We start from the raw sequence: 144179 nt of genomic DNA, 5'->3' as shown, positions 1-144179 counted from the left end.
TTTTCCTTTGTCAAAGATGGAACAAATCTGCATCATTTCTTTGTTTCACTCTTCAGAGTCCTTTTTTTTTAAGATACTCTTCCCAGGGCTGACAACTGCGGAGGGGGGAGTTTCCCCCCTCAGTTTGAAGGCTTCTTTGAATTTGCAATGCCACCATAATTAGCATGTTCCTGCAGACTGGAGAGGGTCACAAAACTTTCAAAATCATCGCAGTAATTTAGCAATCATTAGACACCGGCAATACTTACATTTTTTTTCAACTCATTCCTCCCAGTTTGCTGTTAGCTTAACAGTCTCCACGTACAACAAACTAATAATAAAGATTGTAGATAATAACTCAGTTACAACTCAGATGGCTCTGAGAACGTGTTTCTTTTTTCTAAATTACCCTTCTTCACCGTGGGAAAGGCATTAAGCTCCTCGGGGGGACTGGGTAATAACTCACGGATTGGCCTGCAGGTTGTCTGAAGAAGCTCTCAAGACAAAGTCAAGGCACACGCGTCAGGAACGGTCTGTCTGCTCAGAAAAAAAGCAGAGCTCCGCTTGCTAGCAGGTGAAGTGGGAATAGTTTCATGCCATGGAAAATGAGGCCCCGACACTGTTGCATTACTGGAGTAAACCTCCCTGTCGATACACTAATAAAAAAAGGGAACATTGGCTGTGAGTACAAGGAGCAGGCCGACCTCGTGGAGCTCAGCTCAGCTTGGCTGGGAGAGCTTGAAGGAATGATTAACTCAAACAAGAACGTTTTATGAGGCCTTTTATATCATCATCTGAAAAGAGTGAGTGGGGAGGGTGCAGATTTACAGTCCTGGGAGGCACCAACCTTGGCCAGAACAGGCTCAGTCTCAGTCCTCGGTAGATTTTGTGCTTTATACTTTCATGTGATGCATTATCTGTGGAGTTCTGGTTCTGACATCATTTACGGTGCTTAGCACAACTCTTTGTCCTCTGAGGAAAGGGCGAAAAACTGAAGCTTGCCTTCAGTGCTCTGGGATATAGACAACTAATTCTGTTTTTAAAGAGTGTACCTGATTATTGGTGTTCGAAACACAGGACAAAGCTAAAGAGAGACTGGATGGATAAGCTCAGAAGAAAAAAAAAAAAAAGAGGATGATGCTGGTACTAAAAGCAATGTAATAACTTGTGAATTAAAGCTACTTGCTTGAGAGTTCAGACCCCAAGGTCTTGCTGTTCTACTTGCAGCTACAAACCCACTTGTGAAATGGCCCTGGGACATTTTCACTGAGAAAAAAAAAAAAAAATATTGCCCATGGGCTGGGTTTTTGGGAAGGGGCTGGAGCCAGAGACCCTCCCAGCTGCAGGGGTTTGAATTTCCCCATTGCTCTCTTCGTGGTTTTGATTCATCAGCTTGCGGTAACACAAGTATCATGTTAAGGACAGCCTCGGGCAGCTGAACTTTGCCTTCTGATGGCTGCCACGCAATCCCTGCCCTGCTGGTAACACATCTTCAGAGTTGTTAGGCTGACTTCTGCCATGCCAATTGCAGATCTAATGAGCTACAATGACGTGATGTCCCCAGATGTTATAAGTAATGTCACCAAAGAGAATGTCTTACAAGACTCACACACAAAAAGATCTCTTGATTTACAAAGCAAGGTCCGCAAACATTAGCATTTCCATGGGGTTACTTATATTCCTAACTTCAAGTATGCACAGATTAGGGTCGGGCAAGAGTAAGATCTTAGAAACAAAGAGAAAGAATACAAAAAATATATGAGTATGATACCAATTTATGCCAACATTAGAGATTTCTAGGTTGGTATGGACATTTTTTGAGGCCATGGTGTCGTCTTGTGAGAGTAAGATATAAGAGAGCAAAACCAGAGCCAACAATTCTGAAGTATCCACTGCAAAGGACTCCCACTGAAAATTGTTTCAACTCAGAGCAGGAGAAAGAATGCAGCCATAAACTGTGACAAGTGGGAGTTTAACAACGTTTGAGAAATACTGTGGAAAATCCAGCTTTGTGTCTCTTCTTCCTGCTGTCTTCAGTCAGAACACATAGGGGATTGTTCTGCATTGAACCTGTGCCTGTGTGTCGTGTCCCCAGCCATCCCCTCTTTTTCCTCCATTTGCTGGTGTCTTCTACAAGAAAACAGTCAGATGGAGAATTAGGAAGAAGCTGAAATAAAGAGCGAGATGAGTATCTCAACAAGACAGCTCTATAAAAGGGAATTACTCAGCAGCATTGGGAATACATGAGGAAAAAAAATAAATAAATACAGGATTTACTGCCCTTGTCAGCTATTTTGGATGAATCAGAACCAAAAACAAAATCTGAGCTCTGATTTCCAGAAGAAAAAGCAGTAGTTATACAGCAATGCTTCAGGCTGGCTACTTTATGCCTTGACTACTTTATTCTTTTGTGATCAGCGCCTGTGCCAGGTCTGTACATGCTACAGAAACACATTATTCTCAAACTGCTGTTTTCCCCTGTTTTTCTAGGACCGTTCAGCAGGGCTACTGGTACTGGCTTGCCAGCTGGGCCCCTGCAGCAATGCAGAGGCAGTCGATGCCTCCCCGAACGCAGGCCCATATGATTCACGGACCGCGTATCGTGGCCTCGACGGTCACCAGTGAGCCACATCCCCAGGAATTACTGCTGGGGGTGTCTGTGGTGTAATGCGCAGCGCTGCATCATCCAAGTGGGTGACTTGAATGTAAGCAGTGAGGAAAGGCTCACGGTCGTGTTCAGCCGTCATGCCATGCTGCAGAGCTGTGATATTCTCATCTAAATGCCAGGCAGCAAAATAGTGTGTTGCGCAAAGCACAGGATGCAAGTCAGGCCAGTTCAGCTCAATATTCTTATTTGAAAGAGTTATTGCGGGCTCGGCAGAAAGCACAATAGCCTGCAGCTTTCAGTCCTGTGCTCTTCCTAAACGATCCTGAAAGATTTTATTGATGGCAGCTACTCCCTCCATTTAGGCCGAGCTCTGAACTGCTTACGGGCCCAGATGAAGTGTCCCGGTATGCATTCGGCAATATCAGGATATTTTGCAATCGTGAATTTGTGAAGATGACCTATTTGAACTAAACAATGTGTGCCTCTGCAGCTGCAAGCCAAGGAGGATCTGCAGCTCTGGGAAACCCATCTGGCCATCGGGGATCCTGCACATCAGGGATCCTACACAAGTAATGCAGAGAGACAGGCATCTTCAGAGGGGGATTCAGCACCAGAGCCTGACTTAGGCCTCCCAGATTACCCTCTGCAAGCGTCTTCTTTCTCGACTAAAACACAAAGGGCTTTGGATCCCCTTAATTAATATAGCTCTCCTCTCTGGGGCCTTACTTGGGAACTGCAAGACCGGCCATATGATCACCCCTGAAGCGAACAGTGGGATGCTGACACAAGCAACATACGTCGGCTTCTGTGCCTGCTGCTAGGCCACCACGTAAAAGCTGGCTTTTCAAGGTCAGGGACAGTTTATTGGTATTTTCTGGCTCCTCTGGTTCAGGGAAACTATAGGGATGGTGAGGCAGCCCCTCAGGTGCATGTCCACCAGCGGCCTAGCCCGAAACAGAGCCTGAGGAGACGGGGGATCTGCCTCGAGCCTCGCTCATCCCAGCCCCTTGTTGGCCGCTGTTTTGGAACAGTTGCTTAGAGACCGCAAGAGCCTGGCTGCAACTTCAGGCGAGTTAATTTGACATTAAAACTTGACAATACCGAATGTATTCCAGGGTTGAGACACACTCGCAGATGAAAACCACAACATTGGTAGACGTCCTTATTAAACCTAGCTCGACCAACGAGCCTCTTGTCAGAGATCTGGGTGAGGCCCCCCCATTCCTCCTCTCCTGCCTCTCGGAGATATCTGCAAGAAGACATGCTTAATTTTGCGTGCCCTCGTCCTGCTGGGGGCTCCAGACACACCTAAAGAGTCCTCGTAGTGATGAGGTCCTACAGTTTCAAGGCCATGGCCACAGACTCAGGGCTGCCTCACCCCCAGTTGTTGCATGTTTTTAGGAAGCCACCTGAGATGCAAGTTTTCTGGCTTGTGAAGGCACCACTTCAGACAGATGCAACTTTACAAAATTATGACTTAGTTACATAGGAAACAAAACAAAACAAAACAAAAAAAAAAAAAAAAAAGAGTTTTCAAGACAACCCCCTCTCCTCCCACTCTGCCACCCATCCCATTTGGAGTCACAGAATCACAGAACTTCTAGGTTGGAAGAGACCTCAAGATCATCGAGTCCAACCTCTGACCTAACGCTAACAGTCCCCACTAAACCATATCCCTAAGCTCTACATCTAAACGTCTTTTAAAGACCTCCAGGGATGGTGACTCCACCACTTCCCTGGGCAGCCTGTTCCAAACAGACCTTTCCTGAATAATAAAGTGAAGGGAACATAACACTTAGCAACAACTGCAATAGAAGCAATCAGGGATTGATGTTCCATATACAAGTTCTGCTTGTGTTCAAGCTGGCAGGGTCCCCTGCATCCGCTTGTAGTGACCCCCTTGGCTGAAAGACCAAGAATAAAGTATTTCTTGCTCTTTTGTAGCTTTCCTGGATTTTTGGACAAATGATCATTAATCAGAAGCAGTCACAGACCTCTTATCCTGGATAAACGCTGGCTTATTTCTCATGCTTCTTCCTCTCAAATCCGGAAACAAGTACTGCTGTTTAGACAGTAGCGGGACCCAGTCACCGTGCTGTTGTGACTGATAACCCAAAAATGCTTCTGTGATTCTTCCTTTGTCACTAATACATTGATGGTTGTGCAGGACTCTTGCAGCAACACTTCCTGCCATAGCATGTTGATTTAATAACTGTGCTGTCTCCAGCTGTCTGGGGCCAGGACGCACGGGCTGTTTGGATGCCTATCGGAGCAGCCACACAACTCTGGGCTACCTCTCCACTTCACTGCTTCTACCCATGCTTTGATATACTCAGAAACACAGATTCAGTTAGATGTCACTGGCTGTGAAAATGTACATTCAAATTCACTGGAGCAAGTCTTGCAGTCTTTAACTGAAGATTATTCCCAAGAAGAACAATGGAGAGGGGCCTTACTTCAGTGAAAATCAGACCACTCTTTCATTGTTTCCTTGCTAATAAATCTCCCTTCGTTTAGAATGTGAGACATTCTCTCTCTCATCCCAACAGCTGAAAAATGAAAAGGCCCTTTCCCTTGGGAATCATTTAAAATCATGTAACATGCCACTGAGAACAAATAACCTAAGAGAAGTGCTGTAGACAACATTTTAATGAGCTTTATCAGATGATGAAAAATATAATGCTTCCCTGTGCAGTCATGGGGGAAGCCATGAATCTTGATCTTGACTGTGGCTGTGGAAGTGAGTGAAGGCAAAATGGCAAAAAAGGATAAGGTTTTTAAGTGCCAGCTTTCCACCTTGAGAATCAGAATCTCTATCCTTACTTGGTCTGTATAAAAAGTGTCTGTGTCTACAATACTTTTCCTTGTAATATATAATTCTATGTGAAATTGTAGTTCTGAGTTATATTGACAGACTAGAGCAGGAAATGCATCACAAACAGCATATTTATTTTTACAGCCATATACTTCATAAGAAAAATACTTTAAATGAAATCTTGTCCATAATGAGCTCCTAAAAAACAATTGTAAAAAAATAATAATAATAATAAAAAAGAAAAATCCCTTAGCTATTTATGGCTTTTTTTTTTTTTTTTTTTTTTTTTTTTTTTTTTTCCACTTAGGCATATTCAACTACCTGAATCAAATGCATAAAAACCCCAAGGGAGGTCTTGCACTAAAAGTGAGCGTTTGTTGCTTAATATATCTAAACAAATGGCAAATTGTAAAATCAGCTGGAATAAGGGTGGCTCAGCTCTCAGGAGGCTGCCTTAATGCACTTTGTGTTTCTGGGGTCTCACTGGATCCAAGGAGGCATCTCCTCCCAGTCATTAAGCCTCCTACTGTATATTTATGCTTGCCCAGTTTCACTGACTAGTGATTTTTCAAGGTTCCTCCTGTTTCTTTGTGAAACATTTTGCAGTTTATGAACTCTGTAAAAACCCTTAAGGAAAATCATCCAGTATCCTGAGTTTGAAGGGACCCACAAAGATCATTGAGTCCTACCACTGGAGAAAAATTAGGTGAAGTGAATCAATGAAGTTGTTCAGGTCAATTATCATCTAACAAAGGAGAGGAAAAAAAAAAAAAAAAGAAAGAAAGAAAAAAAAGAGGTTGTTTTTTAAGATGAAAAACGTGATTTAGTGCCATTTTATGTTCACCTCAGACAAGATGCATCTCTTAGCCTGATTCTGTCCTTCCTATCATAAGAAAATACATTAAATATTTACTGTAAAGAAAGAGATAAATTACCTTAAATGGACAGGAGAACATTTTCTTGTTGGTAATCCCCAAATGGAATAAAGCCATGCAGTGTTGACAGCTCTGTGGTGTTAGGGAAGAGAAGGGAAGGGAAGCTGATAGATGTTAACAGATGCAAGTTTAAAACTGTTTGCCCATACATAAAAGCATAGTAATGCTCAAACAGCACAATGTTTTAAGTGGCAATTATATAATTGCAATTTGCAAATGTAAATTGAATGAGCAATATGCATTTTATAGATATAATTTACACTGCTTCAGCCATATTTTTTTAAAGGTATATGTTAGGGCAGCAAGGTGTCAAAAGCCAATATGCTACAAGGGAAAACATACAGAGATTATAACTCCTTATCTGCCATCAGAACAATGAACCTCAGGTAAGGATAAAATAAACAGATCTTTTATAAGTTACTGCAGGAAGATTTGGAAAGACAAACATTGTTTATTAACTAGCAATAGTAAAGTCTGCATCTGTCAGGACACCTACTGACAGATTTATTTCTGAGTGTAACGGGGAGAATATATTTTTAGAAAAGGGTAGTATATTTTTCTTGTAATTTGAAAGTTCAGCAGGAAGGAATAACTCAATCTTGCAAAAAAATTCCTAAGGCAGCATTGTCGTTTTATGAGCACTAGATTTTACGAAGATTAGTGCACAGCAAAAGTTAAAAAAAGAGAGGTTTGCTTTTTAAAGAAAGGAATTGCTTAAAAAAAAAAAAAAATGTTCTATTAAAGTTCCTGCGATCAAACTAGCAAAAACAAGGGGGCTAGAGGCATGCTGGGAGGAGGTATTTTGTTCCCAGTGGAGAAAAGATTTTTGGTATCATTCAGACTTTGGCATTCTCGTGTGACGTTAAGATCCCTTGTCGAAAAGGGATCGGTTCGTGTGACACTTAGCAAACACAGGAAGGGCCACGTTCAAGCTAAAATGCCTTTCTAAAGGGAGGACATAAGATGGGGTACGCACTGGTTGGTGTCTCCACGGCAGAACTAGAGGATGACCACGGTCAACTCTGTCCTGCTACAACATCAGTGTGTGATCTACTCTGTGCCAGCTTTTGTGCTGAGTGACCCTGGCTGGAGAAACCTGGTGGGAATATGACAGTCCTCACCCAACCAGGAAATTAAATTCAAATCTTGAAGGCCAAATGTCTCTCATCCTTAAATTGATCAAAGAGAAGCAATGAAGTCCATGGCAAACAAATATGACGTGATTTGGAAATTGTCTCCCACCTCCAAAAATTACTGGGAGTATTAGGGTTTTGAGTAAACAGATTTCTTCACAAAAAAATAAAAAAAATAAAAAATAGGTGGCCACTGTGGGAACTGTTCATGCCATTAAGCAAATGAGTACCAAAAAACATATTTTCTGTTTTGAAATATTGCTACAATAATGCATTAGTGGCAGAAGCTGAAATTCAGCTGTCTTCTGTCCAGGCTCTTCTGTGGTCTGGACGTCTTCATGGCAGGACATCACCCTGAGTGCATTGGAGAGCTGAGCGAGGGGAGCAGCACAACTTCAAGTGAAACTGGATGTGTCGAGAGGCTGCTTTGGGAACAAAAGGAAGAGGAAGCATGGATCCTGCTCTGTCTGGTGGGCATAAGCAGGGGAAATTCAGAATTTATGACCTGGCTGAAAAGATCTTGATGATTTAATAAAGTTCTTGAAACACCTACTGGATATCACCCCATCCTTTCTCCAGACACACACATGAATTTTCTGCCCTTCTGCCCCAGCTCATGGTTTATGAGCTGTAGAGTGCACTGCAAGGCATGATGAAGTGTCACAGCATGTGACAAAGCATGCATCACCCGACATCTGACAGAAAAGAAAACAAAATGAGTGTCAGGTGTAACGATGGCAAAAACTGATATTTATTTGACGTCTTTGTGACTTGGATATTAAGGAGGAACTTGTGATCCAGAACGACTGCCAAGATCTCCATCTCTTTGACAAAGCTGGCTGGTGCAGCCTCATCACAGGCTTGCTTTGCTGGAAGAGAAGGCAGCTGAGAGATGGCACAGTGTTCGGGGCTTGGGGGCGGGCCAGGTGAGCGATCTGGAAAAGCACTAGAGATAACCTTCAAAACTGTAACAGCCCGTCTCTTGGAAGAGTTAGCAGTATGGTCCAACAGACAGGCAAGCTGGGAGACTTGGGGTAGCATCCTAGTTCATAGAATCACAGAACCACAGGATGGTTTGGGTTGGAAGGGACCTTAAAGATCATTTAATTCCAGCTGCCCTGCCATGGGCAGGGCCACCTCCCACCAGCCCAGGCTGCCCAAAGCCCCATCCAGCCTGGCCTTGAGCACCTCCAGGGATGGGGCATCCACAGCTTCTCTGGGCAGCCTGTGCCAGGGCCTCACCACCCTCTGAGTGAAGATTTTCTCCTAACCTCCTCCAGTTCTGCCACCTCCTTCCAGTGTGAGCTTTTGCTGCTATTGGTAACAACAGTTACATGTGATGTTGTGATGCTTTGAAAACCAGCAATAAGCAGGTGTAAGTGTTATTTCCTCACACTGCTGGATGCTTATTTTCTATTTCAGACAGGTAGAGAACAGGTAATGGCAGCTGAGGTTAAAAGTGGCATTGCACTCTTCCTAGTGTTCAAGTTATACAAGATTTTTTCCAACAGAGCTTTAATGAGAGGAATTGTGCTTTAATCCTAGAAACAAAGAACAAATGCACGTTTTGAATGTTTCTGTATTTTTAAGTACAGTAACAAGCGTTTTCATTGAAATGAAAACATTAAACTGGGAGGGAGAAAAGGCCTAAGTTTAGATCTAGATAGAGCTAAATATTGCATAAGCCTCCTCTGCGTGACTTCGGTGCTCTGATGTATCTCATACCTCTCTGTAACATAAATCCTATGATCCTGGAATAAATTTACTTCTCAGGATAATGTCAAGTGAATTTTTTATAGGTTATAGCTTGAGTGATTTTAAAATAATTTGCTACCTAAAGCAAAACCCTGAGGATTTGAAATAACATCTTTGTCTTTGAAAAAAAACTCACCCATGCTCAAAAACACCCTCAGTCTATCTGCCCAATGACGTGAGACATCCAATTGCACTGTAGTCACTGAAGTTGCAGAAAAGCTGGCATGTTCCTGTTGCCTTTTCCTTGTCTCCTCATTACCCATCTTCTTCGATGTGAAATTTTGACCTTCAGGTAGTGAAGCCATGTTTCAGTTCTTTGATAGCAAATTTTCTCCTTGGGTCTATGGTTTCCTGCGATTTCTGCTCAGTCTCTGAAATTTGAAAGGCCGTATGTGTTTGAGAAAAGCCACTCCAAACGTAATCTTTGGCTCTGATGGATTCAGGAGGTGCAAATTTACTACAAATCATACCAATACTCCTAAAAGCCAACATGAAAAATAGTCACCTACAGCCCTCGTTTATACTGCTTGCCTGTGTATGGACGTGCTCCTTACGTCCTACTTGTCCCAGTTAGGGAAATGGACACATTTAATACAACCAGGCCCCAGCTCTGGCCTCCAAGCAGAAGTAAAGGGTGAGGAAGAGGAAGAATTTGTTTGCTGAAGGGACTGCTGGTTGCAATTAGTCACTGGAAAGACACAAAGAAAAGAGGAGAATGGAGCAGAACCAGAATAAAGTGAAAGGAAACAAATAATTTAAAAAATAAATAAATGAAGGGAAAGAAAAGAATCATCCTCAGTGCTGTAGCTCCATAACCTGGCCTAGGGATCAGCCTTTGGAGTGACATTTGAGGATTATTCATCCCTACTGTGAGCTGGGAGGATGATAAAACAATAGGAAAATAACAAGCGAGCACTCACCAGAGAAATTTTTTCCATTTGTAGTGAGGTTAGAAACAAATAATCAAAACAAGATCCAGTGCAACTTTTGCTTTTTCCACAGAGTTTTCCCTGCCAGAAGGCTGAATGTCACATGGATCTGGTAGCGCTCCCAGGCGGGAGCAGCCACCATGCTGTCGTGACGGCTCCCACCAGAGCAGCCCCACGCTGTGAGCACCCCTGGGCTGCAGCGTGGTGCCTTCTCCTGGGCCTTCTGCTGCCCCTACTGCCTGCTCACCCCCAGCCCTTGGAGCCAGGCTGTGCCCAGTCCCATACTGACCCCACCAAGCCAGCCTTATCTACCTGCCTCCACCTCCTCCTCCTCCTCCTGAAGGGAGAGGGAGGGATTCCAACAGGCAAGAACTGTCCCCAAGGCTTTGGCATAAGTGCCAGGTTGAAGAACAAATCTATTCTTCCTATGAAAACATGGAGAAAGTAACCTTTAAAACCATGGTATTTACACTACAAAATCACTTGTATATGTAACAAAACAAAGGCCTAAGAGCAAAGCCATGGTACTGATTGCAGATCAAAAACGAAGCAGACCTCAGCTTAGCCCTGGGCATTTTACAAGCTGTGAATTCCATCGTGCTACACTGTGTAGGAGGCAATATTTGGCAAAAGATGCAGTACTTAGGACTTGTAGATGTAGCCTTTATAGCATAGTTTAGTGGTGGACTTGTCACTACTGGTTTAAAGGTTGGACTAGATGATCTTAGAGGTCTTTTCCAATCTGTGTGGTTCTATGGTTCTAGGAAAAGGCTCAACCTGGGGCAGTACGAATGAAGGAATTCAACCAGCAGAGACACGGCTATGGCTTAGGTTGTGGAAAGCAACCACATCATGACAGGGGTGCTTAGATACCAGAGCATACAAAACTGCAGCCTGAACCTGCAGTGCTTTAAGTGCGAAGTGGCTTTCCACAGCTCAGTTGCACTCTTAACAGCAAAGACAGAGAGAGAGAAGCCAAAGGCAAAGCCACAGGGTCTCTATTAGAGAATGGAGACATCCTCATCAGCAACAATATGGTGAAAAAGCTAATAACAAAACTGAAATCTGTGGTTTCGTTTTAACAGGTGAACTTAACATTAACACTTCCTGGGTATTTGGGCTAGGTAAGCCCAGATGTTTAAAAGCTGTTGTAAATGAAATGAAACAGCTGAAAATGTGGTTCAGTTGATGTCCTACTTCAGACCAGATGAACGTCTGCAATGTTTTATTGCTCACTTACTAATCTAAAAAAAAAAAAGCAGAGATAATCCCTCATAACATACATTTATATACAATGCATTTATCTTGATATCCTTGCCCATGGAATACCCTAAAGCATGAAATTACTGTGAATAATCTTCATATTTGTACCTATCAGTCTTACTAATGCCTGCATTGAACACAAATACTAACAATTAGCTTTCTGGAGACGTCCCCACCCAGGAACATAAAAAGAAAAAGTAAAAGGATTATTTGATTGATTGCTCTTGTCATTGTGCTTGAAGATGTGGAACGAGGCTTACTTAACAGCCTTGATAAGCAAGACTTCACTCTGAAAGTTTTACTCCTTCATAACTGGTATGAACTCTGAGAGACAACAAATATATTAATAAAATATGCGACATAATCCACACAAACATTCCTTTTTTTCTGGTCTCCTGCGGGAGAGCCTGGTATGTCTCCAGTCTAGGAGTTTCAGTAAATCAGATGATCCTTGTAACTCTGAGCAATCCTTTTGCTTAAATTGTTGTCAATGTGATCTGCAAGGTGTAGGACAGAAACCAGAAATGTAGCTGTACTGTATTTGCACTGCACTCCAAACCGAGAGAGAATGGAAAAATTAAGAGTTGGACTGGAAAAATAAAATCCCTGTTTCTAAACAGTAAGAGCTGTGAGATATCCACTGTTTTGGGTAATATTTTTTTCCATGTTTAAAAAAAAAAAAAAAAAAAAAAAGCCTATTTGTTTTAAGGTGTATTTATAGAAGGCAATCTGTTATTCTGCATTTTACTGAGCCTCTTGATTTTAACTGATGTTAAATATTCTGTGGAAGAGAGAAGGTGTAACAGAAAAGATATAGTTTTCAATACAGTAAGTTGAAAGTGGTTAATGTAGCTTTTGTTACTAAGCTCAGCAGCATATTTTGCAGTGTATTGCTGCCCAAAACTGACTGGAGTGGTTCCCCAGTGCTGCTCTTCAGTCACCTCAAGCATTCCCCACCTTGCTGCAGGAACATGAGACACTGAGCACATCACCCAGGACTGACTGGGTAGAGGGATTGCAGTGACAGCATTTCTCATGGTCAGCCCCAAATAAAACATCTGAGGAAAGCAGGTTGCCTCAGCAGAGATCACATTGCATTTGGGGAAAAGGGTTTGGGGAACCTTTTTCTGCCTACTTTTCTCCCCATCCCTGGCTTGAGCCACCTCAGTCCTCATGCAAAGGCAGGGAGAAGTGGTAATACAGAGACGGGATGTGTGTGAAGGGTGGGTGTCCAGCCTGAACCCCATGCCGACCACTGAGCCGTGGCAGGGCTGGGGTTAGGCTGTGCATGGGGGTCTCTGGCTTTTTTGCCCTGGAGACTGATTCTCTTGTGAAAATTATACATTAAATCCTGACCTTTTCTTGAACAGGAGTAGCCCCTGACTATAGATGGAGTGAGCCTCTTGAATTTGTCAAGTGTCACACATTTGTTCCCTCAAAAATTTGCACTGACAGATGGAAAATGTGGGAAATCTCCCTAACGTAACAAGCCCGGTATTACTTCTTGTCCAGGAAAGCAGGCTGCTTCCTCGCAGGGAGGACTGAGGGTGCAACACTCCCATTATAAAAGACCATCTTTTTCCATCTCCAAAATTATTGAACTCCCATGAGGCCTTGGGATGTTTTCCTAATTATTTCCAGTTTCTAAAATTTCTTGTAAATACAGCCTCCTCAGTTCCACCGACACGAACAAACCGAGCAGGGCTTGAATGCTGGCACACAGCTGGTGCCCGCCTGTTCCCTCACCTGCCTGGCGCCATTTTGGCCCAGGCCACCAGGTGCCCTCACGAGTGGCCTGAATCTGAATCTGAATCCAAATCTGAATCCGAATCTGAATCTGAATCCGAATCTGAGGGACAGCATGGCCAGGAGCTATGCCCAGGACACCATGCACGGCTAACACTGCTCCACTCAGGGAGGGCATTTGGCTGCGAGGCTTTGGCCATGCCTCAGGCCACAAGGGCAAAGCCTGAGGATTTTGTTTATGGACACAGACAAGGCCCCTTGGGCCCACTGGCATGCTCAAGGACTCAATTCTCTTTCGTGGGTTTTGTTATTTCAGTTTTAAACGTCCCAGCAACATACCAAGTATTTTTAGGGCGCGTAATGGAGGGTAGATATTGTGTGTCCTGGGCTGTAGAAGGAGAGCAAGCGAGGCTGCTTGAGGGTCCAAAGGCTGCCTGCACAGTGCCAGAGGGAGCCAAACTGGATGAGCATCATAATTCTTGGAAACTTGGGGGTCTCAGAAGTGAGGAGGTAACTCCAAAACCAGGTGCATGCCGTGTTTCAGAGGGAACCAGCTGGTGTCCTCCAAAGAGAGGTCTAGAGTCAACTCCAGCCTGTGCCTCATGGGCAAGCAGGAGACAAGGAGATAGAGATTGAAGTGCAGGTGTCATCCTAAAGTGCATTATCGATTGATGATACTGCTGACTGTTACTATAACCATTATTTAATGGATTGAATAGAACAGTCAAGGAAAATGCTAAATTCATACTGAATAATTGAATGCTCTCTATAAAGCTATCTACTTGCACAGCCTGCCACAACCCCTCTTGCACATCTTCATTTAAAAACAAGAGAAGCCTCATTATCCTTGTGTGGCACGGACTGGGGTTTGATAAAAACGTTTGTGTGACACAAATATCTTTTGATTACACTATAAAAACTAGGAAGGAAAAAAAAAAAAAAAAAAAAAAAGAAAGGCCAGAGAGAGCTAGATGATTGGGTAAAGGAGTTTCAAAGAAACGGGAAGCAATCTAAAAACAAAGAAACTAGGAAAATACTGAGTAGCTAAGGCAAATTTATTCTCCATAAAGCTGGACATCTGGAACAAGTTACTGAAGAAGAGATGTGGGATCACATAGATTGTTTCTGGAAAAGGAGGGGCTTGAGGGGCATGGAAAAAAACCAACATGGTCGAATTAAGAGCCAGCCACAAACACTGAGCCAGATGGCTTTTTCTCTTCTTATAATGATATATATTCTCATCTTTCTGTATCTCTGCTAATCACTGTAACATAGGAGAAGTACATGGAGCAAGATGTTAAGGAGGCAACAGAAGGACCTGGGTAAGATGAAAAGAACTGTATTTCTCATATGCCTCTCTGTAGTGTAAACTGAAATTCAAAACAGGGATGTCTTTCTTATGCAATAGTACATCTGTTGCTGTTCTGAAGTCTTTGGGCACAGAAACTCTTTCCAGACAGTGCAGAGCAATCATTTGTGTGTTTTGACAGGTTTCCAGCTGTAAGCCATATATTTGTTTTATAGCAAATTTTAGGTTAGTTCCTAGAATTTAAAACATATTCAATCTGCTTTTGTTTTACAATCTGTAAACACTTTTAGAGCTCTATTCTTTATTTAATGATAGATAGGCACAACACAGCTGTTCTCCTGTGGCCTGTATTTTTAGTGTAACCTTATTCTTCCCTACATGCCCTGTTCAGAGTTTTGAATATGCCAGAAGAATATGGGCCAAAACATCAGCAAGACAAAAATGCTCTGAAATAAACAGAAGGTGAGTTATTTGTAATTCGTATCTGCAAGGTGATGATAAGAACTACCTCTCACAGTACCCAGGACCAGAGAGGATGGCTTGTGTACAGTCGGTACAGAAATATGTTTATATGGCTCAGCAGAAGACCCTCTAGGTAATGTGAGGGCTATAAACAAACTAGGCATGTCAACGCAGAGCCTGTTGGACAACTGCACGTAGTTTCTCAGAAAGCCCAATTAATGCAAGTCAGGCATTGCATCAACACGATTAGAAGTGCTCCTGGTAGCCAAGGCAGCTCACTCAGCTGGTGTCTCAGCGTGGCACTGTCCCACATCACATAACCCCACTGTGAGAAGAAATGACGGGAGCAAGAGCCCTGTGTAGCGCAGTGATTATACACAAAGCATCAGTGCAACAGCCCTGCTGAAATTAACTTCTGCTGCCTGCACGGCCATTTCAGGAGGTCGGCTGGTGCCTCTATTTAATGATGCCCTCAGCTGTGCCCTGAACTCTCCTTTGGCAGGGTACATTATGGCCTTCCCGCCAGCAATTAAAAAAAAAAGCCTGCTTCAACTTTGACTTCAGTTTATATTTCAAATGTTGTGATAAAATGATCTCCCAGCACTGAGGAATGCAATGTGCCATTATAATGAACACCACAGGCCTTCAGAATTAGGCTGACACCCAAGCTACGTTATTAATGCTTGCATATAATCTTCCTTTTTAGAGATACTGTGCTGACAAACTGTAACTCTCATCTTTGCATTTGCCCAGCTCACGTTCCCCCCTGTAAACACTGCACATTCACTAATCAACCCCATGCTCCAGCAGGATAAGCAACAGCAGCAACTCCAAACTCATCTTCTGACAGATGGGCGCAAACACAGGGAGTTCTTTTCTTGATACCACGTAGTTCTTCAAGTAAAAGAATTTGTTTCCAGAAAGTCTTTCCCCTTACTTACACAGCTTTGAGATGGGAAATCCTGTCAGCAACAGCCTTGACAAGCATTGCTTTTTTTAATACACTCATTAGTAACTTCATCCTTCTCGGAAAATACTGTTCAAAACAAGCTGCCCATATGCACAGGGACAGCTCTGCAGATCTTAGCCTCCTTCCCCTCAAGAAACCTGATGAATACCTGCCCCCAGACCTAAATTGGGTGGCTCAACCTGTTGCAGGCTTAAGCCAGGAAAGAAATGGCCAGTTACACCATTTCAGGCCCTTCCTCTTCTGTTGGCAACTTCCCTTACCCGTTGGAAACCTTCAAATTAATCATTTATTTGGGATATATGGTGCTGGGAATAGCCATCCCCTTAGCTCTTTTGCAGCTGGAAAACCACCTGGGACAGAGTTACCAGTGCAGTACTGGGTAGAGGAGGACGTGGGCAGAAAAGCAGAACACTGGGAGCAACATGGTTTATTTTATTATTATTGTTGTTGTCACTGTGTTGGACCAGGAGACAACTGATGAATAAACACAGAACACAAAATGGTCTCTTCCCCAGAAGCTTACGCTGTAAGTATAAATATTCAGCATAAAAAGAGTCTGAATAGAAGGTGGTAAGTAGGGAAATAGTCAGTCATGGTAGATGCTGTGATTGAGGATCTAATTTATATTGGAAGAGAAAGTAAGCAGACTGTAGAAGAGAGTGCTACGTGGTCAAACAACAGCAGCATTGTGGACGGGCATAAGACTGCATTTGTTAAAAGACTGGGAGGTGATGTTGCAAAAAGATTTTGGTGACAGAAGCAAGAGAGTTGTAACCTTCTTGATCCCAGCTGTACTCAGAGATACCATCAGTTTCTTCTCCCAGTCTCCAAGACCCCAACTTTTAGCTCAACAGGGCCACCTTATCCCGCCAGGTAATCCTAGAAAAACTGCAGTACAGAATGGCTTTATGTTACAGCATGCCCTGCTAGTTCGAACTGGAGGCATTAGGCTGCTCGAGGCAAGCTGGGATTTATAAAAGAGCTTCCCACAGGCACAGATCCAAAGCCTGTTAATGGGAGTCTTTCCTCTGACTTCAGTGGGCTTAGGAGGAGGCCTCCCACCCAATCCACCAAGGCTCCTATCTGATTATGAACAAGTTCGAAGGATCCACCCTGCACAGATGATCAATTTGTGCCATGGAGGATGCTCCATCAGAATCGCTCTTGAAGGGCTGATTCGATGCCTGAAGAAAAGGGCTGGTGTATTAGATGTGTGGCATACATAACACAGAGGACATCTACTGCGGTGCAAAATCTCAGAAGAGAAAGGTTTTTCGTGCACCTCACAGGGTATTTGTAGCACTCCAAGAGTTAACAAGTTTCTATAAATTTCCCTGAAACTCACTTTGACTGGCTGACAAAGGAGCTACTCTTGCAGAAAAAAAAAAACAGAAACTAAAGAAGCTGTCTTACTGCACCGTTTCCTTACATTGGAGTCAAGACACTGGCACTAATAAAAGGTGACTTCTGTCACGTCTCCTCCTTTGCCTCCCTGCAGAATACCCCTCAGCCGCATGGAAATTTTTCTGCAAACTTTGGCACTGTCTGCATTCTAGCAAGTCACGCTGGCAAAAACAACGAGGCAGAATTAATGAGAGGAGTTAGCCTGTAAAACAGTACAGTGCATCAGCAGCAAACAAGGAGGGAGAGCCATCCGGATGGCCCTGCACTCAAGATTAATTGAGAAGAATAAAACTGATCTGTGGGTGAAGCAGTTTACAGGGAATTGTTTAGCTTTTACCATGGTAATAGTCCAGCTTGTAAATGAACTCGGAAAAGATACAGTAACCATGCTAGCATGAAATTATTAATTGATTACTAAAGTGCAACATCTTAAAGCAGAAGGACGCAGGACTGTGCTCTGCTGGGTGGAAATGCAACACCTTCTGGTACAGCCTTAGAAAAATGCCTAAGTTCTGTGAATTCTGTACAGTCTATAACAGAAGATGAAGAAAGGCCATACTTTGGTGGAAATACTTAGGATGGAAATAAAACATTCCCATAAGTACTGGAGTGAAAGATAATCTGATGGCTGACTTCCCTGCATGGGGCAATGGCTATGGTGGGGAACACAGTGGAGGCAGCCGACCACTCCACACAGTTTCAGCTCACTTATTCCTACAGGCACACTTTTTAAATGCAAAGCATCACTGTATGTCATGACTATGAACACTTTAGCAACGTGGATAGAAGAAATTCTGGTTTAAAACACTGAGTGTTGGGCAATGGCTGGTGACATTCCTCTGGGCAGACAGGCAGGGGACAGCATGTACCCACTGTGCAATGGAGACAGCCCTGGTACCAGCGCTGGGTCGTGGCTTCCCTTTTAGCAGCCGCAGGTGGGAAATGTCTTCTTTCATCATCTTTCATCTTCTTTCCCATCTCAACTGGGAAGGAGTCCCTCCTGTCTTTTTTTTTGGTCTAAATCCTTATGTCATACCTGAGTAAGAAATCAAAAAGAGAGATACCAACCATTTGGCTTCAGTTGTTCAATGACATACCTATTATCTAGAAAATTGCCATGCCTAAATGAGCCCCGTTTGTTTGTTTGTTTTACTAAGTAACAAAGACAACTTTGCTTTCTGATGAGTATATTTGTACATTGCTAATTATCTTTTCCATGAGTACACCAGCTAAAGTTTGCATGGAAAAAACAAACAAAAGGATGTCATTAAGATGGGTCCCAAGAACCTTTCAAATGATTCATGGTAGTCTTGGCCTAATTAAAATTGAATGTGAAAACAAACATGCTTGCAATTTGCTAGGATAATATTGGGTATTCATTAATTTTTTCAGCCTGGCCCATATGTGACAAAATGAAGCGCATGCAGTCGAAGTCTAAGATCATAATCATGCATGCAGTGTAAGCTATGTGAACTGAATTTCCTTTGTAGAGAATGACACAAGCCTTAAATCTTACAAATCCTTACATAAAGTAGTTGTTAACTCAGTGAGAAAATCTTTTTGAGCATTTATTTCATGGTGCCACCCTTACTGGAATAGGTAAGGATCTAATGTATAAAAACTACAACCTGGAATAAGTCATATCTCTGCTTACGTTTTTCTTTTTATGTGAACATTAGGATAGACGAACTGGAAGGCACTAAAAGGCTAGAGACAGAGGATGGACCATGAGGATGGACGGAGAAACTGAGTTGTTGCATCCCTTGGTACCATTGGCTTCACTTGGCTTAACCCAGTGATGTGGTTAGTGCAGCTGTAGACTGGGTCTGTAACCAAAAAAATAGTTTAAAAGAGATAACCTATGAAAAAAATGCATATAAATGCTAACACAAATCCCTAGCAAAACAGTAAGGATCCTAGGCAATTAATGAACTTGTTAGCATGCAGGATTCCCTGCTATGAGCTGGGATACACCTTGCGGGATAGGGTCAGGTGGCTCCAAAGAAATATCCCCAGTCCCCCTGCTCAGAGTTAATTAATAAAAAATGAGGCAGAGGAAGGAGGCTGAAGTTCTGAGGGAATTAATTCAGGGCTGTGGGCAGGTGCTTGCTCTGGGAGACCCAGAGCCAGAGGAAGGGTACCTGCATCGTGACAAAGAACAAAGCAAGATTCACTGTTAGATTTTGACATGGTCCCCACCATTTTATTTGCTTGACCAGTGATGACAGTGTTCCTCCAGGAAGCAAGAGATGAGGGCTCAAAGCATTTGCCAGCTCCCAGAATAACTGCTAAAGGAGGGGAGGGAAGAAGAGACAGGGACACAGCCCCTCCTTCTGTCAAAACTGGATGCTAGTTCAGGATCAGATGAGAGAGAAGTGGGATGTGGGAGAGAAAGGGGGGGAGAAGACTTAAAGAAAATGTGATGGTTGTGGACTAGGATGGTTGCTTCTGGACTAGGTACCTCCAACCTGTCTAAATTCATCTCTGAATTCATTCATCCATGCCCTCAAGGACAAATCTTGCTCCAGTCTCAATTAATGACAGCCCTCCCCTGCAGGCCAGAGGGCCGTGGAAGGGATGCTATCAGTTGTGCACCCCAGATGAAGAAACAGCCGGGCTGTAACAGTGCATCATGTTACGAGCCTCGGTGTGTGAACACAGGAGGAGGCACCGGTGGGCACGAGGCATGCTGCATGGCTCCTGCTGCATGCACAGCAGTGCCCAGCCTGCAGGGTCTACCCTGGCTTCCCAGAGAATCCCCTCCCCTGCTTCTGGAGCTCTCCACAGCACAGACCAGGAGCTCAGGAGCCAACAGGAGGATGGGGACCTTTCTGCAGCTGGCAACGGCTTTAATGCTGCAAGCAACAACCTGCCAGGTCTCTCAGCAGCTGGCAGCCAGCAGGACAGAGGAAGGTGGCCCTGCCTAACGATGGAGGTTGTCTGGTGAGAGTGATCTGACAGATGCTGATCACTTTGCACAGGCTCAGCTCCACAGTGGCACTGAGGATTGGTGACACGGACTGTTAGATGCTAATTTTTAGGTGCTCCCAGTCTAAAAAGGAGTTGCCACTGTTCCCCCTTGTATAATTTCTGTTATAGAAGGCCTAGGATCGGCTCGATTCTTTTTGCAATTCAAGCCTTAACCTATTGCTTTCAGTGTCAGCAGCAGCAGAATATAACTGTACGGGCGTTCTGCTATTCAGGTATTCACAGCAATCCGCAGCTCTTTGTGTCCTGACAGAAACAGCCCCGTCTATCACCAAGAAATGAGGCCTATACTTTGATCAGCCGCCACCGCAGCTTATCAAAAAAGCATCACAACTTCTCCCCTGGGCTTGCACCCAAGCGAGCAGAGCTCATTTTCTTCCCCTGCAGGCTCCCCCCAGCCGCAGCCCAGCTGCTGGCTGAGCAGATGCTGCCCCCTGTCTGGCTGCTCCTTCCCTGGCCCCAGCTGAGCTCTGGGGAAGGGAAATGAAATTTTTGCCTCTCCTGGCAGGGTAACAGGTGCGTCTCAGGAGGACTTCATTCATTTCTTTCATGCGCTGCTTTGAAAACCAAGCTTTCCAAAGTCTGTAAAGGCCCGTGATACTGGGACCTCCGGCTTGTGGAGGGAACTGTACCCAAGGTAGGTGAGCTGCAGTGCAGTTCCTTTGCTGCTTCTCTCCTTCCAGCAATAAAAACGAACACTGGAAATCCCCCTGGCTTCCTTCCAGGGGCAGCTAAATTTCCAGAAGTAACGTGGTCTCTTTTCCAAAAACTCCGATCAAAGTCATTTTAAAATGCTGTAGACAAGACCCTGAACAATCAGGAATGCTTACACACGGATTTAACTTTTTCTACATAAAATATATTTTACAAGAGCCCATTCTGTATTTCTGAGCTCTGCTAGAAGTGTCAAGGCACTCCAGAAGAGAAACTTCCCACCATGAGCCCTGCTCCTATGTTTAGCTAAAATATTTCTAGGGAGAGCTGTGATCATCTCTATGGCAATCAGAGCTACCCTGAGCATCCCAACTGACATATATACGTCCTAAATAGATGGTCTAGTCTTCATCTTTATAAGACATTTCTTCAAGGCTTCCAGCAGTTCCCTACTCTGATTTTTGATGTTTTCTTTCTAAAAACAGAGGCAGGATGACTGCCATGTAGGACTCTGATTGCACTGATTGCTATTAGTAGTGTTGAGCATTTACACTGCAATGGCTACAAGTGGTTCTTTTAGGGGTCCAAGCCCCATTTTCTTAGGCATTACCCAAATTCTGTTCCTGGGGAATTTCTTTAACAAAACTCTGTGGGCATGAACAATATTAGCTAATGCTGAATAAATATGGACTATAATTCAAATGCTTCCTGCAATGAACATGAAGAGGCCAGTGACCAGCTCGGCAGCTGCTGATACCTGTAGCCACAGTGCTCCCAGCCTTCATCATCTTCACACATGAATTTTCATGCCTAGGTGTCTCTGCCAGAGCCTGTGAGTTCAGCTTCCACATGAACAAAAGCTGAGGAGTGGAGAAAGAAAGTTGAGAGAAGCATTAGTAGTTTGAAGGACCAGGGAGATACACCAGCCATTTCGGGTCCAGGGAAGGGTAACAGAGGGTTTGATGATAGAAGGGGAAATAGGACCATCTAATCATGCGACCAAAAGGTAAAAAGTGTACCTGGAAAGACACAGCTTCTCCAGCAAGTGGCTGCACCAAGTGTCTTCTTGTAGCTCAGAGTGCCGCTGTCACCTTGCTGCTGAAGGACGAGAATGCTCTCAAGCTTATTTTCCCCTTTGCACTGACCAAACAAGCAACATCTGGGAGAAACAGAAAGAACCTAACTTCTAAACATAATTGTACAGGCATATAAAGACATCTTAATGGCTTAAAAAGAGTAGGAGAGCATTTTATTTAGAGATACGCTAAAATCCTGACACTATCAAAGCATCATCACCTTCATGAATTAGTCAAGATTTGATCAACTTTCTTCAGTTGAAAATAAATAATTATCCTATTTTGTGTCTTACAAATGGGCATTCTTAGAGATGGGCATTCTGTAGGATTTAGCTAAATCCGTGCAACAGAGCAATCAGTAAGAATCAATTTGAAAATTATTTCCTCTTCCATGAAAAAATATTGAAATTTCTGAACCATAATATCCATCCAAAATTAGAACAAAAAGTATTAAAAAAGCATGCTTAAACACTGAAAGCTTGCAAAAGAGTAACTTTAGATTGGATTTATCTTTTTTTTTTCATTTAAAAATATTTTGATATATTGAAAATAATATATATATATATAATAATAATATATATTGTTATTATATACATGTATATAATATTTTGATATATTGAAATATCAAAATATTTCTTTCAATTTGGCTTTAATTTTACTGAAAATGAATTTCAATTTAAAAATGAGGCCTCCTGAAAACCTCACTCAGAAGAGTTGAAGTAGGACATCTGAACAACTTTAGGGCATTTTTTAAGGCTTTTACATTTAATTGAAACTGTTCTTTTCCAACACACAGTTTGAGAAATCAGCACCTTTGAGTGCAAAATGATTGTACTTGTGAACTTCTGAGCAGCCTTGGCAGTTCTGCAGCCAGCCTTTCACTACGAGAAGCTGCCAGCAGGACTTGAAATTCATGGTTCTGCTGATGATTTTAGCCTGTTTACGTAACAATCCCAGGTAAAATCCCTGCCAAAACAGTCAGTAGGCAACCGAGCAGTTTGTTTTTGGATAAAGAGCTTTTTGCTAGGTCACTGGGCAGGGCTCTTACCCTGCTGTGTCCAATGGGACAGACATCACCTGCTGCACCAAACTCCTCACGTGCAACCGGCCCAGGTGGGCACAGCGACTGCCCCGTGCACACGTGGATATCCCCATTTATGCTGGGAAAAGGATTCAAATCCCCAAACTGCAGGGCAGTTGCCTACGGCCATGAAGTCTGAGTGGGCAGGGAAATGTGACCAGGTCCGAGTCTTAACAATTTGTGACAGACTCTGCAGGAGGGATGGATTTGATTCCCTAACAGTACTGGTGGAAACAAGTGACCCTTCAAATAAATCATAAGAAACCATTCCCACTTATTTAATAATAAAATTATCTTCATTAAGATTATCTGCAGAACATCCACCTCTGTGACAACCAACAAGAACCAAGTGTCAATATAGCACCCAGGCGACGATGGGGAACTCCATTGTAGCTGAGGAACTTCTTGGGATTTCCCGACTAGAAATTAAGGATTAATTTGGAATTTGGTTTGAACCCGTTACGTGCCTGGAAGGACTGAAGATCTACCTGGAGCTGTCAGACCCACGGGACCTACCTATGCTGCTGGGGGCAGAGAGGGAGACTGATGCTGAGAGCAAAATGAAGGCCTCACCTGTAAAGACTCAGGCCTTGATCCTAACACAATGCCAAAATTTACATTGAAGGGAATCTGGAGGGATGTTCCTGAGGGATGAGTCACGCCATTGGTGCCAGCCAGGGCGCACACACGCTGCTCAGGCTTGCCAGCTGGGGAGGCTTTTCCAGATAGCCCCTGCTGGTAGCATTGCAGCCGGGCCAAACGTTGTGACAGACGCAACAAATAGCAGACAGAAATGCTGTTCAGATGCTGCTCTCAAGCAGTCACGTGGAGCAAGTTCAAAAAGCTGCAAATATCTTCTGAAAATTCAAAGGAGAATTAAATAAAGCTACCCAACGACTCCAACAGCTCAGCCCCTACCCATTCCTTCCAGGAGCCCAAGCCTTGAAGGGCAGCACAGCAGCATCACGCAAGCAAACACGGTTCTTGTTTCAGAGAAGGATGATGCGCATTTCACCTCCAGTCGAGTGGCTGAATTTAGGCTATGTCAAGTAGACAGATCCAGCAGCAACGCTGCCAGCAAAAGGGAGCAAAGTGCTTCCAGCTTCCCCCTAGCACTGCATTTAGCACCTAGACTAAGTAAAACTAAACCTACCGTTATTGTTGACACACAGCTGTTTTTTTTTTTTAAGCACTGCAAACACCAGAAAAAAAAAAAAAAAAAAAAAAGTTTAGAAAAATTCAGGATGTGCTGGCTTATTTCAAATCTGTGAACTTGCACGTAATTCAGAGTATCTGAGATTTTTTCAGCCTTGAAATAATTGAGTCTCCTAGGTTACAACTGCCGTGTCTTTCCGATGCAGGCTCTGTTGTTAGATGAAAGGCTGTGAGCTGCCAAATAAAACCTGAGAAGCTGCCCCCTACTAGGTGCTGTACCAGTACTCTGCCAGGAAGCAAGTTATACCAGCAGTAAATTAAAAATACTTTGGCGTCCTTACAGGTGAACCTGATTCTCGTAAGGTACCCAGAGGAAGAATGACTGCTACTGACCAAATTTAGCAAGATATTTTTTAGATAGGTCCAGTTAGAAATCCAATTAGTACAAAACACCAGGACAATCATCGGTATTTGAAAGAGTTGTACCTGTCTCAATAAATTCCCTTTCAAAAATCAGTCTCTGTAGCTGGGGAGCAGTATTTCTTCCTATGCTGAAATCTTGGGTTAAAGACTCATCTGAACATCTCTGACTGAATTTAGTGCCCACAGTTCTGTTATTTTCAGGACAACAATAGAATTAATGACTCATAAATGTCAGTATTAGTACTTATGAGAGTTTAAGGTCTCATAAAACACAGAATTATTCATGGAGACAAACCTCATACTAAAAGAAACACCTAAGCATGCCTTGTCACGAAGCACCTATTCATGCTCTGCATGAAGATGGGCAAGCTGGTCATCATTTCACACTTATCCATTCATATATCAATATCTCTCTCCTAAATCAGGTCTGTCAGTTGACATATTTTCCAACTCTCTACCTTCTTAGCTCTTTTCAACTTGGTCAGACTAGTTTACTCTTACTTCAAGGAATAGTTTGTGCATTGAATTTTAGGAGGTGTCTTTGTGTTAGCGTTTCAGAACAAGGAATTTGCTTTAATTACAATACAGTGACATTAGCTTCTGTAGGAAATGTGTGTTTGGATTACTGACTGAGCCAGGAATACATTTACCAAATTATTACAATTAATAAATCCATACATCATATTCATATAATTACTACATCATTTCAGGTTGGAAATTGGGAGACATTTCCTCTCAGAAAGAGCAGCCAGGCACTGGGACGGGTTGCCCAGGGAGGTGGTGGCGTCACCGTCCCTGGGGGTGCTCAAGGAGAGGTTGGACGTGGTGCTTGGGGACACGGTTCAGTGGGTGACATTGGTGGTGGGGGGATGGTTGGAGCAGGTGATCTTGGAGGGCTTTTCCAACCTTAATGATCCTGTGATTTTCCATATTCCAAGATTCTGTCTTCTACGCCATCTCCACAGCCAACATCATGAGCTTTAGAGAAAGGTACAAGAAGTCCATACCACGTGGTCAGAAATCCACTTGGCAGTAAAACAATGTTCTCCCTAGCCTGCTCAAAATAGCTTTTATCTTGAAGGTATGAAAGTCCTTCCAATTTCCAAATGCATTTATAAAAAGGCTGCAAGTACTTGAGCTGTTTATGCCCTCATTATCTCGGTGACAGTGACACACAAACAACTGATTCATACCTTCTTAACAACACATTCAGTGGGCTGGTTATAAGAAAAACTTTCTTTTATAATTCTGACTTTCATGGCTGTTGAATGTCATCTTCTCTAATAAAAGGAGGAAACAAATTGGGTTATTTTATCTGAAGACTGGTACAGAAAAAGCTTCCCGTATCTGCATAGTTTTTTTTTTTTTTCTGCATCCAGTAGCCTGAATAGTGAGTAACGTATCAGTCAGATCACTTAGCCAGATTAGGAAAATGAGTTTTTAATTATTTTCCTGCCATCTCTCTATTGTTGTTACAATCCTAATCTTAATTAAAAAATCAATATACCTAGCTGTTTGCTGCTAGGAAAATCACAACAGCACTGTGATCATCATTACGTCCTAAGGACATCCTCAGTTAAATCCACACTGGAGAATAAGATGTCTGGATGTCTGCTCTGGTTGCTCTAGGGATGGGGAAAGGGACAGGAGAAGTTCCTGGACCATGACCATGCTGCCAAGCATCCTCACAAGTCCTGTGGCTGGCAGCACTCACAGGAGCAGGTGCGTCTCTCAGCACAGCCATAACGGGAACAATGCGGGCTTCTCAGAAATGTCATTGCTCGTGTTTGAAAATCTGAATGAGAACAAAAGCAAAGAAAGGCTGCATGAGCTATTCCCTGTTCTGGACCACGTCCAGTCATCTGCATATTAAAAGGTTTCTATCCCTTCCCCAGAAGTTTTGTGATGAATCCTCTGATTATGGGTTTGCTAGAGAATCATGATGATGGAAGGAGACAAAGCTTTGTTCCTCATTCCCCTCATTTTATACATGAAAGGAAAATGGTATTAAAGTGAAATGAAGATGGATGACTGCTTTGTAGTCTTCGCCACGTGACTGTGGATGTTGCACTCTCTATTTGCAAAGCTGGGAGCCAGAGAAACACCACCACCAGGAACAGCACCATCCTCTGATCCTACTGCTTTTCCTGCCTGGGAAGTGTATTTCTTAGGTACAAAGAGAAGCAGTAATTCCTAAAAGCACTGTAAAAACAAACAAACCGAGTTAATGTACAAGAGCGGGAGAACCATTAAGACATGAAAAACATATTTTTGGTAATGTTTCTCAAATGCCATTATACAACAACATCTGTTCCAGCCATACTGTCCATTTGGGCATTCTAAACTATGCAATATTTGGTCTATTAAATCACAGAAAATATATATTTTTTCCCATCATTTCTATAAAGAATGTGTCAGTTTCCTTTTAAAGAGTGTTTGCCTTTAAGAAATGCTCAAATTTAAATAAAAATTCCCCAGAAGGCCTGCACTAAGAAAATCTAAATCTTTATTTCAGGTGGACGTAATTTTATTTTGACTTTTCGTAATTATGTGGAGAACAAACGTTTCATGACTGGGAATAAATAGCAGAACAGAGAATAGCAGAGATAAACTTCATATGAGAAGGACCTATAAAATTCTACAACCATCAAATAAGGGAATTTTTCAGGCTTGAATAGACAGAGTTTCTACTTCAAAAAGATCCTTCATCTCAGGATAACATTCAGATATGACATTTTTAGGGTTGAAAACACATCAAATTTCATCAGCTGCTAACACCATAGCCATGAATAAAAGGCCTGCTGGTCTCCTCAGGAAAGCATCTCCCTTTGCACCACCAAGGCCTCCATCTTCACAAAATCATCTGTAGATGAACCATGAACCATTTTGTGGCTTTGCAATAGGGGTCCACCACAAAACGGGAATTTGGTGTTGGCGCATGGCCGAAATGCTTTTAGGGTATTAATTTTTTAATGACTTGCTGTTTCTAAATCCAGGCAACCTGAAAATTTAGGTCCAGTGTGTTGGTTTTTTTTCAGATTGGAGCCCGTTTGCCCAGGGGTGTGTTACAAAGATCATCCACAAGGAGGAGCCAAGTTTACAAATAATTCCTTAAAAAAAAAAATCGGCTGCAGCTCTCTGTTAGCCCATACCCAGATTAAACAGATTAGTGAGTAATCATTGCTTGATAAAATAAGCAGTGTTTGCTTTCAGCTCGAGCCCCATCAGGAAGAAGATTCAGCAGCTAAAGGATGTTTCCTTAATTACATTATCCTGACTTCTCCCAATTACATGGGGAACAGATGTTTTATGGCTGGAGACAAACACAAGGAGAGGGAACATCAAAGACAAACTGCCTGTAACAAGAGTCTATAAAATCAAATAAAAGCACCTAACTAATTAAACAGGCCAATCGCTGCACTATTGTAGCTTGCTTTGGCTTTTTGTTAAACTCAATTAGTTACAATGCCAACCACATTTTGCCTGGCCAGCAAGGTGTGATTAAGAGAAATTGGTTCCCTGGGGACTGCTGGGTGATGCTGAGAAAACTGCAAAGGTTGGTAGAAAGTTTTACACCACAAAATAAAGTTACTTTATGAATGTATAACAACAGTTTGCATTTTGAACCTACTCGGCTTATTTCACTATAACCTACAAAGCTTAGCTTAACTTTGCACGGCCTTTGTAAATAGACTTGTTACTATTTTATGGCTATACAAATCTGTAGCACTGACACACATCAAGACGTAAGACCAAGGATGCAAAGTGCTTACTCGTTGTGACCTCTCCTGCTTGGTTTTCAGATGGGGTGAGCCTTCAGAGAGCCAAACAATGTCAAAAAGATGCACATGCACTCTGAGCATTTGCTTTTGAAACCAAAATCCAAAACCTGAGGACTAAACTAGGTGGTCATGTCTGAAAACTTCACCCTAGGCAAACTGTCTTTGGTTACCCAGTTGTGCCTGGCAGAATAAGGAACAAAATCCTTAACTGTTAAAGATGAGTAAAGATGTTAAAGATGAGTAAAACCCTGCCACATGTCTTCAAGAGGACCAGCAAAGATTTCTCTTGAATTCACTTGAGCCAGGATTTCACTCAAGACTCGTTTCATGTAAACTGGTGTTAGTCCAGGTCTCAGCTGACTCACCTTCTCTGGAAATGGCATGTTTTCTCCTTCCTATTTAGATATTTTATTTATAGAATTCAGAACAAGGTTAGTGGTTTCTTTCCTTTTTTTTTTTCTGTCTGTTACTATGCTGGTTACCTTTCTCTTTTCTTAATTTGCTGCCCACACAGCAAAGGATTACTGGAGTGCACTGATGAGAATTCCCTAACAAAGGTGACCATGCACCCTGCTGGACCCCACACTTACAAAGAAAGAAGGCCTCATCAGGGATGTGAAGGTCAGGGGCAACCTTGGCTGCAGCAGCCATGAGCTGGTGGAGGATTCTGCAAGGAGGGAACAAGTCAGATTCACATCCTGGGCTTCAGAAGACTTTTTCAGAAGACTTTGGCTTCTTCAGGTATCTGCTTAGAAAAATCCTGTGCGAAGGATCCATCCCTAGAGCGAAGGGACCATGGGAGCCAGTTGTGGTGGTTTTACTTGGTTGGGCAGCCAAGTTCCACCACAGCCACTCACTCTCCCTTCTTGAAGGGGGAGAAAATAGGACATAAAGGGCTCAAGGGTTGAGATAAGGATGGGGAGATCACTCAGCAATTACTGTAATGGGCAAAACAGACTCAGAGCAGGGAGGCAGTAAGATTTATTGCCTATTACTAACAAGCTAGAGTGTGGTGGAAGGACTTCTACATGTATATCAGCTGCAAAAGGAAGCCAGGCCTGCTGCTGAATGGAGTATGAAGGACATGGAGAAGGCTAAGGTACTCAGCGCCTTCTTCACGTTGGTTTTCACTGGTAAAACCAGCTTTCAGTAATCCCAGGCTCCTGGAGCCCGTGAGAAAGACTGAAGCAAAAGGGGTTGAGTAGGGTGAAGTTAAAAAACACTTGGAAAAGATGGGACACACACAAGTCCATGGGACCTGCTAGGATGCATCCATGCCTGCTGAGAGCTGGCTGATGGTAGAACTAGATGATCTTTAAAAGTCCCTTCCAAACCAAATCCTTCTACATTATATGACACTGAAAGGTCATGACGACCAGGAGAGGTTCCCAAACAAACAAAAAGTGAAAATGTTTCTTCTATCTTCAAGCAGGGCAAGGAGAAGAACCCAGGAAAAATACAGGCTGGTCAGCCTTGGAAGGCGATGGAGCAAATATTCCCAGAAACCATTTCCAAGTGTATGAAGGATGAGGTGACTGGGTGCAGTCAGCATGGATTTTGTAACCACAAACACTGTAATACCGCAGAATTGGTAAAAGAAATAGCCCATAAGCTTTGTACTGAGCTTGCAAGGCCTCAGGCTGAGGCTTGCTCTCTCTAAACTACTCCTGACTTGCCTGAAGCTTGGCTTTATTTGGTTTGACTAATTTGTCTAATTGACATGGGAGGGTCGAACAGATTTGGGCTGGATGAACCCCAGCAGTCCCTACCAACCCCAACTTTCTGTGATTCCATGAAAATGAAGCCTAAAGAAACACACCCAGAGCTTTCTTCATGTTAACGATCAGCAATGACAGTTCTTTTTTATTGTTTGAATTTTAAAGAACATTTCAAACCACAATTTCCTCCTTCTTCTGACCTTCCTTCAAGTGACTAATTACAAATCATGAAGGAATTAATGGTAAAGAGCTGCTATAAAGTGTTTGGGAGGAGCTTACGGATTTAGGGTCATTTATTCAAATTCTTTAATGACAAAATACTGTTTTAATCTGACTGAGTGTTTTAGAAAAAAAATGGCAACAAAAGAATGTGAAAGTACTATTGTTCTTCTGCACTGCTTCTCCACACAATGACTCAGAAAATTCACATATGTGAATGCTCACAAATGGATTTAAGCATATGAAAATGAATGCACATTTTGAATCCAAGATGCCTTTTGCAAGCATCCTCACTTTGGCTGCTTCTTAGTTTCCTCCCATAAAAACAGCCGGAAACAATGTCTTGGGTAGGTCTGGTGTCTTCAAATCAGGAGTAGATCAAAACTAATGTCAGTTTGATCAAACATTTTCTATGTCCTCATTTTCTCTTCTTACTCCTCTCTGTAAAAAAAAAAACTTTGAATTTAGAGAGGATTTTTTTCCAGCTGAACTGGATATTTCTCTTCACATTTTACAAACTTTCATCCCGAAAATAGTGTTTTATTGACATATTATATGTATATAGCATTGCCCATTAAGTTATTATGTCTAAGATCTGAGTCCATTTTGTTATTGACTGGGTTTTGCATTCCTGTTCTGCCTTGCTGCCAGCTCTTGGCATATTGTCCATGTTGATCTGATATTCTAAAATGTCATTTTTCCTTTCTGCAGAGTAAGAAATGTCAGTTTAATAATTCAACGATTCACTACTGCAAAGTCCAAATGTATTTTGGAGGTTTTTTGTTGTTGGAGTTTCTTGCAGTTTTCGCCCAAATTATCACATCCTCAATGCAGACTTACACACACTGTTCTGCCAAACACTCACTAGTGGAGTATTTTAGGAACTAAATATATTTCAGAGGGTGTGTCTGGAAACAAAATGTCACAGAAAGCTACCTTATGATATATATCGAAGGTCTTCCTCTGGGAAATCCCAGCTGCCAGGAATCATGGGATGATCCCAGTTTTGCAAACAATGCTGTCACCTGATGGTTTACTGCCCTCGGGGTAGTAGATGACATGGTCGTTTGATGTTCTCTGTGGGACTGGCAGGGTCTCTCAGTGCCCTCAGATTTTGTTTGAAGTACGCCCACAGACAACATGCTGTGAGCATGAGCTGGCACTTCCATTGTATTAAAGCAATTCAAGATGGACAAAATTAACTTTCTGTACTTTGTCTTCGGGACAATAGCTTCACCCAAGGTATAGAGAAGTAGAAAAACTTGGTGAACAAGGGAATGCCACAATTAGTATTCATTTGGGCAGCAACTGGTATGAGAATGTAAGAGAAAAACCTCTGTTTTTGCATTATGACTGTAAAAATGTCAGTGAATAGCTGCTTTTAACTACACTGCAAGCCAAGCATAGCTTTTAACGGTCTACAAGCACAGCCTAAAGGCACAAACATCTGAAATATACTGCAAACATTCAGATTAGAAGACTTTGGAGGCTGATGGAAAAAGAAAATGAAGTGACAAGATGATAAACAACAGGGAATGGAGAAAAATAACCCTCACCAGGCTGTGACACGAAGACAGATATGACGGATTATCGACTGCGCACTATCATTGACAACGCAATAAAGAAGCTAAATGAACTCTCATGTGCCAGCTGCTTTCTGTATGTGCTTTTCTACTTTTCTTCCATCTTTTCTACAGGTGCTTCCCAGCTGTGATTTCTTTTCTCTGTTTAGTCTGTTGTTCTTCTTTCCCCTGAGCTTTCTTTCTCCCTTCTGCACTGAAGGGTCATAGCAATATAAAAACCAAAAAGTTATTATTCCTTGATTTGCACAAGCCTTGTTTTTTTAAGTTTCCTGCACTCATAAATTCATCTTGCTGACTTGTCTGGTTTCAGCTCTGGAGACAAAAGTGGTAATGCAAGCCTCATTAGAAATTAAAACAGCAGCACCTGTGTTTTGTTCAGTTTTGTTTTGGTTGGAAACAGCAGCTTTTTAGTCTTTGCCTTAGCCATTCAGCTATTTCTGATCATACATTCATTCTGCTCTTTTTTTTTTTTTTGAGCAGGACCATGTCACCACTGTAACTGATAAAATCTCTTCTGACATTGTTATAGTTTGTGCTACATTTCTTTTGTTTTATAACAGATTTTATTTCATGTGTATAATTTCAGCTTCAAAGACATACTATGGTGTTATTTCCCCCCTTAGGTCTGCCTAATTTACTTTTTTAAGGATTCGCTCTCACTATATTTGTGTACTATTGAAAAAACACACATTCTACTGCTTTTCTGAAGCCACCTAACTACTTGCTGCCATTTCATTCACTGCCTTAGAGATTATGATGTGCTTTTTCTGTCTCTTCATTAGCTAGACTTTTTTTTTATTTTATTTTTAAAGGTAAATAAGGCTCTAAGTCAGAGCTTTCAAGCACCCTCTGTGTTCGTACACTGGGAGGCTTGATCTCATATCAAAGAGTTTCATGATTGCCTGACTTCGGAACTGAGCTTTTAATCTCACAGCTGTGACGTTCTTCAAAGGCTCCTGCAAGAAGCTGCGTCAGGAAATCGGGCGCACAGCACTCAGATTTCTATTCCATACAGGTTAGCAAATTCAGAAGGCGAAGTTGTCTGAATCATCACTGAACAAATTCAGTAATGACACATTCCACCTGTTCAAACCCTTGACATACCTCAGGCAATTTTCCTTCGTAAAATATTGTTTGCTAAGGTGGCTTTAAAAATGCAAGGAATATCAGCTTGAATGCTTGCCAGCTACCAACCTGGAGGGGAGAGAGGGAAGTATTTGCTATTTTGGGGACCTAGCCTTGTATTGTTTTCTCTCCTCCTTGTACTTTCTGGTCTGTTGGCTTTTCACAATAGCTTCTTATCTACTTTTGTCAAAGTACCAGGCGCAGTCAGTAGCCTTCCTCAGATGTCAGAAATGAGCACCTCTGGCTTCTTTTCACCTGCCTGGAAAAGATTCGGATGAAACAGCATGAAGTTCACATAAAGGTGGTCCAAACCTCACAAAAGAAATACTGCCAGCTAGCTCATCACAAACACTCATTATGTATTTTATACTTAGCTGCCTTTCTGACACTGAGCTAGACAGCTCCTCAGACTCTTTCATGTCAGTGTTTGCTGCAGTTTCACCAGCAAGCCCGCCCTTCTGGGCAACTCCCTGCTAGAAGACTCCCTTCTGTACTATTAACTACAAGTCAAGGACAGTCGTTAGGGATTACAAGGAAGCCATGTATTCCTCACTTAAAACTGTTTAGCAGGGAAAATAAAGGGAGTTCGATGTAATAGCAGCCTAGGAGGAAAAGGGATGAAAAACCTACAGCCCAGGAGAGCCATGTCCTACATCTGTGTAGGCCAACATAAGAAATATTAAGGCAGTGGGCATGACAGGCACTTCCATTTATCTAACAGACCAAAGGGCAAAGGCAGAATAGGGCTACTTACAGGTACGTCAGGTACAACGCTGAATTCAAAAACCAAGATGTGTGTGTTGCTGTGCAGGATGGGCAGATGCAGGATCCGCAGACTGACCGTATCCTTGAAGGCCCTGGAAAGGAAGACTGAGGCTTGCCTCCAGCGAGCACCCGATGGAGCTGCCTGCATGTGAACAAGGTGACCAGGCTGGTGCAGTCAGTGGAGTTGAACAGAGGTGTTTTGGAGTGGGCTGGAACAGCTCCCACATCAAACTTCCATGGCCTGTATTCAATACAGCTCCACCACCTGCAGTAGGAGCTCAAGACACTCAGTGTATTTGTACATACATGTGCACACAGATATAGGGGTCTTAAGCTAAAGCTGGTATGGATCTGTCCACAAAACTTGCTCGTAATCCATAAAATCTTGGGAAACAGTAGTCCAGGTGGTAGCCACCAGCATGGCAAGGCAGCACCAGGGATGGGCAACAGGGAGCACCTGCAGAATTAAGGGTTATGGGCTTGCAGCAGTTCTGTCAGATGAAAGTCATCGGGGGCTGACTCATTTTGTGAACTCAGAGTTTTTGGAAAGAGCTGGGCTTAACGCGTGGTTGTGTCAGCTCCTGGGGTGTTTTCCTGTTAACGTCACCATTTCCCTGTTTTTCATTGGGTTTTTCCTGTTCTGAAAGCTAGCCGAAAGGCATGTGACACCGCACACAGGCAGACTGAACTGGATTAACTTCACGATTATGTGAGGCACTAACAAATGCTACCCTTAAGCACAGATACAGGATATTAAAAATGGACTGTTTGATCATGATGCCACATAAATAGTTTGGCAAGTTCTATCAAGCAGAACTTACTAGTTAAGAAATTTAGAATGAGAAGTCAAGGACCATTTTCCAGGTCAGAAAGAAAGACCCACCATGACATCAAACAGCCAGTCACACCACCACCTGCAATCTGTAAAGCCAGTTAGCTGATTCAGACAGGAACAGATACACACCCAGCTGGTTTTCAATCTTTTTTTCCCTGCCCAGTGAGATGAAAGGATAAAGGCAGAACCATCTCAAAACAATCAGAAGTCTAAGGCCATCCTCCACATTGTTGCTGAAAGGGCCTGATTTATTTTTTGGAGTCACTTTTTAGTCTACTCCTTTTATTAGTTCATATCCAAAAACCCTAATTTCCTGGTAATTGCCACCAGAAAGCAGTTTGCCATTATCAGTCCAGTGCCTGAACTTCCTTATGGTGCATTTTATGTAATCTGAGAAAGTTTCACAAGCGATTAGGTGAGTCACTTGCAATAAATGCAGTTTTTCCAGAAGACTTGCACGCTGACATTAGCACACGAGACAAGGTTTCTAACACCACGGCCTTGCAGCACAGCAAACAGATGAGCATTTATTCATCTCAGATTGCTTTTGTATTCACAATGCAGTGCTGCTGCCAACTCAAGTTCCATTTGTGATCCAATTATGAAGGTCAGAAAGTTATCCCTGCCCATTACCCTGCCATCTATCGTTTAAATAACACATACATAGGGACAGAAGTAAGACAGAAGACACAACCAGAAGGAAAAGCAAAGAGGACAGGTTAATCTACGGCATCACAAATATGACCCTGGATTTATCAGGGCATTAACATGGGGGACAATTTATTATTACTGAAATCTGCCAAGTGACTGAGTTAAGTTCTTCTGATTCTTCCTTCGTTCAAGCACAGTTGATGTGGGTTCAAAGGATCAGAATTCAGACTGGACTGTGTGTTTAAAGGATGCGGTACTTACAAAATTTAGTCTATTTTCTCTCCCCTCCACCAGGAACATACTTCACATGATACAGGCAGCTTGGGATTAGGTCCAGACTTGGCTTTCATAAGACAAGAATTAAAATCAGTCATCAGTGTTTAATACCAGCTGGCTAGGATAGGAAAAAAAAAAGTGAACTTCACTGCACAGGTATAACATTTATCTCTGAACTACTGACTAATTAACAGGGTATGTTATGAGATTCATCTAAAAGAAATAACCCCCTAATCAAGATCCGGTAAATCGAGTTAATACAACTGAGAAATAGTGATAATGAGCTTGCATTTAGTTAATAATGCTCCTGATGAAGGGACATCTACTTGTTTGCAGAACAATTAAATATGCTGTAGCTGTTAAATGAATAATTTAATCCAGAAGGCATCAGCGAGCCTTTTTCCTACACAAAGAACACCTAAGGGTAGACAGTTATATCACTGGAACGACTTTCTGTATTCACTGCTGAGTAAATGGCAAAATTCTGGAAGTGAAACCATTTGGCAAAGGCAGGCTTTCAAATTAAAACAGAGAAGAAAGGACAAAACAGCTAAACCACCATTTTGAGGCATGAATGTATTCATTCTGAAGCCTGCTTTGTTTAAAGCTTCTTTGTATTAAGACAGGAACCGATACACAGCAATGAAGTATCTCATCAGCTTCTACACTTAAGCCTCTGAACATAACAGAATAAGGCATCTACCAAAGCACTATCACACTTGAAGCACCTCTCAGGAGGATGCAGATCTCTGCAAACCATCACTTTGGGCTCATTTCAATAAGTTTAGCTTAACTTCTTCGTTGTTCCATACAGCAAGGTAACTACATCAACCTGCAGCGTGCAAGAAAGCTCCTTCTCATCCCACCCCCAGGATGGGCTTCATTCTCAGCTTCCCCAAATTAAAGACAGGACATTTTGGCTAGATACTCCATTTCCACAGATTGTTTCTATTTACATGTTACTGAACAGCAACGAGGAGCTTCCTGCATAGGAAGAAAACTTAACTACAAGAACTATCCCCCTGGCATGCCCAAACGCCTCGTGCAGGTACCGTTCTTGGACTGCCGTGCAGCAGCACTGCTTGCTCCCTGTTCAGCAGCCACACTGATAAAGGTCACTGGTGCACATCAGGTGGCAGGGAGTTACTGTAAGCCATGAAACCAGACGCTATCTGCATCAGGGAGCCTGGGATATCGCAGATGGGCAGGACTGAAAACCTGAATTGTCCATCAATGCCAGGTAATCTCATTACAGACATGCCTTCCCCCAGAGCAGCCTAACTGTTTTGTAGCACACTCGCTGGAAGCAGTTACCAGACATCCTTTTGCTCCAGAACGGTTCAAAGTACAGGAACCCAAGTCTAAGAGTCCAGCTATAAACAGCACATCGTGATGAGACTATGCTCTTACAGCATGCGTCACATTTTAGGAGCATGACACGCAGAACTCTGCCCTATGGTAAGGAAATGGAAAAACAAAATGAATTCTGAACTCAAGTCTTGCATACAAAAGGCAAAATGAGAATGTGGAAGCTCTCACAGTAACAGCTGTAACACGTTATACTTGCTTTTGGCAGAATTTTATAACACATACCATTTTTTTTTAAACACAAGGGAATGGAATTAGATCCTTAAAATGAAAGCAGATCACAGGAAGATTTGCCACTCCCCCCTTATCTAGGATTGTTACTGCAAAACAGTTCTGTTGGCATATTCACCTAGAACCATTTAAAGATATTGGCTTAAAGATGAATTTGAAGGCTTAGGAGCCATCCTTCTGGGTTAAGCCATCTACTTGCAGCTGTGAAACACGTATTTGTGTAACAAGCAATCGCTGCACCCTCCTCCCATAGAGCATAGCAATGCTCCCTGCAGTGCAACAGGCTTGGTGAGCAACCCAACAGAGCACGTTCTCAGCCTGTGGTGCACGAGCTGCTCCTTTTTAGCTCACCATCAAGTCATTTTGATCTGCATGTGTAATAGATCATTTGCTTATGAAATATTGCTCTGTATAGGGCACAGTCCACAACTTATGTTGTTGCCTTGGATTTCTGTGCGCTGATAACGCCTGTTTTTATCTCCAGCACCCCCATCTCCCTTCTCGAGAGAACAATGAGGGAAGGGGAACGCTCAGGAGGTACCAACAGAGAGGATTTAGGCTCTTTTTAAGCTCTACTGTCAGTAGGCGGCAGCAGCAGCACACCTGATGTAGGGTTCAAGCCTCCGTGGCATTTGGAAGCTTTGAAGCCCAGTTCCCAGCCTGTTTCCATTTATGCTTTGCATTGTTGAGCCATCTGGTCTATTCATAACTGTGGCTGCACAACAGAACACACTTGAAATGAAGAGAGCTTCATGAGCTCCACCCCTGGCAGAGCCACTGCTGCATTCTGTATCAAGCCAATACACAAGGATTTCTGCATAATTGATCATTTTATTTATTCTATTAAAAGACATTTGTTCAGATCACCTGTTCAGCAGGCAGTTCCGCTGTTTCTGTTCACTGCATACATACTGAGCAAGTCTCCAAGCAAGACATAAATACTATTTTGTCTGACCCCATACATATGCGTCTTTTCTACAAAAAGCAGCTTCTCCTCAAAAGTTGTGTACATGGGACCAATATTCATTTCTTCTAGCCATGACTTGTACCAAATCCATATCAAGAATCATAGGTTAAATACATCAATACATGTAATAGAGCTTTAACAGTAAAAAAAAAAAGTAAGAAAGTTAAATACTGTAACAGCTTAGATACATACTGCATTTGAATGATAGAACATGAAGTCTACTGACCTAGCTAAAGACAGGCACCAAAACACAACATACAGAAGCAATGTCAACAGCCAGTACTTGTCTAAGCATTTTAGAGTTCCCCTTTTCCCTTCGAATAAAGAAGGGCTGTTCACATCTTGGATGCAAACTGAAGATAGCATTAACCTTCCAGCAAAGTTGATCCTGGTATTTTCAGGCTGGGTAAAGGGAAGGCAGATTAAAGCTGCAGGCCACTAAGTACACCCAGCACTCATGAGTCCGAGGAGCCAGTGTTTACTATAGCACAGGTTCCTTGTTCAAGCTAAGTGTACCCTATGTAACAGTAAGCTTAGCTGGAAATATTTGCATTTAGTGGAAAGTGCCACATTACTCAACTAACCAAACTAAGCTGGGCTTTTTTTTTTTTTTTTTTTTAAAGTGTTTGTGTTTTCTTTTCGTATTGGCAATGAAGGCTTAAGGAAGTTATTTTAGCTGAAACACCTCTGTGAAATGAAGTATGCTGACCTATGATTGATCTAGAGTTTCTCTAGAACACATGACTCAAGTTACAAGTGTTCTCCCAGTCACCAAGGACTGGCATTTTAGCCAGCATCTCAGTTTTTAAATTAAGGGCAGCTTAAGAGGAATCTGTACAATGTGACATATCTCAAACAGATGCAATGACGACCTTTAAGTTAGTTGTCAGTCCCTCCTTTTTACAGTTAGAGCCCAACAACTTGAGGCACCCAAGTTTAGTCCAGGACACTACTTGTTAAGTTCAAACTCAACACCTACAAGCCAAACAGACCCATTTAGGAGACTGCCATGTGGTAACATTCTGGACTGTAAGAACATGCATACACCAGCTGTCCAGAGAACCAGAGCTGCTAATAAAGCTGCTAGAAAAAAAGCCACTAAACATACACGTGCATGCCAGTTAGCTTCCCAACTAAAACCCTATGTACAAGCCATACTTCATTTTTTGTAATTTGTAGTTTTTAAATCTGACATTCTTACTAATATGTATTCAAGTGCAAGACATTCATTATGTGACCACTTGAAACAGCCAAAGTAAAAACGAGTGCAAATTACAAAGCCACAATGAGGTTAGTAATGATTTCCTGATCTTTTCAGGTGAAGGTTTATCTTACCAGATAAGTAACACCAGACAGGGTGGAATACATGAAGGACATGACCTTTAGGAAAGCCAACACAGTCTTGACTAGCAACATAGACTCTTTCTGAGGAGTCTGCAAGTTTCTTCATGCTGAAGTCCTCCACGAAGTTACTTGATACCTTAACTGCATGTTGTAATGTATTATTGCCCTACAAGTTGTGCAGAAACCCACAAGCCAAGAAGCTATTGATGCACAGACATTTAGAAGTCACTGCGTATAAAGATATGATTAAACCAGAACAGAATCTCAAGTATTGATTATGGCTTAGACCTGCATTGAAAGTCAACACTTAGACAAATATCCTTAAGCAAATGACATTGTCTATATGAGTGAGATAACTTTGTTACATTGAAGACCTACTCGGTTAAAGTCATCCTCCTACTTAGAGGAAAAGGTTGTCAATATATTCACAAATAACCAACCGCACCTTCTCCGCAAGAATTAGCCCTGTAAGAATTCAACAACATTCCTCATTACTCATCTTTTAAGACAGTGATATTTACAGATGTTAACAGGCTTCGTTTCTTGAACAGCCAGATGTTTGGTAGTTAATTCTTAATCCTCCCTTCCCTCCCTCATGCAGCTCTGCCAAATTCAAGACATTGTTCTAGCAGCATTCATGAAATCAATAGTGCAAAGTTATTACAAAAACCTCTTTTCCCAAACTGTGACTTCCTCTTCAAGTGACTTAAGGTCAATAGCACTCCCCCTCTATCTAGAGCTCTGTGGGAAGGCAGGAACAATGGATTATGTTGAATCTAGCAAGCAACCAGTTTGCTCACTTATTGAATTTGTCTGTTTTTCCATCTGCTGCTCGTACTGGCCATCGTTACAGCTTTGGTAACCAGTTCCCTACGTGCAAATTCACAGTTCTTCATTTTGACATGCACCTATAACATGCGAGTTGAACTGCACCACGATAATGGTAATGTCATCTCTATACATGCGAGCCAGCTCTTCTGGAAGACTGAGCATCTTGGACAGCCGCTCGTGATCCACAGTGCCAAACTCGTTATTGCCCACTGCGTGACGGATCAGGTGAGTCGCCGCGTTCTGGTCTTCGAATACTGAAGAGATCCTCGCTCTTCTTTCTGTGAGGAGACCATGCATCTGCCCCAGAGTTACCTTATAACCGCCAACAGCTATCGGCTGCTGGTGGTGAACCCCAGTGAGGTACTCCCCTACGATTCTAGCCACATCTTGCCTGTGCATAGTCTCCCACAGCCCGTCTGTAGCCAAAACCAGGAACTTATCCTGCGGCCTTAATTTGTGATGGATGACCTCTGGCTCAGCGGTGAGGTAAGGGGGAGTGTGATAATTGGGAGGAATAAACTTGGTGTATTCATTGTCATTCAGCTGATCCGGGCCTGACTCAACCACTCTCTTCTGTAGTTCAATACTCCACTTGAACTTCACATCACCAAAAGCTCTGAAAGGCATCAGCAGGCCCAAGAGGCGGTCTTGTTTCACCAGACTCTTCTCTTCAGATTTGGGATGCTCCGTTTTCACACGTTCCACTTCCCGTTCATTTTGTGCGTTGTGGTCATAGGAGAGATTGACTGCGGACCAAGAGCCGTCTTCTTCCTGAACCCCGAGCATGGCCCTGCTGTCACCTGTGTTTGCCACATGCAAGTCAACACCATCTACGTGGGCCACACAGGCAGTTGCACCAGAGAACGCTACTCGCAGTACTAGGTAGTTGAGGAAAGAATTTGGATCTCCTACTTGAGCTTCCAGAGAAATATCATTATCAAGCCTCTTAAAAGCATTAATTAAAGCTTCTTTCACATCCGTAGTCTCTCCGCTATTGAGATCAATCAGCTCCTGCCAGTAAGTCCTCAGACTATTGAAGTAAAGCTTGGAAGCTTCTTTGCTAAAGTAATCATTGGGATGCTTGTGCCACTGCAGAATAGGCAAGAGAGCTCTACCGCTTTCCACAGCATTTTCTATTTCAAGTAAAGTCTCATGAGGTAACAACGAGACAGCAATGTAGTAGAACAGTCTCTCACTGACAGCTTGAGCACAAGCACAGCCTGCGTGGCCATCAAACACACCCAGAAGCATCCCTCGTGTCTGTAAGCAAGTGGCAGCGCTTCTCCGGTCTTCGATTGGAGCATTAGCAGGCAACTGGTTGCTATCAAAGCCAAGGACAGAGCTCACATTCTTGCCATCAAACTCTGGGACTTTAAAACTGTATTCGTTTGCCTTCAGGATGCTGTTGACCTGTGGAGGAGTGAGGTAAAATCTCTGTGGTGTAGAAGCGTAATCCCTCGCGTGAATAAAATGATTAAAGTTCTCCTTTGGCCTATAAAGTGCTGCAAATCTCTTCTGAGGTGCATATCTGAAGTGACCGTGAGCAAAATGAGAGGAAAAGCAACACAGATGTTTATGGTGGCAGTAACAAGCAGTACTGCATATTCTGCTAATCTCACAGCTACGAATCAATGGGAACAGATGAGTTGGTGCTGGCATGGCATCAGACAGCAATGGCAGCCTGGAGCTTCGGACTGGAATTGCTGAAATACAAGAAAACAACTGTGCTTAGGGGGACAGCTAACAGATTTTTTCCCCCAGAAGACTGTGTTAAGACTTCTACAGCCCCTAAACAAAGTTGCTTATAACATGAAATAAACAGAAGAGGAAGAAGTGCTTGTTTATACAGTGCTGGGCTATAACAACAGAAGCTGTACCATACTCAGAAGCTCAGCATAGAGGCAGTAGCTCTTACACCCACTCAGACAGTAGTAAGGAAGTGACAGCGATCCAGACAGACAATGCAGCTCCATATAAGATTTCAGGCAACAATTAGCACGCAGCAATGCAACAGAGCAGTGCCATGCTCCACGAGGCTTCTATGGAGGTTTGGTTTCCTGCTGATGCTGAGATTCCAGCTCAGCAGAGCCGGATGCGGCACAGGAAGATGCAGTCTTTGTGAGACTGAAGAGATAACACGTAACAGCGAGCTTCGAGGAACACCATCGAGATGACAGACAACCAGCACTAAGATGAAGATGCTTTAGATGATAAAAAGCAAGCAGCAGACAGCAGACCTATTTTAGGCAAACAGAAGCCAATAGCAAGGTTTGTTCCTTCTCCCCCCTTTCACATGCAAAACTGTCACACTTGTGACATCACGGTGTCTATATATACAAAGCAGCCACAGGAGTCTAGGCAATAGATTTCTAGTTCATCAGATAAAAATATAAGTGGTAGAAAATGTACATCTGCTACTAACAGCTGATCTACCTCAGTTTTAGGATTATAAATTGCTAAAAAAAAAAAAAGCTAGTTAGTTGAAAGATTACATACAACCTGGGTTTTCTTCCACCACTAGAACAGCGCCACACTAACCCAAAGCTAGATCAGTGCTACAGTAAAATAACTAAATTTAGTGCCCAAGAAAAGCACTAATGCTTTGCCATGCGTAAGTCTCCCTAATAATTTTTCATTCCTCTGGAAAAAACTTACTCGAACATCACTTTACTTGTCCCCATTACCACACTCATTCACAACACTAGCACGAGCACCTCTTAAACCTCTTATTCATTATGCTTCATTTTCAGGTAGTGTTTTAGTGTGAAACTTGAAAAAAATGCAGTGGGAAGAGAGCAGAATTGCATTTTTTTTTTATGCAAAGTGTGCACAGTTAATGGCAATTCATTTTTCTCCTTCCATCTTTTATGATCAAGTTTCTTTATGATTAAGCTTCAGCGTAACTGCTTCTTCTAAAAAGATTAGAGTTCTTGTACAAGGCTTCCGCAGCCCTAGGTATTGTTGTCAGGCACTCGTCTCTCACCTATTCTCTGCTTCCCATTGATCAGAATTCTGTGGCAGTCTATCAGCGAAGAAGTATCTAGAATAAGCACATGAACACACCCTGTTCTGTGTTGGAAGACAAGGAAGCAAGCAATGCTCTGCAAGCCTGCCTCTTCTTAGGAGTAGACCCCGTTGCTTTCAGCATTTTACATATTTTGTGACTGAGAAAAGTCGAATTTGTGTTTTACCATTCCACTGGCGTTCTCACATTGTACCTTCGTTCCCTGAAGAAGCGCCTGTCAATCCAAACTTGTATTCACAAAGATTTTTTTGTCCACTGACCTCTCCCAGGCCTCCTCCTGACAGCTATGATGCCTGAAGAGGCCAATTTGCTGTGGTTCAGCTACCAGGGAGAGCTTCGGTCATAGTCCTGTGGACCCCGGCCAGCTGCCCATATACTCAGCAGCAGTGCACTGGCTTGAACTCCCAGGCACATAATAAATTTATGCTAGCCACTGGCTTCCCAGAAAATGTCTTTCTCCAGCCCAGACTTCACATGCACACAGTATGACACAAGTGAACTGCAACTCCAAATATAGATTTTAAAGTCTATTACTGCCTTCTAATTATACAGGAGCTATTTTGGTAACAGTTATGTGCATTTCTTCACATGACATTTGAAAGCCACAACTTTGATTACAGAATGGGATCCTCAGCATTCTACAGATGTGTCAGGTCTGCAGCAGCACCTCAGATCTCACGCTGGTCTGCTAGACCCCTACGGAGGGTCTGACTGCTACATACTTGAGTTCAGTGCTGACCCATGCGTGGTTTACAGCTGTTCCAATAGCTTTGCTGTCAACCCATGATGAAGCAAAATTATAAGCATACTGCTGATATAGTGGCCCTGCAGTGCCACTAGAAGTTATTTTGCTTATTTTTTATCCTTAGTTTAGCAAATGTTTAATGAAACCTGTGAAGATGCATGAAGAAAATAACCTCCAATTTTCCACTGCCTGTATCTCTCACAATGAATCCCTGCCAGCTTTTCCGAGTCTGCTTTGTGTGCCTGATTTTAGACCCAGCTGATCAAGTCAAAGAAATTCCAAGTCTACCAACATCAACTGAAACCATTCCAAGTCTCTCCCATTTAACCCTGCAACATGGATGCCCAAAATAAAAGCACACTGCAGCTAGCCCTGAAGTACTTTAAGGCCTTAAGTTAATGAAGATGATAGGACAAAAGGAAAAGGCATTAAGAAGAAATTTTACTATCCAAGCGGGATTTGTCAGCTGATTGGTATCAGGATAGATTTTAAAGCCTCTTCAGGCTGAGAACAGGGTACAAACACTACTTCTCAGGCCACAAACATGGCAAATAATGAGCCAGATGGCCAGTTTATGGATTTTGTAGTACTATTCTGATTAAACAGAAGTATATCACCCCTTCCTTTAACAAGGGCTTACTACAACTGTACTACAAAGGCCACTTGATGCTGCTCCTCCAAAACACCTCCTGAACAGCACTGTCAGACACTTGACCTGAAGGCAGCAGGCTGCTGGAGAGGAGGGGAGAAGGAACGAGGCAGGCTTGGCCCTGGGGACCCCCAAACCCCTCCCCAAACACCGGTGCGAGATACATACCGATCCGCCTGGGCCCGGGGCACACACACATTCTCCTGTCACAACAAGAAGCCGCCAACATCCACAAAGCAGAAGCCCGGGGCGGGGTGGGGGGAGGGAAGGGAAGGGAAAAGGGGGGAGGAAAAAAAGAGGGCGAAGAAGCAAAGGCGGAGAGGACGTTAGAGAAGACGGAGCGCCCGGGGGGGCGCCGGGAGGGAGGCACAGCACACACGCAGCCGCTCCGCGCACACACCGAGCCGCCGCCGCCCGCTCCCCCGGGGTAGGGCAGGGCAAGGCCCGGCCCGCCCCGCCGGCCGCCGCTACCCCCTTAGGTTGACACAGCCGCCCTCCATGCCTCCTCCCGGCCCTTCCTGCCCCTCTCCTCTCCGCGCCGCCCCAGAGCTGGCTCACCTGGCTCCTGCCCGGACGGCTGCAGCCGGGAAGCCGCCGCAGGCACCGCCCCGCGCGCACACCCACTCACGCCGCCGCCGCCGCCTCACTGCTGGGGCCGCCGCGCGTAGCGCCGCCTTATATAGGCTCCGCGGCCCGCGGCGCGCCCGCCCATTGGCTGCCGGGGAGGGCAAGGAGGGGCACGTGACGCGGAGGCTCGGCGGCCGCTGAGGCGCGCGGGTGGAGGGAGGGGGAGGGGACGTTGCGTGCGCGCGCAGGGGCGCGAAGGCGGGAAGGCGGCGAAGCCACGCCCACTGCCCCCCCTCCCCCCCATGAGGGAGGGGGAGATGGCGGGGGGGGGGGGGCATGGCTGAGGCGATTCCTGAGGCGGTGCCCTTGGGGCTGCCCCTGCCCCTGGCTCTTTCCAGAGCTTTTTCTTCTTCTCCTCGCCGTGTCTGCAGGGAGAGGCGTGGTGGCTTCCTCCCGGGTCGGGAGGCAGAGCCCCGTCGTTGCCAGCCGTTAATAAAGCCGCTTGCAGGGGCGTTGTTCAAAGCTGCCGTGTGGCGTGCTGGTTTCTGAGCCCGAACAACTTCAAAATAACGAAATGTGCTCTCTTGTCCCCCCTTGAAACGCTCCAGAGGTGCCTTCGTGTTTTATGAAGCCTGTTAACGCTGCAGGAGGTGACTGAAGACCATGCTGCAGCACTGGGGGTTTGTGCTGCTCGTTTGCGCCCTGTTTTTCCACTGCCACCAGCCCCATTTCTGGGAACATGGGGTTTTGGGCAGCTGCTGCCAGCGAGGAACAGCCCGAGGGCAGCAGCTGTGGGGCAGGAGCAGCCCTTGCCCAAAGGAGCAGTGCCCATCGTGCCCCACAAGCAGCTCTCCCCCCCGTTAGGTACAGTCCTGTCCCCCTTCCACATCTCCAGGGCAACAGCCAGGTTTTTTGAGATGCTTTGAGCCAGCCTGGATTCTGCATATACATTTCTGAAAACAAAACCATCATAAATTCAGCAATGTTTCGATTTGCTCTGTTTAGAGGTGCCTGTGCCCTCATGCCTCTCCAATTCTAAGGTGGCCAGGCTGCCCGCTCTGCTGAGCATCAGACGTGCAGCTACCTGTGAAACATTGCAACAAGCATTCCTTTAACAGCTGTAACGAAACCTTAATTTTGACTATATTTGCACCTTTATCCAGCTTTGGTAGGTTGATCACAGATGTAGACAGAAATGAAGAGAGGAAACAGGAAAATCCCTGTGTATTACCCAAAAGACTCAAGATGTCTAATTAGGATATTAAAAAGTTCTTCCCAGTGACCCTATATATGAAAACCAGCTGGGAAGGTATGATGCCACCCTTGAATATACAGGTCTTCCACAGTGGTAGCTGAAACCACAAAATACTAAAATGACTGTTTATCGGTGTTCTGGGTGACTTTTGTGACATTTATTTATCTGAAAAAGTACACCATCATCCCTCTCTTTGCAGCCCACTTTAGAGTAAAAAGCAAGTTAATGGTGTCTGACACCGTTGCACATAAAATACTTCATTAAATGGCATGGGGGATGAATAATTTACATTCTTTTTTAACGGTAGCACATGGGTGGAAGTAGGTTGGCAGGGTGTGCTGTAACAACAACCATTTACATCATTTTGTATTTGCAAGAGTGACTGTAAAGCGCCTGAGATTAGAAAGGTCCTAAGGCTACGTAGGGAGGCACAACTGAGGCATCCTCATTCTCCATCAGGAGATAAAAGCTTGTGGGAAGACAGACCTGTGCCTGGGTCTATTTAAGTGATCGTTGTATGATGAGATTTGGTTCAGTTATAATGAAAGCTGGTTCAGGACTACGGGGTAATGCCTCGATTGGTTTTATAGCCCTTGACTGCTTAAGGCTTTAACAATGTCTTTGCACACAGTGTTTCCCAAATGCCATCGTGCTGCTGCGCCTCGTGAAAAGAGCAGGTGCCTATAAAACCTGTCCCAAAATTTGGAAAGCCAAAAGAAAACCCTAAAAAAGGGGAAAACGGGGCAGAGAAACGTGGCACGTACTGAATATATAGGAAGGGTAGGACAAGACTGAATTACTCTTGTCACCTTTCCTGAAAGCACCACAGAAGTAATGACAGCAATGTAAATCTGTTCCCATCGTTTATTTTTAGCAGAAATCAAATGCATTACGTGGCAAAAATAAATGTGTCGTTAGAGCTCGAAGCAGACAGCATACCTGCAGACAGCGATGGCCTGCAGTCTTCATTCAGACTGCTTCAAAGACAGGTTTTGACTGCACCTTTCTGTATCCTGCTGCCCTGATCCTTTCCAAAACACAGCCGTTGGGAGCCAGCATCCCAGAACCAAGATAAGCTAGGACAGGAGCTTGGTGAGGCTGCCCAGGGCCTCGGCCAGGCTGGTCCTGAGCACCTCTGAGATGCTCAGAGACTCTCCAGCCTGCCTGAGCCCCAATTCCCATGCTTCACCGCCTGCTTTCCAAAGATATTATTTTCCTTAAACAGACTTTTTCTTGCTCAGCTTGTGTCTGTTGCCTGTTGCCCTTCAGGACTTCCTTGCACCATCTGATCATATTCCTCAAATCTCGTTAGCAGATAATTAAATGCATTTTCTTGCACTTGGTAGGAGATGTGCTGTAGCTTACACACTTCATCTGGGTGGATCTTTCAGGATTTGGTATCCGATTTGGGGAATTGTGGTGCTTTTACCTCTTTAGGCAGCCGAACTCCACCACAACCAGCCTCTGCTGCAGGGAGGGTTAACTCCATCCCAGCCAGACCCAGTACAGGAACAAAGCATTCTGCTAACTCGCTGAAGTAAAGGAGACGCTGCACCAAAATGTCAGTGGAAAAGACTTCAAGAATGACACTTTTGACATTATCGGTGCCTGTTCTGTGTGGAAACAATTTCAGGCTATCGGGAGGTTGGCTCCAGCAATCTTGGCTCCGAAGGGGCTGATCCCTTCTCCAGCTGTTGCTCCTGGTGTGCAGTTTTTACATTTGCTACAAGCATTTAAAAAGGGAACTGCATTTCCAGTCGTGCTGGCTGATGTGTAAAAGATTCAAAAGGCTCCAGGGGAAATAGCAGAGAAAAAATTATTATTTTTAGAAGAAAGATGAGTTAGGGTCCTGTTTTCCTTGGTTAATAAATAGGATTACTATCTCAAGCGAACTCTCCTACATAAATATTTGCTCTTTGCTTTATACGGTATGTTTAGGTTATATTTTTAGACAACAAACCCCAAAATGTGTTTGTTTTGTCCTCCCACCTTCAGCCTGGCTTGTCTGCCCGTCCTCAGGCAGCGGGCTCCGCAAAACAAGGAACATACTTTGCTGTTGGCCACCGAAAGGATCACCTTCGGTCCAGACACAGACAAATAACCGAGAATGTGCTCCAACTAACACAAACATTTTAAAATGTCTGAACTCTTAGGGCCGGATCCAGGGAATCATTTCGTTCTCCCGGGTTGAGTGCCCCAAGCAGAAGGTCATGGAGCCTGAGCCAAGGCGCGGAGGATTCCTGTGTGTCGGACAGCAGCCGGCGGAGCGGGGTAGGGATTACCCTCACCCCAGCTGACCGGGCACTCGGGGTGCTCTCCTGGAAAATCAGACCAGTTACAGGGAATAAGCTTTTGCCACTGGGCTCTTCACACGGTGGGAGAGGAACCTGTGGAGGGAACAACACCGTGTCTTAGGAGATAAGCCAAGCTCTGTTACAGTGTTGAGGAACTGGAGGAGCTGACACCTCCCTCTGAGAGACCCCGTGGATCTCAACACTACAAAGCCACGCTCCTGAGCCAGGCTTTTAGCTGTTAAGACAAATCTAGACTGTGACCATTTCCACCAGGACGGCTTTAGGAGTGCCTTTCTTGTCCTCGGGAGTTTTTTAGAAGGGCATTTCGGGATCCCAGCTCTGGCTTTGCCGCAGGTTGGCACCTGGGTGCCGTCCTCGCCTCTGGATCCCAGCCCAGTGCTGGGCTTAGCTCGCAAGTCCAAATACCCGGCATATTCAGCTGCACGGATCAGCGACGGCAGGGGTCAGGGAGGTGGTGCAAAATCGCAGATGATTTTGGGCCTGCAAGTGAGCAACCCAGGCACCTTGCTCTTCCCCCGGGGTCACTTTACTCAACGTGTTTCAGATGGGCTGGAACGCGTCCAGACTGCACGCTGTGTGTTTCAGAGCAGGGTTTTGCGAGGGAGGGATTATTTCTCTCCTGCTAGCTCCGATACGAAACGCTGGGGTGAGACCCCAGCGACGTCAGGGGATTTCTTTGAAACTTCTTGGAGCCGTGGCTGAATCTCCGAAGCCCACAGCTTTGTGTGACAGCAGGGGGGTTGGTTCGATGGGGCTGGGTGTTATATAATCAGCCTTTTCTTCTCCCTTTTGCTTGTGCTCACGCTATGTAGGCTGCCTTCTTGGATTTCAGCAACCCTACGGCAGCCTGAGTCATGTGTGCGAGGCTCTTTTCTGCACGGTTGTGTAAGTGAGCGAGTTGCAAAGGTCATGGGAATGAGTTATTTAAAAACTGAAGCATGCTGGGCTCCATCCAGCTTCGAATAGATGAGCTCGGAAAGGCATTTACGTTTTAAATTACAGCACTGGTGATCGGGAGCTGATTGACTCCGAGTCAGTGTTTCTGTTTCCTCCTCAAACTGCAGTATCGCAGTGCTCCCGTTTCTTCTAAAAGCGCTGCTGATGTGATTATGAAGCCCCACGTGAGACAGCGAAGAAAGGATTTGCTCTCAGCCTTCAGAAAACAAACTCGCTCCCAGATATTGCCATCACAGGCACCGCTTTAATGCTCTCTCATTTTCAGCGCTCACAGGAATTCATCTCCCGTGGCTGGCCGTGCTTTGAAGTGGAAGTGCTCCAACGCACCCAAAGAGCGTTTCCAAAGTGATGAGGTAAGATACGTCGTGGTGGTTCAGCCTGAGGAAGCGGCTGAAGGACTCTTTGATTACTAAAAAAAAAAAAAAAAAAAAAAAAACAACAACAAAAAAACAGAATAGTACAATCCAGCACCCAAAGTATTGCACCTGTATCACAGTGTGAGGCAACAGCACATCCCGTGAGTCCGTGGAGTCACAAATGCACACATAAGGGGAAAAAAGGGGTTAATAAACAAATAAATTAATAAATAAAGCACCACAAAAATGAAGGGCAGAAATGCAAAGGGCACAGTAAAGTGAGTTCAGGGGCATGACACTGAAAATGACAGCAAAAAAAGAGGACGCTAGGGCAAAGGGCTTCCTGGAAAAGGCTTCACAGGTAGGCTCTCGCTGTTTGCTGCTTCGCATTGACTTTGAACTCGAAGCCCGCGTAGCAGAATGAAGGCACCACAGCAGCCTGGAAGGGGGATCTGGATGTGCTTGAATCACAGATAGATAATTCCTTCCCTCTCCGTGGAAAGCACATACAAAAAAGGTGCTTTGTGCAGAGACACAGCGCTGGCAAGGAGGCTTCTCCGCCTCGAGCAGCTCTAGGAAGTCATTTGGGGCCGCAGCCACGTTCCCGGGGCTGTAGGAAAGGTCAGCGCCTCGTTGTCCTTCACCTCTGCGGGGCTTGGCTCAGCAAATCCGCGCCGCCGGCCGCTCTGAAGTGCTTCCAGCTCGTGATAAATTCAGGCCCCACGCGCACGCACGGTGAGCTCCCCGTGCCCAGCCCGTGCTCGGGGGCATGGGACCTGCTGCCCAGCGCCGGGCTCCAACACCCAGAAAGAAAATGCTGCCAGGTCTGCATCCAAAAAAAAAAAACAAAAATTCTGGGTTTAAATCCTGAAGGATGAGCTACGGGCACAGACGTAGCTCCTGGTCTCACATCCCTGCGTGCTGACGCCAGCGAAGGTGGGAGGGAAAAACGTGAGCAGGAGGGGAACGTGGCTCAGAAAATATTTAATTCTGGAATTCTCCTCTTTTTTTTTTTTTTTTTTTCCCTTTGTGCATAACCCTGCAGTGCATCTCCCCCAGCGTCTGCCTGTTCGGAGAGGACATTTCCCCGCAGCCCGCAGAGAGAGGGGAAGGCAGAGGTAACGTCAGGTGATGAACGCAAAAGTTTAATTTCGGTGAAAGTTCACATCTTTGCAACATTTGCAAGCCGGTGTTTTAGATGATTCAGGCAGGCCTGCCAAGTGCACCATCTCCCCATACTCCCAGTGAAAGGCTGTGAGTGAAGGTTGCCATGGTTACAGCCGGGTCCCAAAATTGGCTTTATTATATCGTAATTCTCGTTTCTCCTCCCGCCCAGATACAATGAAAGACAGATTGCCATTTCTGTAATTAACCACGATACAAAAGCTTTTGCTCATTTAGCGACGCTCGAGCAAACATGTGCGGGGGGACGTTTTGCAGTCTCATTTCCACTGGGACCAGTGAGCGGCATGGCATTTGCTGCACCCAGCCTGCAGAAATTTGGTACATAAATTCCTCTTGTTTCCTGAAAGTTAGTTCGGTATTTTCATTTGTTGCAAAAATATCGCCCATAAAGCAAACAAGCACACCCACGACTTCCTTTTATAAAGGATACGTTGCGTGTAAAGACCCGCATTGTATGAGCAGTTATTTTCACTGGGGAAGAAAAAAAGAGCTTGGGGTGACTGAAGATGGTGGCTGGTAAGAAGAAATCGTCCAGGACTTCACGTTGTACCAGCTGAGAAGAAAACGGCTGCTCTAGATGAGACATGGCAGGGTATCTTCTGAGTGTTTGCATAAGTGACACACGAATAATCAGTAATGATTTGGGAGCTTTTTAGGCTCCTGGGTCATCGCAAAGCAGATTTTGTGAGCCGGGTCACACCGCCCTGTGGGTGAGGGCTTGGCACGCCTGGGGCTGTGCCCTGGTAATCGAGGAATGCCAGAGAAAATAGGATGGCACATCAGGACAAGATAAATGTGGCACCAAAAGGCTGCTCATAACCCCTGCTGTAGGGTTGTCCCCAATCCTTTTTGTAAAGGATCAACCCCCCATCACCCAACGGGACCAGGATTTTGTTTCGAAGCAGCTGAACAAGATATGCAATACAAAACTGGCACAGCATTGAGGAAGACCAGCATTTGCCGTGCTTTAATCTTACTCTGAGAGCTCTCAGAGCTTGAACGCCTGTCGCCGAGTGGACGTAAGGCATACGTATGTCGTACCCACCGCGCAATAAATCTTTCGTTTGCTTGCAGCCCGGGAGCTGTGGAGGAGGCACATGCTTGGCTGAGCACCGCTGCTGACGGGGGCTGTGCAAGGATGCTCCGGGCTGCGCCGAGCGAGCGGTGAGTCACTGGAGTGGGACGGCACAAAAGCTCATTTCCCCGCTTACTCAGAGGTAAAATATTTCTGGAACCGAGCCTGGTTTGTGGTAGGAATATTAAGGATGTTTCTGTCTTTTTCTGATAAAGCTCCTTTTGAAAAAAAAAAAAAAAAAAAAAAAAAAAGAGTGAGGGAGATCATTGGTTCAGTTAGCACCGAATCCTTTCAGAAAGCCTGCAGCCGAGTTTTCCTTTGCAAATCGGTTTGCATGGCTCTGTCTGAAACACGCCTCGGAACAGCACTGGCAGCTCCTGTACCGAACACCGAGCGCTGCGTTTTCCCTTTGATCTCTGCTTTGTGTTTAATACCCCGTGGAGAACCGGATTGAGCCCGCGTCTGAAACGCGGACCGTAGGAAATCTGTGAGTTTTCAAGCCTTGATGGAGTAATTAGAAGATGAAAAGCCGTAAGATAAAAAATAAAAAAATAAAAGAATAAAGGCACGTTTAGCTCCTGTAAAACCCTTCAAGTTCCACTAAATAATGAGAGGAATTTAAACCATTTTTTAATTAAAACCTAAGTAGTGGAAATAATTTTCCTGCAGTGAAAATCTGATGAGGCTAAGAGTGAGGTAACGCTGGAACTAGAGGTCCAGTGCCTAAAGGGGGCTACAGGAAGGCTGGGGAGGGACTCTGTGTAAGGGGGTGCAGGGATAGGACAAGGAGGAGTGGCTCTAAACTAGAAGAGGAGAGATTTAGATCAGATAGGAGGAAATTCTTCACTCAGAGGGTGGTGAGGCCCTGGCACAGGCTGCCCAGAGAAGCTGTGGATGCCCCATCCCTGGAGGTGCTCAAGGCCAGGCTGGATGGGGCTTTGGGCAGCCTGGGCTGGTGGGAGGTGTCCCTGCCCATGGCAGGGGGTGGGAATTAGATGGGCTTTAAGGTCCCTTCCAACCCAAACCATTCTGTGACCCTATGACATATGGCAAAAGCAAAAAGAGGTCAAAGAGAAAGAGGTAAAAGACTGTTCAGTTGTGTCTCTGAGTTCAGTAAACACATGTCCATCAGGGTGGGAAAAGGATGGGACATTGCACAAGTCATAACCCCTGCTGTAGGCACCAAGCCTCAGTGGTGAGAATGGGAAAACATTTTTCCCTCCAAATCCCTCATCTTTCCTCATCTTCCTTTGTCTTTTCCTGTGTCGCTCACTCCTTTTACTTTCTGCAGGCAAAAGAAATGAGAAGTATTTAATATATTTATTGTGTTTCCTCAAACGCAGCCAGAGCCATGGGGCACCTCCTCTGCTCTCCGCCACCCTTGGCTTGCACCCACGCCAGGTCTGATGCTAAACCAGTGCTCTGGAGGAACGTGCGGGCATCTGATATGGATGTTAACGAGGAATTCAGCTCTGTGCTCATAACTAAGTGCACTCTTAATTGCAGGTAATCAACCAGAAGCAGCAGCAGAAGCTCTTCACAGGGAGGTTATAAGCTTGTGTCTTGCCCCTTGGGCACTGGGAAGTGTTTCTGTCCTGGGCTTGAGGTCGGTTATGTCAGGTTTGGTGTTCCTATGACCCTCTTTTTTCCCCCATTAACTTCCTTTTGTGTTACCCGTGCCCTCTTCAATATGCCCAGGCTCCTTGTTCCCTGGGGGTGGGCATGGAAACCCACCTGTCCTCGGAGTGAGATGGTGTCCTGTGGGGTGCCCGACTGCAGCCTGCACTGCAGGGGGCCAAGCCCAATTTCCTGCTAGGCATTTCCAGCATCCCCAGCTCTGGAAAATAGTCTGAAATATTAGGAGTCCCCCAGACACACAGAGGTGGGAACCCTGCAGTTCAAGAAAGCAGCAATGAATGAGATGGTTTCTGAACAGAAATTTGTTTTTTGCTTTCCTCAGAAGTCCATTAGGAGCCGCTCGGCTGGTTCGAAGCGCTCTGATTCTGATGAAGTGGCATTTCCTGACGAAAAGCTGTTGTTTTGATGGAAAACTTCCCTCCAGCTTCCAATTTGTTTATTGACAGTGACAAAAGCAGGTTTTTACTTCTGTCAGCAGGGACAACGCGGCCGTAAAACGAGCAGGCTGCCTTGCCTCACGCGTTATCAGCAGAACTGCCAGCTAAGCACTAATTCCTGAGCCCTGTGGTGGCCGATTCTCGGCAGTGATGTATGGAGCAGAGCAGCAAAACACGGTGCCTTTTTCCATTTTGCTGTGCTGTGGGTTAGAAAAAAAAAAATAATAAAAAAAATAAATAAATAAAAAAAAAAAGACTTTAACCAGTGAAGTGATTACACTGCAAAAAGAGGGGATGCGTGTGCCTGCAGGTGAGCGCGTGGCCCCAACATACCGCTTCATGGATGTGTATTTCTGATCGGGATTGATGTAAAATAACTGGAGGGGGTGGCAATATCTACCTGTTTTGACAGAATTCAGACTTTCTGGCTAAATCTGGTAAGACGTAGATAGCAGTAACACGGAGCTGAGGGCAGTGGAGTGATTTGTGGTTCTCCATCTAAGAGTAAACATATCTAACACGAACGTATAACAATACAATAGGGCACACAACTCAGACTATTGTGAGCCTAGCACTGTAAGAATAACGTTTGCTTGAGATCTTTCCAGAGAGATTGTTTTTGATTAGCCTCACCACCGTGCTTCCTCCACTGGAAGCATCAGCTCTGCTGCTTTGTTCCTTCAGCCTCCTCCCTTGGCACCGAGGGAAGGAAAGCAGCGGGGTGACACCGCCGGCTGCACAAAAGGACCTGAGGGTGCCACGAGAAGAAGACACGCCAAAGGCACAGCATGGAGCGGGCTGAACTCAATAAACACAAGCAAATGTGTAACAAGTAAAACAGAGAATATTTAAGGTCACTTACTGGCAGGGGGTGGTTTAAGCAACACATTTTTTTAACCCGATCTCTTGCAGCTTTTAAGATATTTTTTCACTGTTCTCTGGCCACAGAGATGTCTGTGTTATCCTTCACTTTTACCTCTCTCTCTAGTATCAGCTCCTGTTCCAGGCTTCTTGTTTTGAAGCCCTTTGAAGGAATTATCACAGAGATTGTCCTAGGCAGAAATGGGAGGTTTGCTCTTCGGTTTCCACCTCAAAATCACCCTACAGCAGCCAGCAGTGACAGCACCTGATGTGCAGGGGCCGGGTGGGACGCTCAGAGGATGTCACAGCTCTGTCCTCTTTGAAGAAACTCATGTGGTTTTAGTTCACACTGACCAAGGTGTTGCAGCTTGTGCTCAGCCTCCGAGGAAATGCTGGGTGCAGCTCGTGACGTGGCCGTGCAGAGCACCAAAGCTCCTGAGACGAGGCAGCACAGCCCTCCACACCACCAACCTCAAATGGCAGCAGGGGACTTGAGCTCAGCCTCAGTGCTGAGCCCAGCTGGCAGCGCTGGGGCAGCTTTTCGGGAAGGCAGAATTTGAGCCAGGGCTGGTCCCGGTGCTGCTGCCCTTCGAGCAAGAGCACGCTGCACAGGCTGGCTTGCACCAGGAGCCTGTGTGTTCCTGGGTGTTTTTGCCCTCCTCCACCCAGCAGCAGCAGCTGTACAGGGGGAGTTTTGAGCCTCTGCACAACATCTTTGACCCAAATGTGCCGGGTCAGTGCCAAAAATGCCTTTTCGGAGGCGGGTCAGGGGGTGCGGCGGTGCTGCTGGGATTGTGCTGGGAGCAGCAGCTGGAGGAGGGGGAGAAGGGCTGCCAGAAACACCCCTCCTCAGCCAGCACCCATGGTTTGTAGAAACGGGTCCTTCATCCTGCATTTTTTTTGCCCCTGCCAGCTCCCTGCCGCATTTGGGAAGCGCAGGAAGGGATTTGAAACATTCCCATTCAGGGCTTGCTTCGAGCGCAGCCTTCATCACTCCTGTGCAAACCCGAAGGAAAATTGCATCTCATTCACCGCCGAGTTCGTCGGGACCGCACGTGATGGCCCCGCTCCCAAGTTAATCACAAAGTAAATATTTTGGGAGCAAAGCGGGTAGGAGCCGGTGCTACCAGGCAGCCATGGGAATCGGCCACCAGTGGGGTTTCAGCACGGGCTTGGTGCTGTGGGGTTTTTCTTTTTGACAGAAGTGCTGACAGGCACCAGCGGCCCCGGCCAAAGCAAACACGAGGATTTTTCTTCCTCCCCTCTCCCTGAGCTAGCAGCAATCCTTGGAGACAGGGAGCTGCAGCATCGCAAGCCTTTGGACCGAGACGTGAGCTTGGGGAGGTTTTTATGGTTGCTTACAACCTGCCTGCAAACTCTTAAGCAACGCCTTGGGGCCACGGGGATTACAGGGCCCTGCTGCCTCTCGGGATGGTCAGGAACTGTTTTTTTTTTTTGTGGAAATGAAGTGGTGCTGGGCTGGGGGAATCCACCTGCTGGCTCCTGGGGCCTGCAGAGCCGCTCTCTGTCCAGCTCCACCTCAGCGGCCCTTCATGGGCGAGGTGGGCCAGTGCGGAAAGCAGAAGCTGAGAGCTAAAAGCCTCGGGAAATAAAAGCCGTTCCCCAGAAGGGATCAGCTCCTCTCCGCTCCTTTGTCTCGTTTAAACTCCTCTGCCAGCCTGGGCCCTGCGCCTCAAAGCCAGACCCTGGGATTGGGACGTGACCATGAGCAGCTACGAAAGCCTCGCGATGAGAGAGGTTGGATGTGGTGCTTGGGGACACGGTTCAGTGGGTGACACTGGTGGTAGGGGATGGTTGCACCAGGTGATCCCGGAGGGCTTTTCCACCTTAATGATTCTGAAAAGAGCTCTATGAAAAGAGTAAAACTGTTGCAGCACTGCTCGGCCCATGGATCTGGCTAAGCCTAATGCAAATACCTTAGTTCAGCATTGCAGGAAGAACCGGTGACTGATTTTGTGAATGATTAGAGGGGAATTATTTCCCCCTGGTTGTAAAGCGGGGTGAAGAGGTCACGAAGAAGATGGCATTACAGCTTGTTTGTTTTTCATTTCAGCTCCTTCCACACCATGTGAGCTGGCCAACTTCTTCCTTCACTATTTTCAGTGATTAAAACCAACCGAGCAACCCAACCAACCAACCTCACTCGATGGCTTTCTGCCACCCTGACGAAGAGAGCTGTAAAGTGGAAATTCAATATCCATTATAATAGCAGGGGTTTCTGTGTGGGGTTTCTGGGGAACATCACTTCATCTGTGACCCGTAGCCTCAAGCAGGTCTCCCCGCAGGCACAAGAGCACAGATGCCAGCCTGCAGGGCCACAGCCACGGCCTTGCTCTTGCTGAAAGCACCATTTTGCGTGTGCTTCCCTGCAGAAACAGGGCTTAGCAGCTAATTCCCCAAGCAAGCTGCCAGCTTTGAGCAAAGTGCCAAGTCCCCAGGCTATGAAGTTCCTGCACAAGCAGCAGCTGGTACAGCAGAGCGGCTGTGTTCATTTAAATTATTAATGCCTCTTGCTGAGAAAAAGGCGAGCAGGGCACCTGCCTGACATTTCTGACGATGTGGGGTGAAGTACGAGGCTGCGGCAGGCACTGCTGGTGGAGGATGAGGTGCAGGAAAGAGGGACAGGGGTTCGGTGCTTTCAAATGGTGAGAAGGCGCACTGGAAAAGGCCACGATACTGGCTAGAGAAAAGCAGAGACACACGGGAAAGCTTGTGTGGTTGCAGGAGGCTGGCTTTGAGGGCTTTGCTGGTTACCTTCTTCCGCCATCCCAGCTTCCTCATGATTTTCTTAGGAGCACGTTGCAACGTCACCCTCCCCAAGTCATCCACTGGTCACGCTTTGCAAACAAAGAGAAATGTTTTGGTGGCACTGCCACCTCGCCCATGCTGCAGCAACCTGACGGGCAGGGTGGAAGTTTGAGCCTCACGCCAGCTGCACCTCTCCCCTCTTGTATGATTTACCTCCGTGCCATGTCCCTTTCTTACCCTTGTCCCAAGAGAGCTTCAGAACGAGCAAACCACAGAACGAGCAAACACCTCCTGCACTGTTCTGAAACCTCTCGTGGTTATGGAAGGAAAAGAGTGTTGTAGACTTGGGTCAGCTGAGTGAATGAGTGCAAAAAGACTTCTCCAATCCTTGAAAACTTCTTTATTGCTCAGAGGGACGGGTATGAAAGTTTGATATGGGATTATCAAATCCATAATCCCAATCCTGTGGGATTAAAACATTTATAAAGTTAAAGACGCTCAACACACGGATGACACATTGTAGCTGCTGACTAATTTTAAAAAAAGAAAAAAAGAACACACATTAAATTGGAAATACAATCCTAAGAGCTATTTCTTGAACAAATACCAACCAATAGGAGAACACAGCACAGTTAACCCATTTCAAGCATTCAATAGTCATCAGGAATGAAGAAAATCTATGAATTCCTGGAGCTTTTGACTCCTGTAATTATTTTCTAAATCATGTACAGCAACCATGTTAGCTATATTAACATTTTAGATAAATGGCCTGGAAAACTAAAACACAACAGAGTAGTGTGTGCACTGAGGAGAAGTAGGGGAGCAAGTGACTCAACTGTTTTGACAGGACAATTTCAGGTTAATTTATCATTTATCTGCAACAGGAGTTGCCTTTACCAGTAGTTCTTTCAAACCACAAGGCCATTAAAAGCTTCCACACACCCTTCTGAACAGCAGTTAATCAAAGGCAAACTCAAAGTGTAATTTTTGCATGGAAAGATGTACCTGCTTAGCAAAAGCGTTGAGAATAAGGTATAGAGGGAGAGCCCACATGCTGCCACGTCTCCATTTCTGCTGTTCCCAGACTGACTAAATTAATGCTACATGGCTGTGTCTGCAGATGGCACAATCACATCTGCATTATGCCTGCAGACATTCCCTGGTTTAGCAGGGTCTGATTACTACCTTTACTTGTTCTGACTGAAGTCAGTCACAAACCAGGACACTCTGGAGGAGGTGTGTTTGAAGCAGGGCTCAGCTCCCTGAAATAACTAACTTCTTGACTACGAACCCATCATCGGAATCTACAGAGAAAAAGCTTCTGTTATCACTGACAACGATGCTCAGTTCTATCACGGGACGTGCCAGAGTTGTAAGATCTGGGAAGTGTAGTTACACGTGGGTAAGCTATGCAAAAATCCTGCCCAGAGAAATGCATGGGCATCATAGGAGCCTAACTTTGCCTTGCAAATGTCCTGTTGCAGACCATTTTTCAGATGGCTCCATAGCTTAGTTTAGAGGTTTGGCACTCAGTACATCACTGACAGGTGATACGATAGAAACCTCACAACTAGTGAAGTCACGTCATAGTCCTCAGTGGGAATACGGTTTGGGGCTGTTTTTATAGATCCAGAACCTAAAGGACACTTCTACTTACTACGCTCCCTATAAAGGCATTAACCTTGATTTTATGCAGTGGACATTTTGCTGCTGCAAATTATATATTCTCAACTTTTTTGTAGCATAGGGTGCACCAACAAACTAAGAATTGTGCACAGTAGTAGACAAAAATAAAGAAAGCATGGTATAGAAATGTTTATGCTAAGCTGCATATTAATAAATGGATGTCTTGCTGAAAAATCAACCTTTCAGTTATCTCCCTTACAGCCTTACTTGGCAAATACACATCCTATCAGTTAATGGAAACCATATTGGACAAGAAAGCTACACTATTTTTGCAACACCAAAAGCAAATGCATTAGAACAAGTGACCCTGAGATTTACATCCATATTCCTGGACATAAGTTTAAATTTATGATATGATATGGTATTAACATTAACAACACCTTTCTCTTTGTGAAACCAAGAAACACCTGAAAAACAATGCTGCTCCAACTCCGATAAGCATGCCTGCATTTAAAATCTGCTAGGTGCAACTAACCATGTCCTTCATCTCTGTTCTGAATAAGGATGCTAGCCTTGACTTACTCCTTTATGGTGTTTTTGCTGGTGAGAGTCCGTTGTTGAATAATCTAAAGATAAATGACAGTTACAAAAACAGCAAACAAAATTCGTGTTTAATCATTTAATGAAAAATATTACTTTAAAAAAGCAGGGAGACTTTTCAAAGATACAAATGGGAGGTAGACACCTCGCTTTGAGGTGTTTCGAAGGCCATTCGTAATCTCCCTTAATACTTAACAAATGGCACTTGAACAATGATTAACTTGACTAAATTTCAAAAATATGATAAAGGTATGGTTGTTAAGTCCAAAGATAACAAAGCCAGAAAATTAGAGAGCCTGAAGCATATGAGCATATATAGGCACCTGTGAAGAACACTTTAAGAAGATATGAATAGTTGCTTGTGTTTCACTTGTGTGGAAACAGCACAGAATTAGTCCTATTATTATTTCCCTGAGCAGCTCACATCAGATGAGAGAAGATCAGGATCAAACCCAAAATACCTACAAACATCTCCTCTGTTCAGTTATGATTAGCCTGCTTTTCTGCATTGCTGTAGTGATGCTGTATCGCAGACATAAGGAAACTTTGTCATGTATAGTCTACACACAAAAAAAAACAATGATAAAGAAAAGAGACAAAAGCATTTACTACTATGACACAATGAAGAAAAGTTAAAATTTCAAGTTGGAGTCACTATAAATAAGTCATTTTTAGATAGCCCTCTTGAAATATTAATTCAACTCACAACAAAGCCTGTGCTGAATAAAACCGAAGTATGTTTGCTAAACATTATACCTCAAAATAAATTAAAAACAACAAAATGTAAAAAAAAAAGAAAAAAAAAAAGGTATTTCCAGAAAACTTAAGAGTTGACAGCCAATCTTGCCAAAGAGAATGCTTGAATTATTTCCTCAAAATTAGTGTTCCATATCTTATCAAAAGCCATTAAATAATCTTTACTTTCTTCTAATAAAAACAACATTAAGTCTTTTTTTAATTTATCTTTGCTTTTAAAGGCCTATGGCTTAGTGTTCACAAAGTAAAAACATTTGTAAATATACAAAAATAAAATCTAATACCAGACAATATAAAAAATGACAAATTGCAAAACCATTACATTATGATTGAAAAGTACACCAGAATTAATCTGTAGGTCAGAAGAGATGCTTTGGTCCTGGACACAACTTTCATGATTAACTCCTCACCAAAGTCTGTAGTCTTCTTAACTAAATGAGAAATCGTTCATCCACCAAGGTTTTGGATGTCAAATTCTTCTGCCCAACTGTATTACGAATAAACCTGAATATCTAACAACACAGAGAAACTGTATTAATGAAGAAGTGCTTAGAACAGCAGGTTTCAATAGCCAACATAAAATAACTACATATTATATTTAAATCATAAATAGTGAATTAGGTGCCTTTAGCAATTTCAAAGTATCTTCTGATATCTTTTCACCTCTAAATATGATAAAATTGTGATTAATTTTAACAGATATTTGTGTTTTCTACTGAAAGCTACTTGTAGACTCTTTACTCATGACATGCATGTGAATAAAATTAAGCCTGTTTTCCAAAAAGAAAAAATAATGAATAACTTTATAAGCTCTCAGTATAATCTTCTGTCACCACATACTGCCTACAGGGTTTAGTTATCTAACTATATAAGCTTTCATGCCAACCTCATTTTAAAGATACAATTGTATTCTTAAATTGAAATTTACCTCCTGTTGCAAGTACGTTAGAATAGCTGCTAAAACGAAACTTTGGGAAGCCAGATCCACAATGGAGAAAAACAGGATATCAAAGATGAGCAGTGTTGTCTCATTGCCGTAGTAGAGAACATCATCGAAAGAGTGTCCTTCATCTACAGAAAGAAAGGAATTTTTGAAAAAAGGATTATTTCTGTGAATTACAGGTTTGCGAAGTTCATCAGTCCACACTGATAAAGCTGGTAAGAAAAAGTAAACTTACAGCAAGGGTATTTTGTAAGGTAGTTATGGTTTTCCATTTAAGCAAAATACTAGAAGACCTTTCACTTATGAAATGGTTTTAATACTGACAAGAACAATAGGAAAAGCTCATGTGCCACACACAACTTTGTGCACTCCAGAAGTCTCAATCAAATTGTTAAAAAAAGGCTGCCTTGAACAAGAAGCAGACAAAACTTCCTCATCACTGAGATTTTTAACTGCTAACTCTGTGCCCAACTCAACAAAACAATGACACACATGCTTAAAACCTTAATCATGAGGAGCTTCAGAGATTAGTGTTATCTTTGCTCATCTGCTAAACAGTCTTCCAAAAAATGGGTCTTTTAAGCTTAAATTACCTTTTTCCATTGCCAAAACAGTTTAAACCACTTATCAACTTCTTTGCTTTGTTACCAAGCACCACTCTCAAAAGAGAAAACACTTAACTACTGAAAATAGGTTCTTTTATTTCTTTCTGCTTTTTTATGTTATTATGTTTAATGCAACTTTTATTGGCAACAGTTTATTTTCATTACAACCTGAATACACCTGACTTCCATGAAATCCTGACTTGTATCTAAACTTCTAGGAACTATGGCTGTCTAAGCCATCTCACAATATATTCAGAGCAATGCTTGTGACGGTGATGTTTGAAACAGTGGCAGTCAGGAAACTAAAGCAGAATATTATATGATTGTCCTAGATACTGGTTACCTGGTAATACACATTACCAAATACTGTGCTTTGCCTTAATAGGGAAGGAGAGCCCGATCCTTTGCTGAATTATGTGTAGCTCAGACATCTGGGATGAGAAAAGACCTCACACTACAGCCATGGCTTCTACTTCGTCTGAAAGCATGTACTGCATTCCAGACTATATAGCAAGGCTTTTGATTCAAACAAGGGGGTCAGCTTTTGCAGCCCTGGTGTCTGAGAGAGCAGTGTAAGTTCTGCACAGCTCAATAATCAAAAGTGGGGATTGCTATTATAAAAGACAACGACATATTTAGGATGCATGATGGTCATCTGGTAATACCAAAGGATTGGATTATGGTTCTGATAGAGTTTAAAGATTCTGAACAGTGAGGCTGGAGAGCCAAGGACCTAAGGGACTCAAAACGAGGGGCTGCATTGTCACAGATCACTAGTTAATATTTAGGTTTCACAAAGGTGATGGCCATATTTATGATTAGGGGTAGAATAAGGGTCTGAACTAAGTCTTTCAAAGATGAAGCTTGGAAAGACTTTTGATGGATTCCAAACAGCTCAGGGACTGAGGAAACAGACTGGCATCAGGCTCATACTCCTACTGCTTCACAGCTCATATTGCATTGCAATGTGGATGCTGATCCCTAGGCTGTATGTTAGAGGAGACCACAACTCAGGATTTCAGAACCTTGAAGGCTGAAACATGGTTAAGAGCTTTCATTAAACCTATTCTTACCACATGTACTTGGAAATACTTATGGCTAGGTTTAGCATGGGCTTGGGCTTCAGGACAGTGCATTGGAGAACCCAAGTGTCTGATTCCAAATAGCCCCAGGGACCAGAATCAGAACTTGTGTCATCCCTGTGCCTGCTGAAATACTCGTTTTGGTGTAGATATTGGCAACACTTAAAAAGCTTCGAAATAAAATATTCAAGAACCTCAATTACTCCGTACAGTCTGCAAAGATGTGTGGTACATTAACATCAACTATTCCACTAAAGCGTCCTCACTGTGATCAATATCCTCTTTAGAGAAATTGTCTTTCTGGATGTTTAGCTGTTTCAAAAGCAATTTATTTCTATACAAAACAAAACACTGAGCTATTTAAATATTGTGGCTCTTCTTTCCATTTACAAAGTGTATATTGGATCTAGATAGCAAGTCAAGGTAGCACTTCCTAAACACGTACACAACTCTACTCAGTATTTTCAGTTGTCTAAAAGAATAAAAAATTGCAATTAAGTTGCATAATAGAAATAGAATAAGAAAATAAGAACACCTGTTAAATAATTCCCTTAGAAACTATCATTTAATGACACCTCTTGCTGTAAAATCCAGTTTATATTGTAAATCCTGTGAAGTAAATCTACATTGAAACCTACGTATTATAGAAGTACAAATGCCAAGTCACAATTTTACCGTTGTAAAAAATACTCTTCTCTATTGGCTCCATGAACTCCATGCCTAGAATCCGTTCAAGCAGCAACTTATCTTTAACAATATAATCCATTTCTTTATGAACCTATAAGAAAAGGAAAGACAAAACTTGTTTTATGATTACAAAGAGAATGTACTTGTTACAAAGTGGAGTACAGCTACTTAGACCTGTACAAATGAAAAAAGCACCAGTTTATTTCAAGACAAAAACAAACACATAACAAAAAAGGATTTGTCTTTTTTAAGAGCAGGCTGTACTGCTGGACAGTACTCCAATTTTTTACTTGAATGAACCACTGTTTCGGTTGCCATAAAGCCTTTAACAAGAAGTTTTTAAGCACAAATGCTTGAAGAGAAATTACTGTCTTTCTGATTTACAATTTTAAGTCTCTACTTATTATATATATAATTTTCCTGAATATATTAATATCAATACATACGTGATCAATAAAAGAACTGAGAAATTTGTTCATGGCATTGTATGCCCTTGTGCTTTGTTCAAAAGTATTTGCAGATGAGTCCAAAAACCTAGCAGGACCACGTCTCTGAAAAAAAAGAAATATGACCATGATTTCAGTGGAAAAAAATTACCTTTTTTAAAAAAACATTTACAAAATAAAAACGTCTCACTTACTCTTGTTAGGGTTTCATGAATCCTATCGTACTGCAGTCTCATTTTCCTTGAGATGGAAATCTGAAATGTCTGGCCATCTGTGTTTGGTAACAAACCTCTCTGACTACACAGGTTTTCCTACACAATTAAAACAATTGTTAATTGACATAATTAATGTCATACATAGACCAAAAAAAGTCAAAGGCTTTTCTTTTCCTCTCTTTCATGTACATAAAGTACTTGATATCTCTAAATATTTGAATCCATTGCACCTTGGCTCTGTTATAGCAAGATTTTCTTAGAACATGAAATCCTGACCCCTGCTGTCACAAAGTCATTGCTCTTTTTAGTCATGTTCTTTTCATTACCTTCTAAAACATCTTTTAATGTTCATTCTGAAGCCTTTTGTTTCATGTTTATCATTTGTTCTGTATTTTTCTGCTTTTTCTTGTGTTTTGGATTTCTGACTTTTCCATATCTTTACCAGATCATTCTTAATAGATCTCAGGAAAACCAAGAACAGAAAATTCAACATCTCCATAAGGGAAAAAAACCACCTTTTCCCAAAATTATATTAAAATAAACAATTCAGAAACAAACAAACAAACAAAAACAACAACAACAAAAAAACACAGGAATACAATTAAGTCAAAAATTATATTTAAAAGATTCCTTGACATTTCAATGTTAATTTTCACACAGCCTTTTTTCAGTTATCAGTAATAATCACATCCTTTGCCTAAAGTAATTTCTTCCTACTTGTCCATACAAAAGTGCAAGATGTCACGAAATTTCGTGCAAAGTGCTCCCATCATGCACCAATCATATTAGACATTTGCTTGATCTTGCTAAAAAGATGCAACATACAACAAACCAGAAGAAAATACTTATTCAAATGAATTTCTGTACAGGTCAGGTTATGTCACCAGAAGAGGATAGATAGAATAAAATAATTTATTTGAAGAGTAGATGATTCTTTACTAGGAGTTTTTCAGATTTGTCTCTTTATGAAATCTTCTTTGTACACGTATTGTTGCATGTGGCCATGAGCTTATGAAAGGCTTCAAGATTAAAAAGCTCATGTACAAATACATTAAAAAAAATGTTAGAAAAACAGGAATTTTGTATCTAAGAATTGTGAAGAAGACAGCAAGTAGTGAAGAAAGGTGAAGAGCTAGTTATTAAATCAAAAGCACTACTGAGTCACTTATTTGCCAGCCAACAGCTGGTATCTTTGAAGTACAACTTGGTATTATGTAATGCAAGAAGAGTTGATCCATAATGGAAACCTTTTTTTTAATTACAGTTAGAATTAAATTAGAGGAACAGACCAAGTGTAAAATTTTGCTGCTTTTACTTACTGCTTCTCTCTTTAGGTTCATATTCATTTCCTCCATATTGGTATCTGCATGTCCGTGCACAGAGCGACCATGGATGTAATAACCAAAGCAGCTGTGAGACAGGATAAACACTGAAATCTAAAAGAGGTGGTGAAGAGAAGAATACTGTCATTAAATACTATTTTTTCACGGAGATTGGTAATATCAGCCCTTCTAGAACACGAAATAAGTAGGTAGCAAAATACATACCACAGAAAAGTATTTAGAAACTTATCTGTGTTTAACCAGAGACAAACAACAGCTCCAAGTTTAGTTTATCAACAGCAAGGATCAGCATCTAATTCCACAGAACCAAAAAACATTAAAACAAAGGTATTACCTTTTATTTCAGTTCTGTGATACATAACACATGTGCATGATTTCAGTTGAGCTCCTAGGAGACTGTATGTAATAGAATTTCATTCAGTGTGATTTATTGCTTATATATCATGTAAAATACGAAATTAGCTCTTTATACAACCCATGCACTACATGGACTTTCCATGGGAAAGGAATAACCAAGGCTGAAAAGGCTGATAAAAGGGGTTAAATCCTGTATTTTTAATAAGTTCTGGCCAAATCAACTAATTCATCCTAACTGTACTCTTCTTGCAGTATAGAGCTCCAAGACTCATATTTAACCTAACGGAAGTAGTTCAGCTGTAAATGAAAGTGTGTGAGAAAGGTGGTAGCTATTCAGGAGGGATAACCATGAAGTTCAGCATCTGAGGGACAACCAGAAATTAAGAGCAGAAACTGAACATTTACATATTAAACAAAGCCAATGCAGTTGTGCCTAGAAGACAAGTAGTAAAGAGCATACCAGTAGAAAGAATGGCAGTAAATGGTTCCATGCCAAATTTCTGTCACAATTTGTTACTTTTTAATTCTGTATGAGCAAATGTAACTAACATAATTTGAAATGGCAACCTAAAAATCACGTCTAGAAGTACATATTGATATTTAAGATTCCAGGATCTTTTTTCAACTAAAATTTAAATGAAATTTTCTTGTAGATTGCACCAATGAAGTGAGCTGAAAGAAATACCACCTTTGGCTGTTAGCTAGTGATCTCTGAATAGATTACATGAATAGATATTATTTAATATTCTTTATACTATCTTATGCTTTATTGTGTTCAAAACATCACTGTACAAATAAAACAAGGAAATACTTACATTGCTCACACAACACAAATCAACAAATTGATTTAGCTTGTCTTCAACAAATCTTTCATAAAACACAGCAAAAAATATAATCTGAAATAAACCAGACAGATTTTATTTTATTAGTTCATCAGATTTGACTTTATTTTATGAATTGCAAAGCAATTAACTTCAAAGTTCAATACCCATAAATTAAAGACTTCTGTAGTGGCCATCATTGCATGGGGGTCTATGAAATGGGATTGACATCCTTCCCCTGTGAAATCAAATCATAGCAATAACCTGATTTTTATTTCAAATGTGGGAGATGCTCCATGGTTGATTAAAACAAAACAAAGTAGCTGCATAAATTCTCCCCTTCGGGTGATCAAAATTGTGACTAACAAAGCAAGATCTGTCATAGCTCAGAAGATTCATTTTTGGTTCTAACTTTGTACCATGCTAAAGCTCAAAGTCTACATCAAGAAAAAAAGTTAAGAATTTACTTAACACTATTGTAGGTGGCATGGATGGCCTAGTGATACATTCTAGTTTCCGAGAAGCAGTCTGAAAAACTGTTACTTCTGTATGTCATACCTGTAGGAAGGCAATGGCTAACCACAGTGCAGCAGACACACCAAATCTTAAAATGCGGCTCCAAGGTGCAATGTAACTATCACTGCTTCTTGTAAGGCTGGAGGAAGAATCCATTAAAGCCAGGTTTGAAAATCCCACCACCTGAAGAGATAAGGTCAATACAAAAGCATGAGGCAATGAATAGCATTAGTTACAACTCTGTTGTTTCCATCATAACAGGAAATAAAAAGAATAAAAAATCGAGAGAAACAGAGCTGGGAAAAGCAGCATGTTCATTTTGATACAGCCCAGTTGTGGGATCCAGTATTATTACTGAAAAATATAATTAAAACCAAACTGTACATACCTATGTTGATGTATAAATATACTAACATACACAGCTAAATCTCATGACAAGTTAACACTGATTTTTGCTGAAAAGGTCCAAAAGATTCTCCTGTTAGACTGCAAAGGGATCTTACTTCAGCCAAACTTCTATCTTCTGGTCCTAGATAGTCCAGAGTTAATAATTTTTTTGTTTTCAAATATAAGAAACTGAGGATTTTTTTCATTGTTTTTATTGAACATAAATATATTTCCCTCTACTGTCCTTATAGCTGAATCTATTTTAAATAAACAATCTAGAAAAAGTTCCCAAATCAAAACGATGAAAGAAAAATTAGGCATTGAAACACTTAAGAGGTGAAAATTTGTGAAAATCATTCAGAACTAAAGCTGCAATAGATATTTGTGGTGGGTTGACCCCACCACAGCAGGATGAGGCAAATAATAGGGTGAACAAAAACAAGACAACTTGTGGGTCAAAAGAAAGATTTAATGAGCAAAGAAAATGGAAGGAGAAAGGAAAAAAGACAAACACTTACAAAAGTAAAAAAAAAAGTGATGCAAAGCCAGTCACTAAGTACCTCCCACAAGCAGACAAATGCTCAGCCAGTCCCCAAGCAATGGCTACATACCCAAAACACCTACCCTAATCATTTTTATTATTTTTTTATTTTTGCTGAGCATGATGTTATATAGTTCCTTTGATCAGTTTGGGTCAGCTATTCTGGTCATCCCCTCTCCCCTACTTGCTGCAGGGGGGCACAGTGAGAGACTGAGGAGACCTTGATGAGACCTTGATACTGTGCTCTTCAGCAGCAGCTAAAACATTCCTGTGCTATCGCTGTTGCAAAAAATCTAAAACCCAGCTCCACATGGGCCGCTGTGAGGAAATTTAACTCCATTCCAGCCACACACAGTGCAATATTCAAAACCTCAGTTTTGCTGCCAGTGCTATCTTCGCTACCCTTACAGTCAACACTGCAATGATGACCAGTGCCAGCCAGAGGCTGCTTTGGTGCCAGAAATAAGGCCTAAGGCAAGGGAGACTCCTTCTGCACTTTCCTGCTTCCTCCAACTGATAAATTTCCAGGCTTCTTTTTTACTCCTGTCCAGCCTGTCACCATGGTGAATGAGAGCTGAACTGCCACATTATCAAAACCGGTAACTGGAGTATTTTTAGCCTACTATTTAGGCTAAAATCTTTCATGACTTCCTCTACTATTGGTGACAAGAAAGGGACTTTTCCAGAGGTAAATTCATAGCAGGAATTTTATATCTTTAAAAGAAAATAGGAAATTCAAAACCAGAAATATTAAAATGAATTAAGGTATTAAAAAATATGTCAGAGAACCTCACGTGAACAACTGTACACTTTAAGAGTGCTTGCCAAATTAAACTGCTTTCCAAACAGTCCAGAAGAAATAAAAGAAAATGATTTTGAAAAGCTAAAGCACAATTTCTCAGATATCCTTGAGTTGTGACTAAGGCTTACAACAGCCTTATGTTAGGACATCAGAAACAGAACTGGCACATTTCATTTCCTGCTTCATAGAAGGTCACTACAGCAAATTAGGAGGAAGGAAGCTCCTGTCCAGATAAATATGGAAGCAGAAATAAAGCTGCAGACTGTGGCAGGAGGGAGCAAGTAGGCAAATAAAGATGTGAGTGTGTACACAAATTTATCAGCCTCTTAGGCCATTTAGGGTAACTCATTAGCTTAAAAAAAATAAAACCAACAAAGGTCTATAAGGTAATTAAAGTTGTGTTTTTTTTAATCTTCCTTAATGAACTAGTGCAATGACACATACATGCATACACATAAAAAAGGTGTCAAAATAGTTATTTCACCAAGCTACATCTTATCAAGTGAACTTGGAAGGTCATCTACTATTACCACAAAAACTGCAATAATTAAAATACAGACCATTATGTTACAATTCAGATGTGAAATATAAAAAATAATAAAAATAACAATTGTAAGTGTAGTGGTAATACCTCCAGGAAAAAAAGAACTGCAAGCACTTGAAAGACGGGATTTATCTTCCTCACTGTCTGAATTTCATTCCATTCATTGGCTATAAAGTATGTTCTCCATATGCTCACAGGTGCAGCAGCGCTTTTTACTGCACCTTTACCTAAGAAGAATACACATAATAAAGCTCTGAAATTTAACACTTGAGAGCAGTATGATAATTTAACCGAGTTGTTTATACAAACAAGCGTAGCTGGAGTTACCTTCAACTGCTTTAAGAACTTTGCCCTTAGGTCTTTCCCAGTCAATAAAGAAAATATCTATAGTAAGTTGTGAAACCAGTAATTGTAAAAATTGCAGAGCCTATGGAAAAAACAGGAAAAGAACTCAAAATAGGAATATCAAGAGCATAAAGGCAAAAATGAAGTAATTGTCATTGCACATGTTATTCATTAAATATAACAATACACTTGACTACACTTGAAATTGCAACTTCATCACTAAGATTTGATAGATAAATATATATACATTTTAATTAAAGGCCTGGAATAATGGTAAATCATGTGACAATGTCTAGAATTATTAACAAAATATATATAAATTCCTATGGAGAAAATGACTTAATTCTTAATTGTCTAACTGTTCCCATTTATGTGCTAATGAAATGTACTGTTCAAGATGCTTAAGAAGCCTACTGAAAATATACAGGAGCATATGCTAACATTTCTTTAATGCCTGAGGAAAAAATACTTACCTTCAGACTGAAAGCACATGCTATGTATGTAACAAAAGCTTTTTCTTGAGAAGGAAGTGGTAAGAAGACAGAGACAAACTGCTGAGCCTGTAATTGAGAAGCTACATTGAAACACTGTGGAAAGCATAGGTAACAACACAGTAAGTGATTAAAAGAAAATATTGATATTTTTTCTAAAAAAGGTGTTTAATGTGCAATTGTTTCAAATTATAAAATATTTTAGCTAACTATTAATGTGACTGCAAACATAATGAAACCTAAGGAACAGAAAGAAGTGATCACAAAACCTTAAGCACACAGAACAGAATATTGTATATAACTTGCCTCAATAGTCTGACCAGAAAGGCAAAGAAAAAAAGAAAAAAAAAGAAAAAAATAAATGAATTTTTGTGTAAAAATGAATGCAGTATTAATACGTATTTGTAACAGCAAAATCTGGTAGAACACTTACTTTGAAAAACACAAGCCAATAAATCCCTGTGCCCACTGTGATGATAAAGAAAACGTTGGCAAGGTCTCCAGCATAAAATAGTAAGAACTTCAAAACTGTCTGCAATTATAAAAGCACACTGTACAAAGTAGTTCAGTAACATATATACACACTTCTATAAAATGTTATGCAGCTCATACTACAGGAGCCTCTACTATTGAAAAGTAGCCCCTGACAACATTTCTCTACTGTGGCCACATATTTATGGTATATTCAGTATCTGAAACTCTTACTCTAGTCTTTGTTCAGAGAAGAATGAATAAGAATGAATATGAAAACTACAGCTCTATTTATAAATACCCTTCCGTATGAGTTTTTTTTTTTTTTTTTTTTTTTTTTTTTTTTTTTTAAAGCAAAGCTATTTCCTGAATGACAACATCAGAATCTAAGAAAATGGAAAAAAACTACTTTCTCACGTGATCCCAACTCCAGGTCACAGTTCCATGCAGACAGGCTAGAAATTACTTCAATTTCCATAAGAAACAGAACAGTTACATCACAGGGAATGACAGGAAAGTTCTCTAACTTAAAGAGAGGAAAACTTGACTCTTTCTGGTTTATCAGCTATTTATACCTGCAAGTCAATAACTGAGCTTCCTGTACGCCTCTTCCAGCCCGCAGTCTTGAGAAGGGACCATAACACTGCGAGCCCACCTAACACACCCAATGTGATCTGAAGAGAATGGAAAATTATTTGTAGGTATTTTTACAAAGACAAGATATAAGCAAATCAACAATTAAGGAGCAATACAACTTACATCAGTCTGAATCTGAGCCTCCGATTGATTCATCTCATAATTGACCGAGAAGGAAACCTGAATATTAAAATACAAAAGGTAAATATCTACAGAAAGTCTTAAATGCTACAACCACTATAATCAGTAGTGGTTTTCACATGTTTTAGTTGGTGAGGATTCCCATTCAGGGCTACTATCCAGATGCAACATACATTTTTTACTGTATACCTCCTCACTTGGTACGTGCAGTACTAGCATGTGTTTTCCTACATTTAGTGCTCATTTTACCAGCTGAACTATAAGCTGCTTAGTTTTTTTACAGCCTCCAAAGTGTTCACTCAAGTGGAATTCCAACAAAACTAAAAATATGATTAAAAACCAGTTCAATTAAGATAGCACAAAGATCTCACCATCACACTCTCGGTGTCAGGGTTTTGGACAAGCACGTCTGTGTAAGCAATAGTAATTAGAGGTGGGTAGATATTTCCTCTCTGAGTATGGGATACCAAACGAACGCTGCAGAAATACAAACAATATTATTTAAAAACAGAAAATGGATGAGCCGCTTGGAAGGTATTGACTGAAACTTGTACTAATAGGAAAACACTAAACAAAGAGAACAATCTGATCAATAAAATGTGTGTTTCAAACTCAGAGACATGGCAATTCACATTTTAAAAGCAACTCAAAAGGGACGTACACAAACAGATAAAACTAGAAGCTCGGGAGAATTGTTCCTTTGTAAGAAAATGCCTGAATCAATCTTCACCTACTATTACAACATTACAACAGTTGCAACTGAAGTCAATTCCAAAAGGTGAATTTTTCCAAAACATTGCAGAATGACCTTTTCTATATTTATTTTGAATTTCTGTCATTGTTTTTTTCAGGGGGTATGACAGATGACGACACGGAGGACGATACAGCTCTCCTAAGGTAGATAAACTAATCCTTATTTTTTGAAATAGTCTAATCTGTAACTCATGGCAAACAGGAGTTAGTACTTTAAATTAACCTTCAAGATGTTTACCTGTATGGATGAGTACACATTGCTAGTCAGCAATCTTCTTAAACTACAGCTTCACAATAAATTGTGAAGAAGTGCTGATGGACAAGAGAAATCTCAATTTTCTTTAGACAGTGATCTTAGAGAAAGATGTTATATAGAGAAGGAAAAAATATGTTCTAAAACATATTCCACTTCAGATTAACAAGCAGTAATGACCTTAAAAAGCAGTCTCACACTTTCAGCTGAATGACTACAAAACCCTTCTGGATTGTGTGACAGCATTTATAGGCAACAGTTTATTAAAATACTTCAAAAAAGAATATGAATATTGAAAGCATCCTTGTATAGTCTGCAATATACACATCGAAAAACAACTAGCAAGAGACCTAAAAAGGTCTCTTTTTAGACTAGATTAGAGACCTTAAGAAGGTCTTGCCAGATGACAACTGCTAACAAAAGTTTACTGAACGCTTTCTAACTTGCATTATGCCTGCATGGTCTGATCCATCTTAACTGAGAAGTAACCACGGTAATCTTAACCCTCACAAGTCAGTGTTAGGTATTCTCACTCATCAGAACAACCTACGGAAACTCTTGCTATTTCCAATTAAACAATGGAAAAAGCAGCGTGGGACATGCTAGAAACAACATTAAAAGAAACAACTTTCATTTAGGAGACCATAAAATGCAGATTGCACAAGATTAGCTTTGTTTTCTATGTACAACATATTTTATATGTATTTACTTACCTTATTGAAATTTTGCTAGCAACTCGAATTACTCTTGGTAGTTTTCCCATGTCATTCTCTTTTCCACTTAGTGCATCCACCAAAAAAAATCGACGAGTCAAAAGCCAGTTGTTCATATTGCTGCCTTTGGAAAAACATGACAGAGCCATGTAATATTTTAAAAATTAATTCAATACATAGAAGGAATGAAATCTACTAAAAGCAATATGTATTCGTGTATTCAGGATATAAAATTATTTATTTTCAACTTAAATAAATGTATAATAAAATTAGATAACCTTTTTGTGCATAGTATTGATTGGGCCAGTGTATTCAACCAAAACTTGCAAATACCACTATCAGAACCCGCTCACAAAATGATAAATTCTTAGAGCAGAAACAAGTTATGGTGAACTGAGTTATCCCAAAAAACAACTAAGTGTCTGTAATTAATACAAATTCTTTGTAATTGAAGTTATTCAGATTATTTAAATTCAAATAAATGTTACTGTGATATTCGTACCTTGATTCACATACATTTCCCTGTATTGAAGATCCAAATTTAAAACTGGCACAGCCCAAAGATATTGTTGTCCATTGTCACCATTATATTCAAGGAATAGGTCATAGAAGATTGGATTAGGAAAATCCAGCAATATCTTGGAAACAGAAATCTTGCACTATGTGAAAAAAAAAGAAAAAAAGAATAAGACCACTTTCTGCCATTTAGTAATTTTATCAACTTGTGGGTTCTTCCCCTATAAACTTACTGTGAAATTTGTCTTATGCCCTTTGCAAAAGACAAGGCATTCCAGCTATTTCCAAGCGATTGTGAAGTACTAACGATTTTATACAAACCTCTGAAAAATGACTGCAATTGACCAGAACAACTAATGAGGAGAATGAAGCTCTGCTAACATTTCTTCTCTTATTTTTCAACACATTCCGAAAAAATATCCTAGCAGCTTTCACAGACATAAAATTTGAAATGGCATGAACACTAAATTCATGGAGCATTGTGTCTGGTCCTGAGCTCATCAGTGCAAGAGAGATATGGAGCTACTTGATATAGCCCAGCGCAGGTCCACAAAGATGATGAAGGGACAGTTACACCTCACCTATGAGGAAAAGCTGAAAGAGCTAGAACTGAGAAAAGGCTGAGGGGCGATCTTATCAGTGTCTACAAATACCGAAGGGAGGGTGCAAAAAGGATTCTTTGCAGTGGTGCCTGGTGAGGCAACAAGAGGAGGCTCTGTCTGAACACCAGGAAGCACTTCTTTACTGTGCTGGTGACTGAGCACTGGCACAAGTTTCCCAGAGAGGCAGTCTCCATGCTTCAGCTTACAGCTAAACTCCAGAGGTCCTTCAGTATGCACTGGGTTACTGGTGACACATAAAACAACTTAATCCAAATACTCAGAAAAGCATTTTATCTCTTACTTACACTTTGTTCATAAGTTGTTCCAAACACATAAGCTGCATTCAGTTTAGTCTGGGTATCAGGACAGAGCTGAACAAAACATAATAATGATTAGGGTAATTCAAAGCTATAGTCTTCTCACATGAAATATTCACGGGTACCCCAAGCAGTTTATGTATTCACAGTTCTCATAAAAGATACACTGAGCTTTATTCTATACTATTTTTTAAGAAGAGAGGGATTAATTTTAAAGAGTAAACAGCATTATTTATAGTAGCGATATAGGTGTTCTTAAAATGCTGTTTTAACTTATTCATGCTTGCATAGTATTTTCCAATTTCATCACTAGCTTAGTAACCTGTTTTCTCAGACACTACTGTCCTCAGAATTTGAGAGGGTGAAGCAAAAGAATTCATCCTGAGACAATAACAAAAGAAACAGCAGTCGCTATCTAAACCCTGAATGTCAACTGTTCTTCCATAGATACAGGAGCATTTGAAGTGACATACTCCAAGGGTGACATGAACAGCCTAGAAAAGTGGATGGACAATTCCCAATTGTTTTTGCCAGTGTTCACACTGTTGCCTGCCTAGGGAATTGCTGAGAGTGCCTAGATCATCCCTGGTCTGCTAAACAAATTCTGCTCTGTAACATTTCACAGCAACTGGTTTCTGCTGTTAGGCTAATTACTATTGCACTTTTTACTTGCTTCTTCCTTGCATTTTTCACACCCTATACAGCGTGGTAATGTTGAAGTAGAATCTGTGTTTGTGCTACTGAAATCTGAGGGTAGAATGACCAAGGGCACTCTGAATCTTCTAACCAATGCTCCCTATTTCCTTGTGAAGTCTCCCAGAGACTGTTTACAACTTCATGTTGTAAAAAAGCCAGGTAGACAGTGGCCAATGTGTATGCTCTGTATTTCAAACAAACAAAAGTCAGCCAAAAGAATATGGGGTGCTAGATCTGTTTTCCCCCGTCTCTTGGCAACGACATAAGCACTGATTGCTTTGAATTCCCATAATGTGTGAAAACAGTAGCAGCATCCAACACAGGGACATTCTATAAATGTATGTGGACTTGCAGTTAATGAATACACATTTCTTATTAAGAAAAAGGCAGCTAGTAATAAATATGCACAGAGGTAACAGTATGATGCTGAACGGAAGAAAGAGATGGTTCTAAACGACTGCTGCTGTTTCTCAGAACTTTCTGATATTCCAAATTTGATATTGGTATAATGGATGAGGACAACATTGCTGAGTTTAAACTCTTCAATTTAGAGAGATCATTGTGAGCATGAATCTAGGGCTATGTTCCCTAATCTAACTCTATGATTATCTTATGAACTGTCATTACTGTAGTAACGAAACACTTGGCTTTTCTTTTAAGGCTGAAGGCATTCAGAGTATTACACTATCCAAAAAAGGCAATTAAAATCAAACCTACCTGTAGGATGCCTCCTTCCAAACTTTGCCACTGAAGAAAGTTTCCTGCTGCATCATATGAGGCTGCAATAAATTGCAGTTTTACATCCTGGTGATGAAGACAAAAGACAAAGAAACAACAAAACCAACAAAGTGGGTATACACATTTTAGGGAATGCATTTTCATTGTTTGATGCTTTACATCCCTAAAACTTTCAGCATAATGCTTTATTTTCCCCTCTTTGATTTTATATTTTTAATCTTGCTTTTGGTATTTTATTTTTTAACCTAGTTTTCCTTTCTTCTACAGTCTCACTTTTTACTTGGATTTTTTTTTTTGTCCCCAGAATGCCAGATTCTAAGAGGATGACTTAGTTTCACTCGAGTGCATATGCACAATTGCAGACAATCAGACATTTGCTCTACTCAAATTCAAAGTCAACACAAATTATCTACAACCTAAAAGCCACAGCACTGTAGTACTGCTGTACTACCACCTGGCCTATATTGATTCAACTGCTTTAGCATTTGGTGTTGATTACACTGAGCTTTTTTTAATTTTACAGAAAAATTTGTATTTGAACATATTGCTCGACACAAATGAACAGTGGCATACACACTAATTATTAAAAGTCACCCTAACACCCAGAAAATTGGTTCTGCTACTGATTAAGAGGAAACAGAAAAGGAAATAAAGATCACCCTGGTTTGCCCTTTTTTTTTTTTTTTTTTTTTTTTTTTTTTTTTTTAATATGGAAATGTTACTACAAAATGGAGTAAGAAAGCTGGAACAACATCATAACAATGACAATTTTGACAAAAGGGATGCCTGTTTTTGGTATGAGATTTATCAGTATGAACTATACCTTAAAGTGTTTGCATGTTTAAGAGATGCTTAAAAACTAGACACATAAAGTAAGGTGTTGAAAGAGATATAAAGATTCAGCGTTCCAGCTGTGTCATTTTTGCTTCACAAGGGATCCTGCTTTTGTAGCCAAGTGAGTGTAAAAACAGTGCTTTAAACTTAGTGAAAAACAACAAGAATCCTACTTCTTGATTTCTGCTAGGAGAGGCCTGTGACCTTCTACATTTATCTCAGTGTTGGTACTCAAGGGCAAACCTACCCAAACCAACAAATACCGAGACATTTTGTTTGGCAGTGATGAGACAGCTCGGTCCTAGCAGTAACAGGTCTTTTTCTATCTGTGAGGGATGGATTTAGTCCATCACACCAACCTCAAATTTTCATTTCCTGTAGGTATATAAAAAGCATTTTATTTTACAGGCCTTTGTTATTAGAATTATTAGGACTGGAATAATCTATTAAAATTAAGTATATGTCTACACAGATAGACATGCCCTAAATTGATCAGAAATATACGTAGATTTCTAATACATACCAGCCTTGGATCTTCAGCATTAGGGAGAATAATGATTTTTTTAATTGTTAAAGCAGAAGCTGCACTACAACACCGCAACTTAGTTTAATTTAAAACACAACCTTTTATAGTTTGTCTGAAAAAAAATGCTTATTTTATTTTTGAGCCAATAGGAAGAAAAGATATGTTTTGCAATATAACTGACAAACAGGTTAGCATTAGCACTACCTACTTTGTGTGATTAACTTAATCTGAACGAACTCTTCCAGTTCTACTAACTTTAAATGAATATGTAAAATAAACTGAAAATGAAAATTTTGGGCGGGAGCTATAGACTGAATCCACCTCTGATATAACTCAGCTTGTTGAGATTTGTAACAGTAATATTAAAGTTGGTATAACTGAAATATGAATAGAAATGTGTGTATAAGCACCAGAAACAAGATAAGGAAAGTGCTAAATAGTGTGCAGAAAGAATGAAGCATACTGTTCCCTGCAGTGAAACTGAGGAATGAGTTGTGATAAAACCACAGATCAGACGATTTGTCAGCAATAATCCTGCATCCTGGCACCAGGAAAATGGCAGAAAAGTTACAGCACATCCCTTTTATCCTTCTTTTTCCAATTAGCTCACCAGGAAAACTGAGGAAAGCTGTAAGGTTGTATATATTTTGAACAAAGGAAAGACACACAAAACCTCTTTGCCTCAGATTTATGGAAACTGAAGTAAACAATACCCCGAAGCAAAGGACAATGCCAAAACAACTATTAACTTCTAAGGAGCATAAATGATCTGTCTGAATACTCGTTCATCACTGACAATCCAGAAGAATCCTGTGGACATAACTAGGACTTAATAGCTGGCATCCCTTGTTCCTGTGTCACACACAATTGGTCCTGGTCAGATCACACAGGCACAAACATCCTTGACTTATAAGAATGTGGGTATAAAAGTGTGAACGAAGGAAACGTGTGTGCAAGTGAGTGTGAATCAGTAAAATCACCCTACTTAAGAGATTTTGTTTTATATAAATACACCTTCCTCTTCCATTAGATCTCTGAGTTTTTTTACATGAGCTGCCTAAAAATGATTTTCGGTGGACCTGCATCAGAAACAAGACTAAACATTTTTATCCAATTATGTCCTTTTCCTGATATCTGCTTCCCTGTGTCTACTGCCAAACACTTACCTTATTTTTTCCTTTAAAACTGAAGACTGTGGGGAAATGATTTGTCTCAAGCACTTGGGATGCTAAACCTGGTTGATCACCGTAATACAGCCATGGAAGATTGTGTCTCCTGAAAAAAATGACAATGCTGTCTCTAAAGAAACATAACATTTTAAATCAAAGAACACTTAGAATAATAAATTCCATAAACACTATTACAGATTGTACCATAATGGAAAAGGAAACTTACCAGTATGCTATCGAATGAACGATGCCTAGCCTTGCTGTATTGGCATAAATGTACTGAAATAAACCGCAGGCATCCGTACTTGAAGAACTCAGTGAGTTCATATTCATCACACACATATTTCCAAGAGCTTGGCATGCAGTTAGATTAGAGTGCAACTGTAGTGGAGAAACACAGGAACACAGAAAAGTATTTATGAACCTCTCCTTTTGGTGAGGCAGTCATAAAACTAATGTTATCTTTAATAAGTCATTCCTGAACACTCGTTTTTACTTTAAACAGATTTTGTTTTGTCAACACCTAATATTTTCTTCCATTTATTCAGGTTCTACATTTTTAAAGGTCTGCAGATGGCAGCATGAGAATAGAAACTTTTTCAGAGTTTATTTTCACTGCATCAGCTAGATGATATGATGTTACAAAAATGTCAAAATGTGTATTTGAAAAACACAGAATCAAAATGTTTAAAACCTCTTAGGCTGTAGGACAAAGATGACTCCATCAAAGACCTAAGACTGGCAACAGTATGTATGGAGTCGTATGTACCATAAATATTCTCTTTTCAGTTTTAGTAGTTACTCTAGCCTGCTGTTACTAAACTATGCTGTATTTATACCATTGTTCAGTTTTGGCAAACAAACTGCTGCCATGTGAAACAAATCTGTAAGCAGATAGACTGTGGCACTAGCATTAACTATTATTATCACCTATTGCCTTTGTGTGGGTCAGATGAGCATCTGTTTCAAAATTGTGTGTGATTCTGTTGCTGCACCTACACTTCCATGACAGTTACAGGTACCCACAGCAATATGATGTTAAATAACATTTGCATACATAAAACAAAGCAAACCTTAAAAGGATGGTACTGTGATAATTCTCCATCACAAAACAGAATTGTCAACTGAAAGCCAATTAAGAGATAAAGACCAGATGCCAATCAGTACTGGATATGTCAGAAAGTAATTCTGAGTGTCCCTTATGCAATATACTCAACAGTTCATGTGACTATGACTATTGCAGGATATTTTTTAAACATAAGATTTACTCAAGGTAAATATCTTTGTGCAGATTCCAGCCACAGAGACTTGCATTACCATTGACAAAACTGCTCACTACTCTTTCTAAGCGTTATGTATATATATTACTTTCTTATCTTCTGTCATCTCAAAATAAGGTTCTTTAATAATAAGCACAACTAACTTCCACAAATTAAAGTCACTTGTTAAAGGGGCTTTTATACAGAGTACTACTTCTGAACAAGAAAAAAATGGAAACATTAATGAAACTCACCCAACAGGCAGAGGCTGAGGCTTGCAGGTTTTTCAGAAACCAGGCTGATGTCAATGTTACACCCTGTAAATAAGGAATGGTTTCACTGTCTTTGTTCAGAACAATAACCCATCACAAAACAATCTGAAAAATTGTCAACTAAGAGCTGCTACTTATTTTTTCTAAGAGACTTCAGTCCTTTGTAAATGTCTAAACCAAACCATCTCCTTTCAAAACCCAACCATTATGAAATAATTTGTTTCACTTCATCAAGTTAGACAGAATACACAGAATAAGAATGGAAATACCGACATTTTTTAAATAGAATCTGTGACAAAGGAGTTTTCTTTACTGCACAAGGGAAGTACTAATGATTTCAAGAGGAAAAAGCCGACTGGGCGGTAAATTTAACTCAGAAACAAAATTGCCAAATTCATTATTTCACAACTTGCCTTTTATAATTCCTCATACTTGTTGAAAACACGGGTTTTATACCTACTGTAAGCAACTGAAAAGACGTGTTTTCAATAAGATATTATTTAGAATATTGCACTTTCAAAAAGCACTAGTATGTGTTGTCAGGAAAACTGAAAATTGCTTTTTTTTCTGGACAGGTGATATAACTAAAAATGTCCCCTCAATCTTTTAAAACTCCTTTAAAATACATTATACGAATGTTAATTTTATATTAAAAAAAAAAAAAGCCTAGAGGCTCTCATGAACTCTTCAGCATTTTTTGTGATACAAGGATGTGTTTTAAATGCATACAGTAAATACAATAGACCACATGATACTTGTTTTGATCCCAAATTCATGTGAATTACCTCTGTTTTTCAGTTTCCAAGAGGGCAAGAATTTTCTTAAGCCTATTCCATTAGAGCAATGCCTGCCTGGTCTCCACGTCTACACTCTCCATGTTGATTACCTTGCGATCACCATGATAGCAAACCACCACCTTCGGTTTTCAGCAACAGAATTAAAAGACTTACTGAAAATAAGTAATGAGATAGCTTGAAAATGATTCAGAATAAGCATACATACTATTTGTCCAAACCGAACAGTTGCTATGGCCTTTGGAGGTAAGCTTTCAGTGGCACTGAAACATAATCCCCCAGTCTGAAAAAGAAAGAATTATTTTTTTATTATTATTTTTCAACATAACTTTTATTTTTTTTCTGAACTTCATTAAAATAAGCGTTCTACTTACTAGAATGTTTGGGCTGCTACAGTCACAAGACTTGCTTACATTGATGAAAGTTTGTTCACATCTTACACACCTATGAAGCACAAACATGAAGAAAATACTTAAAGCGTAGTTAAGTATGAGATTAAGTATTTAGTGAAAATTGATTATATAGTTTGTAATTCATGGAGGTAAGGCCTGATAATACTGTAAGCTTCTTCAAGAGTTCAAACTAAAATCCAAAATGCATTACCAATTTTTCTTGTCAGTGAAGTTGTAAAGAAATGAAATAGGTGATTATCAAAATAAGAATTATGTTTCTGCTTCCAGTCCAAATCCTGCTTGTAGTCACGCTGAAGGAAAACAAACAACTAAAAAACAAAAGAACAATGCTGATCATATAAGGACTTCAATGAACACAATACGTATTGAATTTGATATGGGCTTGAGGACTTCCAACTCACTGCTTTTAAAACTGTCACTAAGCTTTCAAGACGTATACAGATGAAGCAAAAGAGAATGCTTCTATTATCCAGAAATACTTATATCCCACAGATATAGGCTCTACCTCAAGAATATTCCATTTAAACAGATTATGGCACTTTCAAAGTTGTCAACACACAAGGAACAAAAATACTTACCTATTTCCTAACACATCTGAAGCGGAGAACGACGGCTCACTTCCATTACAACGTATGCACAAAGCTTCGTTTAGCAAAACACCATCAACGCTTCTTTCCACTAAGTGGAAAAGAAAAGCAAGTGTAGTATAATAGTATGATGCACAATATGTCACTATGGCTAAAAAAGTGTTAAAAGGGAAACTGTCTATGCAGATCTCTGAAATAAATGCAAAGATTTAATTTACCAAAAATCGAGAGCACAACTTGCAAAAAACATCCCTATAATGCACATATCTATATTCATGTGTTGTTTATAGCTGTGCACACGCAATATTTCATGTCCAGTATTGCTGTTCCTTTGCTATTTATTCAGAACCAAATTTCAAAACCAGGTTTCATTGCAAATATAGAACTCAAAACATCAAGTTTACAAATTACTGGGAAAAATAATAATTATTAATTTTCATCTGAAATGCAAATGTCACAGATTTGAAGTTTCAAAACTGCATCTTCCAGCAATGAAATCATTTGGCAAGAGATTTTAAGTCTAACCATGAAAAAAAAAAAGCATTAAAAAATTTCAGTACTGATGCTTTGGAGATTAAATGACAGAAGGAGCTTTACTCTCAACATTTTACCAAAATGTTTCAGAATTTATATTTTTTCAACTCTTATAAAGCTTGTAGGAGAGGAGGTGGTATTAATTTTTTTACAGATTCCTAGAAAATTTTATAAGTAGTCACCTGGAAAAGAGTGACTCTCCAGCACACTCAGTTAAATAAATACCTAAACTGGACATTAGCAAATAATTAATCAAAGAATTACAGGCACATGGAAAGTCTTTTCTGTCCTGTGTCTCTGCAAATGAGGAAAATCAGAGCTCCAAGGAGGTAATTTTACACCCTTGATGAAAATTATTCTTTGCTATTAGTTTTTTTACTGTGCAAGATAAGCAAAAACATACTTAACACCACCACTAAAATTAACAGCAAAAATCATTTCCTGTGTTTACTGAAATGAGTCTGCAGCTTTCCCAAGGCATCAAGTAAGCGTTGCAGATACAAGGAAGTGTGTCTCAGGGATTCAGAGATACAGTCATGTTTTAGGGAAGCATGAAATCCACAGACCTTAATGCACAGTAGCTTGCTTGGCTTGCTCAGGCTATCCTGTGTCACCTACTTATGTATGTATAATCCCTGTACTGAGAAGTACTTACACTTTATAACCTTCAAAACTTTCAAATGTGTTCTTCTTAGTCTATATTGATACTGTTTTTATGCCCATTTCAACCCTTCCTCACCAATGCCAACCAGCTTAAAGGAAACGATGTAGCAGTATTCACAGCATTCATTTCTAGAATGTTTGCATAGTATTTATCATTGCAACCAACAGTGGCACAGATTTACCTGCTCTCTTTGAGGAATGAGGTTTGAAATCAACAGCAATGTTGAAATGTTATGTTACAAATGTAAACAGATGTTAAATTTCCTTTCTCATTTAACAGAAGTGCCTGGCTTAATAATCTCTAATATCTAAAATAAGCACCAGTATCTCACAACTTGCATATGTTCCTTACCTAGTACTTCATTAATGAGGCATTTACATTTTCCTTCAGAAGTTAGGCCCTTAGGGCATTTAATACAATTCCATCCATCTTGAGTAACTCCACTCTAAAATAAAATGTAAAGCTATTATATTTTTCAAAAATATCAAAATCACCAAACATCTGTGAAGAATTCCTGATCCAGATGTTATTTATTAGAAAATGTGTTCATGTATAACAACATTGATAGAATTCATGAAGCTGTTAAAGAAAAAAAAAAAAACAGCTAAACAATCTGGCAAAAATGATTCCTATGCAGAAATAGACTAAAAAAGGGTTCTTCAGTTTTTCTGAAACATTAATTGACACCTGCAGTGAAGATAAGAGTTTGCTGGAAGTGTTAGGTTTAAAAAAGATAGAGGCTTTATGCTTAAAAACAACAACAAAAAACAATAATCATAGCAATGCATAAATAGCCATATTTACATATAGATATACAGAAACAACGGAAATGGAAGTCAAAATGATTTGTCAAAAGCTTTGTCTAGTGTAACAAGAAGATGAAAAGAAGCAGGAAATTTCTTGCATTACCCAGTTAGCCACTAAATATGTAACTGATCCAACTAAACTGGCCTCTTGAGAGTTTTTCTACAATTATTCATAGAATCATAGAATCATAGAATATCCTGAGTTGGAAGGGACCCTTAAGGATCATCAAGTCCAACTCTTGACACCGCACAGGTCTACCCAAAAGTTCAGACCATGTGCCTAAGTGCACAGTCCAATCTCTTCTTAAATTCAGACAGGCTCGGTGCAGTGACCACTTCCCTGGGGAACCTGTTCCAGTGTGCAACCACCCTCTCTGTGAAGAACCCCCTCCTGACGTCCAGCCTAAATTTCCCCTGCCTCAGCTTAACCCCGTTCCCGCGGGTCCTGTCACTAGTGTTAATGGAGAAAAGGTCTCCTGCCTCTCGACAACCCCTTACGAGGAAGTTGTAGACTGTGATGAGGTCTCCCCTCAGCCTCCTCTTCTCCAGGCTGAACAGGCCCAGTGACCTCAGCCGTTCCTCGTACGTCTTCCCCTCCAGGCCTTTCACCATCTTCGTAGCCCTCCTCTGGACACTTTCCAACAGTTTCATGTCCTTTTTATACTGTGGTGCCCAGAACTGCACACAGTACTCGAGGTGAGGCCGCACCAGCGCAGAGTAGAGCGGGACAATCACCTCCCTTGACCTACTAGCGATGCCGTGCTTGATGCACCCCAGGATACGATTGGCCCTCCTGGCTGCCAGGGCACACTGCTGGCTCATATTCAACTTGCTGTCTACCACGACCCCCAGATCCCTCTCTTCTAGGCTGCTCTCCAGCGTCTCATCGCCCAGTCTGTACGTGCAGCCAGGGTTTCCCCGTCCCAGGTGCAGGACCCGGCACTTGCTCTTATTGAACTTCATGCGGTTGGTGATCGCCCAGCTCTCCAACCTGTCCAGATCCCTCTGCAAGGCCTTTACGCCCTCATTTGAGTCCACAACTCCTCCAAGTTTGGTGTCATCAGCAAACTTGCTCAAAATACCCTCTATTCCTACATCCAGATCGTTTATAAAAATATTGAAAAGTACCGGCCCTAAAATGGAGCCTTGAGGGACCCCACTGGTGACCGCCCGCCAGCCTGACGCAGCTCCATTTACCATAACCCTTTGGGCCCTGCCCGTTAGCCAATTGCTCACCCATCGTATGATGTTTTTATTTAGCTGTATTGGAGAGAAGGAAATATTCCAGAAGCCTTTTTCACAAGTTGTTTTTGCTGGAGAAATGTTATTTTTTTATTTACTGCAGAGGAAGAAAGCTGGTTGGTTAAGTCTGGTGTCTCTGGTTCAATGCTGCAAATGTGGCTCAAAATTATAGCTTAATTTGCCAAGACAGGTAGAAAGAATTGACCAAACTACAAAGGTGTATGGACAAAAATAAAATAACATAAAAGTAGCAGTTGATTTAAAAGTAAAGATGAAGTATAAGGGAGTAGGGAGATTAAGTATTCCAATAATAGAAATTATATAACTTATCAAATAAGATACTTATGAGCTGCATTTCTACTTTGGCATCCTGTAAAAGAGTGGGCAAGGGTAACATAACATGAGGCAGAATAGAAAAGCAGTAGAAGGAAACTGAACTTTTAAAATACAAACATAAATATTGGAACATTTATTTGAACAAACAAAATATTGAACATTTAAAATATAAACTTTGTCTGTGGGGTCAAATTTATTACGAAAAAATGCCTGCAAAATAATAGCAATAAACAGCTCTGAAGAGAAAAAAAAATACTACAGATAAACGTGGTCTAATATTTAAAAAATCCCAAGTAAGGACTATTTTGGAAAATAATTTAAAATTAAGGAAGAACAGCTTGCATTCAGATAGAAATTTAAATTTGAAAAAAAAAAAAAGCATTATTATGGCAAAGTATTAAAAGTGCAATACTTACCATATTTTCTGGGCATTTCTCACAAACAACAGAAGACCCACCATTATTAGAAACCATCCTAAATCCTGGCTGACATTCACATGAACTACCTGAAAACAAGAATACAAACAGTTTTAATCTATGTAAAAATGTTTTGTTTTGTTTTTCACAGAATACTACGAACAACTGTTATTGTTCTCAAGAGTTCAATATATTTTTTTAGATACACAACTGAAAGACCTGAGTAAGATGGGCATGAAAATCAGCTACCTTTTTAAAAAATGTTCATGTTACCGTTTGTAGGAAAGTTTTCACAAAATGTCACTGGGTTGGCTGATACACCGGGGCATCAAGGGTGAACCCACAGAGCTTGTGTTTTTGTATTTTTTCTTTAGCTCTATCTAATAACAGATAGAAATATCTGTATAAATCTTGCCACAATGCCATTCTCAGGCCATTCCCTTTACGCCACCAACCTTAAATGTCTGTATTCATTTTTTATCCTTTGAATAAGAAGTCAGTCTTAAAAACATGTTTGTATGTAAAAGTTTTTCAAAATATAAATGTAGTTTTAAAGATATTTTAAACTCAATGCCTTTAAAATTTTGCATGAGGATCAAGCTTTCTGTTGGTTTTCAATGAATAACAGAACATGCCTATTATTTACTATGAAATTAAACTCAACACTACTTTTACAGCACCTGTTAGTGGTCAACAATATTTTTTTCCTAAAATTTTTCATTCTCACTATCATGGAATATATGTTTAAAACCATACTACAAAATAAAATTGGTTCTAAGTACTAATGAACTATGTTTATTATTACTTCAGCTCATAGAACTGTGCACTTAAAAATCACGTAAAACTATGTGAAAAGTTCTCTAACCATAAAGCACCTTAAAGCTTCCTCACCAGACCAGTTTTACAGAAATGGCATTTCTGAAAATGGTCAGGGATTGAGTCAGGGGACACCAAACTGTTTCTTAACGATACCGAAAGAAAAGCCCAGTAGGATCAGATCAAGGAAGAGGTGTAAGGAGCTGTTGCTTGAGGGAAGAACCCACAGCCATGAGCTTGTCATGAAGCACATGGCCAGGGAGACTGAGGGAAGTGGGGTTGTTTGATCTGGAGGAAGCTCAGGGGAGCTTATTGCTCTCTCTAACTACCTGAAAGGAAGGTGTGGGGAGCTGGGGTCAGCCTCTTCTCACAGGTAACTAGTGATAGGACTAGAGGGAATGGCCTCAAGTTGCCGCAAGGGAGGTTCAGGTTGGAAATGAGGAGATATTTCTGCTCAGAAAGAGCAGTCAGGCACTGGGACGGGTTGCCCAGGGAGGTGGTGGAGTCACCGTCCATGGGGGTGCTCAAGGAGAGGTTGGACGTGGTGCTTGGGGACAGGGTTCAGTGGGTGACATTGGTGGTAGGGGATGGTTGGACCAGGTGATCTTGGAGGGCTTTTCCAACCCTAATGATTCTATGACTTGTGCAGTCCCAAGCAGATTTCAGGCAAGATTCAAGGCGCAGGCTGAGTGGCATCTACCTGCACAGCTCCAGCCAGGTGCTGGGGAAAAGCTCAAATCCTTGACCTCCCCCAGGAATTTACCTTTCCTTGAAGCCTTGGAGTTAAAGGAAGAGTCAAGGCTAAAAGAACATTATGGATTTAAACACATTCATTATGAAGGCTTTGAAAACTATTAGAGTGTATTTTTTCAGCAAGTATGGAGTTACTTTTGTAAGATACCGTGCTGGTGGGGGGTAGCAGTTACAGAGACAGCCATCTGCATCTGACCATTACCACTGCTGAAGGAGGAGGCTGTCAGGTATTAGGGTCAGGCCTGCCAGTGCCTAAAGGGGGCTACAGGACAGCTGGGGAGGGACTCTGCGTCAGGGGGTGTAGGGATAGGGCAAGGGGGAATGGCTTTAAACTGAACGAGGGGAGTTAGATTAGATATAGGGAAGAAATTCTTCACCCAGAGGGTGGTGAGGCCCTGGCACAGGCTGCCCAGAGACGCTGTGAATGCCCCATCCCTGGAGGTGCTGGGGGCCGGGGACCGTGTCCCTGCCCGGCCTCCCCCCGTCCCGCTGCCGGGGCCGCCGCCCCCCGCCTCGCTCACCGCCGGCGCTCGGCGCCTGGTTCTGCCCGCAGGGCCCGCAGACCAGGCGGGAGACGTCGAAGTACCGGGATCGGCCGCACTCGGCGGGACGCTGCAGGGGCAGCGAGAAGCCGAGGCCGGGCGGCGGCTCCGCCACCATCACCACCACCAGCAGCAGCAGCGGCAGCAGCAGCGCCATGGGGACCGGCGGCCGCGCAGCCTCACGGCGGAGCCGCCCCCGTACGGAGGGAGGGAGGGACCGGGAGCCCTGTGGGCAGGCTGTCCCCCTGCAGCCCAGGGGTCCCACATGGAGCAGATCTCCGCGCTGCAGCCCGTGGAAGAGCCCCTGCTGGAGCAGGGGGATGTGGCCTGGAGGAGGCTGCGGCCCATGGAGAGCCCCCGCAGGAGCAGGGGGGCTGGGGGGAACTGCTACCCGTGGGGGACCCGTGCTGGAGCAGTTTGCTCCTGGGGGATGGACCCCGTGGTGTGGACCCACCTGGGAGCAGTTCTTGAAGAGCTTTTGGGCAGCCCACGCCATGAAGGAGTGGCGGAGACGAAGCATCAGGGACTGACCGCAGCCCCCGTTCCCCTGCAGCCCTTGCGGGGAGGAGATGGAAGAGGGTGGATGGGGTGAAGGTGGTTTTAGTTTGCTTCAATTCTCACTGCCCTAGTCTTGTTAATTGGCAACAAATTACACTGATCTTCCCCATATTGAATCATGTCGCCCGTGGTGGTAGATGGTGCACAACCTCCCTGTGCTTATCTCAACCCATGAGGTTTTTCAAGGGGAGTGAGAGAGCAACTGTGTGGTGCTTGGCTACCTGCTGGGGTTAAACCACAACAGAAACATGTTATGTTTTGGTCTCTAACACCCCTCCCAGGGACAGCAAACATTTGTCATAGGTATTTCCCGTCACAATGTTACGTGTTTTTTTTAAAACATCTCCAGTGTTTTTAGTCAGGACAGACACCTTCCTCTGTACCAAGACATGCCCAGGCAATGGTGCCATAAAAGTTGGTTTTAGAGAAAAAAAATACAGAGAAAAAGTAGTTTCTTCCTGTGCAAAAATTATTACTCAAATATCTTAATCCTTTAAAAGAAATAATATTATTATTTATTATAATATTATTAATATTATAATAATATTATTAATATTATATTATTATATTATATTATTATTAATTATTAATTATTAATATAATAATTAATAATATTATAATTATAATTATAATTAATATTATAATAATATTAATTATATTAATATTATTAATTATTATTATTAGAAATAATATTATTAATATTATTATTTCTTTTAAAGCCCTTTAATCCAAAGGGTTAATGATTTCACAAAAGTCCTACAACCACCAGCAAGCTGCTGGCTCCTAAGGAGAAGGCAGCTTCACTGCTTGTGGCCAGCCACCTGTTGTTTTCTAGGGATTTTCTAACACAGCATGGATACTGGCTTCCCAAAACTCAAAGCAAAAGGACAGGAGGACCTTGTTACACTAGTTGCTCAACTATGTCTCACTGATGTCTCAGTTACACTGTGTATTTTTACTATCAGGAAATTTATTTCTGGAAGAGAACAGGCAGTCTGCTTTCAACACTGCTCTGGGGACGGCTCTGTCAAAAACACTGGCACAAATTCAACTTCTTAAGCTCAAGTTAATCTTAGAAAAGATAGATAAGGGCCACTTGAGAGGGTGAATCTGCCATAAAGATTTATTTTTGTCTAGCCAAAGTGTTGTTCTTTATCTGGTGTAACGAGCTGATTAATGGTCAAGATATATATATATTTATATATTTAAATATCTACATATTTATATATTTATATATCTACATATTTATGTATTTTTATATTTATATATTTATATATCTATGTATTTATTTATGTATCTGTGTAGAGATGGGTGCTAGGTGGTAGCTCCACAAAGCTAGCACACCTCTCGACGCTGAAAATTCATTTTTATACTTTCCAGTTATACACAAAATTACTACAATTGGTGGTTAAGGGAGCATAATGACCTATGCATAATGTCATAATGTCAGCTAATTCTTTCTTGTTTCTCTTTAAAGGCACTGTGACCCTTTAATTCCTTGTGCACGCTCCATGAGCAGCGGGCTCACAGCGAGAAGGGGGCTATTTCTGCCCAGGAGGTGTGTTTTTTAGTTGTAAAAGAGGATTGTTCAGCCAACAAGGCATTGTATTTCCTATTCCCTCAGCTATCATTTACCCATTGTATTACTTAACCCCCCCCCCCACGAAGAGAAGAGGCACGGACAAACGGTCGCTATGCGCATGCGCAGCCTGCCGCGCGGCTCCCCTCAGCGCCGCCCGCTCCCGCCAAAGCGGCGGAAGGAGCCGCGGGGGTCGCGCAGGCGCACTCGGCCTCCTCCTCCGCCGGCGGTCGGCGGCGGGCGCCATCTTGGCGGAGCCGTGCCGGGAGCTGCGGGCGGCGGGGCTGGGCGCGGAGCCTGTCCTAGCGGCGCGGCCGGTGGGTGATGGAGGGCGTGAGGGGCGGCTGAGCGGCTTCCCGGGCGGCCTCCGCTCCCCGAGGGCCGCCGGGCTTCCACGCAGCCGCCTCACGGCAGCCCGGCCCTCGTGGAGCGCTGCGCGGCGGCGGCCGGGCCCGCGGCCCTGTCACGGCAACCCCTTCCCCCCCCCCCCCCCCCCCCCCCCCGTTTTCCTTCCCTCTCTCTTCTCCTTCTCTCCCCGCAGACGGAAGGATAAATCCTGCTGGGAACCGCCGGGGGTTGATGAATCCCGGCGCTTGGTCGCTTTTACGCTCGGGGTGTTCCCGGGGGTGCCCCTCCTGGCGCCGTTTGCTGCATGCGAGCGGCTCTGACCTCGCTGCGTTGTGCTCAAAGTGCTGGTCCGGTGCAGGCTTAGCTTCCGTAAAGTGTTTATTTATTTAGTTATTTACCTGTATGTTGAGGGAGGTGTTTCTGGAGCGAAGCGCTAATGGTGTTCAGAGTTCACTGAGGCTGTGGAGGTATAGGTGTAGTACTGCTTTCCGGCTAACTGAGGCAAACGCAGAATTTCTTAAAGCTTTAACATGCACACCTCTGCTTTTAAACTTGCCATGAGGTTGCCAGTCTGTTCATTACGTAAACCTTTGTTCTCTGAAGCCTTTGCTCAGTTCATGAACGTGCATCCTAAAGGCCACTCGTTTTGGTCATTCATTTAACAGTTGGATGGCTTGTCTGCAGTTCCTACCGTTTTTTGGTTGTTTAATATATGGCTCCTAAAAGCTTACTGCCTGGTCTTACGCTTCTGTTTGTGGATTTCTTGAATATCGCAGTAGGATCTGGAATCAGTGTGCCTGGTTTTAAACGCAGGAGGTTGTATGTTGGCACATCGAGGAGAACTTGCCGTTTGTCACCGAAGAAGTACTGAGGAGATCTGTTCTGAATGCTGTTTAAAAATGGGGATGAGAATGCAGAATTGCGAAATTCAGAACAACTACAGATAAAGTGCATCATCAAGTAGCAGGGCAGCGGATTTGACTTCGCAAGACACGAAGGCCCTGTAAGAAAATCCTGCCCTTGAATTCTCTCCTTGCTTTTTTGGCATGGCCATCTCATCTGTTGAGAAGATAGATTAAAAGGTGCAGAGGGTCTGGCTGGGATGGAGCTAACTTTCTTCGTAGCAGCCGCTGTGGTGCTGTGTTTTGGATTGGTGGCTGGACAGTGCTGACAACACACGAGTGTTTTGGCTATTGCTGCGCAGCCCTTGCCCAGCGTCAGGGCTCTCTCTTTTCCCCACTCAGCTACTGCAGCCAGCAGGCAGGGAGTAGGCAAGAGGTTGTGAGGGGACGCAGCCGGGGCAGCTGACCCAGACTGACCAAAGAAATGTTCCGTGCCATGTAACGTCGAACTGAGGTAGAGGAAGAAGAAGGTTTTTGTTTGGTTTCTGTAGAGGGAAGTGTATTTTTGGCTTCTAAAGTGGCCGTTGTTTGGAGGCAGGCTGGGAATCGGCCCACCCCTGGGAGGTGGTGAGTGATTTCCTTTGTTTTGCTTTTTTTCTTCACCTCTTAAAGTTTCTTTACCTTGACCCTCAAGTTTTCTTGCCTTTCCTCTGATTTTCTTCCCCATCCTGCTGGTGAGGATTGGGTAGAGTCAACTATGTGGGTGCTGGCTGGGGTCAACACTCCCCAAAAACACACGGAGAGCTGATGGTCTTCAGTGCAGGTATTAAACAGGCAGTTGGTTTGGGTTTGTGCTTACGAAGTGCTGATGTAGAAGTGACTCATAACTTGGTCTTTGCTCTCGTTTTGCTGGGCTTACGCAGAGTGACTAGGTACTGTGATCAATAGGTAACTTGGCATCAGGATCTAGTGCTTCAGTTATTGAGCAAGGGTTTTGTACGGGGCATATTCCCAAACGCTTGTCATCAGGGACTTGGACTCTCTGTTTTTTTAGAGGGATGTAGTTAGTTGTTCTGGGAGCTTGTCTTTGTTCTGAGGGTACTGTGCTCTGTGTTGTGTGACATCAGATGGTCATGTTGAAAATCTGGATGTGGTCAAGTCAGCGGATGAAGCAATAGTTGTTCTTACTTGTGAAAGGCAGTTCACATTTAGGGAAAATACAGTTTCTGCTTTGTGAATTGAAGCCTTGTAGTTTCTCCTCGCTGCCTAATTTTGTTCTTTTGATAGTCTTCGCTGTGGACGTTAAGTGCAGTGCTGGACTGGTGAGTAGTGTACTCCTATTGTGAGCTTTGAAAGCAGGTGAATTTTGGAAGAACGGACACGTACTGTAATCTTGAGATGGACTTGAACGTCTTTCAAGGACTCAAAGAATTGAGGGTTTTCCCCTCGATTCGCTGTCAGTCTGTTTGATTTCAACAGCTCAGTATGGCACAATCGATGACCAAATAACCTCATCGTGTTTTCATCATTTGCAGAAGTCAACTTAACTTTTGAATTTCCTTTGCTTCTAAAATGGCAACACAGGGATGCGGTGCATAACATGTTGGAACGCGGAAGGAGTTCTTCATTGTATCCCAGATTGTGGTTTCATTACATGCCTGGCTTTAATGTTAGCCACTGCTATGGATGAGCTGCAGCAATGTAGCACAGTTTGTAAACCAAAGTACAGATATCAGCCATTAATTGTGTTTCATTTTCTTTCCACAGTTAAGTTGATTTTACAGAATTTATCAGGTCTTCCAAGCAGAAACAGGTAAGCTGCCCAAAGCTTAACACTTCTCACTGAGTATTGTGACGAGATCGTACACAGCCTTTTTTTTTCTCACAGTCTTGTGGCTGGGAGCTAGGATATGCTCTCCTGAGTGCATGTGGCTGCTGCAATTAATACTCTGACTACGTGAAAGAGACAACAGTTTTGAACACTGAGAGAACGTACGGTATTGATCAGAACCGATCACTGGTTAGAGCGACTTGTCAAAGCAGTAAAGTCATCAGTGTTGGTGAATTACTTCATTTCCCAGTGTCGCAATTAGTCTTTTTCCTTTCTCCTTTTATCATCTAGCATTTTCGGTGTTTATGTTCCCAAATGTCCTGTTCAAAAGCAAACAGGATTTTATTTTGTTCCTCGGGACTGGGCAGAGATCTCTGGCATCCAGCAACAATGCCACGAAAGACTTTAGGTGTTCTTTGGGTACCGTGGATGGTGAGGAGTGACTGAGGTGGATTTTGTTGCCCTTAGGATAGGGAATACTGATAGACTTGTCCACGTGTGCAGGTGGAGTAGATAATTGTTCTGACTAATCAACTGTCAGCGAATCTTCTTTTAATCCCATTCTTGTGAACGTGTGAGTTTTTTTCGTGCCTTCTCTCTTGATTGAGACAAGGGCATTCATTAAAAAGGCTTAAGTGTTAAGATACTGTAACAGCTGAGTACTAAAGACGTGCTATCATGTGTACCTTTTTGTCTGCAGGTGATTTTTGCTGTGGGTTGAGCTCAGCATGGCTGTAGTCATCCGTTTGCAGGGGCTTCCTGTTGTTGCGGGTCCTGCAGATATTCGTCGTTTCTTCTTGGGATTGAATATTCCCGATGGAGGTGTGCATATTATTGGAGGAGAAATTGGGGAGGCTTTTATTATATTTGCAACAGATGAAGACGCACGGCGTGCCATGAGCTGTTCGGGAGGGTTTATCAAGGACTCCCGCGTAGAGCTCTTTCTCAGCAGCAAGGCGGAGATGCAGAACACCATAGAGATGAGCCGGAAACGATTTGACCGTGGGGGCCGAGAAACTCTGTCTGGGTCTAGACGAGCAGGTGCTAATGGTTCTGGTGCATCGGGTGTCGGAGACATCTCGCATTTAGTCGCGGCTATTACGAAAGGAATAAATAAATCTGGTTACGGTCCGCCAAATCACCCGGAGGCTGGGTTCCATGCCAATGGCACGCGACACGGTGATGTAGGCATGCCTAAATCAAGCTATCAGTCGAGAAAGGATTCCCACGCGTTTAACCCAGATGATCTGTACTTGTTCCTGCGTGGCATTCCCTACTCTGCGACAGAAGATGCGGTGCGGGCGTTCCTTTCCGGAATCCGCGTGGACGGGGTGATTCTGATAAAGCACCGTAACGGTTTAAATAACGGTGATTGCTTGGTAAAATTCGCTACGCCTGGCGATGCCTTAGAGGGACTGAAACGCCACAGACAGTACATGGGGCAGAGGTTCATAGAAATCAGACCGACCACGGAGGAGCGGTGGATCGAGTATGGCGGGCGGGTAGACGTGCCGAATGAGATGGATCACTTCTTCAAAGAACGCTCCCCGAGAGGTTCGGGCTACATGCACGCAAGGAAGCATTCTCATTCGAGATCACCAAGGAGACAAAGAACGCGTTCTCGTTCTCCCCCCAGCCAGGAATATTACATACACTTAAGGAATCTTTCGACTAACGTGGAGAAGAGAGATCTGAGAGATTTTTTCCCTGATCTGGATATAGGCAGCAAACAAATCAAGCTTCTAACAGACAAGCATCAGAGGAGGACTAGAGATGCCTTTGTGATGTTAAGGAGTGAGAGAGATTATCAGGCTGCTTTGGAGTGCCATAGAAAGGTTCTTCTCAATCGTCCCGTTTACATTTTTCCAATTGCAAGAAAGTCTATGTTGAAAATAATTGATTCTTACGAGAGGAGAAGATCTCAGGAAAGAGATCTTCCTGGCCAGGCCATGACAGAAAAAAGTTACCGGGAAGGTCATTCTGGCCCTAAGGTGTGTGCTTATGTGAGGAATTTTCCGTTTGATGTGACAAAAGTCGAAGTGCAAAAGTTCTTTGAGAGATTCGATATTGATGAAGATGACATTTACTTGCTCTATGACGACAAAGGAGCTGGGCTGGGAGAAGCCTTAGTGAAGTTTAAATCTGAAGAACAAGCCATGAAAGCGGAAAACTTAAATCGTCGGAGGTTCTTGGGAACGGAGGTGTTGCTGAGACTGATATCTGAAGAGCAGATGCAGAAGTTTGGTGTCACTGTTCCGTTCTCTGCCCCAAACGAGATGCAGGGGCATTCGCACACGTATGACAGAGGTGAGCTCTCCCGTCCGGTTGGTTCCCCACCTGGACCACCGCAAGGGCCACCCATGCACTCGTTTGGTCCCCCTGGGAACTTCAGGCATCCTTCAGAATTTAGGCACCCCCCTGAGAACTTCATGTGCCCTCCTAAGGATTTTAGAGGCCCGCCACCCCTCATGGATTTTGGGGGTGACAGCGAACACTTTGGCAGAATGGAGTTTGGGAATAACAAAATGGGAAACTTTCCAGAAGGCAGATTTATGCCGGACCCAAATTTCGGTGGTGGTGGTGGTGGTGGTGGTTCTGACCGGGTTGTTCCTATTCGATTGAAAAATTTACCTTTTAAAGCGACTCCCAATGAGATTCTGGATTTTTTCTATGGCTACAGAGTCATACCGGAGTCGGTTTCCGTGCAGTATAACGAACAAGGGTTGCCTTCGGGTGATGCTATTGTGGCGATGACAAACTATGAGGAAGCGATGGCTGCTATTAACGAATTGAATGATAGGCCAATTGGTCCCAGAAAAGTTAAGCTGAGCTTGCTGTAAAGGAGGAAGAGATGCTCTAGAATAAAACATTCTAGATTTGACAGTATTGACAGTTGTTTTTATGTTTTTAATGACTAGAAGTTGAAGAAGAAATGGTTTCCATCAACGGTTGTAAATAATACCTAGTTTGGGTGTTTAGCTCTGGGTTGAAATACCTTGATGGTTAAGATTTGAGAAATATATTGTGCCTACTTCTTGTGGCAGAGAAGAGCCTGAAATTCCGGAGGACATTGAATATTTTACAGCAAGGTATAAAAGCATGAATTTCTAATGCTTTTTCTTTTCTTTTTCCTTTTTTATTTTTTTTTGTTTGCTTTAATTCCCTGTCCCCTGACTTTGCATCAAATCAAATTGTAAGTGCTGGTTGACCAACCACGCAAACGGTTCAGACAAAAACTTCAGTGCAATCTGCATTAGTCAGTAACCGTTCTTACTGAGGTTAGCTTAATGAAATTAAAAAAGACTGGGTTTTATTTTTTATTTTTTTGTGTAAGCTGTTCAGGTTTTGTTCGGTTTCATGTGTTTGCAGGCATCCCTGTTAGAAGAAAAAAAGATCTGTTCACATTAGCTGGCTTTGCTGGCTCTGCAACTTTTTTTAAATAAAAATGAAATTGTTATTAAGTGTGTGTCTTATAATTAAAACTTGTCTAGCTACTCACGTCAACTATTATCTGCAGCGTACCTGGGTCTTAGAACAATGCTGGTTGCTTTCCGTGGAAAGATTGAACTGTTCAAAGTTTGTCAACGTTGCAGTGAACACGCAGCTCACAAAGACTCCGAGATCTCCATGAATCAGGTGGATAGGCTTTCTTGTTCTCTTCACTCAGTGTAGTACCTTTGAGGCAGAAAATGAATGCTAAAATTACAGCAAGAATTGTGGCTTCAGCCTGAAGTTTCAGTGGTCTTTAGTTCATCTCCACATGCTTGTTACATGAATATTAACTTGCTAATGGTGGCTGGATGCATTCCAGGTCAATGTATAATCAGTTTTAACTAATGTGTCCCTGGCAACCATGCTCACGAGGAGCTTTTTTATTTTTTTCTTGTACAAGAGAATAAACTTTCAGTGTTTGGAATGCTTTGACTGGTTTGGTACCAGTGTACACAAACTTCAGTAAGAAATAAAAACTATCCTGATTGAGGAAAATCCTCTGCATCTTCAAAATTCAGGCTTAGTAGGAAACTGGTGTGAATACACTGGCAATTGCAACTGGAATGAGGTAGTACTTGGATTACTAAAGAATTTTAGGGCATTTTTGTAGTTACCTCTGAAATGAAGATGGCAAACTTGCTACTTGATGACAAAAACTACTTTTAAACTTTGCGTGGGCAATGCCAAAAAAAATAGAGATTGATAGAGGAGTTGAGGTTGAAGAGGGTCCTGGAAGTCTCCCATTCAGCCCCACTGCGCAAAGCAGGGTCAACTAGAACACATTAATCAAGGTCTTGTGCCTTAGCTTTCCAATATCCAAGGACAGAGACCATCACTGCCTCTCGGAGGAGCCTGTTCTAGTTCCTGATCACCCTTGCTGGAGGTCACACCTTAGTTCTTTTATGTAAAGTCATCATCATTACTAAATTTCATGTAAGCTCTTTAGAAATTAACAAGGCACCCCCCTTTTTCATCTGTAATTGTTAAAAGGCTAATGTAGCTTCATTTCTTGTGCATATGACTTGTCTTCTGTTTGAAGTGCTCAGAAAAAAGCATTTTAAATGAGAATGGTAATGCTGAGTTTGTAGGTGTGGATTCCTCAGCAGAAGAACTTTGATATGGCCAAATTAAAAAAGCCTGAATACTTTTTTGCTGACTGATAGGAACTTTAGAAGTGTGTTGTTCTGAATGCTCCTCTGAATTTAAATGGAATAAAAAAAACCTGCTGCTTTTACTTCAGAGTTGCTATAAGAGTGATCAAAAAGCCAACAGACTGCAGGGAAAATAATAGCACGCCAAAGGGATTCTCAAAATAAAGTTACATGTTCTAATCACGCCGTTGAAAACTGTTTTTTTCTGTAAGCTAACATTTTTACTACTAATTCCTGCCTATGTTACCTGCTGTTGTTTTGTAAAGAAAGAAAGCGACTATTTTCTCCTCCAGGTAATGTGGAGTAGCTGGAAGAATTTAAAAACGCCAAAATAGGGGGTTGTCAAATCCTGAATATAAATTGGTAAATTTTTTACCGTGCCTCTAGAGCAGCGTTGCTCTGTGCACATACACACATTTTTGTAAGAAGCAGGATTTGGAGACTGGAAGGACAAGGTAATTTAGTGGGTCATTCGTTGGTTAGGTGTGAGATTGTTTTGGGAAAAGCCTACTCCAAGGGCATTGTCTGCTCTCAAGAAATTTTGAGTAACTGCTGACAAAGAACTATTAATTTGGGGAATGGTAACTTTTTTTTTTTTTTTTTTTTTTTTTACCCTAGTGGATACATGAAAAGAGTCCCAAAGCTTATAATGGCAGAGATCTTAATTAAGGTATTTTAAAGCATTCCTTGTTTGCCCTGTGGCTACTTAATCTTAAATTACAGATGAGAGGTAATGACTGCTCTAGGTTAATCTATGAAATGTCTAATTGATAGACCAGATTCATTTTTGTGAGGTACATAAAGCTCTGCTTCAAAGGATGTGTAGATGATCTGAAGCCCAGGGAAATTAGAGAAGGATGCCAATACATCAGTTAGTAAGGTTAGTAGGGTAGTTGATTCTCAATTTTTACCCGTTTTCCAGTTAGTATTTTTGTTTAACTGGGACGGGTGTATCTAGTTTGCATTGAATTCTGTCTCTGCTTGCATAGGCTGGTACAAGTGCATGGTGTGGTGATTGATAGCGTTCCCTGCTGCAAATAGTTCAGATGTTTAAGCTTTGGAGGCACTCAGAGTAAAGGACACATCAGTGACAGCAGTGTGTAATTACACGGTGTGAATTATTGCTCTTCCTTTTTAAGCACCATCCATCCAGTAAAAGAACAAAGGAAATGCTGCAGTTTGTGCTGTTGATCTGGAATCCATCTAGTTGCCTTAGTTACACTTAATCTGTGGTTGCTTTTGCTACCATTGTCCAAAAGTTATATTTAAAGAACAGTCTGTGGCTTCAAAAACTAGTAATACTGATCACATAGGAAGCAGCTGGAGGCATTCAGGAAAGCCGTAACTTATGACAGTCTGAAAAAAACCTCTTCATAAGAGCCTGCATCATCTAGGTGTCGGGACAAAAATGTGCATGAACAAAGGGAGTACTGAGTCTTGAAGTAAGCACTTAATTCATCAGAATAATCTTTGCAAAAGTATCCTTAGGTAATGTTTCATTCTGTAGCTACATTCTGAATTCTTGTGGTTTTAAAATGCATTAACTCGTGTATTGGCTTTTATGTCCCTAGTTTCGAGCTCACAAAGTTTCTGTCCAACATTCAAACTTTAGACATACGTGTAGGAGAACAAAGTTGTCCGACACTGATATTTCTCCCTTTCTGTAGGTCTTAAAGTAAACTTCTTGTGAGGTAGAGAAGCTGCTCAGGAAAGAAAAACCCTTTCTGTATCTTAAAACCGATCTTTTAGTTGGAAGTTGATGTAAATGCTATTTCATTCTTTATTAAGAATCCCTTTTTCAAGACACGGTACAGAAATAATTCCTATTCGCACATACCTAGAGCATACTGATAAAGGCATTAAATGAACCAGGTATTTAGGACGTGCACTACATGACTTGACAGAATATGAAATGGAAAAGTGGCAATGATCAGTAACGATACCAATATCTATCTAAGTGCCCTACTTGCTGAAATAGAAGGGAATTCGTTTCCTAAATGCATTTTGGCATTCTGCTAAATTCTGGTCGTTACCAATTCTGGTCATTGCTATTTCTGGTCATTAGCATTTTGCTTCTTGTCAATGGTAGGTAAGTGATGATAGTACATAATTCATCTGTAAAACTATTTTCTGGGTTTAAACCAGAGCCCTCTACACTGACATTTTCACTTCTATTTTCCTCATGTTAATTTTTGGCAAAACCTGTTTTCTCACCTGTTAAAACAATTGTGTTGCATGCTTTGCATCAGTGAACACACACAGCATCAATATTAAAAAAATCATTTTATGGTTTATTTCCTTAACTGAGAGTATTTGCTTATAACTTGAAACTGTTTTCCCAGTTACAGGTTTAAATTCTGGCTTTATACATATGCTTAACATCTCAAAAACCTTTAAAAATGTTCATTTTTTTTGGTAGTAATGAAAATCGTACACATTTAGCAGATACTAGACCTGGAAATTACACTCAAAATGTGTAATTTCTGATGCATTGGATGGAAATGATAACTGAATCAACCAAATAAACACAGGAAACAAACTATATATACAGAATGTCAATTCATAATAAATGTCAGCTATATAAAATATTACCTAATTTTAGTATGAAGGCACTTCTATTTAAAAGCAATGCAGTATTAAAACAAGATCCTGAACTAGGCCCTTAATAGTTAATGCTTCATGGTGTGTGTATAAAGGAATCAAAAGTCATCTTAGACAAGTCTCAGGAAAATAATGAGAGAACAATATGCCCCGCTCTGCTTTCTGTAATCCAGGGTGTGTAACAAAATGAAATGAAATGTAACAGGATTGTTACTTTAGGATGGATAAAACCAGTTAGGACAGGTACCACTAGAGGATTTACTGAACGGAGAGGCGTGTAGCTAGAGAATGTGGCAATATATTGGCAAAGTAACAAGCAAAACCCTTACGTTCATAACTGCTTGTCAGCTTCGTGCAGTTTTTCAATGTCATTTGTCATAGAAGTTTAAGCAACTGTGACTGCAATATAGCACCTATGCATATCTAATAGAAGATACTATTTACAGTTTTCATTTCCTAGCTGCTGAAATTGTCCACTTGCAGCAAACCTAATTCCATTTCTTTGAAACCGGTCATTTGTTGTCTGTAGAATACACTACTATTAGTAGCAATTCTTGCTCCTGATGGAATTTTTAAAAAAATACAACCTCAGGGAAGTTTTTAATATTGTAATTAATACATAAAAACCTTTAGGTAAAGGGAAGTCTTTTCTGTTTTCCAGTCAGTTAAGAAAAAAAGACATTTGTTACATCTCTTTGTAGCATCTAAAGTTCTTCCTCATCATCATCGTCTTCATCATCATCTTCCTCCTCTTCCTCCTCCTCTTTCCTTGGCATGCTGTTGGAAATCTAAAAGGAAAATTCAACAAAAGTAAATCAAGTATGTATCTAATGCTGGAAGGAGAACGTCTCTGTTGGCATTTCAAGTCTTGTAGGTTGGGTGTTTGGTGGTGGTCTTTATCCCTTAATCCTGCAATTTATGGTAAAGTACACCATGCCAACAGAAAGGTAACAGAGCACCAACTAGAAAATCAGTAAATGAATCTTGAAAGCTAAAAATCCCCATACTCCTGAAAGCTATTACATGGCAGGGAAAGCTATGTAGTAATTGAATTAATGTTAAAAAGCAACGGGGTGTTAGGTTTTTGCTGGTTGGCTCCCTAGACAGCAGGTTGAAGGTGAGTGTTAAGGCATAATCTTGAAGACATCAAACCTCTTCAGTTAAATGAAAAGCTCAACACTGTGTTGCTCTAAACTGTTTCTGAGAATAAATTAGAGACTTTACCAGAAGTCTTGGTTCATATATGAACTTGTTTCCCTGACCACCAGTGCTTGCCCTTCAGAGTGGTAACTTCAGTCCTTTTATGGTTCATCAAATATTAAAAAATAATAATAAAATGCCAGCTGCTAAGCTTTCATCTTATCTGAAAGGCTCTGCCATCAGTACTTTCTTCTAATGAGAGCTCTAATTCCTACTAAAGAGAGAGTATTCATAGAAGATGGAACATTTACAATTTAAAGTAGAATACCTTTTTTCCCCCCTGAAAAAGGAACGTTAAGAAAGATAGCTATCTGAATCATCTAGAATGCTTTTCAAAAATGATTTTGGGTTCAGCAGTTCTCTGAGGGCATCTGCAGCTCTAATGTTTCCTGAGTTTTCTCACATGTGGCTACATACACAAACTTCAGTACTGAAGACAAAACTTGCCCTTTTATTCTCAACCTCCTATTTTAAGGGTTCTTAAAAACTGGTTATTAAATTCAGACTTGTGAGATCTCTTAATTTATACAGCTATGTACATAACAAAAAAACTTGGTGTGTGCATAAAGCAAACTGTGTAATTAGTGAACTAACGAAAGCAGAAGAATCCTTAGTGGTGTTGATGCTCACGAAATATATGATTCAGCTTTAAGCAAGTACTTGGTTGCAAATTTTTGAACTTAACAGAAAATGGAGTTAATCATTAGATGGAACTGGGTTAACTTGAGTGTGAATGCCTAATGCAGCAATTCGTTCTGGGAAAGAAGACAGAGACAATGACACTGATTTGGAATTGAAGATAAAGGAGTGCCACAAATTGAGCCTGGTAAGGTAGCTTCATTTCAACAGACTAATCTTCCAAGCTCTTTTTTTTCTTTCTTCCCCCTCTTTTTATTTTTTTTCTTCCTCCTCTATTTAAGAGCATCTGAAGTTCTCAAGAACTTCAATCATATTTCTGAATAAAAGCTTCCCCTCTCTTGGAATATGAGGTGCTCGTTTGGGGTCTTTCTACTCGCTAGTCAGGTATCTCTGACCACTCTGTAATTAAATAAAGAGCAAACTAAATACTTTCACTGATGGAGGTAAGCTGGTGGCTAACCTGAGAACCAAAATGGATCAGAGTAAGGAAAATGAGAAAGGAAATGAGGCAGTTTAAACGCATGTTATTTTTGCCATAAAGCTAGAACGTACCAGTACCTGAAAAATTAATTTGCTTTTAAAAAATGTAATGGAACTTGATAATTTGTTGTTTCTTGTCCTAAGCTATTTTATGTGAAAATGAATGCTCCTAAGTTTGCATGTAGGTGATGGCTGTCCCTGCTCATGCTGTTCAGCCCCATGCTTCACTGCTTGTGCTACAGAAAGCATGGCAATTTTCTACTCATGCCATTCTCTCTTCATGTCTTACACAGTGGGCAGTGTTGGAACACCTTGCTGCGTACAGTTTCAGCCATGGTTAAAATATTTTTCTGCCCTAGAAGAACAGGTGCAAAACAGTTAAATGCATGTGCCTAAAACCCTTGTAGCTAAATCTGAATAAAGTACCTAGAAGAAGTTGTTATTTTCTGCTATAGTTTTGTCTAAAATACAGCAAACCAACCTGAATCAAGACAATGAAAACTAGAGAAAAACTGCTGATGAAAGGGCAAAATGCAGGGATTCACTAAGGATTTTTATGAAAACTTAAATAGCCTTTTCAGCACTTGTGTAAAACTAAATATCTGTAACACTCCCATTTAAAAAAAATATTTTAAAATGTCTGAAAAGGTCTTCTCATAATGGGGAGCCATCCTGTAAGTGATGGGACACGTCAAATTATTTTGTTGCTTGACCAAGTTAGACCTCAAATCAAGGCACTAGAATTTTAAAAGGAAGCGGTACTTTCTCCAAAGTGAATCCAGCTCTAGGGGTACTTCAGATTTCTGACACAGGAAATATATATATAATAGTACATATAATAGTATATTATACTGCTTTAAATTGAAAATTCCAAACTACTGCTTTATGTAGTCAGTAAAATATTGTTGTGATGCATGAAATCAAACAAATGTGAAAACTTTGGGAATGGAAGATCCCCAGAAAGATAAAACCACTCACCTGAAGGCTCTGCTGAAAGCAGCGTTTTTTGCTAGTGAATGTTTAGAGGTGGGTTTAAGAGACCGCAGCCCCTAGTGTAATTCAAGGTGCCGGTTCTGATGCAAGCATACTAACTACAGAACCAAAAAGGGCAACGTGTGTGTGTGGGTGCCCAACAAGATGTCTGCGTCTTTTTACTGCCCTCTAGTGACTGCATTAAGGCACTCCACCCCTGCTCTGGATCCGTTGCCTAGCACAGTAAGATGGCATTGTTTCCCCCTAGGTCTCATTTCTCTCAGATATTTCATTAATAGGTTAAGAGAACGTGAACACCTAAATATAGCTGAAAGAGAGGTAAACTTGCAAGTTAGTCAAAATGGAGCCCACACCACCTCTGAGCATACACACATTCAGATTTCTGTTTTTCTAAAGACGGTCCCAAAATACAGCTAGCTGTGGCACCTCGAAGTAATTACAAATACTTCCGTAACACTGAGACAGTTTTATGGTACCACAGGGAATTCTCAAGGAACGTGGCAACGGATTTCTGACAGCTCTCTCTGGGCTTCAGAAAATGAATGGTTAAATACTTTCTGGAAAACAAAACAAAACAAAACACAGCCCACGAATCTGAAATACCTGAAATTTGGTTGTTTGGTAAAAAGGTAGGGAATCTTAATGCTAACATTGGTCTCCATGCCCTGAAATACAGGATTCTTTTATCTTTTCAAATGGCATGACTCACACTTTCATTAACAGAGTAACTCAACTGTAATGATCCTTTAAGTGTTGAGAGCAGAGAAGGGGTAGTGCAGTGAAGAAAACTTTCCACTGTTACAAAACCAATGCATCCAAAGAAGGAAGACGGGATGTGTACATTTTATATCTGGCCATCTCGGTAACTGAACCACTGCTAACGAATCACCTCAGTTATGATTAAAGCTGCAATGAAGAAAAAATTCAGTCATTTTGTGATGATGTCTGTAAGCTTACTGCTGCAAACAACAGTCAAAGATTTTTGCAAGGTAGCTAGGTCAAAAGCAGTAACACTGTTAGCTGTTTTGCCTTTTTTTTTAATCATCTTCCTTTTCCTTCATCTGCTTTGAATTTGAATTTGAAGGTGTGTAGGTCAGTGTTTTGCTTTGCTCTAGGAGGGATCGCTAATCTGAGTCACCACATGGTAGAGAATCCACTGTGACAAAGAAAATGGAAATGTTACTTAAAGAACAGCACTTCTGTTCCCAAGAAGCTCCTAGATCTTTGCTGTACAAGATGCCAGAGTTCACTAATGAAAGAAATGGTATCACTGGAAATCACTTTGTCCTGAATTCACTGAAGAGAGCAGACTCATTTACATTAGCTAAGGTTCTCCTTAAGACATTCTTTTAATGAACATAGTGAGCTGGCATTTAATCTTTCTTTCTTACCTGTACTGTCTTCAATGAAGATTTTAAGGAGCCGGTTCTTTGCAAGGGGGACTTTGAGTTTGCACGAACTATGTCTAAGCGAGACTGATAGTCTGGTGGGTAAAGTGAGCTCCGAAAAACCTGTTCAAATGAAGAAAGCTGTTACTTTGGTGTCATGATACCCTCACCAAGACTGAAGCTAACGAAAACTCAGCATTGGGCAATTAGCCCTGCTCTAGATAGATGCACCAGCTGTAGCTTGGAGCGATTGCTTTTAGCTGAAATAACATCCTTGCTCAACCTAAGACATTATCAGAACATTTATGTGGTCAATGTAAACATTCTTCAGATATCTGAGGGGATTCACAAGTGAAAAACTGCAGTGGTTTCTCACCAAAATACAGAGCTGAGCTTCAGGCTAACCCAGAGCTAGAGCTATAAACTGCAGCAGCTCCACCTCAGGCTCTCCAGTTCTTGGGAAGATGAACTCTTGGCCCCTTCACAAGCAAATCCTTGCTGCCAGTCACAGCTACGTCAGGAATTTTGTCTGAAATGTTCAAGTGATCTGCAGCTCAAGAACTATTTTGGAAAACCCTTAGAACACAGGGGAGAATGTGGTATCCATTATACTGACAAGTTCTTTCCAACAGCCAAAAAGAGTAAATCGTAGGACTATCAGCCTGATACTAAAAATAATAGAACTATTCATGCAGGACCTTATTAATAATGTGAAGGAGGAGAGTAGAATTATGGTAAGTCAGTATTTGTATAGAAAGCGTATCTTGTCAAATCAGCAAGAACTAAAATGAAATCAGAAACCTGGCTGTGAAAGGTAAAATACTGACTTAAGGGATATTTCTGAAGTGGTGTCACATGCCCTTTTAATTGTGAAACTACAGCAGTACAAGATTGCCATGGCATACAGCATAATGAAAAATCACAACTGCAAGATGAAAAAAGAAAATAGAACTCAGAACAGAAAGAAGATAGAGATTTTTAATGGAGTAATTAGTCTTTAGATGATCTTATCAGAGCAGTATAACATTCTGTCTTACTGTGCATCTTTACAGCAAGATTCACTGCAGAAGTGTTCTTTAAGAAGTGGGACTAGCTGAGCTTGGAATGGCAATTAATTTAGGAGAAGTCTCTTATCTGTCTTTGTGAGAATGATTAGATGGTCACCATGGTTCTTGTCTGCTTCTAAAATCTCACAGTATATAAACCCGTGGACCTTTATTTTTTTGGATAAATGCAAAAAATGGCTTAGTGTGAACGAGAAGCTTGTTCTGGGAACCTGAAAAGTAACGTTGCATGGGACATGTATACCACTGAAGTATGAAAACTGTCTTTATGTAGTAAGTAAACTGAAAAGCAAATCTTAAATTACTCTTACCTCTAAATCTTCGTTTTCATCAATATTTTGGATATTTTGGTATGCAGCAGTATAAATCTCTAAAGCTTTCCCATGGAATAACATTTCAATGGTTATAAATTCAGAAAATATGTTCTAAAAACAAATAAAAACAAAGTTTTCTTAATGCTATAGAGTACATTCTAGTTGAAATGCCAGGGACTTTTTCTTTATTGATAGGTATCTTTTTAACTTATGGGGAAAGATTAACTGCAAACTTTATACATATTTATAATTTACAGATAGTTATGTGTTTTTTGGTTTGTAATAAAAGACATAAAAGCTTTTATTGATACGTTCAGAACTCACGCAATCTTTTTCGTATTAATCTAACATCAAATACTGGCTGTTTTTTTTTTTCCCCCCCAACAATCTCTCCTATTCCCATTCACCATTCTTTCTAATTTAGTCTTTTTTTTTTTTCCAATAAAAACTATCTCATTTTTATAATTGAATTTGAGATCACATAATTTAAATATTTTTCAATTACTGTAGTTTTTGGGACTTGAGCCACTCAACGTTTGAGATTGAGAGAAATGAAAGCTTTGTATTTGTAGTCACTAAGCGTTTGATGGTTTCTGCGCTGCAGTAACCTACACAAATTCTGGCATGTAAAATATATTATTTACTTTTCACTATTTCTGTTAATCTTAGTGATATTAATCCACACATCATTCTACTACGAAATGCAGCTACCAGTGAAGTAGAATACAGCAACTGTTGGAAACTGCAGATACTACACCATCTAATATATGAAAATTTGGAATTTGAGAACCTGTAAAAATAATGAACTGATTTTCAAATTGCAAAGCTGTGGATGTTTGGATTATGAAATAGTCAATATCACAAGCTTTGTATTTATGTAAGCATAAATTAATACTAACTGTTGCTTAATCTTGCTGAAGAGTAACTATAGTAAATGTTATGCAAGATGAAGACGATGTTATATCCTGAAATGTAAGCACACCTACTTTTATGTCCTTTATTTTCTGTTTCTCAAAATTATCAATTGTTTCCTCTAATTGCCGAGTTGTTCGAGTTGCATCCAGCGAAGCTCTCTGCAATTCACTTTCAGCCTGGTAAAGGAACACACGGGTGAAATTAGTTCTGTATTTGATACAAAGCTATTTGCTATCTAATTGCTCTGAAACCTTTGAATCTGGGTTTTCAAAATACTACATTTCTGGATGACTGTATCCGTAAATGTGTTTGTAGCTTAATAAAGATGTCTTCTACAGTGTTGTGGTTTTGATCTGAAACATGAGAAATGACTAGCTCCAGGCAATCAGGAAAGTCTCACTGCCCTACCCATTTTCTAAATGCTTGTCTGCTAATTCTGCAAATCCAGCCCAGACATGATCTGACCACACAGTGACTGGGCTCAGGGAGTTAGCCCAGATGGGTTAACCCGCAAGGGATTACACTTCACAAAAAGGTAATTTTTTAGAGCTAGTAATAAAGGAGAAGACAGGAATGCACAGGCCAGATTGCTGGAAAAGCAGACAATATTACCCTTTATTTTTCAGTGCAGATCAACCTGTTGTGTCTAGAACAAATCTCTTCTATTGCCACACACTGAACCTTGTCTAAGGTTTTATAAATTCTTTAGACAGCAAAGGAGCAACTGGAACTAATGCACTTCTCCCATAAGTATCTCAATCTGTAGACTAGAGCCAATATATTTTTTAGGTTAAAAAGCATTTCATGTGTATCTTTAATACAAAATGTATTTTATATAATTATTTTATAAAAATATATTCAACTGGGCAGTTAGAAAAGATCACACAAGCCAAGAACTAATGCATAAATACAGTTCCTCTTATTGTGTTACTACAAAAAGCATTTAGGATGTGTATTTTAATTAGATATAAGTGAACTTCATAAAACGTGCAGTACCATTTAAATAATTATATTTTGAACTATTCTGGATAAGTACCTTCAAGTCTTAGAACTGTGTAATATTACAAAAAAAATATGTAAAGATCTAACAGCTTGCACTTATACTGCAACATTTGGGTCTAAAATTACTTTATTTTCCATAAGTTACTGGTCAAACATCATGGACTACTCAAGACAGCCTTTACTTACAGTCTTTACTTTCCTGAGAGTATCATCAGGAATCTATTCTGTCCAGGGATTTGGAAATGGATTAACCAGTTGTGTCCTATCATCAAGACTTCCCATTGGGAAGAATGGGACTCTTCCCATTTCTCCAATACTGTATCTTCAGAGGAACTTTTTTTTTTTTTTTTTAAATTGAGTGATCTGCCATGGAAATAAGACATCACCAGCCCAGTTCCCACAATCTGGTGTCACTGTTATGTATCTATCAAAACCACATGCATGTTCTGTCACTTTTTTCTTTAAAATCTGCTAACCTTTTATTACAGGTTTATCAACTTGAAACAAGTAAAGTCTGCACACATAAAATTCTACCATTACTTGGCAAATAAAATTGGTAGTGATCATAAAATGGATTGGGTTGGAAGGCACCTTAAAAACCTCCTAGTTCCAGCCCACCCCCCCCACCATAGGCAGGGATGCCACCCACTAGATCAGGTAGCCCAAAGCCCCATCCAGCCTGGCCCTGAACCCTTCCAGGGAGTGTTCAATAACCACAACTTAACCGGGCAACCTGTTCCAGTGCCTCACTACCTTCACAGTTAAGAATTTCTTCCTAATATCTAATCAAAATCTCCCCTTTTTTAATTTAAAACCATTCCCCCTTGTCCTATCCCTACGCTCCCTGACAAAAAGTCCCTCCCTGGCTTTTCTGCAGGCCCCCTTGAGGTACTGGAAGGCTGCAGGAGGTCTGCCTGGAGCCTTCCAGGCTGAACAACCCCAGCTCCCTCAGCCTGTCTTCACAGGAGAGGTGCTCCAGCCCTCTGAGCATCTTCGTGGCCTCCTCTGGACCTGCTTTAACAGGTCCCCATCCTTCTTATGCTGGGGGCCTCAGAGCTGAACACAGTGCTCCAGGTGGGGTCACATCACAGCAGAGAATCACCTCCTGTGACGTGCTGGCCACGCTTCATTTGATGTAGCCCAGGACAGTATTGCATTGAATGTATTCCATCAGGTCACGTACTCATCTCCTTTTCTTGATTTTGTCCAAAGCACAGGAGGTAAACAGAGTAAAAAAAGACATATTGTGTTTTCCCAATTACTGCAATCACTCACTCTCAGTAAAAGAAGGCAGCTGTTATGCATGAGAAGCCATTACACATGCAAACAGACTACGTTATTTCTATGATAATCAAATATATCTTCTTGATCCATCTTAGACAGGCCAGATGTGCGCAGATGATTTGGGAAAGGAATTCTGTTTGCTGTAGAGTGAAATGTTTAAACTCGCAGAACCTGCACAGTCTGTACAGCAGCAGTTTAGAATTGCCTCTTCTGAAGCACTCACCTGTGACTGGAAATATTAGTAAAGGAAACAAATGGCAAAATAATAAATATTCATTAAAGTACCTGTTTCTACTTCCAATTACTATACATTGTGAAATATTTACCTGAGATATTTGAGAACTTCTGTGTACTTGGAGGATGTTACTATTATGTTGTCTGAAGCTTCCTGTTACAAGTCATACAATTTATCATGACTTTTGTATTATAAACAGGACAGCTGTTTGTCTTGGACTTACATTTTGGTTAGTTACATTTTTTTTTTTTTATTCAGACAACCTAGCTAGATCATTTCAGAAAAAAAAAATAAATCATTTTTATATTAAAAGAGATATATATACACACATCTGAGAAGGTTTTCTTTGCAAAGCTGTACTACCCCCCTGGTTTTTAAGCATTTCTTTACCAGTGGTCTGAGACTTAGCTTACTCTATTGTACTGTTCTTTTCTATCCCAAGGCAAAGAATGTTTATAGTGCTGAGCCTGTGAGGCCAGGAAGAAAGTTGCACGATGTCTTCCTGATTCCCAGTATTTTGTGCTGATCACTTTAAATGCAAACACACGGTGTTTGGAAGGCACATGCCTTTGGGCATATCCAAAAATAGGCTCTACTCAGACTGAAGTTTTCAGGCAAAGTTTTAAGTACAAAACCCACAGGTGTTACAAGAAGCTAGGCCATGGAAGGGTGTAGCAAAGAGACAAGAAGAAACAAGTGAAGTGCCAGCAATATGTATGTGAAATCAACTAGGAATTAGTGCAAGAGGAAGGAAAACAGGGAACAGCTTCCCTGCGGGGATAATATGTTACTGCTAAGATTTACTTCCTTAATCCTGCTGGAAGAGAACTCTGCATCACAGCTCAAATTCTAACCCCACAGCTGACGCACGTGTCCTTGTCTCCTGAGGAACTCTGATTAGTCATCACTTGATTTAACTGATTTGATTAGTAATAAATAGAAATTCTTCAGCAGAAGGGAAAAATAGAACGCAGTTCTCCTGGGTGGCGTTTGACCATCACAATCATTTCTCTTTTTCTGCTGTCCCATGCCCCGCTTGCTAGAAAGATCATCATTTCTGAAATAAAGTTGATGAAATCCTACAAAGAATAGCACTGCTTCACTATGCAATCCTGAGTCCAACCCCAGAGCGTAAGAAAAAATAAACAGCACGTGGTCGTGAACTTAAATGCTGTATCATAATATAAAGGCACAAGGGGACTGAACTAGGATTGCCCCAAAAGATCAGGAAATTGTCATTTCCTAAAAGCTGATTGTTTCAGAATTTGAAACATCAGTGATGTTTTAATGGAAATTTTGTAGAAGCTTAATTTTTCCCTCTGTGATACAGAATAATGTACTGGGGAGGGTCACCAGTCTCTTGAGAGGAAGAGTAGTCTGGTTGAGTATTCTTCCAGCAGAATTACAACTTTTCCCATTACACAAATTCGCACCCTGTCTAGGTACAAGGAAGCACAACCACCAAAAGGGCAAATGTAAATATAAAAATAAAAATCCACAGAAGTGAAAAAGGTGTCTGATTCCACTTACTTTTAAAACCTGCCAATGTCTTAGATGCAATCTATGACTACCTCTCTGGCATAAACGTATCAAATACTTCAGTTTCTTTTCAGTCAAAACGGAGTTGGGTAACAAAGCAGCCATCATAACCTTTACCTCGTTATCACAAAGTTTAAGAAAAGTTACTTACATTCAAAATCAACATAGTCTCTCTAATATTATTTGAAATAGTCCCTCTGAAAAGCAATTTTCTACTGCTTTCTAAATACAATTGCTGTAACATTTTAGAGATACTTCTTATAGTCACTAGAAATGCAGGATACAATGATGTGTCGATCTGACGGGTTCCGCTGACGCGTCTTTTCCAGTTGCGATAACTGCTTGGCTTCTCGATTCTTTGCTGTTAAAGTTGCTTTAAGATCATCCTAGAAATACAATGGTTTAGATATGTTTGAAATAGATCTAGAAAAACATGAAATGCATTTTTCATCATACAGGGATTGCCTAGAAAACATGAACAAAACTTGTACTTTGAACAAAACCAGATTTTACTGATCTTACCCTGTTAAATGATCCCCTAAAAGATAAGACAGTGGGGACCAAGAGTTTAGTGCCTTGCCTAACTCTCTGTAGCACACAGTACAATTTAAAAGTGAAGAAAAAGAATTTTGCAGCTTTTCAGAAAAAGTACAGTACATAGTCAAAAGCTGAGACCCCCAAAGCAGGAAGAAGACAGGGCTATTCTAGTTCAGCAATGGACTAAAGTTGGCATCCAGAACTAAAAAGCAACATCTAACAAACCAGTAAGGAAAAAAACAAACAGGAGAAATAAAGAACAGAAAACCATTACAAAGAGCTTAAGATACCCTAGAAAATCCATGACTGAAAGGGTTCAACTGCATAGTTCCATATGCAGTGAGCTAGGTGTTTAAATACATTTGGAACAAAATACATCCACGTAATGATGTAGCTGAAGAAGAAACACTGATATAGGAAAGGCACACACTGCTGATAAATATTTCTGCTCTTCATTGTTGAGGGAGAAGCAGGATATAAGATACATGATGATTTCAGAATGCTTACATACAGCTTTGAAATTCTTGTTTGTGCTATAAAAGTCTGTTTTGCAAACAGTTTGGCATACATGGAAAATACAATTTTCAGTCAGATACGTATCATTCCACTGCCCTGGTATGAGAGATGTCACTAATTTTGGTGACCCTAATTTAAAGGAACCGTACCTTAAGACAAGCAGACAACCCAAAGGAATCAATCTAACCAAATCTACCCGAGGCAGCCAGTGGATGGACGTTTTAGGCCATCAGTTCCTCTAAAAAGAACACTTCCCATTTATCTAGCCCTCCAGAATGGAGTAGATTGAAGTGTCCTAATGCTCTTAAATCTATCATCTCAGGAAGTTGTCTGTGCTCCTTCCTGGGATTCCAGAATTTTATCATGGTTGCACGTCTCCTTCTCAGGGCCTGGAAGACCAGGAATGTCTCTCTTTCGAAGTTCTGGGATCCTGTGACCAGGTCACTAGTCAATGACAAAAACAAGCCTGCCACGTCTCAAAGTGCTGTGTGTTTCTTCAACGAGTCTGTAATGAGGTCAGAATCACAATAAGCAGTTTATTCTTAGTTTTTATCCTTCCTGCCTGTTCGTATGTCCTCATGTATACAACTGTTAGTTTGCTTTAACTTTAGGGAAGCAAAGCTGGTCTGTGATAATAAAAAACAACCACAACTTTAGACTATCAAAACTAATTTTGCTTCTCTTCGTGCAAAAGGGAAGTTACAGCACCTTTTGGGTCATCTGAAAGACTGCTGGAAAGGGCTTTCTCCTTTATGAAAACCATGCAGCTGCAAGAAAAGCAATAATAAATATATTTTTAAAGGTCTACATTTCAAATTAAAGGTACAGAAAGAGAATAGGCAAAATAAGTGTATTTTTGCCACAGAACACAGACGTTTTGAATCCCATAGTCACAGCTGAATGCTTGGTGTTGTGTAATGAGTGGGCCCTGTTACCAGCACTGACTGCCTTGGCCTGTTTACACCAGCCACTCCGAATTAACACTAGGCTCAAAGGGCTCTGACCTCACTCCAAAGCAGACTTAAGAATGGTGAAGAAACCATTAGTTACCATTATAAAATTCAGTGGTTTTTTTTTTTAGCATATAATAGCTTTGGAAATGCCTACAGGACTGCACTGTTCTCTTCTCTACCTCTGTTCTCTGCAGCAAGAACAGCTACCAGATACGCCTCTTTGTGCTTACCAGAGACTGACAAAGATGTGGTGCTGCTGTGGCACAGCTTTACAGATGTTTTGGATATACAAAGGTAGGGCACGGTTACATACATATTTTATCCTGGATGTAGGAAAATTGAAAAAGGTGCAGAAAGAGCCATAGAAATACTCAAAAGCTGGGGAAGATGTCATTTTGGTGAAAGAATTGGGAGTTGAGATGTTTAGCTAACTGAAAAGAATGAAAAAAATGGTTTTACTAGCATCTAAATACCTTCACCCAGAAGAAAACAAGGTATCATAGAGCTCTTTAATCTTAGTGGAACATAAACACCAAAGATTATGAGAAGTCTTTCATTTACAACAAAACACCACAAACATCAACGAACCTCTAACTAAATACCACAAACAGTCCTACGTTCTCCCCCAGCGTCTTCAGACTAAGACTGGATGTGCTTTTGGAAAACATGCTTTAATTACATCCAAGGAGAAATGGGATGGAATGTAATTGCCAGGGTGATACAGGTTGGATACAGAGAATATTAAATTGCTCATAGTTCCACTGGCTTTAAACTATGCATTTAAGTCACTCTGTTCAGCCATCTCATTTCAAACCATTCAGAAGTACAGCTACAGCCACCAGACGATGAGCTGGCAGATCCTCGCCACTGTACTGTTACCTGCTTTAGTCAGTGAGGTTATTAAAGCAAACCAGTCCTTTCTTCTGCAGGTGGAGCACCTTGATTTTAGGCTGTCCTGTTTTATACAGAGAAAAGGAACCAGGAACAGAATTGCCAAAAAGCAGAAAATGAAGATTGATGTGTAGAACAATGAAACAGAAACAAATCCTAAAATCCTATACTGAAGCTGTATTACAGGCCAATACTACACTAAATTCCACTGAGGCTGCCAAAACCTTCCCCAAAGAGATACTCAACATTATAAACGCACAAACATGCAATTCAAACAATTTTACTGCTTTAGCAGCTAAAGGACAAATGCATTCTGGTTGACCTGGACCTCTTTAAAGCAAATAGCACCTTAGGAAATAGCAACACTTCTTTTTAAGATACAGCATGAAAGTAGTTTGTGTATACCGTGGAACACATCCAACAAGAACATCCCCTCCGTAAGAAGTGCCATAATGATATGTTGTGCCTCGGTTACTTGAGCAGTGAATGTAAAGCAGTCCTGCACCTAGTTTTATGTAATAAAACTTCTTTTTTTTCACTAAAAATGTCCTACTGTTGGATGATAGAAGACCAGCTGGCTGAGGTTTTAACCAAAGTTTACAGTAATGGGCAGGAAGAAAAACAAAAGCATGGCCTACATCTTTAGCAAAGTGTCTCTTAGTTCAAAGGTGCGTTGCTGTAATTGTTAACCCCACTTACAGCTCAGGAATGCTCTTGGACTCCTCACTGTAGCTAAGACAAACATCACGTAATAGTTTCTAGCATTCTGAATGGCAAAGACAACAGGAAATGCCATTCATTGTTCTGAGGCATGACCTGGCTTCAGTTGGTGCTGTCCTCAGCATTTACAGGCTACCAGTGGCAATGCAGGACACCTGAGGGCAGGATTTTCAAGTGGTGTTCTGCCCGTCACATGTCTCTCACTGTAGTCTACAACTTTCCTACAGACCACAAGCAGTACCACACAGGTGCAGGAAGTATCCTTCACAACTGTTTCTCTACCGACCAAGCTGGATAGCTAGGCAGTGAAGGAATCACTGTGCTCACCTCTTCACCATATGAAAAAGAACAAAAACCTATGAAAAATACTACAGCTTGAGACGGAATGCCACAGCGTGCTCAGATTAAATATGATGAGCACACTAAGATTTTTTTGTACATAAAATACCATCAAATGTTGATCCTTTTCTATTTATACAGACTATGATAAAGATATACATGTCAATTATAGATTGTTTACAGGATGAAGGTAACCTCTATGTAATGTATCTAGTATACAAATATTACAAAGAACTTACTTTTGTCCCATAAGCTAGTACCTGCTTATTAAAATTTACTTGTTCAAGGAAAACCAGAGGAAAGAACTTTACAGCCATTTTGTGGCTACACTATATTCAGAATAAAGAGAATTCACTTATTTTTGATTCTTCAGGTCATCCTGATGACTCCCCACGATGGCAACAAGATTCACACCACTACCTATTTCCTATTTTTATTATTTATTCAGTTTCAAAAGGAGTTTTCTATGTAACAGACTTCCGTGCACAATTCTAATTTAGAAAAGCTGTTAAGGGCAGCATACAGATGACTAGGAGCCAAAAGCATTACACGTAATCCATCATTTGGAACTGTGAATAAAAATATTAAGATTTAAAAAAAAAAAAGACAGTATTTATATAGAAAACATCTTCCATATGAATTTGCACTATCCAGGAAGCTTCATTCACACTACCCATATTTTTTTCCAAAGTCGTTGCTTGGGCTCAAGTAATCTGAATATCCTTGACCTCACATCAAAGCTTTTTCCTCCAACACATAGATAGCTTCAGTCCAGATGTATGCTCATGTAATTTTTTATTTACACTGGTTAATGCAATATGAAAAATCACAACCACTCCCCCAGTGCAAAGCAGAAATTTTAACTGAGTGGCCAGAGCATCACAGTGTACTTTGAGAGAAAACACATGCTTAACCTACCCGTTTAAGTTTCACTATGGTCCCATAACTTTTCAGAGGTTCAACAACTTTGGCTTCAAGCCTGTCAACCTACAAAAGAAAACACAAGGGCACTAAAATCATCTGCACGTGTGATATGCAGAAACAGGAGATGGTTCATTTACCAGTCACTAGACTCATTAGGAATGTTGTCAGCCAAAATCTATGTTGGCTGTGCAAACATACCTCCTTTACTCCATTCTACCTGTGCACTGTCAAACAATGTAATTTAAACTACCAGTGGGATAGCAGAAGAGTCTCTAAATGAAGCACACAACGTAGACATACCAAACAATCTGCCCATCTCACTTGCTTGTGCTTCCACCTGTTGTGTAAGAACCTCACATTTACGTACAGAGCACTGCAGCTGAAGACCAGAAATGGAAAATCCTTAAAAACTGATTTTCTCTTGCCTACATTGTTAATGCATATGGAAAGTGTTACATTGACGCACAAAAGAAACAGGACAAAGATTGCTGAGCTGGTTTCCACCAGCAAATGAGAACTTGATGTAATGGCTAAAAGCTCTTATTTCTTCCTCTGCCTTTTTTCATTTGAAGCGTGGTGGTGGCTTGAGGACAGGGACAGTAGGAGGATTTAGGCCAACTGCCAGTTTGTAAAAACACACGTAGAAATGTAAAGATGCAAACTCAAATTGTTGCATAGGTACCTAACATTGACTGAAAATACAGTCATCATTTAAAGGTGAAAACAGATTAAGAAATCATGCTTTACAACTTCATATATATCCTCAGCCATAATATAAATTTACCCTATTAATAGATTGGTATGATAGCAATTTATTCATTAAAGCATAATAGCTTACTTGTGGCTCAGTTGGAGCCAGAAGCATAAAAGCTTATGAAAAAACAACAAAAACCCCACACTATCTACATCCTTGGATTTCGTATTACTTCCTAAATATCCATCCCTAAGTACAATGTGAAAGACACATGGTTATTTTCTAAAAATGCTCTCTTTAATAGACTAGATAGTTCACAGATTAAGTTAATTAAAAAGTCTTAATTTATGTTTGTTAATATAGAAAGAGTAGAACTGTTTCCTTTTTTGAAAAAAAGTGAAAACATCAAGAATGTCAAACACTTTAGTCTCTTTTCCTTTTGTATACGTAATTATAACACTCCTTAGCTTCTCAAAACTATGAATGGCCATGTTGACACACATCCACATCAAGTTTGTGCTTCAAGTGTTGAAATGCAACTTCACAGAAATCGACCATGGTCCCTGACAGCACCTGAGACTGGCTCTCAGAGTGCCCTGTGAACAATTCTCTTCCACACTGTTTCTGGTAACAGATTCAGCAAAAGGAAAATGTTGCTACACAACTCAAGTCACGAAACTAAAACCAGAACACTTAATTAACCATATATTGTAATCCAGAATGCGAGACTGATAAATGGCTTGCCCTGTTCTCAAATTCTGTGAGCATTCATGTGCATACTTTCACTGACTTCAACAGGGTTAATTGCAGGCAGTTTTGACTAAAGTTATTAGCAGAGTAAACTATGAATGATTTGGCAACCTATCCCGCTCTGCCACTGATATATTTAAAAGTGATTTCTTCCATGCTTCTCTTAAGATTACAGAGCGTATTTTACCCCTTTTAATCACAGATAAGTAACTGAAAAGTTCAGATGGCAAACACAACATGTACAGCTTTAATTTTGTACCTCTGCCTGGCGATAATCCTGAAGTCTGGAAAATTCATCTGCAAAGTTTTTCAGTCCAACTTTTAAGTTTGGTGTCTCTGTGGCTGCATATGCATATATTTCATTTACTAGAAGATCTGCTTTGTCTCGTAGTCTGGCAGTTTTACGTACATATCCAGCAAATATTTGGCACAATTCACCAAAATGTTTTTCCACATTTGAAACGGCATCTTGTATTTGTCTAGTCTGATTGTCCCTAGATACCAAAGAAAATGAAAAATAAGAAGGGGAAAAATGTTTACAACACACACAGCATAAAACCCGTATAATTACATTGTGGATAATTTGTAAGTGACTTAAACATCTCATTTTAGTGCAAAACAAACCTACTTTTAAAAAGATAAGAGTCCTAATGGTCTAATGTAGCATGTGCTTATATAAGTAACAACAACAAAAATGTAGGATTTATACTTAAAGATCCAATAGGGGAAAACAGGAATCACAAAAATCACCTCAGAAGTCTTCATACTGTGGTTTTGTAAAAGCTCGTTGTTACCGTTAGGGTTAATTACTAACATAACACTACCAAAATCTGCAGGTCTCAAAGAAGGCAGGATTACACAGCTTCCTGCAAGTGCCTGTAATCTACAGAAACAAGTCAGTGGTTGGAGAAACCAGGCAACAGAAGGGAAATCTGTAAAGGTATTAGAGAATCTTTGTATCGCAACGCATGAAAATCAGAAGAATGGGAAGCAATTTAATACTTTAAGACTTAATAGCAATGCAGTCAAGCGAACGGCATTCCTCAGGAATTCTTCAGGAAAAAATATTTTAGAAAAAAAGTTGTTATGGGCAAAAACCCAGATATGTTGCTTCAGAGCCAGCAGCCCATCAGACCGCTGAGAAGAGAGCTTGTTCTTCCACACTACGACAAAAATCCCCAAATTATTCACCTCTCCGCCCTGTACACCAGCGACCGGCGCTCCGTGAGGCGGCTGAGGGCAGCAGCCGATCCCCTCCTGCAATCTGGGGGCTCGGGCCGGCCCCAGGGACCCCCAACCCCACACCCTGGCACCGGGACCCGCCCGCTTAGGCCCAACGGAGCCTTCCTCTCCTCCTCATCCTCCTCCTCCTCGCTGCCACAGGCCCCCCAGAGCCGCCCCTGCCTCCCTCAGGCCGCCGTTACCTGGCGTCCAGCCCGCGGCCCAGCATCATCATGGCGGCGGCGGCCCGGCGGGAAGGAGGGCGGGCGGCGGGCGGGCGGGCTCGGCGTACACTCGGTCTCCTTGGACACCAACCACCGCCCGCCCGGGCTCCGCCTCGCCGCCCATGGCGGGGCCTTGAGGCCTCGAGGACCTCTGGGGTCCGCTCGGGAGCCTTGGGGTATCCCAGGGATCGGGGTCCCCCTCGGCGGAACGATCCCCACCGTGCCCCGGGGGTCCTGAGGCCCGAGCCCGCCGGCCCGGCTGGCCCTCAGGGAGTTGCAGGGCCCGGCCTCTGCATGGGCAGAGCACAAAGGGTCGGGGCTGTCTCTTAAAAATAAAAGCTAATGAAATAAACTCATTTGTGTGCACTGTTGTCTCTTTCACTCCTTCTCTCTCTCTCTCTTCCTCCCCTTCCTTCTCTCCTTCTCTCTCCTTTCTCTCCTTCTTTCCTTTCTCTCCCTCTCATCATTTCTCTCCCTCCTTCCTTTCTTCTTTTTCTCCTTTCTCTCGAATTTTTGAACCTCTAGGCTTGGCAATCACCAGCAGTAGTGTGGAAACAGCCCACCTGCTTGCAGCCTCACAGGGAGTGCTGCTGATGACAGGCAGGCCTGGGGAGAAATGGTGTGGGTCACCAAGAAGAGTCTAAAAAACCCACAAAACAGCAACAAAAACCCTTTCTGTAAAGCTGCTATCATGGAAACGTGACTCAGAGGGGCTGTGTGGGCATTGCCCTGGCTCACTGCTGGAGAAAAGAGAGAGACGGCAAAGGCCCAATGGGTATTGTGCTAAACAAGTGCAGAAAAGGCTCTAAAAGAAGAAACTCATGAATTGTGCTGTATCCAGGGTAAACCCACTCCAAAATAAAGCAATGTGTGAGTGTTAAGCATTTACATATGTTCTCATATATGAGAAAATTCTACAGGTTTACCTGAGTCCTTGAGTCTATGAATTGAAAGTGATCCGGTTAAGGATTTGGCTACTTCATCAATTTATAGCTGTTAAGTTTGTGAAATCAGTAGTAAAACTCACCGCCAAAGTTTGTAGCCCTTATGGACTAAAACATATCATCTCAAAATGTCCTTCGGAGGACCCAGGGGTGAGAGATCAGCTGTTACCTAAAGGCCTGACTGTTCTCCTTTTGACTGCAGGCTTGACATGAGAGGCTATAGAATTTATTGGTTAATCATCCCACTATTAATAATCTAATAAATCCATTAAATGACCTAGCTAATAATTACATCACTATTATTAATGTACAATTCCACGATTTCTCACCTTATAGAAATTTTTGAGTTTTTCACTATTAAGTCATATTAATTACACACAATTACAATGCTATCACCCTGCTTATTGTTGGGGTGCAATTCTACCTGTCATTGTTCTACTCTCTCATACCAAGTCTTCTGGAAATCACGTGTGCTTCCCTTTCTCTGCCCAATCCTCTTGAAAATAAATGATCCATCCTTAATTATTTTTTCTTTATTGGTCCTGATTTTGCTACATCTGCACACAAATTTGGTGATTTTGATACTATTACTTGGGCAATCTGAGTTTTTATATAGGATTACTGATATGATCACCTAGGTACTAGTGGCCTTGTAAAGTTTCTTCCCCAAATTCTCCTGCATTTATCTGGTTCATACTGTCTATGTCTCGTGTATCTTGTACACCTTCTACAACTTTTCCTGCCACTTTAGTCCTCATTCCTCTATGTAGCTCCAGTTATATATGACCACTATCCTATATGCATACAACATACCTCAACAAGGCTTATCCTGTTTTGTTGTGTTTCCCCCTCACAGTTTTTGTACTCACATAGCTTCCTGTTTTTAAGTGCATTATTGCAAATCATTGTCCTTGACATCTTTGGACAATCTCCTGGTTTCCTGCAGACGTCCTGTCTTTTCATGAGCACTTGTACTCCAGCTGGATCTCTAGCTCACAAATTCTCACCTAGTTCTGTTGCATTAAGAACTCTGAAAGTTGAAAACATCTATTCTGCTATCTGAAGCCTATTTAAACGTGGTCACCCAGGAAAACTAAAGCAAAGCAAGTGCCAGAATACCCTCAAATTCTTATTAAAGACAGAATGCTGTTGTATAAAGTGCTACATGGTAAGCAAAAGTAAAAAAATACTTGCTTCAAATTACTAGCTCATGAGAGGCAGAGGCTGGCATTTAATGAGCAGGTAAAATACTTTCAAAATAAGGAAAAGTTACTTGTGATTAAAACCAAAGAAGTGGTTGTTACTGGAACAAGACACAAAAGAGGAATGACAGCTAATCTTCAACTATTGCAAATTAAATCTTCTTCAATCCTAAAGTATAGGACTTGGCATAGACATTTAAAAACTTAATTTGTATATGCTGATTTTGCACGTGATTTGACTTAATGGTTCTTAATATGATGCTACAGATATTCCTGGAATGTATAGCCCAGCAGCCTCAGCTGCACATAAAACATTGAAAAAAATTAATGTCATGAGGGCCTATTGAAATTTTGAGTCATCAGAGTGTGCACAAGAGCACAAGCTGCACAAATCATGGAGTGGAAAAATATTTTTATACTATGACTTAGAAATAATTACGGAGGATGATGTTGAAAATAATGTCAAATTTCCTGCTTATTACCTCTAAGTAAGTTTCCAGAATAACATACTAAAGATGATGATATCTTATTAATGGCAAATTCTAAAGATAAGAAAGCTCTGGAATATCCAGTTGACAGTGTTTTATAATATTTCTCCTGAGTATAATCAAATAGCAGGGTTTATGATGATGTCTGTTTATCTCATGATAGCTTGTGTCTGTCTTAACTTGTTTAGAAATGTTCTCACCCAGAAATCTCCATGGAATTTTCTCCTCTCAAAAGGAGTCCTCACGACTTAAATGAACTTGATTAATAAAACTGAAACTAAAGCCATTTTTTCTGGATTGAATTTTCAGCAATGCATTTATCCTAGGTATATATGTCAAATACCAGCAGAATATTCAGCCACTTTTATTTGAATTAACTGATGTTTCATATTTTGTTTAATTACAAACTGATCCACACCAGTTCAGAGGTTCATCTGTGCTGAGTATGTTTGTGTGATTAGTTCTTTTCTTCTAGCATATTTTGTTACTTTATAGCACTTTTTCACATTTTTTTTTAATAACTTTCCATGTTCACTTCCACCTATGCCATCCAACCCCATTATTAGAAGGGCAGTCACTGTAGTTCTTGGATGTCAAACATTAATTTTAGCATATGAGTTTAGCTCATAGTGGATTGGGGATTGTTCTTTGAGATTTAATAATTTCAAGAGCTTTCTTCTGCTGGAACATTTCCTCTTTTCCTGTAATTTCACTGCTTTGGGTCTGCAGTTCCCTTACTTAATCCAGGAACTAGGCCACCTCTTATTCTCTGTTTTTTCTCAAGAACAAGAGGCAGTTTCTGGGAACCATTGTTCCCTAATGCACAACTCTCCAATAACAAGTTCCGGATATCTTAATTAAAAATCAGTTAGTTAGAGAAAAAAAAATGACAACATAATTAAAAAAACAGTAAAACATCATTTCCTCAGGCTAATACCCGTAGGCAGGTATAACCTTCTGTCATCCATTTTGTCAGTACTGGTTAGAGTTTATCCGCCTCTTGATGATTTATGCATTTGCCTGTTGTGTCCTTCATTCTTTAAAAGAGCTTTGGCCACTGTCAGAGGTAGCAGGCTAGCAGGATCTTTGATCTCATTCATTACAGAGACTCATGCTTTTATGAAGTTATATGTTTTATAAGCTGAGAGGAATTCTTTTGTTTGCTTCCTTGCTTACCTTTGGGTAAGTATTTTTGCATCTGTGCTTCTCTGTATGCAAACTGAGTTCAAAGGTGAAATGCAAAATATGTCTGGAACATGGTGCTATACAAGGTTTTTTGATGTCTCTTCTTTTCTGTGATCTGTAAGAAAGTAAGGTGTTGTCTTACTGACATATTTTAATATCACGTATATGAGTTTCAAGACTTTTTTCTTCTAAATTCTCATTTATGTTGAAGGATTGTATTACCGTGGGTTTTTTCTCCAGCCTAGCTAATCCACATTTTTTTCTGATTTATCACTAAGACCTACTGCTTAGATATTGATGGATGAAGATATTCTATATTGATGCTGTTTTATGATGTCTGATAGTCTGTTTAAAATCATCATCATCTGTGGCAAGTGATTGTGATGCAGATCACAATCTCAGTTACGTGTAGTGAGTACTGGTTCAGGTAAAATATGTTGTTAAATATCTGTTTCCTGGAGTCATGGTCTAGATTATTCTGAATGTTCTTATACATTATTATCTGTAGTTAATGTTACTGCTAGTAGCGCTGTAGAAATCCTAGATTAGGCAGTCAAATTGCTTTACCAAAGCCTGTTCAAGTTTCCCGAGCAGTGCAGGCACATGTTTGATGTTGAAGATGAAGAGCCTATTCCAATCTACTTGTGTTGCTGGAAAGACAAGGGAGAGGGGAGCCTTGGAAGGAGACTAGTACTGCATCTCTCCACGGGAACCTGTACCGAGAAGCAAAAGATTTATTTGAAATTAAGGTTTGGATGGTGAGGAAAGGAAGTGCTAGAAATCTAGTGCACTGCTCATTCTGCCACATCTTCCCTCATACCTTCAGTGGCAGTGGCACTGAAGCAACCCCCTTGGCTTTCCAGGGCTCTGGGCTATGAAGTTAGGCAGTGAAGCCAGGCTGTTTTGCCATTCCCCTTAGGCTGGTGCCAGAAGCAATTTGAACTGTCTTTTGCCTCCAGATAACTGTGATAATACGTTAATTAGGCACTTGTATTATTAACATGGGACATAACCATAATAAGTAGTTTTACAAAAATTTTATTATTGAAATGAGTGTGAGTCAACAAGCAACTCAGAATTCTTCCTTCTCAATTTCACATTTATTATAATATGAAACTTGTGGCAAGCTCCTTTGTTGCCTAAAAACAGATTGGAGAGTAGAGGGCTCTTTGTTGCCCCATTCAGCAGGTAGGACATTTCTCCTAGATCCTTTGAAACTGAACTGAGTGAGGTTGGAAGAATTGTGAGATCAGCATAACTCACCTGAGTGGACCAGACATCTGTAACATATCCCAGGTGCAATACCTTTGGTGGAGGTTTCTTCATATTTTCTCTGCAAGGCTCATGCTGGTGTCTGTGGCAGGATTCCTGTATGGTGTCTGTGCTGCTCTTTAGGAATGTGATTCTACTCAGGGCATGTTTCTAAATTGCAACTCATATAAGCAACTGCTTCCCAGAGATCCCAACAGCAAGTGGCAGGGGTTGTCTCATGCCCTCAGTGTAATTACTCGCACAGTTCTGGTATTAGAGCAGGCTGGCGGCATCCGTACTGTATGTCTGGATGTCTCCTCTGGGCCTCTTGCGGCGCCACTGTGGCTGAAATAATGCAAAGGCATGAAATAGCCCTCCTGAGTGTTTTTATAGCACGGAACCGAGGCTATATACGTCCTGGGATGTGGTTTATGAGATATTCGAGGGGCAAAATTTGCTGCAATAAAGTTGAAGGATTGTAAAGAATGAAGGGAGTCAACTGGAGAGTGGAAGAAGCAAACCTGATGCAGTTCCAACCACAATGACTTTTGTGATCATTCTCTGGAGAATATTGTTCCCAGAATTGTGCCCATACTTTGTCTGAGAGAGAACAATTTGGAACTGACCGGAGTAAGGGAATAATGAAATAATTCAGCAACCCTTGGTTCCGTCTCATGGCCTTATACCATTTAGCAGTGCAGATATACCCAAACAATCTTTCACACTTGGAAGGGATGCTTCCAGATACACCTCAGGGACTCTCTTGTGGGTTTGCTGTCTACATGGACTGCCGATCTGTTTTTCTGTGTGTCCTGGTGTTGGTCACAGAATATTATAAACACAACGCTTTGAAAGGAAGTTGATACTGGTTTAATTTAAGTCTCTGTCAATTTTGTCACTAGCGGTAGGAATCAAATGTTATCCTCAGCAAACTTTTTTTATCTTTTTACAGTTGTGCTCTTGTGTTTCCAACAAAGTGCTGCTTCAGGAATATTTTCCTGCAGCGTATAGCAAGATAATGCTCAACATACTGGTATGTGATAACAGCCACCGCTTGGTGGCATCCACTCCATGCTTTATTTAGCTGACAGCCCTACAACCAATAAGCTCAGAAAACTTTCTGAATTCCTGGCTTGGCATTCTTTGTGAGGATTTAAAATAGCCGGCTTTATGTTAGCCTTTACCAGTATGCCTTGGACTTGGCATATGCACAGCCCACCCTCTGCTTGTATTTATGGGAGTATACACATTTGTGGACATTTCAGTTGAATCAAATAATTCAAGTAGTTAGCAAAGTCTATCTTTGTATTGGTCTTTGGAAGACAACTATTTATTCACAGAAAACCTGCAGAAACTCCTGATCCTTTGGTCCTGCCCTTGTCATGTACCTTATTTTAAAACAAGCTTTAATTTTAGATAAATTGATTAGAAACAAAAATAACATATATCTGGTTAGGAGGAGAGTGTATTTGAAATGAGCTCTTGAATCTTTGATTTGCACTTTTCAAAGGAAGTATATTCAGGCTTATTCTGAAGTGTGTAACATTAACATTACTAATAAGGTTTAGGAGGAGATACAGTGTAAGCAGCTACAGATTCAATTTACATAACTTTTGGCATTTAGGTGACACATCAAAATCCAAAACATATTTCACTAACCAAAATCTTAATTTTAGAGGTCTCTCTTTCTAAAATTATATGTGGCATGAGAATCTTGTTGAGCTTAATTCTCAGAAATAGTCTCGGGAAAGTACTTTGTTGTCAAAGTACTGTGAAAGCAGGCAAGGCAAGACTTTTTAATGTGGTTGGTAAATTATGAATCTGTCAGATTTTCAGTAGCACGGTGGAGGTATCCTTGGGTGCAGTGTGCTTGGTGGTGTTGTCTGATGTAAGGAGAATGAAAAACTTTTCAGCTGTTTGAGACTTGCTCTACAAGAAGAGAGACATCCATTGTCCTTGGTCAATTTGGGAAACATAATAATGAACATGGTGCAAGATCTAAATAAATGGCAACTGGCAGTTTGTGGAATAGTGTTGGAAGAATAGTCCTACTTTTGAGTATTTCACTCATGAAATCCACTTGTGATGGTAGAGAAATAAAAAATAGTTACTCCACCTACAAAAAACTACACGTCATCTAATTGCATTATGGTGTGATAACTGAGTGCTAGATAGCATTTGAATCTTATTCTTTGCTTTCACACCTAGGTTCTTTAAATTTTTCTTCGAGCTGAGGTTAAAAGACTTGAGGGTTGTCTTTTTTAATATTTATATTTATATTTAAAAGGAAATTTCATTAGCCATTCCTATGTCATTGGAGAGTTGATAGAAACCAGACACTACCCAGCACTTTTAGAACTTTCTTTTAAACAAATAAAAACAAAACAACCCACAAAAACATAGAAAGATCTAAAAACTTGATAATCAAATAGTCATTATTAACAAGTGAGATCCCTACTCTGGGGGGCAAGAAAAAATGGACTATTAGCGCATTACACATAATTCAAATTTGCTGACATTTGGTGATGATTCCAGCATGATGAGGTGAATCTCCCTTTCTTCTCTGTGCTTTGTATCAGTGTGGTGAGGGTTATGCTTAGAAAAATACAGTAATGATTATCCTTTGCTAATTTTCAGTTTTATTAAAAAGAGTAAAGAAACAATCTGAGTTAATTTCTTCTGGGAAGTTAATTCTATTTGATAATCCCAGGAACAACACACGATGATATTCCAGGCTTCTACAAGAATAATCAGACGTTATCAAAATACTCTGATACGAGAGAACACTTCAAAATTCTCAGTACCTTGTAGTTCATCACATTTTTTATTTGTTCTATTTGAAAGCTGTTATCATAGTACCGAGTGAACTGCAACGTAGAAATACATGATCATTAAATCAATCTGTTGTGTTTATATAAAGTCACGTATTTTAACATTTATGCAGGGGCAGTAAAATGTTTCAACGTTTCTTTGCATTGTTTATATATATATATTTTTAAAAAGTGTGTCTAGGAACAGGCCTATATTGGAGAATACTGAAGCATATGCCGTAGTCTGCTTCTAGAGGGCAGCAAATGACTGTGTTTTAGCCACAGAAGAAAATTCAAAATTCACATAGTTTTACCAGCAAACCAAAGGCACAATCCAGCATCTTGTAGTTAATGGCAAGCTTCCTATTTTCTTTGGTGGGAACGGGATCAGGCCCCTGTTGCTTTCCTTGCTCTCTTTCCACCTCACTTTATAAGCGGGTAAGTATGGTATATAAAATGCATTGACTCCTGCTATCAGCCATTATTTTCTTATTTTTATATTTTTCTAATACAGAGTAAAATGATCTATGGGTGCAAGCATTATGTTTTTTATTAATTTCCTATGGCTACAATTCACCTGACATAAAAAAGTACATGACATAATTATAATATTATATATCTAAATAATAACTCATTGTTTTTTAACCTGTTTTGTCTTGTGGTGTATTTAGAGGAATGTGAATGTTATTTTTTCCTCTGCCCACACATGGTAAGTGAGAATAGTGTGAGGTGCTCTCCTCTTCTGGAAAAAAAGAACAATGATAAATTCACGTGTTTCTTAATGTGATCAAGAAAAGTAAAAGACCAAATAAAATTTTTATTTTAAATGTAATTCACTTTTATTTATGCATCAGTTTTTCCATAGTCCCCCTTACAGTAGCACATATAAGTGTCTACCAGCAATGTTGTAAAAATGGTGATAAATTAGCTAAACATCTCATAACCATTTTATTTTTCTTGGCCAATGGTCTGTCTCTATAAAGGTTATTCTAACTTTGTAGCCCCCATGCTACTTTCAGCTAGATGTCCTCCTCTTCCTCTTCCTCTTCTCTCAGAAAACAAACAAACAAACAAACAAAAATCACAATTTATTCTCAAAATTATATTAGTTGAATTTGTGCTGGAGGAATGGGAACTGATCAGATAGCAGCTTCTTTAGGGAGTGAGTCTTGACTCTTTATCTCTTTGGCCCCTTGCTTAGGAAGAAGGTCAGTTGTGTTGTTCATATATCCAGGGAACAACCTGGCTGCAGATAGGAGCTGATGGGATTGTGGAGCTTCTCTAATATTGATTTTATTCCTCGTGGCTACTTATGAAAGTAGAAGGCTGAAAACAACCATCGTTCAGTATGTGAAAAATAATGCAAAATTTACATTGTTGGCTGGGAACACAGTTTGTGTATCCTCTGGCCCAGAACGCATTTTTCCCAAATATTAGAATATCATAAATAACAGTCAGTGTAACAGCAGCAGGCCATGACTGTCATAATTTCAGTCCTATGCAGGTCAAGAAATGGGATTGTTCAAATACAGACTGAGGAACTCTCTTTTAGCTGAGAAACATCTCAGAGCATCAGATCTGATGCCTGTGGTTATAGTAAATCCATTATGGATCACACCTGTAGCACCCTTGACAGTGCTGGCTATTGCTGAGTGAATTCACTCCTTTCCAGTGCTGGGGATCCACGACTGCTGCAAGGAAGGAAGGTGCATACTGTGTGCTGTGGATGTTTTGGAGGCTGATGAAACCCATGGCTATTTTCTTTGTCTCGGAGATATTGTTTGCTTGTTTCAACACTGAATGATTCCACTGGCAACCCTGGTACAAATCGGTTCTCATTTCAATCACATTTTTAAAAATTGCTCTGGAATTTCTTTTTTCCAGTTCTGCGTTAGAAAACTCTTGTTTTCAGTGCTAGTCCTGGGGAACGGACTGTGTCTGAAACCATTTACACTTCTGATTCAGTTTTCTAATAGAGACAAGTCTAAAGACTGACTTTTCTGATTTTTTTTTTTTCTTTTCAATGGTTATGAATAAAACATAATGTAAGAAAAAAAAAACACAAAACCTTTTGTTGTCTACTTCTGAAGTGCACAAAGGGAACATAGAATATTCTGTGTGACTTAGTGCCTGAAAAAATCACAGCAAGGCTTCTAGAAAAGTCAAGAGGTGAAATACCTTAGCTAGATATAATATCTTTGAGATGGCTCAAACAGGGAAATACTGTAGAATTTTTCACTCATAAAAAGAGGATTTTTGTTCTTCCTTAAGGGTTATGTTTAGTTTTTGGCAATCTGTGTATCTAAAAATGGTGACGTTTGCAGTGGCATGGTTGTTTCTCAGAATAATTATTCATTTCTCATTTCTGAAATATTTGCATAGATACTGGCCCACAGCATGTTGCAGTTTAGGCTACTAAGTGTATTACTTCTTGGCTGCTTACGTCTTCAGCATATGGTACTTTATTGTGTTGGCCACAGAAATGTTCTATAGTCTTGCAGTAGCATTGAGTGTGGTTCTGTGGCTTTCAATTTTAATTATGCTTAATAACTGTTGCATATACAGCAAATAACATTTCCCATATTTAAACTCTGGTTCCACTCTGAAGAGTGATGATTTTAAGAGGATAGTTACTAATTCAACAAATAAGTTCCTTGTGCTAGTTGAATCACAACTGACTGCTAACCAAAATAGATTTCGCTGTCTGTCCTCCTGTTAGCAGGGCAGAAGCAGCAGCCAGTGCCCATGCAAGCATGTGGTGTATTTGAGGGTGAGTGTACTGCCATGTGATAAAGTGTTAAGGAGCTACATCTAAGGCTGTCTGCCTCCGCTGAGGTTTCTATACAGTTATCATTTGTTAAACTCTCAGTAAAGTTTTAAATAGATCTTGGTAGACCAACTCAGTCTTTTGTTTCCATTTCAGCAACACAATCCAAATGGATAATTTAACAATGTGGGAACTGCAGCCGTGTTTTTCTTTCTCCTGATATAGAATGCATTTTCTGTATGATTATACTGAGGTAGGGTTTTTTACTTTGTTTTGTTTTGCTTTGTTTCATGCAATGGGATTTTGTTTCCAGTCATTTTAAACATGCTGTGCTTTCATTTTGACCTGAGCAGACAGGTAAATAAGTCAGCCTGATGGCCCCAGCGCAAAGCAATCAGAAAGCTAAGGGCTGAGATAACCAAGCAAAATTTGAGACCGAGTTCAGAGATGTCAATACCTTCCCCGCTTACAGCTATATCAGGGCAGAGCTATGCTGTGGGCACAAAAGGCGATGAGATGGCTTATTGTGTGCAGCCTGTGGAGCTGAAGTGCAAGGAGAGGAGCAGGGCACGGTGCTGGCTCTGAGAGCTGCCCCAGATTTGGTGTGTCACAGCTGGGAAATGCTGGCAGATGTGAGCAGGCTGTGCAGAGGTCAGCTCACCTGCAAGGCTCTGCAACAGGCTCCTTTCCTTAGGCAGGAGGTCTCTTCATTTTCACATACAGAAAATTTTATGATCGGTTCCCAGTTTATTGCACAAAACTGAAAACAAGCGGGAAGCTGGTGCTTCTACTTTAATAAAACCAGCCATCTTTACAAGGCAATAAAAAAAAAAAAAAGAACAAACCTCTTCGGATTGACAAGAGTTGAATCAGTGAAATTAGACTTTGTTGCTGCTTTGAATTTGCTAAAATACCCATCCAGTTTCTCACTGAGAGCACATATGGAGGCAATCCTGCTGTAGTATAACATGAGCTGCAATAAACTCATCATCATTAATGGTGCACAAACTCTCCACTTGTGTGTGTTGAACTTTCATGCATGCACACAGGCAGGCACACAGAACTATTACAGGTAATTTCCAATTCAAGCAGACATTGGAAACTTATTAAAAGTGGACATTTTTACTCGATTACATTGAAAATAACTTTGCTTTATATGTTCTATGAGCTTCCACTTCAAATTCTTCTTGAGATACCATTATCAGATAAAGAAGTCATAGTGCACTGTCTTTTTCTGCAGGTTCCTTATTTTAACTCCATTTTTACATGAGTAATGTTCAAGTTGACTCAGTCAAGCAAACCTCTAAAGAGCAATGGCAAGTGCTGGAACTGTTGGTTAAAACTTGTTTTCAGTGACCACGTCAGCCCAAAAAACCCAAATCTTTCAACAAACGCCGACATGAAAACTAGGAAGAAAATCACAAACCCTACAAAAATTTAGTAGAAGATTTTCTTTGTGTCTTTAGCTAAGTTTGCAGTAAAGTTCACACCAAAAATGTAAATTATTGCTTATTTTTGCCCTTTAAAACACTGTATGCCTGGCCTCTGTGCTTTGTTTAACTTAGGTAGGGAATTGCATGGCTGCCAGCTACAGCCCTTTTCAAGCCACAGGGGGACAGAGGTGAGGGAGAGCTTGACAAAGTCAGAAGGGTATTGCTCAAGCACCAACCAGACCATGAACACCAGTACTTTTGTCACCCACACAACTCACTTAGTAATGACAAGTGTTGTCAAATGACAAAGTAGTGTCGTTTTCCAAGATTATTTTAACTAAAGTGATACTTAGTACATTAACAATCTATTTTTTTTTTTCAGTTGAGAAAACAAAAACTTTTGAAATAGGCAAGTTTTAAACTTGCAACCGAAAGCATGGAAATACGAAAATATTTCCTGTGATTATTTTTAATTACACCTTTTAAAGAAGACTCATCCACCATATGCATGATTATTTTCAAGACATTAGTAATACTCCATTAGTACTGTCTCCAGCTCTAAGAGACATACTCCAGCTTTGAACTTTGATGATGTATCCTCATGATAGTGTATCATTTGTAACAGATAACACTGAAGTAAAATGTAAACAGATTTATGGAAAATCGGAAGGACTATTTGTTTTCAACTAATTATTTAGTTCATGTACTACATAATAGAGAAAATTCTTTGATAGCTGCATTATTACTTATTCTTGAGGTTATGTAATTTAAGTTTTCATGTACTCTACTGCATCTGTCAAAGAGTTTAAGAGTTACAAGAGTTACAAGAGTTTAAGAGTTACAAGTTAAATTTTTTTATCCAGTTACAAATGGATAATTTTGTCAGCCAAGAAGAGGAGGAAATAATGGAGCATATCCCCACAAAGTGGTTAATTCTGTATTCTGCAGTTGAAAGAAACTTAAAATGTTTTGCAGGTTATATAAATTACTGCTATGCTACAAAACTGTTTTTTTTTTTTTTTTTTTTTTTTTTCCAAAAAAATTAACATAAGGAAAATGCAAAGATGTTTCTACTGATAGTATACTACTTACATTGCTTTCAAAATGTGCTAATGGATACACTCTTAATATTAAAGCATTTTCTTTTTAATGTGCTGAAGCTTAAGACATAATTCATTAGTTGAACGGTGAATTACAACAAAAAGCTTGTGACAAATTTTGGCCATAGGCATTCTTCAGAGCACACTCTGAAGCACACTTCAGAGAAAAAGAAAAAAAAAAACGGAAAGTGGTCGCAAAAAAAATTGCTGATATTTTAATAAATTATAAATATGTTTGGAGCAATGCTAATTCACAAAAGATAGAAGACTGATAGAACTGGGTTCTGGGAGATTCAGTTGAATGTATGATTGTTTTTGGGAGCCAGTGAGTCCCCGCTTATCTCTAGTGCAGCAGCAGGAGGATACGTTCCTAGTGCAAACATACTTGGACACTTTACAGAAATCTGCTAAAGACTGATTCTATTAAATCTGAGCTTCAATTAAGTTAATTTTGGTTGTATACATAAGGAGTTCTAAGAAATGATTAGAAAGCCAAAAGAGAATGAAATATATTACAACTGCAAAGTATCATTTAAATAATAAATTGATGCTTGTGTTAATTTAGCCTTATATCTGATAGTAATAGGAATGCATACTTAACAGAAAACTGCATGATATGCTAAAATAAATCATATTTTTATAAAATGTTCCTTAAAGTGAAGCAGTCCTCCTTATTTTTTAAATGATTGTTTTGTTTGCACACACAAAGATGTTGATCTGAGGAGAATCTTTATCCTCAGACCAGGACCTGCTGTATCTGGAACATATTAATGCCAGTGGGAGATACTACTTTTTTTTTGACCACCTCAGCTCACAAATCTGTGATTTTCCTTGTTTAAAAAGTTAATAACTTTTATTTGGGTAGTATGAAATAAAAATAGAGAGGATACGTCAACAAATAATAAAATAATAGGAAATGACTCTGCACTGGGTCTATTCTTCAGGTAGAGAAGAACTCCTGTTTCACTCCTGCTCCAAATCCAATCAGTCATCAAGTTTCTGAGAAAGACAGTAAAAAAGACCCCCTGAACTTTGTCTTTCAAGGCTGGTAGGCACAAGGCTGAAGTCCCAGCTGGCCAGGGAGGTCAGAGGGAGAGATATCTGCAGCAGCTTTAGGGGGCTTCTCTTGGTTTCTTTGAGGTCCCCAAGCCTGAGAGTCTTACACCTGGTTTGTGTATACATGTACATGTCTTTTCAGAGGAGAGACATGGCTGTGAATATTTACCTCCTCAGTTACTGGGCTGGCACAAACTGAAGGCAGGACCTAGCTGGCAGCGATGGTCTTCAGCTAAGCGCAGTAGGGGGAAGGTGGGCTGGGTAACAAAAGGTGGCTGATGGTTGAAATTATAGCTGAAAACAGTCTATACTACATCCAGCTCCTGGGAATTCTTTTGAAGGCAACAGGGTGTAGGATAACTTTGAAATTGAAGGTTGAGCTTTTGCTTTTTGTTGAGTTTGTGTCCTATGACCGGTGTCAGTCACAGTTCTGTAGCAGTGGGAAGGTGCAATTAGGGAGACCACACCTGAGCTTGGCTCCCTGAGGGGTCAGTGAGCCTACCGAGTCCCAAATCCTGTCGTGTGCAGACTGTGTAGTAGACTTCTAGGTTTGTAGGAAGCCCCTATGGCTTTTATGAGATGTAGGTACAGCAGTAAGGCTGGTGGCAACCAGTGGCAGAACTGGGCCTTTTAGGTAGAAACACACTGCCTTTATGTGGTTAATAATATGCAATCTGTAGCTCTAGTAATCAGCTGAGAGAAATTTTAGCTTCTTTAGAGAAGTCAAAGTGATCATTAGCTTGCTCTGAGCTGACACCAGAAATGAGTCAGAAGGATCTTGATCTGAAAGTGCTCCTGTAGGTCATGTACGTGAGTTCTCAAGCTTTTCTCTTGTCCTGGAAGGGTTTGTCCTAATCCAGTTCATAACACTTTGGCCTTCTGCCTGATGTTGGTAACTTTTGAAAAGATGCCGAGAGGCAGAACTGTCCGATTCCTGGGAATCTCTGTGCATACTCAATAAAAATTTTATGTTTCTCAATAAGAAGGATTTTGGAGAAGTTTCATAGTACAGTGATCTGCCTTTCCCCCTCAGGCCATGGGGAAGGAGTCATTTTAAGCACTTCACTGATGTATAATCATTATTTTTTCATGCTTTTCTTGAAGTGAATGAATAGAGCAATACCAAATAAACAAAAATTTGAAGACAGGTCTTTTAAAAGTTGATTGATCAAGTTACATTGCCACTTGATAGACTTTAACCGGCTAATGTTGGCATCCCAATGTTTATCTTAGGATTGTTTTATGTTCAAAAAGACACACAGGCACAGGGCTTAAAAAATGATGAAGCAGTTTTGCGGTGGAAATAGTTTTGCAGCAATAATTTCTAATGAGAAGGCAAGGCATTGAAATAAAAGAGCAAAATGAATCAACAGAAACTCCTGGTTTCTTCCAGAAGCTCCACAGTGTTCAGAAAGTTCTTGTAACATCACTGGGAGCTGTAAGGAACAAAATTTTTATTTAAAGCACTCCTTGGTTTCCAGAATAAGCACTGAAGTGAGAGGGCTGGGATAAAGCAAACTTTGTGCTCCTCTCCATACTTGACCTGTGAAAACTTTGAATGAAAAATGATCCTTGCAGGCAGTAAGAAAATAATTAAAGGAAAAGCAGGACTTCACCTTTGTTTTTGGCACATGCACTGAGACTCTAACTTTATAACTGTTAGAACCAGGTCTTTGATTCTTCCCCTCTCAGCGACCTCACATCTTCCTCTGAAGGCACATTCTGCAAGTCACCATCTCATTTCCCACCCAGAATGAAGAAGTTAAGCCATCTTGCTGCCGAGGAGCTTTTCTTTTTGTGATGTCCTGGTTGCCAGTGGCTGTGAGCAGATTTTCTCCCGAGGGTGGGCAGGTGTACCACTCCTAACCTGTTATGAGAGAATACTTTCCAAACCTGATTTTCTGTTTGTGTGTGTATGCATGCCTTCTCTCTGAACTCCCTCAACAATCATTTGAAAAGCAGTTAAACAAAGTTCTCCAGCTGAGACCTATCAGGTTTGTTGCTGAACAGAATTCTTCTACCACACATCGCTTTTAGAGAGAGGATCAAGTTCAGGGCAGATACAGACAGCAGCAACCTGGCAAATTGACAAAATCCATAGTCTTTAAGCTAAAAATATCCATCTTGTTCTGAATCTTTTGTACCTTCTTGTAATCTTTCGTGGGAGAGTTTTTTTCTATCTACTTGCTGGAATTTTAGATGTCTAATGTTTGCTGGGGCCTCTTTGTGAGACCAGCAATCCCAGCAGAAAACTCTGTGTACTTGTTAAACCTGTCATGACAGAGAAGGGAGTCAACGTGCTAGGTTATCCCCAGCTGAGGAAGGCAGCTGGCAAACTGTTGCTCTCAGGAGCTGTCCAACTTCGTCTGCAATATGTTGAAGAGAGAGGACAGTTTTTTATAAGTCACGACACATTAAATCCTCCTTTAGCAACCCATTGCCCCCTTCCTTCTGCTTAGAAATGTTCTTCAATTTCCCATGTAAATTTATTCCCGAACTGTTTATATTACTGTTTTCTTTTGAGTTGTGTAGCTCTTTCCAAATCTGACATTGCCCCTTTTACATCCCGAGAAAGTAACCATATCTCATCTTTAGCTTGGTGGACTAATAATCTAAGGTCTTTGGCTGTTTTTGCTTTCTTTCCCAATTGTTCTTTTAGTCCTTCCCAGCATATTTTCCTGTTTTCCTGAAAAAGGGGAACCAACATAATGCATAGCATTCTAAATCAGAATGTACCACTGGCAGTAGTGCTGATTCAATCCCAGTTTTCTCTAAAATCACCTCCAGGGTTGATGCTTTTGATTAGGATCAACCATATGATCAGTTAAAAAGATCATTTTTTTCTCCTTCTGGTATTAGTAAACAAAAATACTTGCTATTATTCCAAAAGTACCATAGTTCACATTTCATACTATACATTCATTCTTATTCCTGCTGTATCAGTTCTGAAGGATGCTCAAGATTATCATGGGCACTTCATAATAATAATAAAAAAAAGATATTAATTGCTGTAATGAACTTGCAAACTTATTCAAAATGTGACACTATTTGATGGTACCAAGACTAAATCTGAGGTAAAACAATAAGAATACAGTATAGTTGAGAAGGACAAACATTCAGCATGGTAGGACTATTATTTTTTGTTTAATGACTAAACTCAAGAAAAATTATATATTTATTGGATCGATATGCAGCAGCAAAAATAGCTGACAAAATGTTGGAAACCATCAGAAAGGGTATTCAGAATAAAGGAGAAGATATTTTATCACTGTATAGAACCTCAGAGCACCCACATCTGAAAGCACTTCTGGTCTCTGCATGTCAAGAACAGTGGAATTAGAGAAGATACAAAGAAGACAGTTAAGATGAATAAGAAGATGGAGTAGACACTTTATGAGGAGAAACTATACGGACAAGGCTCTTCAAACAGGAGACAAGAAAGCTGTGAGGGTATGATTTAGTTTTAGGAACTTGTGAAGATGTTGGATAAGCTGAATACAGAACTGCTTTTTAGCAAATTTCCTCAGTAATAGAAATAGAGGCCAATAACAGGCTGGTTTAAGGAACTGCTGGAATCTCTTGCTTCAAAAGTGTGTAGAGGTGGTACCAGCATGTTTGAAAAAGAATAGACAAATCTGTGGGCAACGGGTCATATTAGATCAGGTCTAAGTCAGAGACAAGTTTTGAAGAACTCTAAGGATGGAGGATCCACTGACTCTGGGCAGCCTGACTGAGTGATTGACTACCCTTCTAATGGAAAAGGTTTTCCTAATCTTTAATGGGATTTTTGTGTGTTACAGCTTGTGTTTGTTGCCTCTGGTCATATCACTATTCACTGCTGGGAAAGGCTTTATCATCTCTGTACACTCTGATCAGGTGGAAGAAGACAGCAGTAAGACAACCTCTCTGCCTTCTTTTCTTGAGGTAGAACAAACCTGGGTTTCTTTGCCTCTCCACATTTGTCTTGTGCTCCAGCCTCTGACTGTCTTGGTGGCTCTGCAGTGGCATTGCTATAGTATGTCCATGTCTTGTACTGGGGATACCCTACTGGACACAATCCTCCAAATGCTTGGTGCAAAGAGAGGAGGGCCTGGATTTAGGATACTCCTGGTATCCTGTTGAAGAAGGATAGCAGATCATGCTTTCTTACAAAGATACTCTCTCAGATAATATATTTATTTTGTTCTTACTGTGCATTCTGAAACAAAACCACAATTTAATTTCATTCTTAAAAAGATACTGTGCGTATTAAATGGACATCACCTTCTTATAGCAATTCTTAAATTACTTAATGTAAAAAAAAAAAGAAGAAAGATATAGATTAAAATATATGGTATAGACTCATAGTCAAGTTGGCCATTGATAGACAGTTTAAGATGCTCTCTTCACCTTTCATAATCTAACCTAAATATTTAAAAATATAGTTCACCATGTTAATGAAGTAGAAAAATCAAATAGCTCTCTCATGAAAAAAGTTTATTGCAACTAAAGATGTTAATTGGAAGCCATAGTATTATGAACTGATGTCTTACTTTTCATATTTATCATCTAAATAAGGCTTTAAATTCTGGAGAGACAATATCATACTTATTCTCAGCACTGAAATATATGACAGTCTGGTCACTGATACTGCTGATTCTACAATTTGGATTTTCAGTTTTAGAGAGCTATCTCCTCAAATATTCAAAGTGACAATCACAAAAATAATCTTCTTCCACCTTCTAGAAATAATGTCATAAACATTGTCAAAATTCATTAATTTTAAAGGGCAACAAGGTCTAATCTCTGCATAAGGGACAAGATGAAAACCACATGCTCCAGCTGGTTGTTCCACTTATGAAAAAGTTCAGTTATTATCTGCATCCTGTGTACAGATTTTTATCTTTTTACCTCTCAGGCAGAAATCCACTGTGTAGATTGAGCAATGAAGTTGCTGATGCTTCTGGGATTAAGGCCCTTATAATCATGGTCCAGGCAGCCCACCAAAGTCAGAAAACATTTAATTGTCCCATGAAATCTAACAGCAAAATCTAGTTCTTAAGGTGTATATCTTTATTGTATATACCTAAATGAATGTAGCAAGTTGCAGGTATTCCTCCTCCCAAAAGCAGCAAAAAATGTCAGATACTTTCTATGTATTGATTTACTCCACTGCTCCTAGACTGAATTGGGTAATAGCTTGCCATTAGCTCATAGTTCATCATCTGGTGGCATCTAATCAATAGATCATGTGTTAGTTGCAGTTAGTCTTATTTCTACATCTCAATGTACAGATCAGCACAGAGTTCTGTTTGTTTCTCTTCAGCCTCTTCAAGCCCAATCCAAGAATTCACAGGAATGCGAATGACAGGATTGATCGAAAAAGGTGCCTAGCCTGCTGCATACCCACTCTCTCCTCTCTGTGATTTTCCCTTAACCACATTCAGACTTGTTCAATTCAAATTATATTCTGAGTTCAAATTTAATCTTAATCCAAACTCAATTTTCTCTTTCTCCAGTCCGTTCTTTCTTTTCACATTTCAGACATACCACAAGCTCTTTCTGAACCTGACTGACTCATTAAAGAATTTCTGTTCTCTCAGAGGTGATGCCTGGATTCCTCTGCCCATCTCTTTCACAGAGTCTCTCAAACTCCCCCAACCCTCTACTTGAGCCTTACAATGCATTGTCTTCCTTTCACAAAAATGGTAGTCTTTATTTTTATAAGAGAAAGCATATTTATTCTGGACAGCTATGTGGCATTCCTGGCTATCTCACTGAGCTACCTGTACAAGACATAATTCATCCCATACAGTTGAATAATTTAGTTTATTTTTCTAATGCATGTGTATAAAGGAACTGGTGCATGTGGCACAGCAGCACCCTGTAGTCACAGTCCCCTGAAGGTTCAGATCACTGGCAGATCTGACTCATGCATTCTGGCTTTCACTACAGGGAAAACAGGGGATGTCAGGGTGAAGGAGCTACTGTTGTGGGTCTGCTTTTGCCCAAGTCTAAAGTTGTGGAGTGCATATTCTAGCCCAAGGAAGCTGGAAGTGCTGCAAGGTGCCCCAGCATGGACATAGCCTAAAGGACCAGAACACCCAAGGATTTTGTTGTTTTCTATTTGTTATTTATACCTATTTGGGCCCTAGCAAGGCAAAACAGAGAGAAGAAAGACACACGGCTGCATTTGTGCTACTTGCTTTGTAAGTCTTTGCTTTTGGTAATGGCACATTCAGACGTATTACACAAAGCAAAGAAATAACATTCCTAGAAATAACTGTATGGACTCTCATTAGTGTTATGAAACATGATCTGGTTAGAAAAGAATACCAATAAAAAGAAAAACAAAAAATATCAGACCTAATTTTGACATTTACAACTCATGAACTTCAGACTTTTTTTTGTCAGGTCGGTATTGATTCATAGGAAAAAATCTTTTGCTGCAGAGCAAGTGAGATAAAAAGTATTAGAAGAAAACACATGAGTCATAGAAAAAGATATTTGGACCCACAAATGAGCAGTGTGGGCAAATTAACTGAGTACATGTGACACAAGTTTTGACATGACAGAAACAAAAAAAAGATGAGATGAGAGGGATGCAGTGAAAAGAAGGAACTGAACAACAATGATTGAGCTTGCTTTGGAATGGGCTGCTGGCTAGTGGGAAAAATAATGGATGCAGCTGGATAAATTACCAAGTTTCAGATGAATTTTGCAGTTGGGATGGTGACATGAACCACTTGTCACCAGGATTCTTTTCCTTGATTTATTGCCTGGTCACCCATCCATCTCCAAACATCACTTTCTCTGTACTGTACACTTCTGAAATTGTGCCCCTCGAAACCGGAGAAGTCATTGGAACAATACAGAAAAATATAGAGTTCTTTCAAGAACTAATAGTTTTGTTATCTTGTGTGAGTCAGCTTGTGTGGGAGTTGAAGAGCTTTGTACCACATTTGTTAACTCTGTGCAGCTAGTGAAGTTTAGTGTTTAAATGAATGCCTGTGAAAGTTGTCTCATCCAACTAAATCAATTTATTTTAAGTCTTTGCAACAAATCTATTCTTACAATCTCTTTGGTATTGGGTTAAATTCCTCAGTGTAAAATGAATTGCTTATCAGATTTTGCACATTATGAAAGCTGTACCCACAATGTTGCCAGGCTTGAGTCTATTAATTGGTGGAATTTAAAGCTGAATACAGATGGTAAGCCTATTAATAAATGATGGGTAGGGAAGTACACACTGATTCTTAGAAAAATATTATATGTGGAGTGTACTGTGTAGTTTAAGATAAGACTGATTTTCTTCCCCAAGGAGTTTTTATATATACTTGCAAATTAGACTTAATATATGTACGTAAAAGAAAAGGACAGCTCTGCAGAAGGATGAAATTGCTCACTTTTAGTGAAAAATAGAAATAGACTTATTAAAACAGAATATTAAACAAAAGAGAGAGTAAGCATCCTGAGCCATCCATGGCTGAGGTTAAGGAAAAAATATTTAAATCAAACAGAGCAGCTCTCTATCTAAAGTAACACACTGTAAAGAGGCACTCTTGTACCATCCAAATGTGTACTTTCAGAGATTGGCACAGATGCCCATGTGTTTTGCGAGGGTTTACATGCTGTGGCAGAGACAATGAAACGTTTTATGAGAATACCTCAAATGCTCATGGAAAGTAAAAAGACGTTGTATTACAGAGGTGGTGCAGAGAAGATGACTGTATTGGGTTTACATGGCAAGGGCTTGGTAGCAGGAGGGCTGCAGGAATGGCCTCTGTGAGCAGAGCCCAGCTGCTGCCCCACATTAGATAAGGGCCAGTTTCAGCTGGCTCCAAAGGGACCTGCCACTGGCCAGAGCTGAGCCAGTAAGTTAAGTTGTTTGCACCTCTGTGAGAGCATATTTAAGGAAGGGGAAAAAAACCTGCTGGGTATCAACAGCTGGGAGAGTGAGGAGTGAGAACCAGCCCTGCAGCCCCCAAGGTCAGTGCAGAAGGAGGGCAGGAGGTGCTCCAGGCACGCAGCAGCAGCTCCCCTGTGGCTTGTGGAGAGGCCCCTGGTGGAGCAGGCTGTCCCCCTGCAGCCCATGGGTCCCACATGGAGCAGATCTCCACGCTGCAGCCCCCCCGTGGGTGGAGGAGCCCCCGGTGGAGCAGGTGGACGTGGCCTTAAGGAGGCTGTGGCCCATGGAGAACCCCTGCAGGAGCAGGGGGGCTAGGGGGAGCTGCCACCCACCCGTGGGGGACCCGTGCTGGAGCAGTTTGCTCCTAGGGGTTGGACCCCGTGGGATGGAGCCGTGTGGGAGCAGTTCTTGAAGAGCTGCTGCCTGTGGGCAGCCCCTGCAGGATCGGTTTGGGAAGGAAGGCAGTGATCTCCTTGTCCTATCTCAACCCTTGAGCCCTTTTCATTGTATTTTGTCCCCTTTTCCTTTGAGGAGGGGGAGTGAGAGAGTGCTTGTGGTAGAGTTCAGCTGTCCAGCAGGTTTAAACCACCACAATAGCATAGAATCCTGAATATCTCATTGAGATCTATATTACAAAGACAGAAAGTCAAGCTCAGGTCCATTCCGCTTCAGTTGATGGGGATGTATGAGTGGAGATATCGTGCAGGACAGCCCTGCAAGAGTTTACACAAAAGGCCTAGCCACCCAATTCAAAATCTCATATTTCAGCAAGCTTGCTGTGGATATGTGCAGAGCATTTACTGCATGCCTTAAAGGAAGGAGTACTTTGTGGGTAACCTGGGACAAGGTCAGACACACATTGCTCTGCACACAGTACTGGGGACTTGTGTGATATAGACAACAAAAACTTTACTCTTAGCTGTTTAAAAGGAAGTCTTACTAATTGCCCTGCAGAAGTTACTCAGAGAGATGAAATGAATGAAACCAAACTAGTAAAATCAAAGTTTTATAAAAGTGTTTCTAAAAAAACACAAAATGTAATAGGCAGTGATATTAACAGAGGAAAATTATCTAAGTTTAGCTAAAATGCCTATAGACCATGCTCTGTTCAACTCTACCACTGTCATTCTAGTAGGAAAAACTGCAGATGGAAATATATCGTAATATGTTATGAATAATAAACTGTTATATCCTAGCGTGCCCCAAGTATCTGTCTAGTATGTCATTTACTCTGGGAAATGATATCTGGACCCTCAATTACAAGCTCTCTTCTAGAACTGCTGTTGTCTGAACTAACTTGAACACACTTTGTCTTAGCTTGACGGTTAAAGGTGCTTTTAGTTGAACACAGAGTGAAGTTACAGCTTTGTAAGCAACTTAACTAATGACTATACTTATTTTAACTGGCCAACAAAGTGTTATGTTTTGTGTCAGCCTAATTCATTTCTGTGATAAACTTATTGAAAGTATTATTTTGTCAGTCCTTCTACTCACTAAGCTCCATGCTAACTTCCCAGACTTACACTATTGGCCATGCCATTGGTGATAAAGATTTAATATTAAGAGGCCAGATATGGCTGTGCAATATTATCGTTCATATTTTTGTGAGTATTGAGAATATGAGGGCACCTTAAAAAACAAGAACATGTCCTTGTCCTAGGAGCTGCATTCACAATGACACAAATGTCCATCATATGCTAGAAAACTAGAT

The 144179-nt window shown here is 41.0% G+C and overlaps 4 protein-coding genes and 2 long non-coding RNA genes across 13 annotated transcripts in view; 3 read left to right on the top strand and 3 right to left on the bottom strand.

The window, feature by feature from the left end:
- Positions 1-30303: 30303 nt before the first annotated feature.
- Positions 30304-45451, bottom strand: PDP1 (pyruvate dehydrogenase phosphatase catalytic subunit 1). Of its 4 annotated transcripts, none has more exons than XR_014689919.1 (3): positions 45358-45439; positions 33867-33969; positions 30304-33371 (listed from the first exon to the last, which is right to left on the bottom strand). XR_014689919.1 is itself a non-coding variant. In XM_084510527.1 (3 exons), exons 2-3 carry the CDS (start codon positions 44996-44998, stop codon positions 40432-40434), a joined length of 1683 nt encoding a protein of 560 aa, XP_084366653.1. In that variant the 5' UTR covers positions 44999-45002; positions 45358-45444; the 3' UTR covers positions 38050-40431. The 4 variants fall into 4 exon arrangements, 3 of the variants coding, with proteins under 3 accessions (XP_084366653.1, XP_084366652.1, XP_084366654.1); XM_084510527.1 differs by lacking the exons at positions 30304-33371; positions 33867-33969 and adding exons at positions 38050-42083; positions 44968-45002 and having other exon boundaries at positions 45358-45444; XM_084510526.1 differs by lacking the exons at positions 30304-33371; positions 33867-33969; positions 45358-45439 and adding exons at positions 38050-42083; positions 43364-43420; positions 44968-45002.
- Positions 45452-49993: 4542 nt separating this feature from the next.
- LOC311433051 lies at positions 49994-56462 on the top strand. Of its 2 annotated transcripts, XR_014690525.1 has the most exons (5): positions 52830-52996; positions 53853-53910; positions 54016-54115; positions 54470-55728; positions 56359-56462. It is a non-coding gene; the product is annotated as an uncharacterized lncRNA (long non-coding RNA). The 2 variants fall into 2 exon arrangements; XR_014690526.1 differs by lacking the exons at positions 52830-52996; positions 56359-56462 and adding exons at positions 49994-50246; positions 51295-51377; positions 52509-52651 and having other exon boundaries at positions 53853-54806.
- A 2137-nt stretch (positions 56463-58599) lies between these two features.
- TMEM67 (transmembrane protein 67) lies at positions 58600-89269 on the bottom strand. 2 transcript variants are annotated; one of them, XM_084511489.1, is made up of 28 exons: positions 89100-89269; positions 87010-87098; positions 84561-84654; positions 83003-83102; positions 82386-82455; positions 82220-82294; positions 81200-81262; positions 79913-80067; positions 79684-79792; positions 77137-77223; positions 75712-75777; positions 74791-74947; positions 74289-74412; positions 72941-73046; positions 72552-72608; positions 72368-72466; positions 71755-71853; positions 71304-71390; positions 70813-70912; positions 70573-70712; positions 68254-68394; positions 67690-67770; positions 66494-66610; positions 65154-65270; positions 64960-65064; positions 64502-64604; positions 62125-62267; positions 58600-61708 (listed from the first exon to the last, which is right to left on the bottom strand). In XM_084511489.1, the coding sequence occupies exons 1-28, from the start codon at positions 89236-89238 to the stop codon at positions 61628-61630; spliced, it is 2904 nt and encodes a 967-aa protein (XP_084367615.1). In that variant the 5' UTR covers positions 89239-89269; the 3' UTR covers positions 58600-61627. The 2 variants fall into 2 exon arrangements, with proteins under 2 accessions (XP_084367615.1, XP_084367614.1); XM_084511488.1 differs by lacking the exon at positions 72368-72466 and having other exon boundaries at positions 89100-89267.
- Positions 89270-91467: 2198 nt separating this feature from the next.
- On the top strand, positions 91468-97739 carry RBM12B (RNA binding motif protein 12B). Of its 2 annotated transcripts, XM_084512063.1 has the most exons (3): positions 91468-91574; positions 94215-94260; positions 94979-97739. In XM_084512063.1, exon 3 carries the CDS (start codon positions 95007-95009, stop codon positions 97116-97118), a length of 2112 nt encoding a protein of 703 aa, XP_084368189.1. In that variant the 5' UTR covers positions 91468-91574; positions 94215-94260; positions 94979-95006; the 3' UTR covers positions 97119-97739. The 2 variants fall into 2 exon arrangements, with proteins under 2 accessions (XP_084368189.1, XP_084368190.1); XM_084512064.1 differs by having other exon boundaries at positions 91502-91574; positions 94215-97739.
- On the bottom strand, positions 96868-120498 carry CIBAR1 (CBY1 interacting BAR domain containing 1). 2 transcript variants are annotated; one of them, XM_084512066.1, is made up of 8 exons: positions 120324-120417; positions 119159-119393; positions 117450-117518; positions 112860-112961; positions 108587-108691; positions 107598-107711; positions 106226-106345; positions 96868-102310 (listed from the first exon to the last, which is right to left on the bottom strand). In XM_084512066.1, the coding sequence occupies exons 1-8, from the start codon at positions 120353-120355 to the stop codon at positions 102227-102229; spliced, it is 861 nt and encodes a 286-aa protein (XP_084368192.1). In that variant the 5' UTR covers positions 120356-120417; the 3' UTR covers positions 96868-102226. The 2 variants fall into 2 exon arrangements, with proteins under 2 accessions (XP_084368192.1, XP_084368193.1); XM_084512067.1 differs by lacking the exons at positions 96868-102310; positions 106226-106345; positions 107598-107711; positions 108587-108691 and adding an exon at positions 111054-112692 and having other exon boundaries at positions 120324-120498.
- Positions 120499-142484: 21986 nt separating this feature from the next.
- Positions 142485-144179, top strand: part of LOC311431958 — a 9110-nt gene continuing 7415 nt past the window's right edge. The window contains exon 1 of the long non-coding RNA XR_014689724.1: positions 142485-142548. This is a non-coding gene — a long non-coding RNA (uncharacterized lncRNA). The remainder of the gene's footprint in view (positions 142549-144179) is intronic.

Source organism: Aythya ferina (assembly GCF_964211825.1).
Source record: "Aythya ferina genome assembly, chromosome: 2".
NCBI lineage: Eukaryota > Metazoa > Chordata > Aves > Anseriformes > Anatidae > Aythya > Aythya ferina.
This window is presented reverse-complemented; position numbering and strand designations above follow the sequence as displayed.

Bases quoted from the DNA above. Each gene is read 5' to 3' on its own strand.
- PDP1 (XM_084510526.1), bottom strand. From the start codon at position 44,998: ATGTGTGTGTGCCCCGGGCCCAGGCGGATCG. The intron at 43,421-44,967 runs GTATGTATCTCG...TGCTTATTCTAG, and splicing joins CCCCGGGCCCAGGCGGATCG to ATACTTCTTCGCTGATAGAC. The intron at 42,084-43,363 runs GTGAGAGACGAG...CTTGTATTTCAG, and splicing joins CAATGGGAAGCAGAGAATAG to CAATTCCAGTCCGAAGCTCC.
- CIBAR1 (XM_084512066.1), bottom strand. From the start codon at position 120,355: ATGATGATGCTGGGCCGCGGGCTGGACGCCAG. The intron at 112,962-117,449 runs GTAGGTTAAGCA...TTGTATTTCTAG, and splicing joins CCATAGTGAAACTTAAACGG to GATGATCTTAAAGCAACTTT. The intron at 108,692-112,859 runs GTATCCTGCATT...TTCCTTTACCAG, and splicing joins CGTCAGATCGACACATCATT to GCTGAAAGTGAATTGCAGAG.
- RBM12B (XM_084512063.1), top strand. From the start codon at position 95,007: ATGGCTGTAGTCATCCGTTTGCAGGGGCTTCCTGTTGTTGCGGGTCCT.
- TMEM67 (XM_084511489.1), bottom strand. From the start codon at position 89,238: ATGGTGGCGGAGCCGCCGCCCGGCCTCGGCTTCTCGCTGCCCCTGCAG. The intron at 80,068-81,199 runs GTGAGTTTCATT...TCTCCACTACAG, and splicing joins CCTCAGCCTCTGCCTGTTGG to TTGCACTCTAATCTAACTGC. The intron at 77,224-79,683 runs GTAAGTGTTTGG...CTTCATCACCAG, and splicing joins GTTTTAAAGGAAAAAATAAG to GATGTAAAACTGCAATTTAT.